Source organism: Gorilla gorilla, chromosome 10 (genome assembly GCF_029281585.2).
Source record: "Gorilla gorilla gorilla isolate KB3781 chromosome 10, NHGRI_mGorGor1-v2.1_pri, whole genome shotgun sequence".
NCBI classification, from domain to species: Eukaryota; Metazoa; Chordata; class Mammalia; order Primates; family Hominidae; genus Gorilla; species Gorilla gorilla.
This window is the reverse complement of record NC_073234.2, coordinates 25,228,073-25,343,821: the sequence shown is the minus strand read 5'-3', so window position 1 is coordinate 25,343,821 and position 115,749 is coordinate 25,228,073. Positions and strand designations below refer to the sequence as shown.

The following is a 115,749-nucleotide window of genomic DNA, read 5'->3' as shown; positions in this document are numbered from 1 at the left end:
GTCCCAGCTACTTGGGTGGGTAGGGAAGGAGGATTGCTTGAGCCAAGGAGGTCAAGTTTGCAATGGGCCAAGTTTTCCCCACTGCACTCCAGCCTGGGCAACACAGTGAGACCCTGTCTCAAAAAAAAAAAAAATTCCATGAAAAGAAAAACTATGTTGATATAAAGCAAAGTAATGCTTGCCAGGGTCCAGGGTCAGAAAAGATAGTGATTACAAAAGGAAAAAAAGAAAGATGATGGAAATGTTCCATAGCACGGTTGTTGTGGTGTTTACATGATTGACTTTACGATCCTTTTGTTATGGATGAGTTAATTTTTAAATTCCTTCCTTAAACTAACAAGTCTGCCTGCTTTTATCTTTGATCTAAAATTAGTACTGACGTTTTCCATTTGGATTGGTTAAGTCTCTTTTGACTGAAGCTTGCTCAGTGCCTAAATAAGTGATGTACATAAAAAGCTTTCTAGTCCTCTCCTACTGATCTCCATCGGTTAGCACCTTGCCATGATTAATCCAGAGCTACGGGATGGCAGAGCTGATGGCTTCATACATCGGATAGGTAAGTTTTATAGAATGAATGAGAAGGAAGTAAAGGAAAGATAAAACAAAATACAGGACAGCTTAAAAATGTGGACTTTTTACTTACCGTGAAAGTCTACTAAAGTAAGTGAGGGATGGGGAAGCACTTCTGGAGCATTGTGGAAGCCTGTTAGAGCATGTAGAGTTTTATGTCTGCAAGAGAGGGTATAACCTTGTGTGTAAGAAGGTTTTGGGGGAGAATTTTATGGTACGTGTATTATATCTCAATAAGAATATTTTTAAAATGTACTTTCACAGGAAAAAGATTGCTTAACACTTTTATACAGAATAAAAAGCAAATGCTTCACTCTGGAAGGAGGCTTGATGATTGTGACTTAATAAGACTGAAAAGAACTTTTCAAAAATTGTAAGATTCAGCTACGGCTAACAATGAAGTTTGTTTTCAGTGGATTGAAACATAAACAAACCAATACATAAAAACAAGGTACACATACAAACACCCTCCATTCACAATAGTTCTGAGGGTTTATGTTAAAGAAAACGGATGAATTGTATGCCAAATGACTGGAATAGGAAGCCTGCCAAAACTTTAAGAAAGACAGTGAAGAGATAAAAAGTAAAATCTTGAAATAAGTTAAGGACTCCAGCTGAAACCACTATTAGAGTTAACTGATATGAATTCCCAGGGCAATTGGGTTAATTCTTTTAGTAATAAGTAAGCCTGATACTCTTAAAGGTTGAAGAGACCTCAGTAGCTACCTAGTAAAACTTTTCATCTACCGTACGATTTCTAGCTACAGCATTTCTAGCAGCCTATACTAGAATGTTTTCAGTGATAATATCTCTCTGTCTTAGAAGACTTTCCATTTTAATTTAAGGATGTTCTATTTAGAAGTTTCTTTAGGGTAAGGTTAAATTTACTTCGTTGTATATTCTAACTATTGGTCATAGTTATGAACTCTTGATCTATGAAAACTTCATAAGAAAATTTTTAAAAATTAGTCTACATTTTACACAACTGGACATTAGTATCACAAAAAGAAATAAGATTCCATTCCTTTAGCCAAATAAATTAGTCAGGCTTGTCTGGGTAACAGATTTAAGAGTTTAGAGAGTAAAAAGCAGAAGAAAATTTATCTCACTGCATAACGAAAAGACAAAATATGAAGTACTGTGAAGCATTTACTGGAAGATTATGAGAAAGCTGGGCTGCAGGAATCATTAGAACATCTAGTCTGAGAATTTAATTAAAGCATAATAAAAATGCTCCAAAAGAAAAGATATTAATAAAATGAAGAAGCGCCAAGAACACAATAAAAACCAAGTGAAAATAATAATTATAGAAATATAGTGTTTGAAATAAAGACCATTTTGAGGAGTTAATTAATAGAATGGACGCTGATTAAGAATGAATAAGACCTAGGAGATGCTATTAAAAACATGACAGAAAAGAAAACAATTAGAAAATATAAACAAAAGCTGAGAGATATGAAAAATAGAAGTAGAAATGCCACCTTCTAGATAACAAGAATCTGAAACAGAGAGAGAGAAAAAAAGAATAGCGGATAGGAAATATTTGAAGAAATAATATTCCAACTTCTAAAATTAATAAAAGCCAAATACCTCAAACTGAAACTTCAAAAGTGTACAAACAAAATAGATAAGAAAAAAACATGCATCTCGGCACCATAGATTGAAATAAAAATATACAAAATTAAAAAACGAGATAATAGGAGACGTTAGTGAAAAAGAGAAGAAATGAGAGGGATAACAAATCAAATGGTGGCTATTAGAAAAGACGAGAGAACTAGATGTCTAAAAGTTTGCAGAAGACGATACAATAAAGAAAATATCAAAAAAGTACAAATAATCACAAAAACCACAAATATTAAAATGTAATAAAACATTAGGAAATAATTCAATTATTATGGGGCAAACTCTGTTACCTTAAAATTTTATATATTGAGGCTCTAACCCCCTCTACCTCAGAATGTGATCTGGTTTGGAGATAGTGTCTTTACCACGTTAAAATTAGGTCGGTAGGTTGGGACCTAATTTAATATTACTGGTGTTCTCATAAAAAAGGAAAATTTAGAGACGGACCCATATACAGGGAGAATGCCATCTTCAAGCCAAGGAGAATGGCCTGGAACAGATTATTTCCTTACAGGCCTCACAAGGAACCCATCCGACCAACATCTTAATTTCAGACTTCTTGTCTCCAGAACTGTACGACAATACATTCCTGTTAATTTTAGCCGCCCGGTTTGTGACAACTTGTTACGGCAGGCCTAGCAAACTAAAACACTAATGCGCTTATAAATATAAATATAAAAAAAAGAATGTAGAGGCCTAAAAAATATAAAATGCCAAAATGTAATGAGAAGAAATAAATAATTATAGAATTATAGAAATTAAAAATAAATACATTGAAAAGGCAACTAAAATAGAGTAATCTACTGATCTTTCAAGAAATAGCTAATTTTTGTATTGGACATCTTGCTTCAAAAAATAGCAAAATGAGAAATTTACCCCGATTTAATAGACTTTTTGATTTCCAAACAAAGTCAGAACAAGACAAAAAGAAACAGACTCATCTTCTTATGAAATTAGAAGTAGAAATTCCAAGAAAATATTTATTTACTATATACAACAAAGCAGTTAAAAATTCATATACAAGTGGATTTATCTTAGGAATGCTTTGATATCAGAATATCAGTGCAAGCTACCCTATTAAAAATTTTTGAAAGAAAGTCCACACAATTATTCAGTAAGTGCATTTGATAACAACAAGGAAACATGATAACTTTCAATGTCTATCTGAGATAAGTCCCTCTTAAGAAACTAGGAATAGAAAAATTCTTTTTTAAATTGCTGATGTTGTATGTTAAATTTATACAGCATTTTTACAGTGTTCAATAATGAAAATTTAAACATTCCATTTAAGATTAAAAACAAGAAAAAAATGTTCACTGTAACTACTACTGTTTAGCAATAGTGTAGTACAATGCTAAAGGTAACCAGTGATATAAGAAAACAAAAGGAATTATAAAGGAAAAGGATTGCAATGGAACAGTTGTATCTGCAATATTTTCAGATAATTTGATTATATAAAAATAAATACCAATAGAATCAACTAGAAAACTATTAAAAATAATACCAGAGTTCAAGAGGGTTGCTTAAAAGAGCACATTTAACAAACCAATACTATTTCTGTATACTAGAAGTGTTGTTTTTATTTAGTTTTCTCAGCTTTTTTTTTTTTGTCACTGTGAGAACGGTAGGGATGACTTCCAATCTATTGCAAATATCACATGCCAGAATAGGAATGAAGGACATGTATTTTAATTAAAAATAAAAACTGCTAAAGAATTTTCCAAAACACTTACACATTTCTGTGCTTCAACCAGTTGTGTATGTGTTTCGGTTGCCCTATATCCTGCTAACACTTGGTACTGTCAGTCTCTTTCATTTTAACAGTGCAAGTGGCATGTAGTCATATTCCATTGTGGTTTTATTCTGCATTTTGCTTGTGACTAACAATATGGAACATCTTTTATGTGCTTATTGCTCACTTGCATGTATTCTTCTGTATTTGTTCAAGTCTTTGGTTCTTTTTTTAATCAAGTTGTTTGTACTATATCTCTAAACTACAGACCTTTTAGTATTTTCGATACCAGTCTTTTTTGCATACACGTATTGTGACTATTTTCTCCCAGTCTGTAACTTGCATATTTATATTCACAACAGTGTCTTGTATCTTGAAATGGGCAGAGGTTTAAATTTCTTTCTCTCTTTCTTTTTAAGACAGAGCCTCACTCTGTCGCCCAGGCTGGAGTGCAGTGGCGCGATTCTGATCACTGCAACCTCTGCCTCCTGGGTTCAAGTATTCTCCTGCCTCAACCTCCCGAATAGCTGGGATTACACGTGCCTGCCATCACTCTCGGCTAATTTTTTGTGTTTTTAATAGAGAAGGAGTCTCACCGTGTTGGCCAGGCTGGTCTCAAATTCCTGACCTCAGGTGATCCACCCCCCTTGGCCTCCCAAAGTGCTGGGATTACAGGCATGAGCCACGGTGCCCAGCCCTTAAATTTCAATTAAATTCAATTTATCATTTTCTTTTAATTTTACACTGTACTTTCTCTTCTTTCTCTAAGACAGCTTTACTAATTCTCATGGTCACAAACTACTTTATGTTTTCTAGAAATTGTATGGTTTCAGGTTTTATGTTCAGGTCAATGATATGTCTTAAATAAATTTTGTAAGCTGATGTTGTAGTATGGTAAAGCCTTTTTTTCTCAATTGTTTCAATACCTTTTGTGTAAGACATGGCTTTGCCCACAAATTACTCTTTTGGGTGTCTGAAATTTGTGCAGTGGTTTTTATCTTTTCCTCTTCCTTGTTCTTCATTTCTCCCTAATCTTGAAAAAAAGAACACATTTTATGTTTTCTTTCTTTAGCTATTGTTTCTCTTGATGTAAGATAAATTACCAAACTCTTCTTCCTATCAAACATTCTCTTTGTAAACATCTCAGAATCTGGCTTCTCTCAATCCAGTCTTGAAATTACTTTATTGCACATTATCTGTAGTCTGGTGATCACGAAAACTAGTAAGTTTTAAAGTTTTCATTCACTAAGGCTGCTTTAAGCTCTGAAGAAAGAGAGAAAACTTATGACTTCTTTTTAAATTTTTCTTTCTTCAAGTCCTCTTTTCTGATATTTAAATATATGTATGTATATGTACATGTATATATACATACATATAAAGCATATATATGCATATAGGCATGCATACATATATATAATCTGTGTTTATGCATATATGCACGATATACACATATAGTCATGCACCATAGAACAATGTTTTGCTCAACGACAGATTGCATAATGACAATGGTCCCATAAGATTACAATGAAGCTGCCCTGTAAAGGTGTACCATTTTTGATCTTTTATGTGGTATTTTCACTGTACCTTTTCTATGTTTAGATGCAAGCATTTAGCATTGTGTTATAATTGCCTGCAGTAATTAGTACGATAACATGCTATCCAGGTTTGTATTCTAGGAGCAACAGTCTGTAATATATAGCCTAGGTGTTAGTAGGCTATACTGTCTAAGTTTGTGTAAGTACACTCTATGATGTTCCCACAATGACACAATCACCTAAAGGCACATTTCTCACAATATCTCCCCATTGCTAAGCTATGCATGACTGTACACACACACGCACACACACACACACACACACACACACACATACATGCACATTCTTCCTAGATTGTTTCTACATCTACTAATGATATATCAGCTACAATTACTTTATCATTAATAGAATTATTATTTGTTCTTAACCTCACAGCATTTCCACGAGTGTCAAATCCTGAGTCTTCTCTAATTTTGTTTGCTTACCACAAATAAATAAATTACTGCTTTTATCTTGAATATTCTCTTGCTGAAACACATTGTTTCTTTCCTCCATGGCTTAAAGAATAAAGAAAAATATATCTCTCATTTAAGGTCTTCTGTCATGACCTTAGGACTCCTTTCTTTACTGTCTTTAATCCTATTGCCTTATATATCTGTTATAAACATTTGTTCTAATCGTGGACCTTTTGATGATCTTTATGCCTTTTTGCTTATAATCCCCCATTCAAACTATTTCTACCTTTTAAGTAAACTTTCCTTTCCTTCCTCATTCCCCCAAAACTCAGTGATTTCTCCACTCACCACTCGCTCGAGCTGAACAGCTATAGCAATCATTTTTTTGGTACTTATCTGCCTTGCACTTTGTGATGGTTTGCTATCCTTTGTTATTTTGAGATGTATGTACTTGATTGAGGGTTTCCTGATTAACAATTATAGGAGAGGAATACACCAGTAATAATATCGAGTCAGTGTTTATTCAGAAATAGTAAAATATATGTTGATTTAATTTGCAGTTCCCAAGTTGATACAAAACTGGAAGATTGGCCTTATATGCTTCCTGAGTATTATTATTACTTCAGTTTGCATTATTATGATAGGTGAGTGGTTTAATTCATACACTTTCTGTGGTTCTTCACTCCTGACGGGTCCACGTATATCTCAAGTTTGACTCCAAATCTCCCAGATTTAGAGTGATTAAAGGGTTTTATAGACACTTGTCCTCAAATTTTTACCAGTTCAACAGTTTTTACCATAATCCTTGCCTCTCCCCAAAACACTCTCAGTTTTACAATAGAATCATGTTCTTGACTTTATAGTCCTTGATGCTTAAGAAAAATAATCTTAAATTCTTAGATGACCACCAGACGGCAACAGAAATAGCGATGTTACTGAAATGCCAGGGGTTCAGTCTAGGTCCCATTGCTCAGGGCACAGAAAGCCAATCCCGGAGACAATGACTATTCCCGAATTAGGGAGGGGTAGGGAAGAAGAGTTGGTCAACAGGGAGCAGGTGGTCGGTTAGACAATCATGGCGGTGAGGAGTCCCTTGTCTGGAAGTGGTGATCTGGTGACTTTCGGTTTCCTGTTACTATCTGAGAGGACTAAAGGTCAGATTCCTAAAGAATGAACTCAAATAAGACAAATGTAACTTTCAAGTTTTAAAACTAGGAGGATCAATTTCTATATTTATTTAAAAAATCCCACGTAAACATCAGTTCTATGGGCTTGTTACAGATAATTTTCTTTTTTAGAGTTTATGAATTAGTGAGTTAATGTTAAATACACTATACTCTGTTATTTGTATTTAATCCTCATTAGACTAGGATACAGGTATAAGAAAATCCATTTACAGATAAAAAATATACAGGACAGAATGAGTAAGTTGCCTCTCACAAATAATACATTCCAGACCTAGGATCAAAAACCTTGGCTGTATAACTCTAATGCTTGATAAATTTTAAAAACCATGCAGCTTGACCTTCATAATTGTAGCATTCCTTTAATTTCTTTTTAATCAAGAGTAAGTTATGTCACTAATAGTTTGTTCTACAAAACTTTATTTATTTCTATTAGTTGGGATGCAAAATCTTACCTCTACCTGCTCAGGGTTTTTCTGCGGGCCTGAGAATGAAATTGACACAAGACACATCAACTTGAGCAAAGCACATGCGTTTAGTTAATATAAGTTTGACGTGACATGCACGTCTTCCTTATGAAAGCCTAAAGATGCAGGTAGAGTTGAACACTTATATATTGAATTCAACAAAGGGTAATAAATTATGAAAATGTGGCAAGGCAAAGAGGTTTGATCTAGGGTAATTAATTGGGTAGAAAAGTGACCGGAAAGATAAATGTTAAATTAACAAATGTTGTTTGCACACATTTCCTTTGGCCTCAACTACCTATCCTTGACTATAAGAATGTTGCTTTCCTTCTGGTATAGAGAAGATATCTTTCACATAGGTATTTTATCTCCTGCTTATAAGAAAAAGAAGGAAGCTCAGAGTGTTTTCTCTTGCATCTGCTGTTTTAAAAGTGCCTTTAACTCAAAAGAGTCTATATGCCTGAGTGACATATTTCGGGGCGTCATGTTCTGAACTCTTTCACTATCATATTAAGTTAAATGAAAAAAAACAAAGAAATAACGGCATATGTGACCTTTTGCAAGATTGTCTCATTGGAATTGCAATATTTGTAAAAATGAAGTTGTTAAATTTCCTCTGGGTTCTATGGGTTTATTTTGTGAAAAAGATCCAAAGGTAGAATTTAATTCCTGAGCCATGGCCAAATAGTTCCCAGCACTTGATTTTCCATATGCATGGTTTGCTTAATTTAGCACTTATATTTGGCTAAGTAGCACTGCTCTTTGTTTTGTTTTGGTTTGATTGGGTTGGGTTGGGTTGGGTTGGGTTGGGTTTCGGTCATTCTCAAGAATACTGATAGTCTTCTTGTTTATAGTCTCTACTGTCAGTGTAGTCTTAGAGCTTAATGTTATTGCTGTCTAAACATCTGGAAGTTAAATATAGACAAGAGTTTCTACAGTAAGTTTTTATGTTCATTTATTCATTGATTAAAAAGAGCAGAAAGACAAAAGAAGAGATTTATGTGGCCAGTAAACATATAAAGAAAAGCTCATCATCACTGGTCAGTAGAGAAATGCAAATCAAAACCACATGAGATACCATCTCAGGCCAGTCAGTATGGAGATTATTATTTTTTCTTTTTTTCTTTTTTTTATTATTATACTTTAAGTTCTAGGGTACATGTGCACAATGTGCAGGTTTGTTACATATGTATACATGTGCCATGTTGGTGTGCTGCACCCATTAACTCGTCATTTACATTAGATATATCTCCTAATGCTATCCCTCCCCACTCTCCCAACCCCACCACAGGGGGGCTATCCCTCCCCACTCCCCCAACCCCAACATCACCCCAATGTGTGATATTCCCGTCCCTGTGTCCATGTGTTCTCATTGTTCAATTCCCACCTATGAGTGAGAACATGTGGTGTTTGGTTTTCTGTCCTTGCCATAGTTTGCTGAGAATGATGGTTTCCAGCTTCATCCATGTCCCTACAAAGGACATGAACTCATCCTTTTTTATGGCTGCATAGTGTTCCATGGTGTATATGTGCCACATTTTCTTAATCCAGTCTATCATTGATGGGCACTTGGTTTGGTTCCAAGTCTTTGCTATTGCGAATAGTTTCACAATAAACATACGTGTGCATGTGTCTTTATAGCAGCATGATTTATAATCCTTCGGGTATATACCCAGTAATGGAATGGCTGGGTCAAATGGTATTTCTAGTTCTAGATCCCTGAGGAATCGCCACACTGTCTTCCACAATGGTTGAACTAGTTTACAGTCCCACCAACAGTGTAAAAGTATTCCTATTTCTCCACATCCTCTCCAGCATCTGTTGTTTCCTGACTTTTTAATGATCACCATTCTAACTGGTGCGAGATGATATCTCATTGTGGTTTTGATTTGCATTTCTTTGATGGCCAGTGATGATGAGCGTTTTTTCCTGTGTCTGTTGGCTGCATAAATGTCTTCTTTGAGAAGTGTCTGTTCATATCCTTCACCCACTTTTTGATGGGATTGTTTTTTTCTTGTAAATTTGTTTAAGTTCTTTGTAGATTCTGGATATCAGTCCTTTGTCAAATGGATAGATTGCAAAATACCTAATGCATGCCGGGCTTCAAACCTAGAAGATGGGTTGATAGGTGCAGCAAGCCACCATGGCACATGTATACCAACGTCACCAACCTGCACACTCTGCAGATTTATCCTAGAACTTAAAGTTTAACAAAACAAAACAAAACAAAAAGAGCACAGAGAGAGAGTTGAAACACATTATATCTTACACCCTGTGTAGTAGCCTGTATCCACTTCTGAGCACTACAAAATAATAATAATAATAATAAATCATGGTGGAGTAGGGGGTGCAGCCTTTGGAGTTTGCCCTACATTTGAGCATATAGTTGGCTCTTTATTACTTGCATTAATTTATTCAAACATGTGGAATGCATGGACTTGTCTTATTCTGAATACTTAGCACCTAAATAAAACCTTGAGACAGTAAATCTCCAAACAATGTGCTTTCATTATTATTCCATATTCTTCAGCACTGGATGTAAATGAAATGAAACAAAGGTTTCACTAATTCTTATGTTTCACTTATGTGTTGTCCTTTATGGCGAGTTTCACTTTCCTAGCTTGGGTGTTTTCATAGGTAAAGGAAAGCCTCCATTTCTTACCCTAACCTCGAAACCTAAATTACATGCAGATCTCCAGCACTCTACCTTGATTGCAGAATTTATAGCTACATTTTATGCATTGTTTTTGGCAGGATATTAATATAGATTATGAGAAGCTAGTGGTTCCATTTCTCAAAATAGAAGCCAGGGAAATAGAAAAAAGTATGCACTGCTTGATCACTAAATGATCTTCCGTACAGACAGGGGAAGTTAATTCATCCTCATTCTGGGGAGGGGGGAAGCTAACTTACGGGCCTCAAACTGTGGGAGCAAAAAGTAAAATTAATACACCTGAATGAGTAGAAACACTTTTTAACTTATGCTTTATCTGATCATTTCTTTCTTTTTTTTTCAGCCACATGGTCCAAGCATGCTAAACCTGTGGCATGTTCAGGGGACTGGCTTGGAGTGAGAGATAAGTGTTTCTATTTTTCTGATGATACCAGAAATTGGACAGCCAGTAAAATATTTTGTAGTTTGCAGAAAGCAGAACTTGCTCAGATTGATACACAAGAAGACATGGTAAGAAAACAGAAAAGTCTTCAGTAATTTCAGACATTGTTTGTATAAAAACATAATAAAACAATAATAGCTAATACTATAATACAATTGATCCTTGAACAACATGGGTTTGAACTGTGTGGGTTCACTTATACCTGGATTATTTTTCCTCTGCCACCCTTGAGACAGCAAGAGCAAACCCTCCTCTTCTTCCCCCTCCTCAGCTTACTCAATATGAAAACAACGAGGATGAAGACTTTTACGATAGTAAATGGATTTTCTCTTTCTTATGATTTTCTTAATAACATCTTCTTTTCTCTAGCTTCCTTTATGGTAATAATACAGCATATAATTCAAATAACATGAAAATATGTGTTAATTTACTTTTATGTTACCAGTAAGACTTCCAGTCAACAGCAGGCTACTAGTGGCTAAGTTTTCTGTTTTTGTTTTTTGTTTGTTTGTTTGTTTGTTTGTTTTTAAGACAGAGTCTCACTCTGGCACCTAGGCTGGAGTGCAGTGGTGCAGTCTCAGCTCACCGCAGCCTTGAATTCCTGGGATCAAGCAATCCTCCCACCTTAGCCTCCTGAGTATCTGGGACTACAGGTGCAGACCACCACTCCTGGCTAATTTTTTTATTTTTTGTAGAGATGAGGTCTCACTATGTTGTCCAGGCTGGTCTCAAACTGAGATCAAGCAATTCTACTGCCTCAGCCTCCCAAAGTGCTAGAATTAGTATGAGATACCATACACAGCATGGTTAACTTTTTGAGGAGTCAAAAGTTATATACAGACTTTTGACTGCACAGGGGGTCAGTGCCCCTAACTGCCACATTGTTTGAGTCAACTGTATATGACAATGTGTGCTAAACAGTGTTCTAAGCACTGAAACTATATAATCTCATGTAATCTTCTACTAACACCCATGAAGGAGTTATATAACTCTCCCTACTTTAAAGATGAGGAAAGTCAGTCACAGAAATGTTATGTAACCCAGCCAATGACACAGCCATAAGTTGTTGGGCTGGGATTTGAACCCAGGCAAGGTGACTAGTGATGCCATGTCCTTTACCACAATGCATACTGTTTATGTATCTAAATGTCTTCATTAAATGTTCTTAGATTATTAAGTAGATTTTTTTAAACCCTTTTCAATTTGCATTCTACCAAGCATAGACAGAAAAAATTTTTAAAAATACAGCTCTTAGAATTTAGAGACAAGGAAATGAAGGAAATATGTGCACTTCGAAGAAGCGAGTGAATTAATGGAAGTAATGAGGGCAAACAAGGAGACACGTGGACTCTAGGGACACAGAGTAAGAAAATAGATTAGTTTTTAAAGAAAAGCTGGGGGTTGGAGAGTGGGGATGGCCGACTAGAAGTAGCTGGAGTGCGCAGCTCTCAAAGAGAGGAACTGAAGGGGTGAGTAAATACAGCACTTTGAACTGAAACATCCAGGGTACACGCAATGGAACTAATCAAGGAAACAACTCAACCCATAGACAATGAAGAAAAGCAAGGCAGGTCGATGGCCAACCTGGGAACGACATGGAGCCAGGGAAACTCCCCTCGCCCAGGGAAGTGGTGAGTGAATGTGCAACCCCTGGAACCCATGCTGCTCCCATGGATCTTTGCAACCCTCGGGTCAGGAGATCCCCTTGTGAACCAGCTCCACCGGGGCCTTCAGTCTGACACACAGAGCTAAGTGGAGCTTCAAAAGAGCAGCCTCTCAGGCATGTACAGTGACCCGGGAGACTCAGATAGCCAGGAGTTCCAGGCTTCCCAGCAAAAGTAGTTGAAACTCCAGCGAAGAAGGAGGTTAGACCCCCTTACATGTCCCTAGTAAAGGGGCTGAATCCAGGAGGCTGAGCAGCGACATTCTGCAGGACCCACTTCCATGGCATCTCACAGGATAGGACCCACTGGCTTGGAGTTCTAGCCAGCCATCAATAACAGCATTGCACCTCCCTGAAACAGCTCCCAGAGGGAGATGTGGGCAGCCATCTTTGCTGTTTGGGTGACTTAGCCATCCAGCCTTCAGGCTTTGGAGAGTCCAAGTTGACCAGGGGTGGAAGTGGTCCCCCAGCACGGCACAGCTGCTCTACAAAAAAGTGGCCAGACTGCCCCTATAAGTGGGTACCCAATTCCATTCCTCCTCACTGGGCAGGATCTCTAACCAGGGTCTTTAGCTGCCTCCTACAGGTGTTCTTGGGCCGGTAATAGGTGTGTACCTCCCTGGCACAGAGTTCACAGAGGGAGGGGCAGGCCACCTTCTTTGCTGTTTTGTAGGCTTCACTGTTGGTACCTACAGGTATCAGAAAATCCGAGGTAAATAGGGACTGGAGATGGCCACAAGCATACCACAGCAGCCCTATGATAAAGTGGCCAGACTGTTACATGGGTGCCCATCTCCTTGTCTCCTCACTAGGAGGGTCCTCCAGGCCTGGGCCTCCAGCCCCCCTCGCAAGAGTTATTGAGCCAGTAGCAGCTCTGGAATGTCTTAGAGAGAGCCTCCAGGGGCAACAGGAAACCTCTCTGCCACTGCCTCTGCACTGGAACTGCCCTTGCTGCCCTCAGACTAATGAAGGAGCAAAGACCCTAAGTCTCTCATCCACACCTCCAACAAGTTGCAGGAGAGGAGGCCAGTCCATCTCCACAGGCTCTGCTCACCCACCTTGCTCATCACCAGACATGGAACCTCCAGCTTGGGCCCACAGCAGAGACCCTCCATCCTGGGCTGATTGCACTGAATGATTGCTTACTTGCATCTCTCTGGAGTGAAGCTCCCAGGAGAAAAGCAAAAGACCATTGGCTTTAACCACTACTAAGGTCTCTTCCATTGCTGCCTCCAAGTTGGGGAAGAAACATAAACACTGAGATCACCCAAGAGCTGCAGTGGGCAGCCTAGGATTGCCAAGTCACAATCTATAGCCAGCACTCAAGTGGGAGAGAAACCCACATTTTCAGAACATTGAGAGAGAACATGGCTGCAACTGTGAGGAAAAGTAAGGGAGTCACACAATGGATCAAGAGTCTCCCAACTGACAAATACATCCAAGCGCAACCTACTGGATCACACCTCAAATCTTCAACACCAAAAATATCTCACTAACATAACCCCCTCTAAAATTAAAGAAGTCACCTTCAAATAAAGACCCTGCACAAAGCTTCAGCCCTATGAAAACAAACAGAAAAGAGATCTATCGACTGTACTAAATATACACTGCAGTTAAAATGACACCCACTGCAGAGACGAGACAGAATTAATGCAAGAACTCCAGTAACTCAAATAGTCAGAGTGTCATATGTTTTCCAAACAACTGCACCAGTTCTCCAACAAGAGTTCTTAACGAGGCTGAACTGGCTGGAATGGCATTGAACTGACAGAAATTCAGTGCTATTCCTGTCAAACTACCAATGATATTCTTCATGAAATTAGAAAGAAAAAACTATTTTAAAATTCATATGGAATCATAAAAGAGCCCAAATTGCCAAGGCAATCCTAAGCAAAAAGAATAAAGCTAGGAGCATCATGTTACCTGACTGCAAACTATACTACAGAGCTACAGTAACCAAAACAGCATGGTACTGGTACAAAAACAGGCACATAGACCAGTGGAACAGAATAGAGAGCCCAGAAGTAAGGACACACACCTACAACCATCTGATCTTTGACAAAGCTGACAAAAACAAGCAATAGGAAAAGAACTCCGTATTTAATCAATTGTGCTGGAATAACTGGCTAGCCATGTGCAAAGGATTGAAGCAAGACTCCTTCCTTATACCATATACAAAAATCAACTCAGGATGGATTAAAGACCTAAATGTAAAACCCCAAACTATAAAAAGCCTGGAAGAAAACCTAGGCAATACCATCCTGGACATTGAAACAGGCAAATTTCATGACAAAGACAACAAAAGCAATAGTAAAAAAAAATGCAAAAATTGACAAATATTATCTAATTAAACTTAAGAGTTTCTGCACAGCAAAAGAAACTATTAACACAGTAAACAGACAAACTACAGAATGGGAGAAAACTTTTGCAAGCTATGCATCTGTCAAAGTCTAACATCAGCATCTCTAAGGAACTTAAAACAAATTTACAAGAGAAAAACAACCCTATTAAAATTGGGCAAAGGACATAAAGAGACCCTTTTTAAAAGAAGACATACATTTCACCAACAAACATGAAAAAAAGCTCAACATCACTGATCATTAGAGAAGTGCACATTAAAACCACAACGAGATATCATCTCACACCAGTCAGAATGGATATTATTAAAAAGTCAAAAAACCACAAATGCTAGCAAGGTTGCAGAGAAAAGAACACTTATACACTATTGGTTGGAGTGAAAATAGTTCCACCATTGTGGAAAGCAGTGTGGCAATTCCTCAAAGAGCTAAAACCAGAACAACAATGGTTGCAGTGGTGTGTACGTGATTGATTTATGATTCTTTTGTTATGGATGAGTTAATTTTTAAATGACTTTTGTGAACTAATGAGTCTGTCTACTTTTATCTTTGATCTAGTGCTGACATGTATATTTGGATTGGGTAAGACTCACTTTTAATTAGTTAATTGTTCTGTTTAACACAGAAGTTTGTTCAATGCCTATGTAAATGATGTACATAAAACACTTTCCAGTCCTCTCCTATCGATCTCAATCAGCACGTTGCCATAATTAACCCAGAACTATGTGATGGCAGATATGACAGATATAACTATTGGTTAATGGGCTTAATACTTGGGTGATGAAATAATCTGTAAAACAAACCTTCATGACACAAGTCTACCTCTGTAACAAACCTTCACATATATCACAGAACCTAAAATAAAAGAACAAAAAGCTAATGAAAAGGTTTGTGGCTTAATAGCAAAAAGCCAATAGAGCAGTGACTAAAGCCATCACATAATAGATTTCATTGCAGTAAATTATATTTATATAGAAGTTAGTTTTGTCTCTGATTATATGAAAAAACATACAATATCAGTGACATTCATACTAAAGGGTATCAATGACTTGGTTGTAGCCCAATTATTTGGAGATACTTAAGATGCAAAAAAGCAAAATGAAAATCTTTCTGATAAAACTAACCCAAATATCAACATCTGTGCTGTTTGTTGTCATAGAAGCATCAGGTAAGACAAATTAGAATGTGAATCCTAAAAGATAGAATACTTGGGGTGGGAAGCATGTTCAGCAATGTGCTGTAACATATTAAGTAATCGCTGATTCCCTTTGTTTTGTGAAAGGAATTTTTGAAGAGGTACGCAGGAACTGATATGCACTGGATTGGACTAAGCAGGAAACAAGGAGATTCTTGGAAATGGACAAATGGCACCACATTCAATGATTGGTGAGTTTCCAATGTATTAGGAATGTTCTTATTCTGGTGTGTCATATGAAAAATTTTAAATCATTTTGCGTTGTATTATTATAAACAAATCTTTCTATTTTCCATGTAGAATTAACTTTTCAGTCTCCAATCTATGACATATGCCCTTTCACATTGAAGCATACCCTAGAGCAACCCATTTTCTTCTCACCTTGTTAAATAACACATGGTGAAATCTTCCATTTTTATTTTTATTTGTTATTTTATCTTTATTGTCAAGCTCTTGCTTGACAATTAGTTCTCTTCTGCTAATTCAAATTTAATCATTCTGCAAATTTAAAGCCAAAACTCACGTATTACTTGTACTTCTTTCCAAGTAAAGTGTATATAAGATTTTTTTTGTCTTTAAAGGGTTAAAGACTTTATAGTTGTCTTTAACATTCCAAATGCCCACCACAATGAATACTACTTGTTTTTATTTATTTGTTGCTTATTTTATTTATTTTTATTTCTGTAAGCATTTCCTGGGTGGGTTAAAATTGTTTAAAGTGTTTCTTGGGTTAAAATGGTTGAGGATTGTATAGTTGTCTTTAGCTTTCCAAATGTTCATCATAAGCAATATTATATTTATTTTTTTAATTTTTGTTTATTTTTTATTTAGTTTACTTTTTTATTTATATAATTGTTTCTTGGATACATATGTATCTCTGCCTTATTATTTTAGTAACGTGCTAGATTAAAAAAAGCAACCAATAAAACAAATATTGAAATATGCAAGACAGGACAAATTATACTTATAAATAAGGAAAGATTTGTTTATCAACAAAGAAAATTAATTAAAAAATATATTTTTATTTTACTGTAAGTTCTGGGATACAAGTGCAAAATGTGTAGGTTTGTGACATAGGTATGTGTGTGCCATGGTGGATTGTTGCACCTACCAATCCATCATCTAGGTTTGAAGCTCCACATGCATTAGCTATTTGTCCTAATGCTCTTCCTCCCCTTTCTCCCACCCCCTACTGCCCCCAGTGTGTGTTGTTTGCCTTTCTGTGTCCATGTATTCTCACTGTTCGACTCTCACTTATGAGTGAGAACATGCAGTGTTTGGTTTTCTGTTCCTGTGTTAGTTTGCTGAGGATGATAGTTTCCAGATTCATCCATGTCCCTGCAAAGAACATGGACTCATTCTTTTTTATGGTTGAACAGTATTCCATGGTGTATATGTACCACATTTTTTTTAACCAGTCTATCTTTGATAGCCCTTTGGGTTGATTCCATGTTTTTGCTATTGTAAATAGTGCTGCAATAAACATATGTGTGCATATGTCTTTATAATAGAATTACTTATATTCCTTTGGGTATATATCCAGTAATGGGATTGCTGGGTTAAATGGTATTTCTGGTTCTAGATCCTTGAGGAATCATCACACTGTCTTCTACGATGGTTGAACTAATTTACATTCCCACCAGCAGTGTATAAGCATTCCTATCTCGCCACAGCCTCACCAGCATCTTTAGTTTTTTGGCTTTTTAATAATTGCCATTCTGACTGGCGTGAGATGGTATCTCATTATTGTTTTGATTTGCATTTCTCTAAAGATCAGTAATGTTGAGCTTTTTTTTTCAAATGTTTGTTGGCCGCATAAATGTCTTCTTTTGAGAATTGTCTGTTCATATCCTTTGCCTACTTTTTGATGTTTTTTTTTCTTATAAATTTATCTAAGTTCCTTGTAGATCCTGGATATTAGACCTTTGACAGATGGGTAGATTGCAAAAATTTTATCCCATTCTGTTAGTTGCTTGTTTACTCTGATGATAGTTTCTTTTGCTGTGCAGAAGCTCTTTAGTTTAATTAGATCCCATTTGTCAGTTTTGGCTTTTGTTGCTTTTGACGTTTTCATCCTGAAGTCTTTGCCCATGCCTATGTCCTGAATGATATTGCCTAGATTTTTTTCTAGGGGTTTTATGGTTTGGGGTTTTACATTTAAGTCTTTAATCCATCTTGAGTTAATTTTTGTGTAAGGTATAAGGAAGGGGTCCAGTTTTAGTTTTCTGTGTATGGATAGCCAGTTTTCCCAGCGCCATTTATTAAATAGGGAATCCTTCCCCCATTGCTTGTTTTTGTCAGGTTTGTCAAAGTTCAGACAGTTGTAGATGTGTGGCATTATTTCTGAGGTCTCTATTCTGTTCCATTGGTCTATATGTCTGTTTTGGTACCAGTACCATGCTGTTTTGGTTACTGTAGCCTTGTAGCATGGTTTGAAGTCAGGTAGCATGATGCCTCCAGCTTTGCTCTTTTTGTTTAGGATTGTCTTGGCTATATGGGCTCTTTTTTGGTTTCATATGAAATTTAAAGTAGTTTTCTTCTAATTCTGTGGAGAATGTCAAAGGTAGTTTGATGGGTATTGCATTGGATCTTTAAATTACTTTGGGCAATATGGCCATTTTCACAATATTGATTCCTTCTATCCATGAGGATGAAATGTAAAAAAAAAGACTATAAGCAGTCTCTTAGGTTTCTATTGCAGTATGCAGTCTCTTAGGTTTCTATTGCAGTATGTTTCAAAAGTACCAAGTAAATATAAATCTTATTTTTACTTTTTGAAAAAGTACATTGCCTAAAATTATGCCAGAAAACTGAATTTTTTTAATTTCAGGAATCTTTGAATTTGGCAAACACTCTCTCTTTGCATATAGATAGAAAGGAAAGAAAGAAGAAAGGAAGGAAAGAACCAAGGAAGGAAGGAAGAATGGAAGGAAAGAAGGGTTTTACCCCTGTCTTTGTATACCTATATGTGTCTATCTGCCTATCTACAAGTTGTTCTAAATAGGGTTACAGATTTTAACTCCAACACTTATGTTCAGTCTTATTTTTCCCTTAATATACCAGATATTTTAATGCAGCATATGGTGATGGGTGGATATATTTTCTGGGAGCTCAGTGTTTGGTATAATATATTTAAAATCACTCTATTATTAATTGTCTTTTTGATTACAGCCGTAAGTGGTTCCCAGACTGATTTAGAGTGTTCTTTTTCAGGTTTGAAATTATAGGGAACGGATCCTTTGCTTTCTTGAGTGCTGATGGAGTCCATAGTTCCAGAGGATTTATTGATATCAAGTGGATTTGCAGCAAACCTAAATATTTTTTATAGAGCAGAAAAAACTTGAAAATGACTATCACACTTCAAGATTGAAAGAAGAGCTAATTATGCAAAAGTGGCTTTCTCACTTATTCTGTTATAGAATACAGAACCTCTGGTGAGGGCCCATTTTCTAGTTTATAGATGGAAACTTCTTGCTGTGCCCTGCCATGCTTAAAGAGACAAGGCCGTTCTCTGGAGCCTTTTTTAATTTTATTTTATTTTTTATTTTTATTTTTAATTTTTTTTATTAGACTTTAGGTTTTAGGGTACATGTGCACATTGTACAGGTTAGTTACATATGTATACATGTGCCATGCTGGTGCGCTGCACCCACTAACTCGTCATCTAGCATTAGGTGTATCTCCCAATGCTATCCCTTCCCCCTCCCCCCACCCCACCACAGTCCCCAGAGTGTGATATTCCCCTTCCTGTGTCCATGTGATCTCATTGTTCAATTCCCACCTATGAGTGAGAATATGCGTTGTTAGGTTTTTTGTTCTTGCGATAGTTTACTGAGAATGATGATTTCCAATTTCATCCATGTCCCTACAAAGGACATGAACTCATCATTTTTTATGGCTGCATAGTATTCCATGGTGTATATGTGCCACATTTTCTTAATCCAGTCTATCATCGTTGGACATTTGGGTTGGTTCCAAGTCTTTGCTATTGTGAATAATGCCGCAATAAACATACGTGTGCATGTGTCTTTATAGCAGCATGCTACATAGTCTTTATACTCATTTGGGTATATACCCAGTATATACTTTATACTATATACTGGGTATATACTTTATAGTCATTTGGGTATATACCCAGTAATGGGATGGCTGGGTCAAATGGTATTTCTAGTTCTAGATCCCTGAGGAATCACCACACTGACTTCCACAATGGTTGAACTAGTTTACAGTCCCATCAACAGTGTAAAAGTGTTCCTATTTCTCCACATCCTCTCCAGCACCTGTTGTTTCCTGACTTTTTAATGATTGCCATTCTAACTGGTGTGAGATGGTATCTCATAGTGGTTTTGATTTGCATTTCTCTGATGGCCAGTGATGATGAGCATTTTTTCATGTGTTTTTTGGCTGCATAAATGTCTTCTTTTGAGAAGTGTCTGTTCATGTCCTTTGCCCACTTTTTGATGGGGTTGTTTGTTTTTTTCTTGTAAATTTGTTTGAGTTCACTGTAGATTCTGGATATTAGCCCTTTGTCAGATGAGTAAGTTGCGAAAATTTTCTCCCATTTTGTAGGTTGCCTTTTCACTCTGATGGTAGTTTCTTTTGCTGTGCAGAAGCTCTTTAGTTTAATTAGATCCCATTTGTCAATTTTGTCTTTTGTTGCCATTGCTTTTGGTGTTTTGGACATGAAGTCCTTGCCCATGCCTATGTCCTGAATGGTAATGCCTAGGTTTTCTTCTAGGGTTTTTATGGTTTTAGGTCTAACGTTTAAATCTTTAATCCATCTTGAATTGATTTTTGTATAAGGTGTAAGGAAGGGATCCAGTTTCAGCTTTCTACATATGGCTAGCCAGTTTTCCCAGCACCATTTATTAAATAGGGAATCCTTTCCCCATTGCTTGTTTTTGTCAGGTTTGTCAAAGATCAGATAGTTGTAGGTATGCGGCATTATTTCTGAGGGCTCTGTTCTGTTCCACTGATCTATATCTCTGTTTTGGTAGCAGTACCATGCTGTTTTGGTTACTGTAGCCTTGTAGTATAGTTTGAAGTCAGGTAGTGTGATGCCTCCAGCTTTGTTCTTTTGGCTTAGGATTGACTTGGCGATGTGGGCTCTTTTTTGGTTCCATATAAACTTTAAAGTAGTTTTTTCCAATTCTGTGAAGAAAGTCATTGGTAGCTTGATGGGGATGGCATTGAATCTGTAAATTACCTTGGGCAGTATGGCCATTTTCACGATATTGATTCTTCCTACCCATGAGCATGGAATGTTCTTCCATTTGTTTGTATCCTCTTTTATTTCCTTGAGCAGTGGTTTGTAGTTCTCCTTGAAGAGGTCCTTTACATCCCTTGTAAGTTGGATTCCTAGGTATTTTTATTCTCTTTGAAGCAATTGTGAATGGGAGTTCACTCATGATTTGGCTCTCTGTTTGTCTGTTGTTGGTGTATAAGAATGCTTGTGATTTTTGTACATTGATTTTGTATCCTGAGACTTTGCTGAAGTTGCTTATCAGCTTAAGGAGATTTTGGGCTGAGACAATGGGGTTTTCTAGATATACAATCATGTCGTCTGCAAACAGGGACAATTTGACTTCCTCTTTTCCTAGTTGAATGCCCTTTATTTCCTTCTCCTGCCTAATTGCCCTGGCCAGAACTTCCAACACTATGTTGAATAGGAGTGGTGAGAGAGGGCATCCCTGTCTTGTGCCAGTTTTCAAAGGGAATGCTTCCAGTTTTTGCCCATTCAGTATGATATTGGCTGTGGGTTTGTCATAGATAGCTCTTATTATTTTGAAATACATCCCATCAATACCTAATTTATTGAGAGTTTTTAGCATGAAGGGTTGTTGAATTTTGTCAAAGGCTTTTTCTGCATCTATTGAGATAATCATGTGGTTTTTGTCTTTGGCTCTGTTTATATGCTGGATTAGATAGAATATGCTGGATATAGAATAACATTAGATATGATACTAGCAGATAAGGGTGAGGTCTGTGTCATGATTGGAACTCAATATTCTACTTTTATACCTAATAATACTGCTTCCAGTGGAACCATAACAAAAGCATTACAATGTCTTCCTGTTTTATCCAATGAACTAGCTAAGAATTCAGGAATAAATGATCCCTTCACTAATTTAATGGAAAAATGTTTCAGCAGATGGGAAGGACTTATGTCCTCAATCCTTACTTCTTTTGCTGTTATAATAGGTGTGCTTATTCTTGTAGGATGTTACATCATATTCTGTGCCCAAGGCCTAGTACAAAGGCTTATAGAAACAGCTCTCACAAAAACCTCCCCTACATCTCCTTCTCCATATTCTTATTCCTAGGCGATCAAGAAGAACAGCAAAGCCAAATTATGTTAGAAAAATTTGAAGAGGAGGAATTATTAAAAAAAAAAAACAAAGAGGGAAATTGCCAGAGATTATAAATTCCTCTTCAAAGGGTTTAATTGTGTAATGTCCTTGTTCTTTGTTCAGAGGCCCAACCTTCTTGTACTCTCTTGTTTCTATCCTGCAAACAGCCCTCCTGTTCTTGCTGTGCCCTGACACACCCAGACATGTCTCAGCCTCACTCTACATTCCTTTCCTTATTCAGAAAAAGTTTAGCCTTCTCATGCTCCACAGGCAGACCTCTTTCCTTCCCTCCTTCTCCCCCATCGCGTGGGGGAGAAGAGTATTATAAACCTTCTTATAATAGAAGGTTTAAGTGTTTAGCCAACTGGGACTAGTTTAGGTTGTGTGGTCTGACTCCAGCCAATGGGGAATGATACAGAAGCAGGGACTGCATTAGGAATAAAAACTCTTACTCTCCTTTTTTCAGTGTGCTCTTGCGATGGTGGCTGATGCAGGCAACACCTTTCTGCAGAAGTAAATTGCCTTGCTGAGAAATCCTTTGTCTCAATGCTGGTTCTTCTTTGTGGCACTGAGGACTTGTTTCTTTCTTTTTTTTTTTTTTCTTTCAAGATTTATTGCAAAGAGTGAAAGAACAAAGCTTCCACAGTGTGGAAGGGGACCCAAGTGGGTTGCCCTGAGAAACTTGTTCCTAACATTAAAAAGGCAAACCAGCTGGGCGCAGTGGCTCACATCTATAATCCCAGAACTTTGGGAGGCCGAGGTGGGTGGATCACTTGAAGTTAGGAGTTCAAGACCAGCCTGGCCAACATGATGAAACCTCGTTTCTACTAAAAATTCAAAAATTAACCAGGCGCAATGGTGCACACCTGTAATTCCAGCTACTTGGGGGGCTGAGGCAGGAGAATCGCTTGAACCCAGGAGGCAGAGGTTGCAGTCAGCCAAGATTGTGTGACTACACTCCAGCCTGGGCGACAGAGTAAGACTAAATCTCAAAAAAAAAAAAAAATGGCAAACCTTGGCTACACTTAGCACTCAATTAAAGTAACTTACCAGGTTTTACCTTAAAGTTAAAAATTGCTAGGCATTAGTGGAAACTACTGAAAATAGATTTACAAGCAAGGTATGTAAGAACAGTAAAATGTGTTTTTGTTTGCAAAAGGTTATAAGAAGGCATGGAAATGTAAACTTTGGCCTCGGGATAAAGGATTGTTTTGAGATAAAATAGGAAAAAGCTGAAGGTTCAAAGAAGTGGTGGAAGAATTGTGAAAATTAATTTTGCAGAAGAGGTTCTCTTTGTGAACATATTGGCTACATTCAAGAAGGATATTATATGATTTTTCTGTAAATTGAGCATTGAAATAAAATCACAACAAGGTTTTCCTATGGTGCTAATCTGCTCTTTGGCAAAATTTGTAAAGGGTTATAAAAGGTTTTTGCTTCTTTAAAATTTCTGAGTCATCATTTTGGCAAAATAAATAATTTATGGTAATCTGTAATTCTATTTCATATTATCAGTGTTTTAAATCTTGAACATATTTGACAGCCTTCCCAAAATCAAACTTCAGTTTCCAGGTTGGCTTCCCTGGCACCTGGCTTTTCAAATACTTCAGAGGGCCCCTACAGTGTCCAGAAAAATGAAGTAAACAGGACTATTTGACATGTTTAGGTACATGGGATTGCCAAAATGTTGTTCAATCTTTTTTAGGTTATATCTTGGTGAATAAAGCTAATGTATGCTCTAAAATTGTATGGGATTTCTATAATTCTAATGTCTGAGTGTATGCTATCAGTCATAATTAAAGTTGTTATGTTAGGTTAATGTAAACCACAGAAATAACCAAACTTCTTTGTCAATTGTGTTTCTAAGTGTAACTACCCTGGACATTTTGCTATTCACAGACAATTGTTGTCTTGTTTTAATCCTTTTCAAAGATGGTTTATAATAAGCTATAGAACTTTGACAAGTGCTCTTAAATACAGATCTCTGATAACTTTAGAGATTGTGACATTGGAATAAAGAAAACTGTACAGGGGTCATGAAGAGCTGAAATGTTCACGAATGTCAAGCAAAACATGAGTTAACTAAATAAACTGAACTCAGGAAGCTGAAGCAACCTTTTTAACCTTTGCTTGGAATATTATTGATCCTTGTTTTGTTTTGCAGAGTCAACATTATTTTGAATTATTTACGGCCTTTAATAATTAAATAAGGTGTATACTCCTGTAATCAAGACCTGGAGCATGTTTTTTTTCTCTCTGCCTGGTTCCTCTAGAATTTGGAAACTATCTGTGAGTGTTCTTAACTTATGGCAATATGGTTGTTTGCATCAGTGCAACAAGAATCCATTTTTCTTTTGCAACAGGACACAATTAGAGAAAGTGTTTATTTTACCAACACTTTGACTGGAAGGGTAAGCTTGCCTTTAAGGAGTCAATCTCGACTTGCAGAGCCAATAAAAGTCCAGTGGGGAAACTGGCCTCATACCCTTGCTTACTCAGTCCCTGTACAGGGTTCCTGACCTGTGGTCAGTAAAGAATGTCACTTTCTAACAGGTCTAGAAGCTCCAAGTTTATCCTGGGACCTTAAGAAGGGAGGATCACCCAACTCATAGGGTTTTGAGGATGCAAACCCATGACTGGGCTGGGCTTTAAAAGGTCTTATCTGAGATTCCTTGTGGAACAAATTTCCATCAAAGCCAATCCAAAAGGCCTACGTAGAAATAGTTATTCTTGCTGCACTTTATGCAAATAATCAGGCCAAGCATAAAACTAAAGTCTATTTTGGAAAAAACTCAGGATGATTTTTTTTTTAACAAAAATGAGGACTGCAGAGAGAAAACTATATTTCAAAGCTTATACATTTGTTATTAAATTCTAAAATCACTAGTTGTTTTGAAGTTTTTGCTTACATTTTAGACTAATCCTGCATGTTCTTGTGAAGCAACCAGCAATCTCTGGCTTCAGGTCAGAAAGAACAAGAGGGATGGGTAATGTAAAAATCTGGATCAATATTATAGTTTTGAGCAATTATCCTGCAAATCCTGCCAAGTGATGGGAATAAATAGGGTGCCCATCACCGGAAGGTTTCCTTTGTGGGAAAGTAAGACAAAGGGAGCTAACCAAAGCCAAGCAGCATGCACCCAAATCCTAGCAACATAACTATAGCCACCAGTTAGCTGGGTATGTCACAAGACATTCTTTCCTCTCCTTTATTGGAGGAGGACTCAGTTCCACACTTTCACCTTAGCATTTAACTTATGATAAGGAGTCCAAGCAACTCCTCTGAGACATGTTTTTGTCCTAGACTCAATTCCAAGCTTCAGATCAAAGCCCTAGGAAAGAAAACTGGATCTGAGGGATCCAGAGGCAGATGATAATGGAAGTTAAGAGGCAGAATGCAGGTGAGTGTGGCTGGTTCCTGCTGATTAAGGCAACCCCAAGCTTCCTGGTTCACGGATAAAGGCCACATTGATATCCATGGCATAAATGAGGTCTAGGGAACTCCAAGGCTACTGACAGTAGGTGGGAAAGAGACACAGGTTAGAGTGGACATTTCCTATTCTCTAGCCTCCCCTGCTTCAGGGGTGAAAGCCGCTTTGGCACTCTTGGCAGGACCTGCCAATGTCACCGGGACTCAGGGATGCAAAGATGGAAGAGGGAAAAATGTTGCTCTTCCCTCTCTCCCTCACATACCCTGGGTATCTGCTAGGAAGAGAAGGGAGTCAGGGACACCTGCTCCCCTCTTTCTCAATGGCAAGCCATTCAACTTCAGTCTGTGCCCTTTTCAAATGCATCCTGGACCCCCTGGGACTCCTTTAAAAATGCCTTCTTTTTCCTTTCTTCTCCTCTGTTCTCTCTTCACAGTCAGGTAATTGTGTCTCCATACTACGGGATACTCCTCACAGTTAGGTAATTGTGTCTCCATACTATGAGATACTCCTCTCAGTTAGGTAATTGTATCTCTGTACTATGGGACACTCCCCTCAGATACATCCTCCAAAGTGGAAAAGGTTAATTTCCCAAACATTAAACTAGTAGACTTAGGATTGGGCTCAGGGGAAGGGAACCCAGGAGCCCAACAAGCCTGCAAAAGGGTAAATATTTTTTTTTTTTTTTTTTTACCAGTAGGGCTTTTCGCCTGCCTCTCCCTGTGCAAACTGATAAAAGGCCTCGGAATTTTCAAGCCATTCTTACTCCTCCCCTTGTTTTGTTTCGTTTCGATATATGTTTTCTAATAATCCGGTTTGTCTGTTCTTGCCTTCAGGCCATCAAACTCCAAATGGTCTTGCAACCGGAGCCTCCGACAATGGCTTCTTCTGCTGGGACCCCTTAGATAGGCCTCTGAGGGAGCTCTGACTGCTGTTTCCCCAAAACAGTGTCCCCTGTCAGCAGGAAGCAGTTAAGTCAGTCTTCATCCTTATCCTTAATATAACAGCAGTTAGATGTACTTCTTTAGAGGGAGTAAATTTATCAATTTAGAGCAATTCATCCTCCTCTTTCCATCTTTGATTCACAGTTAATAGGCTATAAATTTTGATAATGTAGAATAAACTACAGAAAACTTCTTGAAGGAGTTAATTGCCTCATTTACATAGTGGACATAGCTGTTCCATTTATTATGAAATGTTTTAAATAAATTCCTACCAACATGCCAGGGGTTTGGTCTAGGTCCTGCTGCTCACCACACAAAATGCCACTCACTAAGATGAGTTTTGCCAGGAAAGAAGGCAATTGGGTGCAGCAGTCAAGGAGAGTGGGAGGTAAAGTTTCAAACCTGTCTCCTTGACAAACTAAAATTGGGGTTTACATACCAGGAAAGGCAGGAAAAAAATACTAGGAAGAAGTAAGAAAGCAATGGATGAGGGGTCTGGCATATGATTGGATGTGGTGATCTGATGAGTTTCTGTTCCTCACTTGAGGGTCAGTTTCCCAAGGAAGGATCTCAGATAAGACAAATGTGAGTTTCACTTTTGAGGACCAGGAGGGTCAATTTCTATGTTTATTCAAAAAAGCCATGAATATCAGTTCTATGAGGAAATTGGGCTGGTTTCAAAATGAGAGGAAAAGTAAACTTTATATAGAATTTCATTTAGAAAAATAAAGTAGTTGGATTAACTATGTTTGATAAAAAGGGAATGAACTATGGCATCACATGAAAAACAAGCCACATGGCAAATTCCTTCAAATAGTCATTTTATGCTTACAGCATTTTAGTACTTTATTGCCAGCTGTAAGTTTGATTTCTTTTTAATGAAAATTGAGAACACTTAATTTGGAGGAAATACCATGAAAGAAATGGCGTAACTATAGCCATGTGCCTGGTCTATTTTCCACCAAATGCTTAGAAGGAGTTAAAATCCAAGGAATAGAAAACACGTATGATAGATGCAGTAGGCAGATAAGGGCGGATCCCCAGAGAATCTCTGACCCACCCCAAAAGTGTTTACATCAGATGCTTTTGTGCAGATGAGGGAAACTACCCAAGGCCTTGTCTGGTCATGCCCACAATGGACTGGGGGCCTGCTTGCACACTGGGAGAATGGGGTAGAGCCACCGAGAATTCAAAGCTTATGCAGGCAGGAGGAGCCTGGCCTCTTCAGCTTGTGTGTGTGATAGCCTGGTATTCAATCTGTGAGGTGGCACTGTTGGCAGGATGCCTCCCCTGGCTTTTTTTTTTTATACTGAGCGTTTTCTTTTGATAAATTCTGCTCTCCTCACTTTTCAATGTGTCCACATGCCTAATTTTTCCTGGTCGTGTGACAAGAACCTGGATTTTAGCTGAACTAAGGAGCAAAAGATCCTGCATCACATACGCAGAAAAAGAGGCAGAATTAGATTAAATTTAATCTTTAATATACTGAAAAAATAGGATTTTGTGTTTTTCTGTTGAAAATAAAACCCACAGAAACGGAGAATAGCATGCTAGTTTCCAGGGGGTAGAGGGAAAGGGAAATGGGAAATTGCTCCTGAAAGCACAGAAACTTTCATTTACGCAAGATGAATAAGTTCTAGAGATCTCTTCTACAACATAGTACCTACTATTAACAATTTAGTAATGTGCACTTTAAAATAATTGAGAGGCTGGACACGGTGGCTCATGCCTGTAATCCCAGCACTTTGGGAGGCTGAGGCGGGTGGATCACTTGAGGTCAGGAGTTCAAGACCAGCCTGGCCAACATGGTGAAACCTCGTCTCTACTAAAAATACAAAAATTAGCTGGGCATGGTGGTGCATGCCTGTAATCCCAGCTACTCCAGAGGCTGAGTCACAAGAATCACTTAAACCTGGGAGGCGGAGGTTGCAGTGAGCCAAGATTGCACCACTGCACTCCAGCCTGGGCAACAGAGTGAGACTCCGTCTCAAAAAAAAAAAAATTAAGAGACTGTATCTCGTGTTGCGTTCTGATAAAAATAAAAGCAGATAGACACAAAAGAACATAAGGACATATTTGGAGGTGATGGATACGTTTAGTACCTTAGCTGTGGTGATGGCATCTCAAGTGTACACAAACTCACCAGAAAGTAAAAATTAAGTATGTGCAATATTTTGTATATCAATTTGACCTCAATAAAGCTTTAAAGAATAAAGACATATATTAAAAATAAAAACAGGTTATTGTAGTTTTTTCACTTAGAAGCATTACATTAAAATTTTATATTTGGATAGAAAAAGAAATAAATTTGTATTTCACTAAAGAAAAAGAATAGGCACTGTTAACATCCATACATATTTCTTTCCATTCTTAATTTACATGCAAGGATTTGCTTTTTTTGTTTTGTTTTGAATATTTGGCCACATGACTTTATTTTATTTTATTTGAATACATTTAAAGGGTACAAGCATAATTTTGTTACATGGATATATCACAGAGTGGAGAAGTCTGAGCTTTTAGTTTATCCATCACCTAAATATTGTACATTATACCCAGTGGTAATTTGTCATTACCCACTCCCCACCAAACACTTCAGGCTATAATACACAGATGAAAAATTCAGAATTCCATGCTTCAAATATTATATTTGTACATATACTGCTTCTTTCCTTCCAATCTACCACATAGCACATATAGCTAAATAACATTCCTTTAAAGTTGTTTTATTCTATGCTATTTTAAATGCAAAAAAATCAAACTATTAAATAACTATTTAAATGATTACTAATTTTTTATTTAGCTTTTCTTGTCAATGCCATGGAAAAGACAAACCAGAAATCCAAGTATAGAGTAAAAGTTCTGTTCAGAAGTTGTCTTTATAGTCAATTCAGGATAAAATACTTTTCTCCTATTTAGATGATGTCTGTTGGCAGAAACTTTCTGTTAGAAACTTTACCTAAAAATCTTAAGTCTTTAAAATCTGGCTCTGCTTTAACATGCAAGGTATTTCTACATTTTGTTGTACATTTACACACCACTGGTTCCATTGTGCGTCAAGATCGCATCTCTCTGGCAAATGCCCTTAAATGTGGAGCTACAGTCTTCAGAATACACCCACTTTCCGGTGATAACGGCACAGCTCCTGTCATCAGTTGGTCCAATCACTGAAAACCTAAGAGACAAAGGACAGATTTTTCAGCATTTATCTTAAAATGATAGTAGTATCTTTTAAAGTTTTCTCCAGCCAAACTTTTATAGGTAATTCTTCAGCAGCCAAAGTTTTGCAGAGGTTTTAGAATGGAATTTTCATTGCTAATGCAGCCTCTTCTCCTCTTTCCTGTCTTGGTAACAACACCATGCAAGCTCAAGCTACACTAGAAGACATCCCAGTTTCTTCCTTACCTCTCAAACCTCTCATTATATACACCTGCAAGACCTGAGTATTCTATGTCCAGATTATCTCTTCTATCCATTCACTTCTCCCAGCTTCTCAATTTAGACTCAAGCTACGATTATCTCTCCCTTATCTCTAGCCATAGCCTTCGAACTGACCTCCATAATTTCAGTTTTGTTTCCTATCTATTAAGTTTCCACATAGCAGCATAAATAAATTTTTGCAGGTAAGTAGATGCCAAAATGAAAGTTTTCAATAGAAACTACATAGTGATAGGTATGCTATAACAATGTGAGTTGGGAGGCAGTCGCCCAAGATTTTGTTTAAGTCAAAGTAAAACCTATTAGGTGACTCTTAAATTCCTCATATAACTTCCACAGTATAAGGTTAGGATGATGTGCAATGTATAAATGGAATGCCTTTGAAGAGCGCTATTTTTTAAACTATTCTTTCTAGTTACTAATGATTATTTAAGAAAATACAGACTGAACACTGTTATAACCACCTGCATGTGCGTTGTTTTCCTTAAATGATAGGATAAAAGCTTTTAAAAGTGATATTTTACCTTTATAGTAATGCTGGTTTCCAAAAAAGTAAAAAATAATATTAATTATAATAAAAATTAGTAATAAATCTTACTTTTTTTCAAATACTGCATTAAAAGCAGGTCCAGGAAATGGATACGACTTCATCCTTTAGTTTTATGCTCACGAAGGATGATAATAAATGTAGAATAGATGTATCCAGGAGTAGATAAATATCTAAACTGAAATGAACTATGACTCCATGGCCTTTGCTCCAGACTTGCCACATCTCAAGTGTTTTGGTCGTATGACCAGTAACTGAAGGCACAGAAGAAAATGTCTAAACGTGACCCTTCAGAATTTGAAAGCACTCTTACATGCAACACCTCATGTTGTTCACATAAGAACAATGTGAAGAAAGTATCGTGGATCTTTTCATACAGATAAGGAAGCAGGTATCAGGCTGGGAGTGGTGGCTCACACCTGTAATCTCAGCAGTTTGGGAGGCTGAGGTGGGTGATAGTTTGAGCTCAGGAGTTGGAGACCGGCATGGGCAACATGGCAAAACCCCGTCTCTACAAAGCATACAAAAAATTAGCCAGGTGTGATGGCACCACACCTGTAGTCCTAGCTACTCTGAGGCTGAAGTGGGAGAGTTGCTTAAGCCCAGAAGGTCAAATCTGCAGTAAGCCACGATCATGCCACTGCACTCCAGCCTGAGCCACAGAGCAAGGCTCTGCTGAAAAAGAAAGAAAGAAAGAAAGAAAGAAAGAAAGAAAGAAAGAAAGAAAGAAAGAAAGAAAGAAAGAAAGAAAGAAAGAAACAAAGAAGGAAGGAAGGGAGGGAGAGAGAGAGAGAAAAGAAAGAAAGAAAAAGAAAGAAAGAGAGAAAGAAACAGAGAAAGAAAGAAGAAAAGAGAGAAAGAAAGAAAAAAGAAAAAGAAAGAGAAAGAAAGAAAGAGAAGAAAAGAAAAAGAAATGGATATCAACAAGTTTAGTTGAATTTCTGAAGGGCAAAGTTTTTAAATTCATGTTTTCTGATTTCAACTCCAGACCTTTCTACACATTCCAGCTTTTATTTATAGGTGAATTTTGTCTTTGCTTTTACCACATGAGAAGTATTTGCATAAAATTATTTCAAATGAGATTTAAATCAGCTTAGAAATTTAAAAATTATTATGAATTTTAGACAATTAAACTGCCAGGTGACAATGAATACTTTCCATCCCATTTTTCAAAATTAGTGAATGTTAAAGAAGAGAGGAAGCAAAGAAAAAAAAGGGGGGGAGGAAGGAAAGAAAAGAGAGAGCTAAAAGGGAAAAAGGAGAAAAAAATTTAAAGATAAGGGAAAACAGAGAAAGAAGAAAAAAAGACTGGAAAGTGAGGAAGTTTAATATAAAAATAATTCTATAAATAAACATCAGCACCCCTCCCTTACAAATAACTACTCACAATTCTGGAACTAAAAAGTGTTCATCTATCCACATCCATAGGTTTCCTTGGAATGTAACATATAGTCCAATCCAACCAAAATGTCCAGGTTTTAAACGGTTCTGTATGAACTCCTGCAGAAGAAATAGTGTATTTATTCATTCATTTGTTTAAAAACATTTTGGTGCCTTCTATAGTGTAAGTCTCTGTGCCGGCATTAATAAAATACATTTTCTCATATACATTAGCATTTTTTTCGTGAACAATAGTGACTACATTGTGGCTAACACATGTTCAGAAGCAATGACAATAAACCTCCCATGCCTCTTAGGCAGTGAACTTGCACCTAGCCATTTTTCCTTGTGCAGTTAGATCCTGTTTTTGATTTCTCACCAGCTCATCCAAATTTTGAATCACCAGTAAATGTGCCTGTAGCTGTGTACAATCACGTTGACTCTCTTTCCACGTTTTAAAAGAAGTTGAAAACCAGTAACATTTCCCTTCGTTCAACAGCCAGTCATTTGGGCACAAATAATTGTGTCCTAAAGGAAAATATAGGGGAAAATTAATTAAACTTTACAGCCAACAGGGAAGATAGAAATATTATCAAATGTGACTACTTGGAAAATAGATTTTTCCAACTCATTTTTTTTTTTTTTTTGGTCAATAAAAAGGAGTTCAGACCAGGCGCGGTGGCTCACGCCTGTAATCCCAGCACTTTGGGAGGCTGAGGTGGGTGGATCACCTGAGGTCGGGAGTTCGAGACCAGCCTGACCAACATGGAGAAACCCTGTCTCTACTAAAAATACAAAATTAGCCAGGCATGGTGGCCCATGCCTGTAATCCCAGCTACTTGGGAGGCTGAGGCAGGAGAATCGCTTGAACCTGGGAGGTGGAGGTTGCGGTGAGCCGCGATCGAGCCATTACACTCCAGCCCGGGCAACAAGAGCGAAACTCTGTCTCAAAAAAAAAAAAAAAAAAGCAGTTCTGTAAAATGAGAATAATTTACTAACCTGTGTATTTCCAGGAGTTGGGCAGGGTTTTTGATGATGGAGTAGGGGAGAACAAAGCCTGTGAATTCTGATCCCCATAATCAGAGGAAGCAAATTATAACATTTTTGACAGTTAATTACCAACTGAAAAAGTAAAAGCTTATTACTTAATTTCCTCCACTATCTGGTTCTAATTCCTTTGACATTTCAAGATTGTCTTTACAACCTGCACTTCATGTCTGTGAGATTACTTACTATTACTGATGCACTGGGTACTTATTCTCCTGTGCTTTTCATTCATACTGTTCCCTTAGTCTTGAATAGCCTCCTCTTCCTTCTTTACCCGCTAACTTTTTCTTTAATATACTGTTATATTTCCACCTCAAAAAGGAAGCCTTGAACCGTCAATTTCTGCTATCTGTAAGACTCAACACATAGATATCATAATTGATACCTTTGCTAAAGCAAAGGACAAATCGTTTACGTCCTATTCACTTGTAAAAATCTCCATATCCTCCACCTGATTGGAAGGTTTGTGAGGTGGGACTGTCATATTCATCTTTGACTCTCTTATCATTTAGTACTTTGTATGTAATAAATGCTTATTGTTGAATGTTGAATGGTTGGATTAAATATTTTTAAGTTAAAACATGTCATATTTTCATTGTTAATATTTTAGTTTGTCAACTATGACCCTAAAATGTTATTAAAAAATTACTTTTAGAAATTAAACTATATGTCCAGCTAAGATTAAAAAAGTAACCTGAGCAGGTATAATTTGAAGAAGGTTACTATGACCTAAATTTAGATTCATGAAACTTCATATATATTCTTAACTCATTAATACATGCTGTGTCAGGGCAAGAGTGGCCAATGCTGAAAAATTATAATTTAAAAAAAATTGAAAAGATTCAGGATAACTAAATTGTAATTTCAGTTGTACAAATACATAGTTGTTTGCTAAAAGGTATAAAATGACCTCTCATATACCTCCCAAGTTATGATTCGAGAGGGGATATTTATTAACTATTACTAGTGAGAACGTGCCACTTGGATGAAATAATTTTATTATGTAGATATTGACAGACTGGTCAATGAAGTACCACTGGAGTGCTGCCAAACACAATGAAAATACTCCAAATGATGAGTGTAGCATTGTAAAACACCAGAAGATGCAAGATGTGGACACTAACTGTCCAAAAGAGTTATTGTAGGTAACTCAGATTTAAGTCCCATCTTCTAAAAGAAGAAGAAATACAGGATGAAAGTTGAGAAAAACATTTATTGAGCAACTCTTTATATCAATTGCTCTCTTAGATGCTTTAGATAATAATAACAACATACACATATAGCCATTGTCGTGGGCCAGGCAGGTTTCTAAGCACCTTATATACACTTCGTTTCTAAAATATCTTTGTAGAGTTAAATGACACCAGGAAGATACGAAAAGGAAAATTGAGAATATGAGAAATTGTGCCCAACCATGACCTACCTTTTGACAAATAAATGGCAAAAAAAAAAAAAAAAATTAAAAGGAGGGGACAAGTGTCTATAAATTAAGACTCAAGAGGCATATTAACCAAATGCAATTGAAGTCTTTGATTATAATTCTAAGAAATCAAATGAAAAGAAAAAAGACATTTTAATGCTGACTATTAGAGGATATTAAGAAGTTATTGCTAGCTTTGTTAGGAATTGCGGTAGACAGAATTCCAAAATGACCCCATTGGTCCAGCCTCTGGTGCACATGACCTGTGTAATTTCTTCATAACTATGGGTAAGACCTGTGAATATGACGAAATATCACTTGCATGATTAGGTTATATTAGATAGCAAGATGACGGGATTTTGAAAACAAAAGAAAAGTCCCCATCTGTTGATTTTGAGTTAATCTAAAGAAAGATTATCCCAACTAGGTCTGGCTTAATCAGATGTAAGTCCATGAAAGAGGGTTGAGGCCTTTCCTGAAGAGAGAGATAACTCCTGTTGCCTTTAAAGAATTCAGCTTCCATGTTTCGAGAGGGTGTACAAGAGCGACACGTGGTAAAGAAATGCAGAGGCCTCCAGAAGCTTAGAGGAGTCATAGCTGAAAGCCAGAAGGAAAGCAGTAACCTGTACCCTGCAACCACAAATAATTGTGCCAACACCATAAGAGAGAGCTTGGAAGAGGAACCTCAGCTCTCGAAAGATGGGTGGTCTGGCCAACATCTACACTGCATTGCCTGTGAGACCCTGAGCAGAGGACTTAATTAAACGTGCCCTGACTCCCAACTCGTGGGAACTGTGAGGTAACAAGTATATGTTGTAAAACATATACAGGAGTATATGTTTTACATATGTAAAACATATGCAGGAGTTAATAGTGAGATTGTGGTTGTGTTAAGCAAAACGAGCCTTTAGCTATAAGATTCACATATTGAAGTATTTAAATATTCAATGGTATAATATCTAGTCGCTACTTTAATATAATCTAGTTTGAAGGAGTGATGATGGTGGAGATACAGATGGAAAATATTGATTATGTATTGATAATTATTAGTGCTGTTTTAAAGGTACAAGAAGACTTATTATACAATTCTCTCTACTTTCATGTATATTTATATAATAAAAACTTAAGTATATAATAAAAAATAAAATCCTATTGAGTAGGTGTCATTATCACCCCCAATTTACAGTTGAAGAAATTGAGGTACATAGGGATTATTTAACTTTATATATTGATATAGCATATAAATATCAGAACTGAAACTCTAACTCTGTTAGCTTAGTTCTATAGCTTATGTTCTTATCCACTGCACTATACTGCCTCCACACTGTATTACTGTATTAGAGTTCTCCATAGCCACAACCAATGGCATTTACATATATGTATATATGTGTGTATATATGTATATACACACACACACACACACACATATACACATATAGAGAGAGATTTAAGGTATTGTCTCATATAATTGTGGGGGCAGGCAAGTCCAAAACGCACAGAATAGGCCAACAGGATGAAAACCCAGGAAAAAATAGTATTATATCTTCAGTCTGAAGGAAGTCTGGAGGTCAAAATTCCTCTTCCTTTGGGGACCTCAGCAGTTTTTCTAAGACTTTCAATTGATTGGATAAGATCCACCCACTTTATGGAGAATAATCCATTTCACTCAAAATCTACAAATGCAAAATCCAATTTCATCTCAAAAATATCTTCCCAGTGACATCTAGACTGGTATTTGACAAACTGCCTAGGTATGGTGGCCTAGCCAAGTTGACACAGAAAATTAATCATCACAGTTTGTTTAATCTACATGAAATATTCTGTGACACAGTTATTATTATAATATCCTCATTTGAAAGTTTAAAAAACTATGTTTAATTTGCCTAAATTCATGTGAACAGTTGGCTGAAATCTCTTGATTCAAACATAGGTCTATCTCAAGCCCACACTCTTCGCACTACAGCCTACAGCCATTACATGTCACACCTATCAGTGGATGCTCGATAAATATTTGGCAAGTTAGGTATGGCAGGAAATCCACTATCATCCTGTTGTTGACTCACTAAAACCCTAGTTTTTTTCTCCTAGAAATCACCGCAATTGTCCTGCCTTTCAACCATTTGATACACGGCAATGGCACTGAGGAAGAGGATGTCCTTTTCAGCCCCATACCTTTCTCCACCAGTGCTGTTGGCTTACTGTGTAACATGGGTGAACGCAGGAAGAGGGAAGTGAAAACTAAATTTACCCCTAAGAGTAGCACATAACAAACAAAAAGAGTATTACCTGATAGACTGCTGATGTTTACATTCTGGGAGAAATCCATTTTTTTATCTGTACTCAGTGCAAAGAAAAGATATGAGAAACGTTTAAAAATTAATAGCAATCTAGGTACATGAGAATAAAGTACCAGCAGAAAATGAAGGCATACTAATAAAAATTGTGAGTTTCTCTTCTCCTATGCATCCACTCCTCTTCTTCCCCAGATTTAACTACGTTTCGCCATATCTGTTTTTACTCCTTTAAGTGCAAATCACAATTCTATTTTTTAATTTTTATTATTTTTATTTATTTTTTTGAGACGGAGTCTCACTCTGTTGCCAGGCTGCAGTGCAGTGGCACGATCTCGGCTCACTGCAAGCTCCGACTCCCAGGCTCACGCCATTCTCCTACCTCAGCCTCCCGAGCATATGGGACTACAGGCACGCACCACCATGCCCAGCTAATTTTTTGTATTTTTAGTAGAGATGGGGTTTCATGATATTAGCCAGGATGGTCTCGATCTCCTGACCTCGTGATCCGCCCGCCTCGGCTTCCGAAAGTGCTGAGATTACAGGTGTGAGTCACCATGCCCGGCCTGCAATTCTAAATATTATGTGAGATCTTAGACTTCATGTATGATGTTACATTTTTGTATATTATTTTTTTCACTGGACTTTTTAATTGACATTCTTTTTTCTTTTCTTTTTTTTTTTCATTTTTATTACTATTCTTAACTTTTTTTTTTTTTTTTGACACAGGGTCTGGCTTTGTCACCTAAGCTGAAGTGCAGTGGGCCATCACGGCTCACTGCAACATCTGGCTCCTGAGCTCAAGCCATCCTCTTGCCTCAGCTTCCCAAGTAGCTGGGAGTACAGGCGCACACTTCCACACCCAGCTAATTTTTGTGTATTTTTTTTTATTAGGGACGGGGTTTCGCCGTGTTGCCCAAACTGGTCTGACTCCTGGGCTCAAGCACTCCACCTGCCTCGGCCTCCCAAAGTGCTGGGATTACAGGCATGAGCTCCAATGCCTAGTCTTGATCTTATTTTCCCTTGTTGCAGACCCCCCCAAAAAAAAAACTCTTTTGACCATATCATCAAGTTCCTTCAGCTTCCTAGTTGCATTATTTATAGTTTGTTTTCGTATAGACAGAATTAATTGCTAGCTAGGAAAACAGAACAGTTGTTAATTTGAAAAGTCTTTTAATTATATTCTTGGGCTAGCTTCATTCTATCCAAAGTTAGCCACCCACCTCCCACATTCTTTTTTGTTGTTGTTCTTCCAAAAGAATGAATGGAAAAAATATTTACTTGATTACTCTTGTTTTCAATCTAAGTTAAAATCAAGATTGCTCGTAACTTTGAAGGCATTGCTCCAGTAGAATCTTTTTAGGTGCGTTTAAAAATCTGATGCTAATTTGCTTTGGGGGAAAACTAATTATTTATGTAAACCCTTTAGGATTATATTTTTACTCATGGTGTTCTGAAATTTTCTATCTATCTATCTATCTATCTATCTATATCTATCTATCTATATCTATCTAATCTATCATCTCTTTCTATGTATTATCTGTTTTTGTATTCTGTTCCGAACTTAGTGGGTTCTTGTAAGCTGAAAACTCATGTTTTTTGGTTTTGCTTTTACTTTTGAGAAATGGTTTATATTACTTTTTTCATTATTTTATATCTACTTTTTTTCACCTATTTTCTTCTTCTGGAAGCTTGTTAAAAGAGCTATTGACCTTTCTGGATAAACAGGCATTTTTTGATTTTCCATCTCAGATATCCTCTTATATTTATTTATGTTTTTTTTCTGACATTTTGCTCTATGCTCTGGGATATTTGGTTAGCTACCATGACTTTTCAGAAGAAATGGCGCAAGAAATAGCCAAGCTATGTAGTAGACCTATACACTACTCCCCTCTCTCACTCCAAAACCAAAACAAGTGGGTATACACCTTATTGCACCGACCACCAGTCCATAAATCACGAGCTCTACCTAGCTCTATCTATATATCTCACTGTTTTAGAGAGTTCTTCTCTCTCTTTTTTTTTTTTTTGCATGATATAGGGGCAAAATCCACTGTGTAAATAGACCGACAGATTGACAAGACACCAATCAAAAAGAGCATGGCTTAGAAAGTCTTTCACTTAATTAGTTTGCTTCATATTTTTGACTTTCAAAAGTTATTTTATTTTTAAATTTCATTGGTAATAAGCATTGTATGTATTAAAGAATTACCTTGTTTTAGACCTTCATTTACCCTCTGACTCTCCACTCTGAAATGGAGCCCTGCCTTAGCTTAACCATGATGAACAGCTTTCATCTACACTGCAGCTGTCTTTTATGCTTTATTTGAACTAAGGTTCTCCCCATTGATTTATCCAATAGCATTATGCTATCCACTTTTCATTTTCTTTAAAATTTTCTCCCCTTTCCATTCTATGTGCTTTGATTAATTTACTCTATTTTGTTATCTTTTCTTCTTCTATGGATAGATTATTGGGAGAGAGGAGATATAAATATTTATGGTCAATACTCCATTTTGACTGGAAGCCATGAAGAATATTTTAAACTGGTCAAAATCCAAGGACAAATTTTATAGAAACACACATATTGTAATTGTTACTAATTTATCAGAATAAAAAATATGGCTAGAAAAAATATTTTTCCTACTAGTAATTCATCAACATGTCAAATTTCATTGATTTCTTCTCAATAGCGTTTTTCTTTAAAAGAATAATTATTGCATTATTTATGTCATTTTACCATTTATATTTTATTGAAGAGAAAACTGATTTACAAGAGAGCCGAGTGGCCTGTAAAGGTCATACTCAGTGTCTTACAAGAAATTTTCTCCTGAATTTTAGGAACATTTTTAAAGCCATAGTAATTACTACAGTGGATTCAACTTCTCAGAATTACTGGTTAACAGAAAGCAATACCTACTTAGATAGATTCATAATGACTAAAAATAGTCATTTAACATTGAATGTTAAATAAGTAGACATTTTCAGGTAATTAGTAATTGATTTCAATGTAGCATTGAACAAATTTGAGGTATATGATTGATATTTACAGAAAAAATACATTAAGTAGGATATATATTTGGTCTGAGAAAAGTCTGATATTTTCCCTTGTTGTATTGGGAAAAACACAAAATTGCCCAATTGCCCAATACAAATATGGATCCTTTATTAAGAAGTAAAGGATCTTCTACGCTACAGAAGTTGCTTTAGGACTTACCTATTTTTAGAAATCTCATCTCAAAAGCCCCCAAAATCTATTTCCTGTCATGTTATATGTAAAACACTACTCATTTTAGCTCACAGCCTTAAAAGCAAGACAGAAAAATCAAAGAAACTATGAATTTCTTTGGTTGTTCAAATAGAATAGCTACAGTATACACATATAAGTACCACTTCAGGAAGAAAAAAGTCTGGAAGTCTACCTAAAATGGTTTTCAGATGGGTCTTAAAATATATATATATATATATACTTAAATAATGATCTCACAAAGTGATACCAATGAGCACATACTCTTTTAGTAAAAATACATTACTTTTTTAATTATAAGATAATAAAGTCAACCTCTATTGGGGGTTCTTTATAAGAAAAGATGCAGAATAAATACCAAGCTTGCATTTGAGCATTTAATTTTTTTAATTTAATATAATTTTATAATATGACATATGCCAGTTTTGGACTACAATGTAGAGTTTATCTTGGCATTAAGAGGAATGAAGGATCAACATTTATCTTCTGAAAATGTTCAAATAAATAAAAATTTGCTACTCACGCCAAAACTTCAGGTCAATCACTGTCATAATGAAAATAAGGATCCCAATGCATCCAAATACGAGCAGAAGACAATAATATTGTGGATATAGGGAGAAATCTGAAATGTTGAATTTTAGAATTCTTGTGATTATTCACTTTATGAATATTTTTCTGTTTCATTTTTATTACAGAGACAACTCATGTTCATTTTAGATATGTCATTAGAATTTATGATTAAATGAAAATTTAAAAATAAAAAGTCTAGAATACCAAACCAAGGAGATACTATTATTAAACGTTTTGGATTGTACTGACATAGACTTGTTAATTATTTGGTGGTGTTTTTGAGGACCTAAAAATGATGTCTTAAATTCCATATAAATTATACATACAAATACATATTATATATCATATATATATTATATATGATATAAATATTTGTTATATATAAAATATATATATACAATGTAAACATATTATTCTATACATGTAAATTATATAGAAAGAATAATATATAAAATGTATATATCTATGTCAGGCACAATTACGTGTTTTATTCAATTTAGTGACTCACTGCTAAGAAATAAAAGAGGGAAAGAAATATTTATTAAAATTCTATTATATACCAGTCACCGTACTGGAAATATCCACATTTTATTTCACCTTACACCTGTAATATATTATATTTTTCTGGGTTTGACTCTTTAGACAGGAGTCAGTTTCAGCTTGGGTAGTATTAGATCTCCAATTAATGATGCTTATATGACATCTATGCTATAGTATTTCATCGCATTAGAGTTGGCAAGAATAGTTTCCTTATAAAGGAATAAACAAGTAATCTCTAGAGAGGTTAAACAGGGGCATGTATAATAATCCTCTTTCAATTTTATCTACTTTTTTCCACATATTAGCACTTTTGAATAAACTGGATGTATACACTTTTTTCACAAAATTATGACAGGTTCCTTTTATATGCAGACATCATATAATTAATATCTCAATCTACAATCATTTTAGTTAGTTTGCCAGGCTAGTGGCCAAAGAGAAAGCAAAGTAATTTGAGATACTCTGATAATTATTCCCTATTTTTTATTATTTTATCTATAAACAAACATTTAATTTCATCACCTTGGTTGTACATTTCACAAATAATTTGTCTTCTAAGTCATAATAAAAGTGCTGTTTCTCAAATCTAATTTCTGTGTGGATGCTTTACTTCAATAGGTTTTATGGATTTACTGCATCTGATTAGATCTATAGTATATACTTAGAGAATTTACTGTATGTAGTGTACCTTTTGAAATTTACTACTCAATTGTCTGTATTACTGAGTAAGTCCAAAATAATTTTCTTTCTTTTTCTTCCCTGTAGATATTTCTGCTGTTCAAGCAAATATGGAAAGACTTCTACTTAATAGAAAATCGTCAAAATACATTTCTGCAATTTTATGAGAAAATAACAATCAAGGGTATATGGATCTGTAGTTAACAAGTGCTCTTTCCATACATGCCAGGGAGGGAGACTTTAAACTTCTTGCCAAATAAGATTTATAAAAAACCGAACAATAGACCAAAAAATATTTTCGTGTAAACCATGATTTATATACTATATCAAGCCAGGTGAACAGATTGCTGAGTACCTGAAGTGCAGTATGCTGGCCTATCCTAGCAATGCTTGGCTAGATGCCATTGGCTTACATGGGGCTATATGAAGAAATTGTCCTACAAAATCTGCTAGTGCTACTATTGCAAGAACACTGATTGTATTATTTTATGTGCTTCATGAGAAATCAGGAAAATATTTTTTCTGATTTAGGATCAAGATTAATTATATCAATCTTAAGGAATAGGTGTAACTTTATCTTATACACAATGTGAACTGAACAACTGGTAAGAATTCCCTTAGGTCAGTAATAACAAGGAAGCTTGGAAGCAAATGTATAGCAAGCACAAACATGCCTACAGTAATTTTTCTGGCCCAATTTATTTTCCCAGCCCTATCCTTTCATTCATAATTTAAATGGATATTATCTTATATTTTATGTGTCAATACTCAGATTTTAAGTCTCTGTACACATTTGTATATTAAAAAGTAGTTTCACATAAAAGCATCATCAGGTAGATTTTTCTTATTATATATCAAAGTATTGAGATTTAAGAAGGCTAAAAGCTTCTGCCCGGAGCCATACATTTAGTCTGTGGGCTTTAGGGTCTGAATAATTTTTTTTGTTTTTTTATATATGGAGTCTTGCTCTGTCACTCAGGCTGGAGTGCAGTGGCATGATCTCAGCTGACTGCAACCTCCGTCTTCCGGGTTCAAGCGATTCTCCTGCCTCAGCCTCCCAAGTAGTTGGGATTACAGGCACACGCCACCATACCCAGCTAATTTTTTTTGTATTTTTAGTAGAGACGGGGTTTCACCATGTTGGCCAGGCTGGTCTCGAATTCCTGACCTCAGGTGATCCACCCACCTCTGCATCCCAAAGTGCTGGGATTACAGGCATGAGCCACCGTGCCTGGTCTGCCTCAGTCAATTTAACACCAATGGTACTAGTTTTTGCTGCATGGAAGTAAGTTACTATTGAAAAAGTAAACATTTGTTTCATGATATTGAAACATAAAAAAGATCCTGAGTCTTCAGATAATAAGAAAAGTGTCATTTTTGGGGGGCAGGGGGTGCAGGGGAAGTTTGCATTTGCTAGATATAAAATGAGATTGTACACGAGAATGTTCAATACATATGGCAGAACTGCCACTGTGAATGGTAATTCTGAATTTCTGGCCTATGTCATCTTAACTTAGGTCTTGGCTATTTCAACAAGATTGTTTTCAAAATTCCTGAAAAAGCAAACAAAGCCAACCACAGAGCAGCCCTAAGGAGCAAAGATTAATGTTTTTTTTGTTTTTTTTTTTCTCTCTTCTCGCATTCCCAGTGGATTGTTCTACCAATCCTATAGGGCTTTTACAAAGATTAAAAATATTATACATGTATAAGCATAAATATATATATAAGCATATATATATGCTTTAAGTTTATATAAACTTTTAAGTTTTGTAGGAGGAAGTTTCTGTAAAAACACAATTTTTCAGCCTTTTCTTCGAAAGTTATGTTCTTATGCTACAACACACAGGATTACACATCGTCATATTCGCATTTCTCTTACCTCATGGCTCTGAAAATGCAGACTTTTTATTGTTGATGCTTTCATGAATCTAAATAATCTAACAGACAATTTATGACCATTTTTATATTCCTTATTATGATCAATTTTAAGATGTTAAAAATATTCTAAGATAATTCTCTTCCTAGAAGAATAATGAAATTTTAAATGTGGTGATGGGGAGCAGTATTCCTACCTTTAGATTTCTGCTTCGATTTACAACGATTCTTGAAACTCAGCATCATATACCCATCTTCATTCTCCATCTCTTCAAATGTCTAATGTCTTATTATCCAGAAAATAGTACAAAGAAAATGGAAACTAATCTCAACCTTGGATATGTCTCTTTGGCACAAGGTACTAAAAGAAAACTAAAAGGAAGGCCAAAAATAGTCAAAATTTACTCAGACACAGATGTCTAAAACCACACAGGATGTGTTGGTAAATGAAAATGGATATAAGCTTGTTAATATCTGGCTACAATTCTGTGAATTTCAAGGTAAAGGTAGCTAGTGTGTTCTACTGTTTTCAACAAATGGACTTGTGTGTTCCTGCCACTTGTGTGCGGTGTATTAGAAACATAATTCCTTCCTTCATGTCTTTTATAATAAAGTAAGAGAAAAAATAAAATAAAACAAATAATCTCTAAACAAACAAAACAAATGTCTAGGAAAATAAAAATTCAAATTAAAGAAGTTAAAATAGCAATTTTGTTATTTGGGACATATTTGACTAGCAGAGTCCAAATAACCATGGTTAGATGGGGCAAATAGGAAAATAAAAGATCAGCAAGTCTCAAGTTAGTGAAAATCGGAATCACTTGCAAAGAACTTAACTTTTTAAACTTTTTTGTTTGTTTGTTTGTTTTTCAGAAAACGCCAGGCAGATTTTCCTTCAGTAGGTGTGGCAGTTCATTTTGTGTCAACTTGGCTGAGTCACAGAGAGTCCAGATAGTTGATCAGACATCATTCTGCTTATTTCTGTGAGGGTGTTTTTGGATGGGATTCATATTTAAATAGGTGACCTTTGAGTAAGGCAGATTTGCCTCCTCTGTAATGTGACTGGGCCTTATTGAGTCAGTTGGAGCCTTGAATAGAACAAAAAGACTTGTCTTCCCTGAGTGAGAGAGAATTCTCCAGCAATGGCCTTCAGACTTTATCTGCGGCATTAGCTCCTCCTGATTCTACAGACAGTGGACTTTGCACTTGAATTGAGCCTTCCTAGGTACCCAGTCTGTCCATGCTCACTTGCAGAATTTTGACTTACCAGCCTCCATAATCACATTCCTTATTTTATATGCACACACACACACACACGCTAATGGTTCTGTTTCTGCTACGTGGCCACTCAATATCAATCCACTGATTTAACACCGAGTGTCTGGGGAAAGTGGCTGACTGTTTCCCACAGCACATGTTGTGTTCACCTGATTATTGAGTCTCCTCCTAAACACTGGATGTCACTTGTGAGTATTTACATGGGAATGAATACTTACACACGCCGTGTCCATTCTGCATGATCTCTATATGTACCTCTTAGCTTCTCATTCATTTTTCTATTTTGTTCTTTTTGAGTTTCTGACAAGTCATCTCACCTATTAGTTTCTGATAAGACGATTTAGATGTATTTCTCTGAGTGCTTATCCTTCCTGTCAGGTTCACAACCAGACATATTGTCCAAACTTCTGTTCAGTGGGAAGACTTACCTTCACTTCTGTCTTTCACAGTCTTCTCCTGAATGGGACTGTAGTGTGGCATCTATTCCAGCTGCCGTATTTTATATATCCACTGATAAACCTATTTTTTTAGACTACTTCAGTGTAAGATCGTACAGAACCCTCTTTTCCATCCCCAACCCGGGTCATAGGTATGGTTGAGGTGGAGATAGCAAAGGAATGCGAACATGTGCCATCAGAGTCTGAGCCATCTGCTCATGCAGTTTACTGTGCTTCTTTGGAACTGTTCAGGTCTTGCCTCCAAAATGCCACACTTATGTTTGTGATAAAATGCTTCTGTGCACTTCTAAATATAGGGTTCATTGGGTCACAGTGGTCAAGTTGGATCAAGTTAATGGTGGTGAACATATGTCTTATAAAAATATGTAGTAGGTTTACTGCCTACTTTTCACCAGGAACAGTTGGCATGATAGCATCAATGTAATGAATCTATTGTGTGCAACCAGTTCTGAGGTATAACATATTGGGAGCTATATCAAGATGATTTAGTTCCCTCTGGGCCATCTTATAACAGAGATCAGGAGAGCTGACATACACCTGGGCAAGGCAGCAAAGAAATACTTGTTATTTCTGTTTGTAAATACAAGCCGGAAACCATTACAGGTTCTCAGCTTTTTCCCAGTGTATAGTCATTCAAGAAAATGGCTGAAGTTTCCTCCGGTTTAGGTGTTGGGGAATAAATATCATAATTACACCTGTGGCCATGTTACAATGTCCTTCACCAAGAGACCAAACCTACCTCCTCCCCAGTTGAGTGGTTCCTGGTCTGCGAAGAGCTTTGCCTACTAACTATATTGAAGTCTGGGGATTGGGTAAGACACAATGAATCTCCTCTCTGAAAATATGGGCTAAGTTTCTGGGCAACATACATGTAATTTTCCTTAGCATATCAAGCAGCTCCTTAGTGAAATATCCTTTTTTGTTTGTTTTTCTTTTCTTTTCTTTTTTTTTCATTTCCCAAAACTTAAAATCAGCTAATCATTGTCACAGATTTCTGTGGATGAAAACTCTGATTACTAATCATTCCCTCTGGCTTATTGTGGCAACTGCAACCCCTTGACCTCTAGAATCAAATTATTGCCGTTGATATCAGAAAGACTGATTCCGCTGTAGCATCTCCCAATACATCTATAGTCAACAGAGAACAGTTGCCACAGCAGGTCGTCACCAGGTTCCCTCACAAAAGCATTCTCCATCCCCCCATCCTCCTAAAAAATCGGTTCACAAAACTGACCTTGAAGAGAGGAAATCAAAGCCTGGAGGAGGCTGTAGAAAGGAGAGAGAAGGTGATCAATGACTGCCTAGCCTCCTCACTGTATAAAGGGTAGCAACTTTAAAACTGTTCCCCCACCCTCCATCCTGGGCTCCAGACCCCTCAGTTCTACCCAAGGGCCATCAGAAACTTCTCTTCCCTTTACCTTCTATGCCTGGGCCAATTCTCTCAGTATGGGTCTAACAGATTTGGTGGGATTGAATGCTGAAATATTTTAGAGTATCAAAACTTGAAGATGTCTAAAATTTGTATCTTGTTTTTCCCAAACTATAGATTTATTCAGTGTTCTCTATAGAGTTAGTAATTAAGTTCTGTCAGTTTAACGCCCTGCATATTTCCCTAGTAAATTCATTACTTCCCATTTTAAAAGCCATCATCTTGGCTCAACCTCCGTGTGGGCTGACATTATTCCTTCATGGCATTTAGTCTCCTTTTGCCCTCTCCCCTTGGCCCATATAAAACAAAAGAGTATCTTTAAGGGTTGAGATACTCAATAAATCTGATGCCCCACAAATCCAAAATAGATATAGAAAATGTGCATCTTTTACAAAATTCATATCCTCATGTATGAATTAGTTAATAAAAGGAAGTCTCCATTCTCTCCAGAAACGTTACAACTTTACGCTTCTGAAATTTAGAATTTCCCACACCCATACTAGATTATCATTTTAATCTTAAATGGGCATTTTTTTTTTTCAGACAGGGTCTTGTTCTGTTGCCCAGGCTGGATGTAGAGGTGTCATCATAACTCACTGTAACCTCAAACTCCTGAGCTCAAGTGATTATAGACACATTTTTAATCTGATAGGCTGTTGCATTGTTTCACTTTAGATTTCTTGGATTTTCATTGTGTTTAGACAACTTTGGATACACTGTATATGCATTGTTATGGGTTAACTATTTGTGCCTTGTTCATTTTCTGTTACTAATGTATTTATGACTATTCCTCTGTATATGTTCATTCACATATTGATTCATTCAATAAGACTTTTTGAATATATGTTATGCTACAGCCACAGTTCTAACCACTGAGAATACATCAACAAGTAAAACAGATAAACCCCTCTGATTTCATGACTTCGTGGAGCTTTCACTCCAGTGGCAGAGACAGAGACACATGTTACCCACTGCCCAGGAGTTCATATATGTTTTAAATGTGAGTTATTTTTATTGTCTTATGAAGCTCAGTTAGTGGTGCTGTCGTGTAACCATCGTCCAATTAGAGCTTTCATCTACATCCAAAACAGACCTTTCTGAGAACCAACTAAACTTTATTCCTTGTTTATCAGCAGGTAATAGGAAATATCTTAAACAGCCATAGACATGAGCCGAGGGAGAGGTGCCAGTGAAACAGTTGGATAGTATCATTAGTATCATTTCTGAAGCTTGCCTGTGCTCTCTGGTTGGCATAGGGGTCTTCAGCTTGCCTTTTCACTGAGAATCTGCCTGTGCTGATTCTGGATATACCAATCTCATCATATAATGAATTGCTGCTGGGAGTGCCTGAACTTATATTTGGTGAGTCTTACAGCTTTCTCTTTCTTTTCTTTTTTTCTTGAGAGGGAGTCTCGCTCTGTCACCCAGGCTGGAGTGCCATGGTGGGATCCTGGCTCACTCAAACTCTGCCTCCCAGGTTCAAGTGATTCTCCTGCCTTAGCTTCCTGAGTAGCTGGGATTACATGCACCCACTACCACGCCAGGCTATTTTTTGTATTTTTAGTAGAGACGGGGTTTCACCATGTTGGCCAGGCTGGCCTTGAACTCCTGACCTCAAGTGATCCACGCGCCTTGGCCTCCCAAAGTGCTGGAATTACAGGCATGAGCCACTGCGCCTGGGTGGGTTTCATTTTATTAATGACAGTTCAGAACATACGGATGCCTGCTGACTCACATCCAAGTAATCTATTTCTGCAAGGTCCAGTAGCATGCCAGGAGCTATTTCACAAAAGCTCTATAAATGCTTAGCTATAATTGACCTGGTATTGCTCTAGGACTCAAAGGATCAGTAGAAATTATGTTTCACCCGTTAGGACTTGGCCATAAATTCCACAAAATTTTTTCTCACCATTGATACCTCTGGTATTACACTGTGCGGTAAGTTACATGGCTCCAGTGGTAGAGATGCTTCTGCTGCAGCCAGATTTGCGGAGGAGTCCATGTTTACTCTCTGGGCCGCGATGGGAGCCTTGCAGCCTTTTGTGTCCCCTAATGAGAGGTGACAGCGTGCTGGCAGTCCTCACAGCCCTCGTTCGCTCTGGGCACCTCCTCTGCCTGGGCTTCCACTTTGGCGGCACTTGAGGAGCCCTTTAGCCCACCACTGCACCGTGAGAGCCCCTTTCTGGGCTGGCCAAGGCCGGAGCCGGCTCCCTCAGCTTGCGGGGAGGTGTGGAGGGAGCGGCGCGAGCGGGAACCGGGGCTGCGCGCAGTGCTTGCGGGCCAGCGCGAGTTCCTGGTAGGTGTGGGCTTGGCAGGCCCCGAACTCGGAGCAGCCGGCCGGCCCTGCCGGCCCCTGGCAATGAGGGGCTTAGCACCCGGGCTAGCGGCTGCAGAGTGTGTGCTGGGTCTCTGGGTCCCCCAGCAGTGCCGGCCCACCCCCTGCTCCACGGCGCCCAGTCCCATCCACCACCCAAGGGCTGAGGAGTGCAGGCGCAGGGAGCGGGACTGGCAGGCAGCTCCACCTGCAGCCCAGGTGCGGGATCCACTGGGTGAAGCCAGCTGGGCTCCTGAGTCTGGTGGGGACGAGGAGAACCTTTATGTCTAGCTCAGGGATTGTAAATACACCAATCGGCACTCTGTATCTAGCTCAAGGTTTGTGAACACACCAATCAGCACCCTGTGTCTAGCTCAGGGTTTGTGAATGCACCAATCGACATTCTGTATCTGGCTACTCTGGTGGGGCCTTGGAGAACCTTTGTGTGGACAATCTGTATCTAGCTAATCTGGTGGGGATGTGGAGAACCTTTGTGTCTAGCTCAGGGATTGTAAACGCACCAATCAGCGCCCTGTCAAAACAGACCACTGGGCTCTACCAATCAGCAGGATGTGGGTGGGGCCAGATAAGACAATAAAAGCAGGCTGCCCTGGCCAGGAGTGGCAACTCACTGGGGTTCCCTTCCACAGTGTGGAAGCTTTGTTCTTTGCTCTTTGCAATAAATCTTGCTACTGCTCACTCTTTGGGTCCACACTGCCTTTATGAGCTGTAACACTCACAGCGAAGATCTGCAGCTTCACTCCTGAAGCCAGCGAGACCAGGAGCCCACCGGGAGGAAGGAACAACTCCAGACGCGCCGCTTTAAGAGCTGTAACACTCACCTCGAAGGTCTGCAGCTTCACTCCTGAGCCAGCGAGACCACGAACCCACCAGAAGGAAGAAATTCCGAACACATCTGAACATCGGAAGGAACAAACTCCGGACACGCTGCCTTTAAGAACTGTAACAACTGTAACACTCACGACGAGGGTCTGCGGCTTCATTCTTGAAGTCAGTGAGACCAAGAACCCACCAATTCCAGACACACCAATATATATGTTATAACTCTATTTCCAAGTATGAACAATGGCCCTTCAGTATCCAGTGAAGCCTATCAGACATTGTGTCCTCTACTTTTTTAAACAGATGCCCTGGCGTGCACTAAACCCACGTAAACATAAAAATTTCAGTGATGCACTTTGGGAGGCCGAGGCGGGCGGATCACGAGGTCAGGAGAGTGAGACCATCCCGGCTAACATGGTGAAACCCCGTCTCTACTAAAAATATAAAAGAATGGGCGGGTGCCTGTAGTCCCAGCTACTCCGGAGGCTGAGGCAGGAGAATGGCGTGAACCCGAGAGGCGGAGTTTGCAGTGAGCCGAGATGGCGCCATTGCACTCCAGCCTGGGCGACAGAATGAGACTCCGTCCAAAAAAAAAAAAAATTCACTGATGTGATCCAGTGGCCATTCAATCTTTGCTGTATTCACAACTCACTGAAGTGTATGCATCTTACCAATGTCTCCAATGTACTTGCTCCTTCTTTCTCATCTAGTTCAATTTGTATACTGTCATTAGCACAGTGAACAAGAGTTAAATTTTGTAGGCTGTCCAAGCAGTCCAGGTCTCTTCACTATATTATGATAGATAGTGGGAGAGTTAACAGACCTGGAGCAAGAATGTAAGTGTCTACTCATGTCAGCCCTAAATAACTACCAAATATTTTTGGTACTCATTTGTTAAAAGAGATAAAAAATAATTCTTTTGCCAAATTAGTGGCCATATTTTCTGTACCTGAGCGTAGGGTAATTTGCTTTAACAAGTATTCCGTACTTAAATCAGCAGCTACACTTGGATTTATTGTTTCATTGAGCTTGCAATAATCAATTGTCATCATCCAGAATCCATATAGTTTTGTCAGAGCTGCACTGGTGAATAAAATAGAGATAAATGGATACCAGCATCTTTGCGTCTTTGAGGTATTTATGGGTGGCAATAACCTTTGTCATTCGCTCTATAATGCAGAATTATTTTGGGTTGACTATCATGTCCAGTGGAGAGGAGGGGAGCAGTTTCAGGAGCCTTGGTCTTTCTCACCGCGGTACATACCAAGCTAGCCAAGGAACCAATGTGAACTTTGTACCAATTGTTAAGTATGTGGTGTCCCATTATGTATTCAAAGACCAAAGAATGTCTACTGGGTGAGTCCTTGGGCCTACTGTGAACCAGACATAAGCAAATACTCTATTACTGGGACTCCATAAGCTTCTACTCTAACAGGAGGGTCATGATCCTTTCTTGGGAATCAATGTCAACTTACATCTGCATTCTGTAATCCTAGAAATGTATGTCCTGGATTTTTCCCCAGTTATTCAAATAAATGGCCATGAATCCTGTTGTGAACTGATTTGTGCTCCTGTCCAAACACATATGCTGAAGACATAACCCCCAGCGTGACTATATTTTAAGAGAGTGTCTTTAGGAGGAACCTAAGGTTAAATAAGGTCATAAGGGTAAGGCCTTAATCTCATAAGACCGGTATACATATAAAAAGAGGGAAAGATACCCTCTCTGCACATACACAGAGAAAATGTCATGTGAGGACACAGTGAGAAGGCAGTAGTCAGCTCCAGGAAGAGAGACCTTATTGAACACTAACCTGGCTAGCACCTTGATCTTAGGCTTTGAGCCTCCAGAATGATGAAAAACAAATTTCTGTTGTTTAAGCCACCCAGCCTATGTTATTTCATTATGGTAGCTTGAGAAGACTAATACAAGTCGCACTGGGGATGGACTGGAAAAATACTTACCGTTTACTCTAGTCTTGGTGTTGAAGATGGCTTCCTTTTAAGGATGAGTTCTCCCATTATTGGGTCCTCTGTCAGAAAACTGGCTTGGGCCAAACTAGATTAGGGTAATAGTTTATACGTTTTGAGTACATGGTTGTCCTTAGCCTACTAGTAATCCACCCTTGATTTCTTTCCCGTTGTACATGTCCAGCAAAGTCAGTGGTATACAGCTGACTGTTAAATTTTCAAGGGTTCTCGAGCCAATTGTTAAACATCATTATTTTTAAAAATTGTTGTCTAAACTAAAGTAACTTTTGCACCAACAGTAAGGTGCATAAATGTGCTTTGGTCAAGAAGTAGGCTGAGGCAGACATCCAGGCCATAGTGACTTAATGAGTTTGGAATGCAGGCATATAACTCCACTTGTTATATAACCTGTTTGTGTAAGCTCATACTTGGCTCAAATCCACTATTGTTTGGAAAAGGTATAACTGCCCTGCTGATGCTGTACAGGCGCTCTTGGGCTTGCCTTGGCTCAGCATGGCGTGGCATGGCATGACATGGCTCACACTGGTGCCCAGAAAGAGAGTAGCACTATTGACCCTTGTAAGGGAGAGCCAGTCGCCTTGAAGGCAGGCAGAGGGGAACCAGGAATGAGCTTGTGCCCAGAGGGAAAGAGTTAAGCTGCTGATCCTGACAGAGCTGGCCTTGCAGGCCAGGGCGTGCTGCTGCAGGCGTGGCAGCGGCAGGAGTCCCAGAGCCAGAGCAGACAGCGGAGATAAAGGCAGACAGTGTGAGAGAGTCGCTGATGGTAAATAAAACTACATTTCACCTGCTTAGGGCCCCCAAGTGTTCTTTCAGCTATCGCCCATCCACCCACTCCCCTCAGACCTCAGCATGGGCTGGAACCTAACCCGGGTCATGACATTTGGAGTCATTGTGGCCCTAATGCCAAGCTAATAAAATAAATACTTAGAACGCATCAATTTGTGATTTTTAGAAGATTTTGCTATTATCCATGCATGAAATTATTAACATCTGTTACATCCGTATAGTGAAAATAATACGTAATGCTGTACTACTGCATATTTATTTCCAACTCTGTGCGTTCAGTGATGTCACCTGGGTACCTTGAAATCAGCAATGGTGGGAATAATTACATCACGGAAATCAGCTGGTGTTACAAACCAGAGCTTGTTATGTGTGTGTTTTTCTCTGCTCCACCGGTTGTTAAAGGACAGCACAGAAGTGGAAGCACCCTTTTTGGCTCTCTATATTACTTCTGTGAATATTGAGCTCTATCTGACGTTGCTATGGCTCTATATGTCAGTAATCCTGGCTGCTATTGCAATTTGACCCTCATTACTATAATTGGCCCCGCCTTGTTTCAGAGTGGCACTCTGACACTTGGCATTTCCTACTTCAAACCCTGTCCCAATACCCTCTCTGAATTCAGTTCTGTGGGAACATCTCCCACTGTAATCTTTGGCATGTAGAGAAGAGCTATGCTAAGCTTCTCAGTGATGTTTAGGTAGGACTTAAGTTCTTCCACCAGCGCCTTCCTTACTGCTTTGGTAAATAAGGTGCCCGTTATACCATCCCATAGAACATAGTCAGTTGGTGGGTTTCCTGTCCTTATCTAGTTTATCCACCGTAGCATGCCCACTTCTCTAAGCATTTTTATCTTTTCTTCAGCTACCTGCCATGGGAATTCTGGAATGTTACTCTACTCAGCATGAGCCATTGCTTTCTCCAATCTTCTTGGAGTTATTTCAGCAGTATGTCAGCACTGTTCACAGTATTTTTCCAAGTTATGAAATTCTATATTGCAACTGAATGCCCCAATGTTGATAAAATCTCCCTTATCCAGCTTGATGTTTCTCTCATGATCTAGCACCCTCAGAATCCAATCCCATTGTGTACACTCCAAGCTGTTGTTATTATATATTGGTTAAGTCCAAATTCATTCTAAGTATAGCCCTTTCTCTCCCTTATAAGCTTAGCACATAACCTTAGTTATTGGCCTTATGACCAATAACTAAGAAAGGCAAGTAAGGGAGGGATTCCTGTAAGGAGGGTGTGAAGGACACAATATTTTCTTTAAGGAAAAAGGCATGACCTTGACAAGGGAGAACATGTAACTTTGTTAGGATTAGAGAGTCCAACGTTTAGAAGCTTCTAGATTTTTAAAATTTTTGAGAAAAAAAATTGTGAAAAGTCACTATACAAATGATGGAAAGGATTTTTAATACATTTATCTAAAAATGGAATTTTTCTATATTATTTTGCAACCTATTTTACTTATTTATATACACATTTTTATGTGTATGTTTCTCTACATATATATTTACATATATATATAAAATCTTAAAAATCACCATAAGGAAACAAATAAATCCATAAAAATGGGAAAAATATTTAAATAAGTCATTGAAAAAAGATATATGAGTTACCAATACGCACATGAGTAAATGCTCAATATAACATCAGAGATGTACAAATTAAAATCACATTTAGATTCTACTACATGCCTACTAGAATGGTTAAATTGAAAAAGATTGGGCATATCTAATATTGCTATTGATGTGGAGCAAATAGAACCATCCAATATTCATGTTGGGAATGGCACAACTTTTTGGAAAAAAATACATTTATAAAATAAAACATACATTTTCTATCTAACCTAGCAGTTTGACATCCAGGTATTTCTTCAAAAGATTAAAAAACATGTGTCAATAGAAAAACTTTTGCATAAATGTTTATTTTGACCTTACTTATGATATCCAAGAAGTGGGAAAAGCTCAATGTCATAATGTATACATTTTATTATAAAATAGATAAAAATATTTTATGTCTGTACAATGAAATACTACTCAGTAATAAAAAGAAATTAACTGCTGATCTGTGCAAAAACATGGATAAAACTCAAAAACATTATGCTCAGTGAAAGACATCAGACTTACAAGAATTGCCAACTGTATCATTCTGCTTAACAGGAATTTCTAAAACCAGCAAAGCTCATGTTTATTGACAGTAAGTTGGCTGCTGCCTGGCTTCAGGGGTGAGGATGAACTGCAAAGCAACAGCGGGGAACATTTTCTTGTGTTGAAAATGTTTTATATCTTAACTGTTGTATCTTGACTGTTTTCCTTTTTGGAACAAAACTAAATTTCACTCAACCATACTTGAGTAATCTCTATATTTTTCTATACATGCTTTTCTAGTAGTTCTTTGGATACAATCTTTTGTTAACAACAAAGGTAGAATATATTCATTTCCTCATGAATTTTGTGTCTTTTTTTTCTGTCCAAAAATGAAAAGAGCAATTTTGTTATCTGTCCTTTCCTTCTGCCCAGAAATGATTAAACCTGTATTTCTTATTCTCTTCATATTTTCTTTGTTTTAATTCCTTTGTACTACAGTTTCTTCTCTATTCTCATTGGCTTTTCCTCTTAAAGTTTCTCTCTCAGAACAAATGCAGTGTTAATCCCGAAGCCGCTTGCAGGACACTGGCTTCTTCTCCTCAGTTTCCTCCCTAATATATTTGTTGAGGGGTAATACAAAATCACTGGGAAACTGATTAGAGCAGATTTGAAAATAAAATTGTGGCCTGGTAACTTAGCAAAAGCATAATGGTGTCATCTTGTATGCTGATGATAACATTCTGGGCACTTTGTTACTTTCGTTTTCTTTTTTCCCTCTGTGTGTCTTTGTGTTTGTGTGTGTGTGTGTGTGCTCACACCCACACGTGTGACTTTGCACACATTTGTCTTTGAGAGAGAGATAATAGTTTTTGTTTTTCTTTCAGTAGCCAAAGTTTAAACCATTGCTTTTTCTTTGATTCTATCGCTTTTAAGGTGATCTTTCTTAACACAGGATAAGAAAGCAGTAATGTCCTAAAGAATGCTGTTTAATTAATTAGTATCAGCCTCTCCTACAGCTCTGGAAGGATACATGTTAAGTACCACTCCTGGATGAATCAGAAAAACAGCCACTTGAGCAATTTCCTGTTCTGTGGTTCAGATGAGAATCCCCGTTGAGAAAGTAAGAAAATATGTGTTTATTCTTCAGCTTTAAATTGTTATATCACAAACTTCCTTCCTCCTTGGCAAGCTTTTTTTTTTTGACGAAAAGAAAATTGTAATAAACAACAGTATGACTAATAGATAGTCACATGGTTACTTCCAGTTTGCAAAATGCTATTTATACTTTGAGTTACTCTTCAAAAGCGGTATACCTCTAGTTTGGAGCTGTGCTGTAAAAACAAGAGTAACATTTTTATATTAAAGTTAAATAAAGTTACAACTTTGAAGAGAGGTTCTGCAAGACATGACACAAAGCTGCTAGCAGAAAATCAAAACACTGATTAAAAGAAGCACGGTAAGAACATTTTTGTTTGTTTAGAATGACCGTTATTTATGAAATTGTGATGCAGAATGTTAAAGCCTTCGAGAAAAGAATTAAATTTTGTGGTTTCTCTTGTGAAACTAGAAAATTCCTTCTTATAACAAGATTGAGATTTGCATATGACTGTTTTGTCCTAATAAATTCAGACTTACTTTACATTATTTGAATTACAATGGAGAAGGATTAATCATGACTTAAAACTGCTCAAGATTTAGTTTCATTTTTACTAAGTATTTTATAAAACAAATACTTGAGAAGATGTTAGATATGATCCAGATACTCATACAGTTCTCAGAATGCATACATAATATGAAAAATTTAACCAATATTTATAATTTTTTAAAGATTGCTTTATTGGATGGTGTAAAGATACTCCGGGCTTTAGGAGTACTTAACAGAAAGAATATATCCCTTTCCTACTCTTACTAAGGAATTGCTAGTACTCCAATATCCATGGAGATGTCTTTACCAACCCTAAGAAGGATAAGGAAAGAAAATGTTCTAAAAAATACACTATGAAACAACCTGGTAACATTGGATTTATTAAATAGCAAGTTCAGAATATATAAGATCCAAGCTACATCTTTGAGATTTCAACAGGGTTTATTTATGTCAAAATATTTGAAAGAGAAAAGGCTGAAACTAAATGCATTCAATACAACGATCCATGATTAGGGACTGTGATGAGCTTTAAGCATTTCCCGTTTAACTAAATGTCAACCTACCAGCGTATGCTACGGTCAAAAAAATTATTGCTGTGGTACAATAGAATGCACACTTTATCCTTCCTCCCTTATTTTAACCAGTTTTATAATTCTGCCTAAAGTTAGATAAAAGAGGTTTGGGGGGAATGAGATCAATATTTGATGGTAGCATAAAATATCATTTTAATCAAAAGTTTTAAGAATGCCTTCCAGCCACTAGTAAAACCAGTTATTTTCTACTTTCAATCAATTGTATAAATTTATACATTTGTATATAAATACATTATATAATACAATATTATATATCATATTACATATGAATATATTTTAAAAGTTACTGAATAATATATTCAGTATAATATTGTATATATTATAGATACATATATATCTGAAATTATGAACATCGTTTTAATAGTAGTAATTTAGGGCAGTGTGATATAATTCAGCCAGTTTTTATATACATTTTAACAAATATTTTATTTGCTCTGCTTATCAGTATTTTATGATTTTTTTCTATAGCTATTAGCTAAGAAAAATAATATTCTGTTTGATTTTAAATGCATTGGTCACTCTGCATCTTTCTTATCTTTCCTTAGAGAGCAGAATCAAACAGAAAACAGTTGAGTCACTGAAACTTTTCTATGGGGAAAACAATTGCAGTCCTTAACTGTTTAGATTATACATTTAAATATAGAACAATTTTAGTTACACTGTTAATTAAATCCATTGTTCTCGAACTGTCTGGGGAAGTGTCCTTTTAAGCATAGCCTCATCAAACGTTAAGAAGGCTCAGCAACTTTGAAATTCATGTTTTGATATCAGCTTCATCGTGGGAGATCACAATTTTTTAATTTGTTTGAAAGGCAGCTATGCTAACCACATTCTACCAATGCCAGTCATTTTTCTGATAACTCATGTAAATAATTACAGCCTCCTAAATAAGTATTGAGAATTCAGTAACAATGAAAAGATTCTGGGAAATTAAAAACAACTGAAAACAACTTATGCTGAGTGTAAAAAGCTAGATTTCAGGGTTCATGATATAGATTAAGTAGAGAATGAACACATAATAGGTTTAAATTTGTACCTCCATATTCAGAAGTGCAATAAATGTTGAATTCATTAGTTATTTAAATAAAATTAAATGTTACTTCAAGTCTCCATCCCACTGAATGGACAGGACAGTTTACTTACTTTCTGTCATTTGGTGGTATTCAGAGTGAGAGATTTCTTCCAAGGTTATGTGAAGTTTCCCAGGTTGTATAAGACACCAAAGTGTTATAATGGTCTCCGTTCATCAGTTTCCACTGATTACATCTGAGAAGACCATGTTCCAATATAAATGACCTCTTCGGGTCTAGCTCTGCTATTTTGTGCTGCACTCGTAACAAAAGCCACACTGTTTCTTTGCCACATTTAAAGTACGATCACCTTTTTTGAAGCTGGGGTCATCTGTACGTAAAATCTACCAACTCTGTATACACCACCAAGTCCTTATACTCTAATACCTTGCCAACTTTGCGATGGAAAGGGCTCCTATTTTCCGCTGTATCTGCAAATTGTGATTTCTCATATTGTCAGGATGTGCATTGCCCTTCTCTCTACCTGTTAGCTCGAAGTTATTTCCTCTTTTTAAAATCCCTTCACAGTTTTCAGAAACATTACTTCAATAAGCTAGATTTTTTTTTTAATTGAAAAGGCCATTGATTTAAGCAGCTTAGGGTTTTCTTTTCAACAGTCATTCTGGAAGAAAGAATATCAAAATGGTCTGAGTACCTCCTTCAAATAACGGATATGAAATTGACTCAAAAAATACTTCCACTTGCTGCAAATGTAAATTATCGTTACACTCTTAACACACACAAAATAATTAAAATATTTAAAAACAGGACAACTATAACACAAGAAAAAAATAATAGCAAAAGTTACCTTTTATTTACTTCCTGTTGTAACTATACTTTCTAAAAACACAACACACATATGCTCTTTAATTTGAAAAAATATAGAAATGGTACTAGTTAATGGATGAAGAGTATAGGATCAAATGGGGGTAAGAAAATACAATTACATGCCACAAAGGTTTGATCAAGATTTTGAAATCATGATATCTCTAACATCTATATTTTTACATTATGCCAACTCATGGGGAGAAAAACGGAATGACATACTGACATATTTACTTGATTCATGGCATTGAAAATGGAGAAAAAACTTCCTGTCTTTTCGATACCTGAGGTTTAAAGAAAATTAATAAATAATTCATGATATTAATAAGGTTATATATGAAAGATAAGAAACCTCATCAGAAAGAGCTTGATTTTTTAACACTTCTTTTTTCTACTAATTTGGGGTTTGGTTTGTTCTTGCTCTTACAAATCCTTAAAGTTCATCATTAGGTTATTTATTTGAAGTCTTTTTACCTTTTTTAAAAGGCATTTATTACTATAAACTTCCTTCTTTGTACTGCTTTTCTGCATTCCACAGATTTTAGTTTATTGTGCTTCCATTTTCATTTGTTTCAAGAAATTTTTAAAATTTTCTTAATTTCAGCATTGACTCTTTGGTCGTTAAGGAGCACATTATTTAATTTTCATGTTTGTGCAGTTTCTCAGATTTCTCAAGTTATTGACTTCTAGCTTCATCCCATTGTGGTCAGAAAAGATACTTGATTAGATTTCTACTTTTTTGAATTTATTGAGACTTGTTTTTTGGCCTACAATGTGGTCTATTCTGGAGAATGCTGCATGTACTGGTAAAAATAATGAGTATTCTGCAGCAGTGCTTCTGTACGTGTCAGTTGGATATATTTGGTAAAGTGTGCAGTATAACTCCAATATTCCTTGTTGATTTCCTGTTTAGATTATCTGTCCATTACTCAGAGTGAGGAGTTAAACTCCCCCAATATTATTGCATTGCAGTCTATCTCTCCCTTTAGATCAATGAATGTTTGCTTTATATACTTGGGAGATCTGGTGTTGGGTCCATAGATTTTTAGAACTGTCATATCCTCTTGCTGAATTGACCTCTTTAGCATTATATAGTAACCTTTGTCTCTTTTTAAAGTAGTCTTCGTTTTGTAATCTATTTTATCTGTTATAAGTATAGCTGTTCCGGCTTTTTTGGTTTCTATTTGCATGGAATATCTTTGTTCATCCCCTTCACTTTCATTCTCTGTGTGTCTTTATAGGTGAAGCAGATTTCCTGTAGGCTGCATACAGCTAGGGTTTTCTCTTTACCAAGTCAGCCACTTTAACTTTATGCTTTTTTTTTTTGAGAGAGAGAGTCTTGCTTTATTGCCCAGGCTGGAGTGGAGTGGCATGATCTCGGATCACTGCAGCCTCCAACTCCTGGATTCAAGCGACTCTCCTGCCTCAGCCTCCTGAGTAGCCAGGATCACAGGCATATACCACCACACCAAGCTAAGTTTTGTATTTTTAGTAGAAACGTGGTTTCGTTATGTTGGACAGGCTAGTCTTGAGCTCCTGACCTCAAATGATCTGCCTGCCTTGGCCTCCCAAAATTCTGGGATTACAGGCGTGAGCCACTGCACCCGGCCTGCACTTTATGTCTTTTAATTGGAGAGTTGAGTTCATTTAAATTCCGTGTTATTATTGTTAAGTAAGGATTTTCTGGGGCTGTTTTGTTGCTTGTTTTATGGTTGTTTTTAAATTTCTCTCTTTTTTCTTTTCTTACTGTCATTCTTTGGGGTTATATAATTTTCTCTGGTGGTATATATTAATTAGTTTCTTTTTATTTTAATGACTCTACTATAGGTTTTGCATTGTGATTACTATGAGGCTTATAAAAAATCTTAGAGATATAACAAGTTATTTTAAAGAGATAACAACTTATATCACAAAGAATAGCAACAAAGGAAAAAAACACTTTTACTCCACCCTCACACATTTTTAATTTAGCTTTCCCAATTCACATATTTTTATTGCTTACCTCTTAACTTTTTTCTGCAGTTATCATTGTTCTTGATAGATTTATCTTCCAGTCTTCATTACTAGGGATATGAGAAGATTGTGCACCACGATTACAGTATTAGAGTATTCTGGGTTTGTGCATACACTTAATTTTATCAGTGTATTTTAGATATTCAGCTGTTTTCTGTTCGTGTGTTTTTTTCTTTTTGGTTGAAGAACTCCCTTTAGCATTTCTTATAAGATATGTCTGGTGGTGGTGAATTCTCTCAGTTTTTGTTTGTCTGGGAAACATTGTCTCTTCTTCATATTTGAAGGTTAGCTTTGCAGGATACGGTATTCTTAGATGGCAGGGTTTGGTTTTTTTTTCAGCACTTAAAAAATGTCATCACTTTTCTCCTGGCCTGTATGGTTTCCACTGAGACGTCTATCATCAGATAAATTGGAGCTCCTTTAAATATTATTTGCTTCTCTTCTCTTGCTGATTTTAGGATCCTCTCTTTTTCCTTGACCTTTGAGAGTTTGATTATTCTATGCCTAGGGGTAGTCTTGTTAGGGTCGGAATCTGTTTGGTGTTCTCTGACCTTTGTCTGCCTGAATCTTTATCTCTTTCTCAAGCTTTGTAATACTTTCTGTTATTATTTCTTTGAATAGGCTTTCTACCTCTTGCTCTGGTTTGACTCTCTCTTAAACACCAATAATTCTTAGATATGGTCTTTTGCAGTAATTTCTACAACATGTTGGCATTCTTCCTTCCTTTTTATTCTTTTTTTCTCCTTTCCTTGTGTATTTTCAAAAGCCCATCCTCATGCTCACCGATTATTTCTTCTTCTTGATCCATTCTCTTTTGAGAGCCGCTAATAAAATTTTCAGTTCAGCAAATGTATTTTTCAGTTCCAATATCACTTTTTGATTTTTAAAAATTATTTCAATCCCTTTGTTAAATTCCTCTGATATATTTCTGAATTGTTTTTTGTGTTATTTTAGAGACCAGTGAGTTTTCTTAAAACTACTATTTTGAATGCTTGGTACAAGTGCTCACATATTGCCATTTCATTAAGATCTGTCTCTGATTCCGACTTTGTCCATTTAGGGGTATCGCAGTTCCCTGTTTGCTGTTGTTTCTTATGGATATGCATCTATGTCTTTGTGTTGAAGGATTTTATATGGCTTGTTTTGGTTTACATTGAATATGTTTGTTTAAATATTCCTTGTAATTTACCTGTCGATTTTTTGGGGGGTGGGGGGCGGCGGCTAGGTTTCAGCCTCCTTGTTATGCCTACATGGTGCCTTAACCCAGGTTTGCCTTGGTTCTAGTAAACAATTAGAGTGCCACTGATACCAAATGAGGGTGCTTCCAAAGGGGATATCCCAGTAGTGTGGGAAGACTGAAGAGGTGTTCCAGCCCAGGGGACCTGTGCAACAAACCTCCTATACCATGATGCTGCTCGACAGCCACTCTAAGTTGACATCTCCTTTGGCCAAGTAACAGAGCACAGTTTCTGGTATTGGGGATGGTAGTCCTGCCTCCCCACTTTGTCTCTGCCTGTCCTCGTTCAGGCACCCCGATGCTTCCCAAGTGTTAAGGCAGGGGCAAGTTTCTTGCCAGGAAACTCAAGCTGGTGGGGAAGCTGGTTATCCATCTTGATCTCACTTTTTCCAGTATAGGAATGATGTTTCCATGCCCTTGGGTACCGGAAAGATTGCAGGGAGAGTCCTCATGGATATGGAAGTCTAATTCTCTTATTATCTGTATGGAGTTTTTTGTTGGTTTTTCACTTTCCTGTGGCTCCAGGAATTGTCTTCTTCTCATATTTGAATTCTAGGATATTGCTGGGGATAATCACAGCACTAATGTTTTGTTGTTGTTTTCTGTGGGGGACATTAAAGCCAACTTACTTTTATGCCATCATTTTGGAGCCAGAAGTCTCCTAAATGTCTTTATTTTTATTTTTCAGGTATGATGACCAAACATAAAAAGTGTTTTATAATTTTTGGTGTTTTAATAACAACTAATATTATTACTCTGATAGGTAAGTTACATCCTTTATTTTATTTTTCATGGCTTTCTATGTATGATCCTATTCCTTTCTCTCTCAGTCATGATCTTTTCTCAGTATCTCATTATCTTCCCATTATACATGATAACATTTAATTGGTACAAATGAATAAATTTTATTAATTACATGACCTATGTAAGGCATCAGAGATACCAAAATTATTATGGTAAAATTATTCACCCTGATAATCTCACTTCTATTCAACACTTTCTTGCCTGTGTTAATCACTATGTTGACTTCTATTGCTATAGCTTAGTTTTGCCTACTAAAAAATTTTATATAAATATAATCAAATTTAAATACATATAAAATACAATATGCAATTTGCATGTATCATAAATACAGTCATGCAATTTGCATGTATCTTTGTATCTTTTTCCTTTTATTCAACATTATGCTTGTGTGATTTTTCAATGTCATCATAGGTAGCAGAAGTTCATTAACTCACTATTATGGAAAAAGGTTGAAATTTTTTTTATAAAAAGACCCAGATAGTAAATATTTTGTGCTTTGTTAGCCATACAGTCTCTGCTGCAACTACTTAATTTTTCATAGAAACACAGTCATAGAAAATGCATAGACATTGACCATGGCTGTGTGTCAATAAAATTGAACATGGAAATATAAATATTATAAAATCTTATATGTCACAAAATATTGTTCATTTTTAATTATTTTGATTACTTTCTTTCTTTTTAAAATGTAAAAATTATTTTTACTTGGTGGTTGTACAAAAACAGAAGGTGAGCTGAGTTGGCCTCAGGCTGTATTAGCGGATGTTTAGTATAGTGCCTTCACTGCTATGTATCACTTTTGATGAACATTTGGATCGTGTTACATTTTGACTATTGCAAATTGGGTGGTTGTGAACAACTGTATAATTTTATATTTTTGTCTTTTAATAAATACTGGAAATAACTTGAGATATACTTATAAGAAGAATTATTAAGCACAGAATATGCATAGATTAACTTAAGTGTATTTTACCAAAAATGTAGATAATCTCAGCAGAAGTGTATGAGAATTCCAATTGCTCCATGCCATGTCAATACTTTATTGTTGGTTTTATCAATTTTTGCCATTCCAGTGAGTGCATGTTGTTACCCGATTTGGGCTTTAATTGACGTTTTTCTGATGATCAATACTGTTCAGTACCTTCATAATTGTTGTTTATTTAGGTGTAATATTTTGTGATGGGAATGTTTCAATACTTTCCCCATATTTTAGTAAGTTAGCTCTCTTTTTCTGCTTGGTTCATAAGAGTTGTTTAATATTCTAGATGAGACTCTTTGTAGTTTATAGGTATTGCAAATATCTTCTTTAACTATGAAGCTGAAGTTTACCCTCTGTGTCATGTCTTCCAATCGACAGAGCTTCTGAATTTTAAAGTAGTGTAATTGTGTCTATCTGGAAGTGATGCATAGCTCAAGGCTGGGGCTGTGCTACAAGCTGGAGGAGAAATGGCCACTAATAATATTGGCATAATGCACTCATGCATTTGGAGGAAAGTCTAAGAAGCTAAGATATCTAGCTGCCAAGACTGCAACAGGGGAACACATGGAAAGACCTGTGAAGTTCCTATGCTCATGGTCTCCAGGAATTATATCTTCTGCTTTACTTCCACCTTCCAAATCTCATGTTAGTTCCATTCATTGGCTAAACCGGAGCTATACAGTGATGGTGATTCCTAGCTGACAATAAGCAGTCCAACTTATTTTGTATTTTGCTTTATTATTTTTGTTGCTTCTTTGTAGATTAAATCATGTGTTTAGATTCATTAGTGACTAATACCAATTATTACTTGTATTACTCTTAGATAATGCTAGGATTTCCTTTTAATTCATTTACCTAGAAATGGTAACGGTAACCTACACAAGTAGAATAATTCTGTTGGCTCCTGGAAGGCCTACGTATCACTGAAGTTGAAGTTGAAAGAAATGCCCTGATAAATCTTAAACTACTGTCATTTGACCTAACATGACAAAGACATAAAAGTTTTTCAACTTATCATATAATAGATATACAACTTTCATAGTGACCATAATCTTTTACATCAAAAACCTGTGTCCAGTGATCTCAAAACACAGTAGCATATTATTCTATATGGTACTTAAGATATATATTTGTCTCATTTCCAGTTAAACTAACTCGAGATTCTCAGAGTTTATGCCCATATGATTGGATTGGTTTCCAAAACAAATGCTATTATTTCTCTAAAGAAGAAGGAGATTGGAATTCAAGTAAATACAACTGTTCCACTCAACATGCCGACCTAACTATAATTGACAACATAGAAGAAATGGTAAGTAATTTAATATACATTCTTTGTGAATTTTCTTGAGTCGGAGCATTAGAAATATTCAAACACCATTATAATCTTGAAGTCTTTTCACTCATGCCTATCTATGCAGAAAATTGAAGATGTTCAGAATATGCCATGTGACATAAAGGTGAAACACCTAGTGATGCTTTATTTGAAGAATGTAAGACTAACATCAAGTAGTAGACTTAATACCTATCTTTATATTTTAAAGAGTGTACACAGAAGATCTTGATAATGTTTGAAAACGTTTTAAGAGCCAATACTCCACCAAGAAAGGAGAATTGTCTGAGGAAGGAGGGGATTCTGCATTCTACTTCCTGAGAGAAACTTTGCTCTGACTTCTCCATTTTGTTTTGCTGCCTGTCTCTGAGGTCCCGTGGCAGCTTCCATTAGAACACTCTCTACCAGTAATGCAATAGAGAGGAAAATCAAAATTTCCTCCTAGACCGGAGTGTCAGTTTTCAGTGAGCAGATACCATGTCTTCTGTGACATTTTATCCTTAGCATTATGCACAAAGCAGGTACAAATGAAAAGTCTAACGGATCCTTGTTGAATAAATTTTGATTTACGTGACAAAATCTCTATGAGTAAAGAGGCTCTCCAAGAACTTTAACAAGGGATTGAAAAACTGCACCTCTGCATTCATGAAATTTGTTCTTTCCCCTAGTCATTTATATTGTAAACATACTTACCTTTGTTTGGTCTCTTTAAGAATGAAAAGAAACTATAAGAGGTAATATAACTTGATTAAAAATATTTTTTGCAAATAATTGCTGTTGAGAAGTGTTTCAATGAAAAGCAGAATAGCACAAGAGTCAACACTGTTAAAAGACAATTGTGTGTTACCCCTGTGGTGAACAAAGTTTATTTACTCAATCTGCCTGGAGATTGGTTCCAATTTAAATGCATGTGAATCAGGCAGAGCCAATTTATAGGTCAGTGAAAGGAAACAAAACTATTTTGCAAGAAAAAAAGGTAGTAAAATGTTGAAAGCTAGATGGATTAGGAGTAGATACTGCAAATCAAGAATTAAGGTGCAAGCTTAATATCATAGGAAGGGCTTCTGTAGTCAATAACGTCACTGCTGAATTTTGCAAGACTTTTGAAAATGAACATTCTGAGAAACACTCTGACTGTTCCTTACAGTTCCTCTTGGGGGAAAGAAAGCTAAACTAGCAGTGAGATGGAGAAATAATGAGTGTTAATAAAATGAAAGATGAAGAAATGTAAAGACAATCAATATTAAAATAAATATGTCCACTACAGGAATATTGTCAGCAAAGATTGACTAAATAAATAGTGAGGATCATGGAATGTGAAGACCAGAAGTACATAAAAATAATTAGTTTTGAACTTAAGAGAAATCTTCAAATGTATCAGGGAAGAATGCTTGTACTCTTTGGATGAAGAAAAAATACTGATCATAAAATATCCTGATATATTTTGAAGACCATGGATGACTATTATGTACTACATACACTGGCAAAATTTAAGTGACAAACAGAATGAAGTAAAGCTGTCTGTGGAGCGGAGAAGAAATTTACATAAGAATTGTAATCAATTATTTAAAATAGTTTAATTTAAATGTGCATTTTAATTACAAAATAATATGAGATAAAGTTTGTCTTACAAAATATTTTTATATCTATTTCCACCTATTTAGAATTATTGCACTTCTAACAAGGGGCTAAAATGGGGCAAGCTTTTATTGAGCAAATAATGTTAACATTTTTCATAGAGCAGGACTAGGAAACACATCTCCCAGTTCTCTATCACCAAGACCAGTCAAGCTCTCTCCTGAAGCCTTTCCTGAAGTTCTTTCCTGAGTCTAGACTATGAATTACCCTCTTCTCCTTGGCCGTCTGCATTTACACGGAATATTCTACTCTTCCCTTAGAGCACATACTATGTCAAAGTTTCCCTTAAAAACTCATATTTTGTTTCCGTAAATTCCAATTTCACATTGTATTGATCACACTGATAACTTCTCCATGTCTAGTAGAATATTTTCTAACATTATGTTTACATTATTTTCCTCACTGTAAATGAAGGCCTTTGAAGGTAGGACAATGTTTTCATTAATCTGTTTATTTGTAAAGCCAAAACTTAGCCCAACTAATTATTTTTTTCAAATTAGTTTATGAAATGCTGTGAAGATAGTGTATTAAAATGTCAGAAGTCACAGGTGTCACTGTTGGGGTAGATAGGATTTGACCATAGTGTTGTGATCTGGCCTACCTCCTTTATATTTCTCTTAAATTGAAAAGTAGAGTGATACAGTGTGAATATAGTTTCCAAGCTATTTAGTAGCAGAGTAGCCTCAAGGACTTTCTCATGTAATTCTATGATTAAAGAAAAAGGTCGAGGGTTAAGCAAGGTCGAGGTAAGTTAAATAATGCATCAGAAGAAGAAATGTCAGGAAAAAAAGCATTGTATTTATTTCTGAATGATGTATTTGGAAATTTAAATGTTCAGCAGAAAAATAAAATTGGATAATTAGGTTCTAAAGAAACTGGATATATGAGGATGTGTATGTGTGTGTATTCACCTATGTAGTTTGGGAAGATAAACTGAAGTAAAACATAACACTAAAATGAAACTACTACTATTTACTGGGAAGTGGACAAATAGTGTAATAAATATGTGGTAATTGGAAATGCTGTGCGAGAGCTCAATTTCAAACTTGTCTTTCTAGGAGCTTACAGTTTGAAAATTGTGAAGGAATAGATATTCAAATTGAACATTTATCAATTTGGAATCATATCTAAAGAAAATGTATCTAACATATTTGTTTCACAAAAAAAACTGAAGGTCAGAGGAAAACTAAAGTACTTTTTCAAAACTCCATAGCTATTTTCTAGTGAGGCCAGGAGTTGAACAATTGTTGCCTTGCACTTCACAACCTACGAAACAAGAGGTACACAGTAGGCTGTCGTAAAAATTGGCATGTATGATTTTGAAATTAATTTTGTCTCTAAAGAATTTTCTTAGGCGGTATAAATGCAGTTCTGATCACTGGATTGGACTGAAGATGGCAAAAAATCGAACAGGACAATGGGTAGATGGAGCTACATTTACCAAATCGTGAGTTTACTTTTTTCTGGGATCACTTAAATTTAGATAGTGCAGCCTTCTCTAGGACTTATGCTTTAGCTAAATTTCTCTAGAGCCCAAGATTTTTGCACATGTTAGAAAGATGGAGGGGAGATTGAATATATATTGAGATTCATGTAAGGAGGCAACCATGAAGGTTGGAAATTAAGATGTAAGGGAACAGATCTCCTAGTTGGCTATTTTGAAAATAAAGACCTGAGATTCATATACACAACTCCCCCCACCCCAATTTAAACTTTTCTCTGATTATAAACTATCCTGTCCAATTATATGACTCTTCTTTAAACTTTTTGTTGACTACTTTCTGATGTCTTTTACAGTTCAATTTCAATTTGATGTTCATTTTCATCTGATTTTATTTGCAATTTCACTATTATGCAGTTTGTCCTGGACTTCATATCTTTAGCATTATAATTTGGAAAATGTATGTACACATCCCAAATGGTGACTCTCACTCACTTAGCCACTTAGTTTATGTTAGAGTTTCTCAATAGAAACACTACTGATATTTTGTACTGAATACCTCTCTGTCGTGGAAAAGGGGCACTTTTCTTTGTGCATTGTAAGGCATTGGCAGCATCCCTGGATAAACTATCCACCCTACTCACCTCTGCCTCCGCTTGAGACAATAAAAAAAATCCAAATATTGTCAAGTGTCCCTTGGTTTGGAAGCACAATCACCCCTAATTGAAAACCATTGGTTTATATGAACTGGTAGCTCCACTGATTACATGTAACCAACCTAATGCCAGTTTAACATGTACAAATGGATAGCATTGGGAGATATACCACCAGCATGGCACATGTATACATATGTAACTAACCTGCACAATGTGCACATGTACCCTAAAACTTAAAGTATAATAAAAAAAAAAAAAAAAAAAAAAAATTCTTGGAAAAGAAACTCTCTTGACCCAAATTGGTATAGATATCTCAACACTAGCAAGAGAGAACTGTGCCATAGTACACCTTGCAGCACTTTAGACAAGTAGAATTTTTGTTTAAAGGTGTCCGTGGGCAAGGAAGAAATCACATGACTACATAATGGTTAATCCCTTTGTTGCAGGTTTGGCATGAGAGGGAGTGAAGGATGTGCCTACCTCAGTGATGATGGTGCAGCAACAGCTAGATGTTACACCGAAAGAAAATGGATTTGCAGGAAAAGAATACACTAAGTTAATGTCTAAGATAATGGGGAAAATAGAAAATAACATTATTAAGTGTAAAACCAGCAAAGTACTTTTTTAATTAAACAAAGTTCAAGTTTTGTACCTGTCTGGTTAATTCTGCTTATGCATCAGGCGACACATAAAAGCCACTTCAAAGATTGGCAAAAAAAGGTTACAGGTATTCTGCTGAGTTTTTTTCTTTCTTTCTTTCTCTCTCTCTCTTTCTTTCTTTCTCTCTCTTTCTTTCTTTCTTTTTTTAACTGTAAACCAGAAAACAATTGTGGGGATCAAGGACAGACATAGCACTTAGACAGGACTTTCATGACCCAATATGGAACAATTTGAGTACCAGAATAGGAGATTATGGCCTATTGAACAAAATGTGAAACTGGGAGTCCACAAAGACATAAATGGAAAGATGAAGTACCTCCTGACAGAGCAAGAATGGCACTGAACAATGTTATATGGACAATGGCTATTTTTTTCAAGACTATTACAATAGGGAAAAGAGACTAGGACTCAGTCTGAACTGAAATCTGTCAAAACAAAGGGGGGCGGGGCTTTAAGAGTGAAGGTGAGGAGGAGATCATTCACCGTATGTGTTTGCTAACTGGCTTTACCCAAAAGAAAATTAATCTTTCTTTGATCTGTACAAGTTGATCAAACAAATGGGGTCATTCTTGTCATATGCAACTAAAACAGGGTAGACAGGCCAGGGGAAAAAGGCACTCAGGGCACACAGCATTGCTTCAAAATATAATTCTCTACAAACCTAGTTGCTAAAACTACCTGTTGTAACCTAAAACCAGTTTTATCTAACAGCTATTAAAACAACCTACTGCGACTGCAAAACTGGTTTTACCCACCACTGTCACACACCAATCAGAACTTGCCAGCTCCTCAAAACTTTACTAGGGCCAATAAACTTTCTTTCAAAACAATACGTAACTTTGTTTTTTTTTTTTTTAATAAAATCTCCAACCTTCGTTTTGTGCTTTAGACAAACCAAAGACCCCCTGGTCCTCGCATTTATGCCAAATTACAATTCTCACCTCTCTAATAAAATATTTTAAGTGTAGAGATCTGTCCCAATATTTTATTTTGATTTTGACCTACTTGGTGTCAAGCTGGGTTCCAAAGCTGACTCAGCTTGGGGAGAATCACTGGCCCACAGAGCTAGGGCATGATGTACTCACACTGGGGCTCACTGACTCACACAGTGGGGTCACTGTTTCTGCAGGTTGCCTCATTTCTCCCTGGTGAATCTCTTGGACTGAACTCCAAATTTTAGTTTGCTTCTGTGTTACCTGGATTTTGGATGAGGAGGAATCTTTCCTCTTCTTGTTTCAGAGACCTCTTTCTCCCTCTGCTTGGAAGATCTTCTGTTAGGAAGGACTATTTTCTTACTGGCAGAGCTCAGCTGTGAGGTCTGGGTGATGGGATTTCTCTTTTCAGGCTGAAGCCTCATCAAAAGCATTTTTATTTTTTCCTTCAGTTGGAGAAGGCAGCTGATCTTCCTTCTTGGGTTTATTCGGCTTTTTCATAATCAGTGCTTGCATTTAATTGGCTTTTGTGTATTTGGCATTAAACAAAATCACCTAGATAAATTAATCACCTAGATAAATGTAGTTACAAATGGATTCTCAAAGTTTAAAGGCATGCCAAGATATTTTTTGTGACTCTAGCTGGTAGCATGTTCAAATATTATAGAGATCATTCAACACTCTATTCTTAGGCCGGGCGCGGTGGCTCACGCTTATAATCCCAGCACTTTGGGAGGCCAAGGTGGGCGGATCACGAGGTCAGGAGATCGAGACCACGATGAAACCCCGTCTCTACTAAAAATACAAAAAAAAAAATTAGCCGGGCGTGGTGGCGGGCACCTGTAGTCCCAGCTACTCGGAGAGGCTGAGGCAGGAGAATGGTGTGAACCTGACAGAGACTCTGTCTCAAAAAAAAAAAAAAAGAAAAAAAAAACCTCTATTCTTAAATCTAAACTAAAAGACCACAGCTATAAAATTATGCACTCCAAATAAGCCTCTTATATCTCAATCTCAATTGATTGCGTCGCCACAAAATACTATCTCAAAGCTAGCTGAGACTCTTTCCTCTCCAGGGCTTTCCTCTTCTAATTCTTCCTCTTTATCTTTCTCTAATCTAAACTCTTTCCAAACTCCTCAAACATTCTGGCATACTGGTTATTTAAGTAAAAACACTGGAAAGTCAGAAAATATAAAAGAAAATCATTTTTACTTTTATGCTGTTTCTTAAAAGCAAAAGGTGAAATTCCCACGTGAAAGACACTTTTCCTATACTAAAAGGAATAGCAACTTATTATGACCAAAGATAAGTATTTGAGACCAAGAAAATACTGTATGAACCTTGTTAAAATCTTTTGGGGGCCCCCTCACATAATCCTTCACTCATAGGTGGGAACTGAACAATGAGATCACATGGACACAGGAAGGGGAATATCACACTCTGGGGACTGTGGTGGGGTAGGGGGAGGGGGGAGGGATAGCACTGGGAGATATACCTAATGCTAGATGACGAGTTAGTGGGTGCAGCGCACCAGCATGGCACATGTATACATATGTAACTAACCTGCACAATGTGCACATGTACCCTAAAACTTAAAGTATAATAAAAAAAAAACAAGACAAATCCCGTGACAGGTGATAGTTTTATAAAGTGAAGCAAGTTATCACACTGAAGTTTTAGGCTCCTACCCTCCCACAGAGACTGGGAAATAGAGGCTCTATCATGCTTGAGGACTACATTTCAGAGATGGTCCCAGGTCCTTTAGGAAGACATTCCTGGGTTATAAAATCTGTCAGAGGATTTTTAAAAGATTGATATGTCAAAAGGGCAGAGTAAGAATTTACAATTATAAGTTTGCTAAAGTAGATGCTCTAAGAAAAGGGAGGTTAGGGGCCTATAATTGAGAAGAAACCTGTTTAGAATATAACCTCAAGGCCAGGCGCAGTGGCTCACGCTTGTAATCCCAGCACTTTGTGAGGCCGAGGCATCCAGATTGCTTGAGTCCAGTTTGGGCAACATGGCAAAACCCCATCTCTACAAAAAATACAAAACTTAGCCAGGCATACTGGTGCATGCCTGCAATTCCAGCTACTTGGGAAGCTGAGGCAGGAGGAACATTTGAGCCCAGGATGCAGAGGTTGCAATGAGCTGAGATCATGCCATTGCACTCCAGCCTAGGTGACAGAGTGAGACCCTGTCTCAAAAAAAAAGAAGAATTAGAACACTGGCAAGGTGGCCAAATAGGAACAGGTCCAGTCTGCACCTCCCAGTGAGATCGACACAGAAGATGGGTGATTTCTGCATTTCCATCTGAGGTACCCAGTTCATCTCACTGGGACTGGTTGGACAGTGGGTACAGCCCAAGGAGGCTGAGCCGAAGCAGGGTGGGGCATCACCTCAACCAGGAAGTGTAAGGGGTCAGGGAACTCCCTCTCCTAGCCAAGGGAAGCCATTAGGGACTGTACCATGCACTCTGGCCCAGATACTGAGCTTTTCCCATAGTCTTCACAACCCGCAGACCAGGAGATTCCCTCCAGTGCCTACACGCACCAGGGCCCTGGGTTTCCAGCACAAAGCTGGGCAGCCATTTGGGCAGACACCAAGCTAGCTGCAGGAGTTTTTTCTTTCATACCCCAGTGGTGCCTGGAACACCAGCGAAACAGAACTATTCACTCCCCTGGAAAGGGGACTGAAGCAAGGGAGCCAAGTGGACTGGCTCAGTGGGTCCCACCACCACAGAGCCCAGCAAGCTAAGATCCACTGGCTTGAAATTCTGCCCGGCCAGCACAGCAGTCTGAGCTCAATCTGGGATGCTCAAGCTTGGTGGGGGAAGGAGTGTCTGCCATTGCTGAGGCTTGGGTAGGTGGATTTACCTTCACGGTGTAAACAATGCCACCGGGAAGTTCAAACTGCGTGGATCCTACTGCAGTTCAGCAAGGCCTCTGCAGCCAGACTGCCTCTCTAGATTCCCTCTTCTCTGGGCAGGGCATCTCTGAAAAAATGGCAGCAGCCCCAGTTAGGAACTTATAGTTAAAACCCCCAGCTCCCTGGGACAGAGCACCTGAGGGATGGGGCGGTTGTGGGCCCAGCTTCAGCAGACTTAAACATCCCTGCCTGGCAGCTCTGAAGAGGGCAGCAGATCTCCCAGCACAGCATTCAAGCCCTGATAAGGGACAGAATGCCTCCTCATGGTCCCTGACCCCCATGTATCCTGACTGGGAGATACCTCCCAGTAGGGGCCGACAGACACCTCAGACAGGAGAGCTCTGGCTGGCATATGGCGGGTGCCCCTCTGGGACAAAGCTTCCAGAGGAAAAAGAGGCAGCAATCTTTGCTGTTCTGCAGCTTCTGCCAGTGATACTCAGGCAAACAGGATCTGGAGTGGATCTCCAGCAAACTCCAGCAAACCTGCAGCAGAGGGCCTGACTGTTAGAAGGGAAACTAACAAAGAGAAAGGAATAGCATCAACAACAACAAAAAGGACATCCACTCAGAGACCCCCTCTGATGGTCACCAACTTCAAAGACCAAAGGTAGATAAATCCACGAAGATAGGGAGAAACCACTGCAAAAAGGCTGAAAATTCCAAAAACCAGAATGCCTCTCCTCCTCCAAAGGATCACAACTCCTCACCAGCAAGGGAACAAAACTGGATGGAGAATGAATTTGACGAATTGACAGAAGTAGGCTTCAGAAGGTGGGTAATAACAAACTCCTCTGAGCTAAAGGAGCAGATTGACAGAAGTAGGCTTCAGAAGGTGGGTAATAACAAATTCCTCCAAGCTAAAGGAGCATGTTCTAACCCAATGCAAGGAAGCTAAGAATCTTGAAAAAAGGTTAAACGAATTGCTAACTAGAATAACCAGTTTAGAGAAGAATATAAATGACTGATGGAGCTGAAAAACACAGCACGAGAACTTCGTGAAGCATACACAAGTATCAACAGGCAAATCGATCAAGTGGAAGAAAGGATATCGGACATTGAAGATCAACTCAATGAAATAAAGTGAGAAGACAAGATTAGAGAAAAAAGAGTGAAAAGAAACTAACAAAGCATCCAAGAAATATGGGACTACATGAAAAGACCAAACCTATGTTTGATTTATGTACCTGAAAGTGACAAGGAGAATGGAACCTAGTTGGAAAACACTCTTCAGGATATTGTCCAGGAGAATTTCCCCAACCTATCAAGGCAGGCCAACATTCAAATTCAGGAAATACAGAGAACACCACAAAGATACTCCTCAAGAAGAGCAACCCCAAGACACATAATCATAAGATTCACCAAGGTTGAAACGAAGGACAAAATGTTACGGGAAGCCAGAGAGGAAGGTCAGGTTACCCACAAAGAAAAGCTCATCAGACTAACAGTGGATCCCTCAGCAGAAACCCTACAAACCAGAAGAGTAGTGGGGCCCAATATGCAACATTTTTAAAGAAAAGAATTTTCAACCCAGAATTTCATAGCCAGCCAAACTAAGCTTCATAAGTGAAAGAGAAATAAAATCCCTTACAGACAAGCAAATGCTGAGAGATTTTGTCACCACCAGGCCTGCCTTACAAGAGCTCCTGAGGGAAGCACTAAACATGAAAAGGAACAACCCATACCAACCACTGCAAAAACATGCCAAATTGCAAAAACCATCATCGCTATGAAGATATTGTGTCAACTAATGGGCAAAATAACCAGTTAGCATCATAATGGCTGGATCAAATTCACATATAATGATATTAACCTTAAATGTAAATGGGCAAAATGCCCCAATTAAAAGACACAGACTGGCAAATTGGATAAAGAGTCAAGAACCATTGGTGTGCTGTATTCAGGAGACCCATTGAATGTGCAAAGACACACATAGGCTCAAAATAAAGTGATGGAGGAATATTTCCCAAGCAAATGGAAAGCAAAAAATAAATACATAAATAAAATAAAATAAAATAAAATAAAGCAGGGGTTGCAAACCTAGTCTCTGATAAAACAGACTTTAAACCAACAAAGATAGAAAGAGACAAAGAAGGGCATTACATAATGGTAAAGGGATCAATGCAACAGGAAGAGCTAACTATCCTAAATATATATGCACCCAATACAGGAGCACCCAGATTCATAAAGCAAGTCCTTAGAGACCTACAAAGAGACTTAGACTCCCACACAATAATAGCGGGAGACTTTAACACCCCACTGTCAATATTAGAAAGATCAACAAGACAGAAAATTAACAAGGATATCCAGGACTTGAACTCAGCTCTAGACCAAGCGAACCTAACAGACATCTACAGAACTCTCCACCTCAAATCAACAGAATATACATTCTTCTCAGCTCCACATGGCACTTATTCTAAAATTGACAACATAATTGGAAGTAAAACACTCCTCAACAAATGCAAAAGAACTGAAATCATAACAAACAGTCACTCAGACCACAGTGCAATCAAATTAGAACTCAGGAACAAGAAACCCACTCAAAACTGCACAACTACATGGAAACTGACCAACCTGCTCCTGAATGACTACCGGGTATGTGACAAAATGAAGGCAGAAATAAAGATGTTCCTTGAAACCAACGAGAACAAAGACACAACATACCAGAATGTCTGGGACACATTTAAAGCAGTGTGTAGAGGGAAATTTATAGCACTAAATGCCCACAAGGGAAAGCAGGAAAGATCTAAAATCGACACCCTAACATCACAATTAAAAGAACTAGAGAAGCGAGAGCAAACAAATTCAAAAGCTAGCAGAAGACAAGAAATAACTAAGATTAGAACAGAACTGAAGGAGATGGAGACACGAAAAACCCTTCAAAAAATCAATGAATCCAGGAGCTGGTTTTTGAAAAGATCAACAAAACAGATAGACCTCTAGCAAGACTAATAAAGAAGAAAAGAGAGAAGAATAAAATAGATGCAATAAAAAATGGTTAAGGGGATACCACCACTGATCCCTCAGTAATACAAACTACCATCAGAGAATGCTATAAACACGTCTATGCAAATAAACTAGAAAATCTAGAAGAAATGGATAAATTCCTAGACACATACACCCTCCCAAGACTAAACTAGGAAGAAGTCGAATCCCTGAATAGACCAATAACAAGTTCTGAAATTAAGGCAGTATTTAATAGCCTAACAACTGAAAAAAGCCCAGGACCAGATGGATTCACAGCTGAATTCTACCAGAGGTACAAAGAGGAGCTGGTACTATTCCTTCTGAAACTATTCCAAACAATAGAAAAAGAGGGAATCCTCCCTAACTCATTTTATGAGGCCAGCATCATCCTGATACCAAGACCTGGCAGAGACACAACAAAAAAGGAAATTTCAGGCCAATATCCCTGAAGAACATCGAAGTGAAAATCTTCAATAAAATACTATCAAACAGAATCCAGCAGCACATCAAAAAGCTTATCTGTCACAATCAAGACAGCTTCATCCCTGGGATGCAAGGTTGGTTCAACATATGCAAGTCAATAAATGTAATCCATCACATAAACAGAACCAATGACAAAAACCACATGATTATCTCAATAGATGCAGAAAAGGCCCTCAACAAAATTCAACACCACTTCATGCTAAAAACTCTCAATAAACTAGGTATTGATGGAACGTATCTCAAAATAGTAAGAGCTATGTATGACAAACCCACAGCCAATATCATACTGAATGGGCAAAAAGTGGAAGCACTCCGTTTGAAAACCGGCACAAGACAAGGATGCCCTCTCTCACCACTCCTATTCAACTAAGTATTGGAAGTTCTGGCCAGGGCAATCAGGCAAGAGAAAGCAATAAAAGGATATTCAAATAGTAAGAGAGTAAGTCAAATTGTCCCTGTTTGCAGATGACATGATTGTATATTTAGAAAACACTATCATCTCAGCCCAAAATCTCCTTAAGCTGATAAGCAACTTCAGCAGTCTCAGGGTAAAAAATCAGGGTGCAAAAATCACAAGTATTCCTATACACCAATAACAGACAAACAGAGAGCCAAATCATGAGTGAACTCCCATTCACAATTGCTACAAAGAGAATAAAATACCTAGGAATCCAACTTACAAGGGATGTGAAGGACCTCTTCAAGGAGAATTACAAACCACTGGTCAAGGAAATAAGTATATTCTTTTTCTGCACCTAATATCTTCTTATAAGTTTGAAAGCTTCGAAATTTGGAAAGAAAAGTGCAACATATAAAAATTGTATAAAATATAAAACAACACATTTAACACTTTTACCTAGAAATCCTACTTTTAGGGCTTCTATCATAGAAATAAAGGTGGTGCTATTTAAGAAAACATTCAGGATGTTTATTGTAGCTGAGTGAAGAGTAGCAAAAGCCTGGAAACAAAGATAATTCTCTTTGACAAAAGGGTAAAAAATGTATAAACCCACATTATAATTCAACCATTAGAAATATAAGAAATTTTGTTTAGGACATTATTAAGAATTTAAAATGCAAGATACAGAAAAACAGGCATAATTTGATCATATTTGGCATAAAATAAGCGATGAATAAAAATCCTGGATATGATCACATGAAGTCACATTGGTTTATACTATCACGTAAAAATTTTGAAGGGTACATTTTAGTTTGTTAACAGGGGTTAGTCTGAGGCTAGACCAGTGTCGATGATGGAGGGAGAAGAGATTTTGGCATTTAATTGCACTTTAAAATCTTACATCTGGAGATTAATATTAGAAACTAATAGGCCAAAAATAGTGATCATTGATTATTTCACTGTGAATTTTGTCAAACTCTAATACTGACAAATCCATTTGAAAACACTGCTGCAGGTTTCAGAGTAAATTTTGCTTTCCTTAATGGCAGCACAGCTGTTTTCTTTAGCTGGTCCCTTTATGAAGAATCTAGGGAAGAGAGAATAAATACTTTGTTAATCACTGTAGCTGAAGACATCCATTTGTGTCTTCTGCTAATATCCTCTTTTAAATAAAAAAGTAATTCAAAATTTCAAAGCATTTTTACATACTTGGATTCACTAACGATTACAGTAACTGTAACTTAGCCTTGTTAGCTGTGGTTGGTCAAGAGTTGCCAGAGAGTCTGCAACTAACAGAAGTAAGAATAAATTTCCCTCCACATTCCCATTCTAGTATTCCTCCTCTTGCCCCATGTAGTTCAGTTAGATTAAAAATAAGATTAACTCCATTTGGACACCTCACTTAACAACCTCTCTTGCCTTCTTATATCTAATTGTATAAGAACGATAATAATACTTCATGATATTGTTTAGCAGTTATATGAATTGATGTTTGTAAAGAACTCAATACACAAAACGAACTGTGCATGACCTAAATAATAAATTGCATATTTATTGCATTATTTACTTATAATGTAACATATTAAAAATATTAACAAATTTATGTATAAAATAATGTAGTGTTAGTGATACATTCTGATAAATTTGTTTGACCTGTGGAAAAAGTTCAAGAAAGAATCTTGGAAAAGGTGCACATGATCTTCAAAGCTTCCAAATTGATAAGGGCAAGTAAGTACTGAATTTTCATATTAGAAAATACACTTTGTCCAAGTTTAGTTTTAAATTTTGTATTGAACATATTATGGACAAAAATCTCCAAGCATGATCTAGACTTAAAACTCAACCCTAAAGGGTAGTGATGAATGGATTTGGAATGAAGACAAAACCAAGTTGGGCAACTTCATGACGTTCAGTGACACAACTCTGCTCTCAGATGACACACATCCATAATTTTACACTGCATTCCAAATAATGTTTTTTATTCACTTTTTATATTGATTTAGTGCAGTCAGATAGAAAATATGTAATATTTAATGATGAATAGAAATAAGGGGAAAATAATACAATAACACCATTAAGTTGATTACTATAATGTACTATTTTTCTATCACTACTATGACAAATTATCACAAATGTAGTGGCCTAAAACAAGGCTAATTTATTATCTTACACCTATGAGTATCAGAAGCCCAAGATTGCCCTACAGGGCTAAGATCAAAACGTCTGCAGAGTCACCTTCTGGATGTACTAGGCAGGAATCCGAGGCCACCTGCGTGCCTTGGCTTACAGACGTGCTTTCGCATCATATGAATCTCTGTGTTCCACTTCATATCTCCCAATATGACTCTAATTCTGCTTCCTCCCTCTTCTAAGGACCCTTGTGATTTAACTGGGGCCACCCAGATAATCCAGCATAATATCCCTATCTCAAGATTCCTCATTTAATCATACCTGCAAAGGCTCTTTTGCCATATAAAATAACACATTCACAGCATTTTGGAATTAGAATGTGGACATCTTTGGGGACCATTATCTTGCCTGCTAACATAGGAATAGGATTTTGAATTTACCTGTTTTACTGTTTATATTTTTAATTAAATATTTTATTATAAAATAATGCACACAAAAATGTTGACAGAAATTTTAAAATCAATAATTCCATGCATTTATTCAGAGACTTTTGGATAATCTTGTTCTATGTTGTATATATCATTTGTATTTTGACACTATGATAATCACATAACACAAAAAATGCACATTGGTTTTATTTTATTACTGAAGATAGCTAAAGAAAACATTGAGACCTTTAAAAATAAGAGACTGCATTCATTCAATCTACTTTTCTATATAAAGTGTGAGAAATTTTAAAATCATAAACCACCATTTTCAAATCCTTTTTCTTTAAAAATCAAATCAAAATATCCATCATCACTCCTGTAAATACTAAATTAATTTTCATTCTTTTGAATTCTGTAGTGCCAGTAACTATTTCAGAGTTGAATTTGGTGAACCTGGAGGAGACATATTCTACAATAAACAATAAATCAGATTGCCTTTTAAGAAAGACTCACATCTTTGAATCTATTGGAGAACCATCCACCCAAGTCCATGTCATTTTCAAGGAGGTAAAGTTAAGCCCAATCCATACGTAGTTTAATTGTCTTAGGTTTTTCTGTATAAAAGCCTAAAATGTGGACAATGAGGGACTAAATGAACAAAATATTTTAGCAATTCAGACACACTGAATATTTTAAATGTTATTGCAAAAAAGCACTCTGCATAGGGATTCTTACGGTAATCAATTCATATCTTACTTATACACACGTTATATCATATATATGTTACACACACACACACACAATTGCAAGTTGAATATATGAATTTGGGCCAGATCTAGCAGGAGAAGTGAGGCACTCACTTAGAATGCAAAATTTAAGAGGGTGCCCAAAACTCGATAATCAAGGTAAATGATGATTTAATGCAAAGATGGAAAGATATTTGAGGAAAGCCATTTTTTACTGCAAAGATGCCATAACCCTGATACTAGACCAATTACCATTTCAAGTTGGTCATGTATGATTAGTAGATGAGATTTTCTTTCCAAACAATACACATAACTGTCACTCCAACTTTTCATCTCATTAGAGAACCAATAACACTTCCCTTGGTATTTGAGCCATTCTGACTGGCATAGTACTACAGAGAAATGTAGAAAACAAAATGAAATTAAATTACATATGCATCTCTGAAAATTGGCCATAAGAACAATACTTACATGTTGTATAAATAAGAGTTGAGCTACAATAAAATCACTTATAGCAAATTGTCCAGACACAAAAGATGGCCAAAACACAAATAATGGTCCTTGGGAATTAAGACAATTAATTTAATGAGATGAAGCAAAACCTAGACATAATGGGATTTTTGATGCAAGATCTATTATATTGACTAAAATAGCATGAACAAAATAAAATAGCTATTTGAGAGATTAGATAATATATAATTTGTATCACTTAGAATTTATCCACACAAAGGTTTTTTTTTAACTTTTAAGTTCAGGGGTATATGTGCAGGTTTGTTACATAGGTAAATTTGTGTCATGGGGGTTTGATGTACAGATTATTTCAACAACCAAGTAGCACCCAGTACCCATTAGTTATTTGTTCTGATCCTCTCCCTCCTCCCACCCTCCACCCTCAAGTAGGCCCCAGTGTGTGTTTTTTCCCTCTATGTGTCCATGTGTTCTCATCATTTAGCTCCCACTTGCAAGTGAGAACATGCAATGTTTGGCTTTCTGTTCCCGCATTAGTTTGCTAAGGATAATAGCCTCCAGCTCCATCCATGTTTCTGCAAAGAACAAGATCTCATTCATTTTTATGGCTTCATAGTATTCCATGGTGTATATGTACCACATTTTCTTTATCCAGTCTACTATTGATGTGCATTTAGGTTGATTCCGTGTTTTTCTATAGTGAATAGTGCTGCAATGAACATACACATGCATGTGTCTTTATAATAGAATGATTTACGTTCCTTTGGGTATATACCCAGTAATGGGATTGCGGGGTTGAAGGGTATTTCTGCCTTTAGGTCTTTGAGGAATTGCCACACAGTCTCCCATAATGGCTGAACAAATTTAAGCTTCCACCAGCAGTGTATAAGCATTCCTTTTTCTCCACACCCTCACCAGCACGTTATTTTTTGACTTTTTAATAATAGCCATTCTGACTGGTGTGAGTTAGTACCTCATCGTCGTTAACATCACTGATCATTACAGGAAATGCAAGTAAAAACCACACAAAGTTTTAAAATCGATCTCCTTGTAGTTTTGTATGTGTATCCCCTTCTCCCTCTTAATATTAATTAATGATTAAATGATTACATTATGTCAAGAATAACAATTTATTTTCAACTTCTTTATTTTCAACCTCTTAATAACTGCAATATTATGAAGTTCTTTGATTTTCCTAACTTAATATTAAGGTAAATTAAATTAAATGGAAAATATCGAGATTTTTGGCATAGTATTGAGAAAAAGTGAGATATATATAAAAATATATGTAAAGGTCAATATAACTATTTTAACTTATGGCCCATTACAATCTGTCTCTTTTTGTTTATTTTTTATCATGATTATTTTTCTTCACGTAACATGAAATTCACCATTTTAGCCATTTTAAAGTGCAAGTGCAGTGGCTTCTAATACACCCACAATGTACAACTATCACTACTATCTCATTCTAGAGCATTTTCATTACATATAAACACTAAGTAGTCACTATTCATCTTCTACTCCCCCAGCCCTTGCAACCACTAGCCTGCTTTATGTCACTATGGATTTAACTATGATGGACCTTTCATATAAATGGAATCATACAATATGTGGCCTTTTGTATCTGGCTTTTTCATTCATTCAGCACAATGTTTTCAAGGTTCACAAAAGTTGTAGCATGTATCAGTACTACATTCTATTTTATGGTTGTAAGAATATTTCATAACATGTATGTAGTGCATTTTGTTTATCTCTTCATCAGCTGATGGACATCTGAGCTGCTTCCATTCTTTGGCTATTATGAATATTGTTACTATGAACATTCATGTACAAATTTTGGTAAGGACATACGTCTTCCATTTTATTAAATATATACCTAAAAGTTGAATGTTGGGTCATGTGATAATTTGAGGAACTGTCAAACTGTTTTCCACAGTACTATAAAATTTTACATTTCTACCAGCAATATGTGAGCAATTTCTCCACATCCTCACCAACACTTGCTCTTTTTGTGTGATTATAGCCATCCTGGAGGGTGTGCAGTGGCTTTCCACCCTGGTTTTGATTTCATATTTCCCTAATGAATGATCATATTAAACATCTCTTCAAGTGCTTATTGGCCTTTTGTATAGTGTTTTTTGGAGAAATGTCTATCCATTTTTAAATGTTCATTTTTAAACTGGGTTGTGTTTTTGAGTTATAAGTGTTCTTTCTATGTTCTGAATATAATACTTCTATCTGACATCTTTCTCTTTTGGTGTGTTGTCTTTTCCATTTGACATGTTAGAACGACATGAATTTTAGAATTCAGAGGTAAAACTTTATGAACTGAATGTTTGCATACCCCAAAATTCATATGTTGAAATCCTGCCTCCCAATATGATGGTATTAGGAGATGTGCATTTGGGAGCTAAGAACAGATGATCAGAATGGGATTAGTACTCGTAAGAGTCCTGAGGTAACTTGAGTCATTCTGCTATCTGCCATGAGAGATTACAATGAGAAGCTGGCAGTCTGCAACAGGGAAGAGGGCCCTCACCAGAACCCAACCACGCTGGCACCATGATCTCAGTCTTCCAGTCTTTAGAACTGTGAGGAATAAATATCTGTTGTTCATAAGCAACCTAGTTTATGGTAATTTGCTGCGGCACCCCAAACTGAGTAAGGCCCATCCACATGGCCTCATCTAAATCTAATTACTTTCTAAAGACCCCGTCTCCAAATCCCATCACATCGGGGAATTAAAGTTTTAATATATAAATTAGTGGGAGGGCACAATTCCATTCATAGCAGCAACCAAGTAAATGTGAAGGCAAATTGTGATTGATTCTCCTGAAAAATGTGTACTAAATAAAACATGTTAGCTAAGTCTGTACCCAAACTATTTACCCATGTTTTGAAGGTCATTCATTAAAGCAATTATCCAACAGAGGTGCTCTAATAAAAGGAATAATTTTTCTTAACTCCCTGTAGTCTATAGTTAGCCTTCACTCTCTAGTAGTGGCTTTAAACATAGGCCACACCAGGAAGTTAAAAGGCAACATGGTAAATAATAGAATTCCTTTGACAAAGTCAGCTATAACAGACCACAATCCTGCAGTTCTTTGCCTTGCTTGGTATCTTGGAGCATTTACCACTCACACTGGCAGGGAAGATTAACTGTTTTCCACTACATGGTGCCCGCCAATAGTGTAAAAGCTTTCCATGAGATCACGTGCTGACTGAGAAGGTCCATTTCAAGGATGAGCAAAGGAATAGTCTTGGGGGACAACCAGGATGAAAGCATCTTTTAGCAAAATGGGGCCAATTTTAATATTTGAGCAGGGAATTGCCTCTTTAATTTACCCTTCCTCAAAGCTATTCACCCCCCAGAAAAATCACTTTAACTTATGAGTGCTTCCTGGAATAAGAGGAATTTGGGCATTCATGTCTAAAAGTCAGTCAGAGCCAGTCAAAGTTGTTTATTTTTTGAAGACTCAACCTCAATTAATATGGTAAAAGAGTGGATGTCTACTAGAAGAGGCCTGCTTGCATGCTCACCATATCCCTATGTGGGAGCAGGATCCTGCCATTCATGGATACAGAGGGAGGTGCAGAAGGAAAGATTGCCTCCAGAAGCTAAGGAGTAGACTGGCTCTGTTGTCATGTAACCCTAGTAAGTATTGTAATTGTTTCACCAATTTACCGGAGATTATCCAACCTGGGACCCACTTGTCTTTTGGGGTCCGATATAAACTCTCTTGTTCTCAGGGCTCACCCTGAAGCAGGGGCCTGGCTGTAGGTGGTTTGTTTGGCCTAACAAAGAGGTGGCCTTGCTATCAGTAGTAATTTTGATTCAAGTCAGGTGAGGTGTTATTTGTAGAATTAGCAGACAACATGTAACTGAGTTTGTTTTTCATGAGTTTCTATGAAATCCAGAGCACCTATGGACTCTTGAATTGTTTTAGCAGTAGATATCACTGCCAGTAAAGAAGACTTAGATATCTGCCTTGAGGCTACCAAAGGATGTTTGTAAAAATTAAGTTGAATGTGTTAGCTTTTGTCACATGAGGCAAGGTATAACAGTTGGAACAAACAATAGGACTGACTGAAAAGCTTGAGAGGAAAAGCCAGAGAATGAGCTGTTTCATGAATAAGGACTTTGGAAAGCTCCCACATAATCCTGAAAATCTGGAAGGCCAGGCACAAGCCCTGGGCTGGATGCATGCTCAGAAATTACCTGAAAAGGTCCTAAGATCTCACCTTTGGCTGACCTTTAAGCTCTGCACACACAAACATTGTGCATATCTATATTTACAGATATACATAAAACTATAAATATTTATATAGAGATACATATAAATATATATGTATTTATAGATATAGAGATACATATAAGTATATATGTATCTATATTTATAGACATACACGCACAATGGACTATTATTCACCCATAAAAAGGAATAAAATGTGGATGAACTTTTAAAACATTATGCTAAGTGAAAGAAGCCCAAGGCCAAATATTGTGTGATTCTATTCCATGAAAATCCAGAATAGGTAAATCCATGCAGACTGAAAGAAGATTTGTAGTTGTCAGAGGCTAAGGGGAGAGAGAATGGAGAGTGATTTGCTTGTTGGATATGTAAGGGATTTATTTTTGGGAAAAGTTTTTCAACTAGATAAACATGGTAGTTCACAACATTTGAAGGTTCTAAACATCATGAAATTGTTTACTTTTAAAGGTTCAAATTTTGAATTGTACCTCAGCTAAGAAAAGGAATAGGAAATAAATATATTGTAGCTCAATATACAGTATTTATACCTACTTTAATTAATGTTTAATGCCATGTACATGATTCCATGTTTACCTACCAAAGCCGCCTTAACTTTTCTAAGGTGTCATTGCAATGATACCCAACACAATGACAGACATTACAGATAGGGAGACAATAAAATATGAGGTAAAGCTACAATATCTATTAGTTTGGGAAATATACCTGTAAAACAGACAGATAAGCCAAATGAAGACAGTGTCAATAAGTAGAACATAAAATATATAAAATTTTCACGTATGATAAAGGAGGAAATACGAACTAGTAGATTAGAAAAAAATCCTTTTATAACAATTATACATTTATCTGGAAAGTCATAATATATCATCTCATACAATAAAACAAATGTCAAAATGATCAGTTAAGTATCAAAAAGTTAAACTTAAAAGTAAAGAATAGAACTTCAACAGGGTGGAAGTATTGGAGGGTCCCCTGCCAGCAAAGATCACCTATCCACTCTAAGAGGGAGTTAAGACTGGCGGTTTGGGGATAGCGCCAAGAGATATCAGCTGTGATGGCTTGGAGAAACAGTGTAAACCGGCAGTGTAAACAAGAGTAGGGCATTTATAAGTAGTTGAGAATGGTGAATAGGAGTATGACTAGACAGAAGATAGTAGGGATGGCTAGTTTTTGGGGCTCGGTCCAAGTAGTGGGGGTGACTTCGTAAAGCCCTGTTGCAAAAAGTAGGGTAAGGACGAACAGACCTAATAGAATGAAGGGATCATTCCCATTCTTATGTCACCCTCTACCTCTCCCCAGCTATCTCCCCCACACTACCAACCTTACTTATTCTCTTCTAGCCATTTCTAATCTCTCCTTATTGAACAACTGCTGGCTTTGCATTTCCCTTTCTTCCAGCGCCTACACAGCTGCCGCCACCTTACATGTAGACTGGGCAACATCTGTCTCCCTATACCTCTGAACTTCCTTTAACAGCCCTCACCTGTACCCTCCTGAAGAACTCATTTACTTTCTAGACAGGTCCAGCAAGACCTCCCCAGACATTTCACATCAGCAAGCTGCCGCCCTCCTCCGCACTTACTTAAAAAACCTTTCTCCTTATATCAACTCTACTCCCCCTATATTTGGACCTCTCACAACACAAACTACTTTTCCTATTCCTGTGGCCACTCCTTTATGTATCTCTCGGCAAAGACCCACTGGAATTCCCCTAGTAACCTTTCACCTTCTCCATGTTCCTTTACTCTTCATCTCCAAAGTCCAGCTACGCATGTCACCGAAACAATTGGAGCCTTCCAGCTCCATATTACAGAAAAGCCCTCTATCAATACAGGCAAACTTAAAAACATTAGCAGTAATTATTGCTTAGGAAGACACTTACCCTGTATTTCACTCCATCCTTGGCTACCTTCCCCTTGCTCGTCAGACCCTCCTCCCAGGCCCTCTTCTTGTTTACTTATACCCAGCCCCGAAAATAACAGTGAAAGATTGCTCATAGACACTCAACATTTTCTCATATACCATGAAAATCGAACCTCCCCCTCTATGCAGTTACCCCACCAGTCCCCATTACAACCTCTGATGGCTGCTGCCCTAGCTGGATCCCTAGGAGTCTGGGTACAAGACACCCCTTTCAGCACTCCTTCTCATCTTTTTACTTTGCTTCTCCAGTTTTGCCTCGCACAAGGTCTCTCCTTCCTCTGTGGATCCTCTACCTCCATGTGTCTACCTGCTAATTGGACAGGTACATGCACACTAGTTTTCCTTACTCCCAAAATTCATTTTGCAAATGGGACCGAAGAGCTCCCTGTTCCCCTCATGACACCAACACGACAAAAAAAGTGTTATTCCACTAATTCCCTTGCTTGTTGGTTTAGGACTTTCTGCTTCCGCTATTGCTCTCGGTACTGGAATAGGAGGCATTTCGGCCTCTGTCACAACCTTCCATAGCCTCTCTAGTGTCTTCTCTGCTAGCATCACAGACATATCACAAACTTTATCAGTCCTCCAGGCCCAAGTTGACTCTTTAGCTGCAGTTATCCTCCAAAACCACCGAGGCCTTGACTTAGTCACTGCTGAAAAAGGAGGACTCTGTATATTCTTAAATGAAGAGTGTTGTTTTTACCTAAATCAATCTGGCCTGGTGTATGACAACATAAGAAAACTCAAGGATAGGGTCCAAAAACTTGCCAACCAAGCAAGTAATTATGCTGAACGCCCTTGGACACTCTCTAATTGGATGTCCTGGGTCCTCCCAATTCTTAGTCCTTTAATACCTATTTTTCTCCTTCTTTTATTCAGACCTTGTATCTGCCGTTTAGTTTCTCAGTTCATCCAAAACCGTATCCAGGCCATCACCAATCATTCTATACAACAAATGCTCCTTCCAACAACCCCACAATATCACCCCTTACCACAAAATCCTCCTTCAAGTTGACCTCTCCCACTCTAGGTTCCCACGCCACACCTAATCCCGCTCGAAGAAGCCCTGAGAAACATCGCCCATTATCTCTCCATGCTACCCCCCGCCCCCAAATTTTTTTTCGCTGCCCCAACACTTCAATACTATTTTATGTTATTTTACTTATTACTATAAGAAGGCAGGACTGTCAGGCCTCTGAGCCCAAGCTAAGCCATCGCATCCCCTGTGACCTGAACGTATATACGCCCAGATGGCCTGAAGTAACTGAAGAATCACAAAAGAATTGAAAATGGCTTGTTCCTGTCTTAACTGATGACATTCCACCATAAAAGAAGTGAAAATGGCCAGTTCTTGCCTTAAATGATGACATTACCTTGTGAAATTCCTTCTCCTGGCTCATCGTGGCTCAAAAAGCTCCCCCACTGAGCACCTTGTGACCCCCACTCCTGCCTGCCAGAGAATTACCCTCTTCGACTGTAATTTTCCTTTACCTACCCAAATCCTATAAAACGGCCTCACCCCTATCTCCCCTTCTCTGACTCTTTTTTCGGACTCAGCCCGCCTGCACCCAGGTGAAATAAACAGCCTTGTTGCTCAAAAAAAAAAAAAAAAAAAGTTAAACATTTAAAAATAGAAGGTAATGTTTTCAAAATTCTGTATGACTGGAATTTCTAAGCTTAAAAGTCTAAGCTTAAATCATAATGAATAATTCTTAAAATATTGACTTTTATCCAGTCTGTATTTCAGAAAAAGAAGAATAAATAAGTGACAAACAAGAATGGCTATTTACATACTGCTTTTTAATAACAACTAACTTTCCATATTTATATGTATCAACTGGATTTTAAATTCCTGGAGGGCAGAGCCTATTTCTTGTGTTGTTTTACCATTTTCTCCCACTGCAACAAGTTTAAAGATACCTAAATCGAGTTTTGAATGAAAAGTAGACTTATACCAAACCTTTACTTGTTACTTTAATCTATTGCATACCTGTTCAAAAATACTTCACATTTAGAGAGTCCAAAAGATTAAAACTAGGATAAGCCAAAGCCTTGAGACATACCTGTCTGGTCTGCAGATCTCGAAGCACAAAGGTCCTTATTACTTATATTTCTTCTTGTGCCATTATTCACTTTTAGATCTCCAGTGTCCTCATACTGAGTGGCATTTGAACGACTTCCTTTTTGGCATTTTAGCAATACTCCCTGAGAAACTTGAATACAGGACTATTTTAAGGTTAGGTAAATATCTTCTCTATGGAATGTCTCAGGGACACATTCAGTGGAATGATTCTGACGATTGGAACAAGAAATAATTGAAACGGTCACTAGGATCTTTTTTAAATTTTCATGTCTACTGATGGAAAGAGTTCAAAATATTATACACTCAATTCATTTATACAACACGTATTTGGTGAGAATCTATTCTATGCCAGGCATTCCTACGAACTGGTGATACAATAATAAATAAAGCCAAGTTTCTGCTCTGGGAAGTATAGAGGCTCTTTTCATCCTTTCTTAATGTTTTGCTGCAGCCTCCAACACTGTAGTCAGCACATTGTACCATAATTACTTAGTACCTGCTTCTCCCACTAGAATATCACATTCCTCACCCTGACTATTCTTTTCTTAAAAATTTTGAGGAATTTGTAATATTTGGAGTATTGTAGTTGTTCAGTGAATATTTGTTGGACAGAAGGAAAAGCAAACTAAATGCAACCTTAGATAAAATGTATTAAAATATTTAAGCAAAACAGTAAAATTTTATCTATTAAAGTATCCAAGAAACACAGAAAAATGGTTTCAAATACCACACATACACACACTTACACATACACACACACACTCTACACATACACTCCTTTCTCCGTATTAGACTGTATGCCACTTGAGGGCAAGATACTTACCTGATTTGACTGCATATTAAATATAGCACTGTGGAGTGTACTAATAGAGCTTTACATGCAGTAGCTTCTAATTCAATCTTGGTTAATGTAGTGAAGAATGAATGAATAATTATAAAAAGATTTATAACAGACAAGTAAACATCTTTCATATTTTTATTTAATTAAGATCTTCTAAACTTACCCAACAGGGTCAAGGAGATCAAAGTCAAAGCGAGAATACCATTCACGGTTCCAGATATTCCCAGTAAGATTTTATACCAGTGCAACATCACTGAATAATCTGAGACATTAATCACATGAATTAGTTTAGAAAAGTATGTTTCCAGGAAGTAATACAATAGCAATTGTAATAATAGGATTGTATAAAATATTAGTTTTGGTTTCAAAAGATATTAGGCAATCAAAAGCATGAAGGCTAAGTAAATAGAAAAATATATACATTTATTTAATAATGATAACACTCTGGATGGTCAGAAGCTATGATACGTGTCATATCAAATCCTAAGAAATTGCTAATATTTAACATTATTAACTTGTAGAAAGAATTTTACTCTATGCATTGAATAATTTTCCAACCATTGCGGAGACACATGCACTTATGCACATGCACATGCATTTACAGATAATACATGTGTATCCACATAAACACTTTCTAATTAATCATTAATATAACATTTACAAGTCCTTTGAGCCTTTTTTATTTACTAAGGATGAATCAGAACTAAATATGACTTTAGGTATCCTGCTATTTTAATCAAAAAAACCCTAAAATCCTTTGTAAGTCATGAATAATATTTCATCTTCTTATTACATGCTAAACTTTTAAGAACTGTTTTATTTTTCATAGACTTACACTGTCAGGTTTAAGATAAGAGTGCTTGTTCAATGATTATTATTCAAGAAACTGCTATCATTGGACAGACAGTAGACAGTCTCATCCAGAGGATTTAGGTCTGCTGGGCACTGACTTATGAAATTACATGAATAATTATGGTATACTGAATAAGTGAATATCTATACTTTGTGAAACATTTTGTCCTTATCAAAGATAATTTATGTAAATCTATCATAATTGATAAGAATCCTCTATTGTAACCAAAATTATTCTTATTGTTCAGTCAATAAATTGAATTACTAATGCTGAAATTTATATTCTAAATACTCTTTAAACCTGAGAAAATAGAGAAACTACATTTGACGCTGTCAAGCCCTGTCAAGAAAGCACATGATGAACCCTATAGAATGATATTTTAGATAAATAGTTTGCAGGTTTTCTCTTATCATAACATTGTCAAAGATATTAAAATAATTTTATCAGAATTCATTTAATGAATACTCCACATTTCTGAGATTATTTTTGAATTTTTGATATATTAATATTGATAAGCAATAAATTCCAAGAAATCAAGCACGTGTCTTAAAAAAGTCATATATTTATTTTAAAACTTAAAAAATAATTATCAGAAAACATTAGGAAAAAAAGTTGTGGAAGGTAGTTGAAATTCAACTCAGACTGAATTATTTCTCCTAAGCACTACAGGTTGTAGTGAGCCGAGATCGCGCCACTGCACTCCAGCCTGGGCGACAGAGCGAGACTCCATCTCAAAAAAAAAATAATAAAATAAAAATAAAAGTAAAAAAAAATTTTTAAAGATGCTGAATAATGGAGAAAGTAAAACTTTCATTACCCTGCATTTTCTCCTATAAGGAAATGGTTTAATTTAACTTATAATGGTTAAAACACAAGCCTTTTAACCACCCAAAACCAGAAATCATAAAATGGAAAACCAAAATCAGTCTTATGAATGTCTATACAAAAATGGTAAATACATTATCAGCAACCAAAATATATTATAACCATGATTGGTTTATTCTAGGAATATAAAGATTATTCAATAGGAGGAAATCCATATTAATATTATATTAATAAAGTTAGGGAAAAAAATCTATCATCATCTCAATAGATGTAAAAAATGAAATTGATAAAATCTTATACCTTTATGTTAAAGAACAGAAATTAACAGATACTTGTTCAACATAATAGTTTTATGTCTAATGAAGCTAACATCTTATTCAATTGAGAAAACTGAAAGAAGCTTTTCTGCTTAAGTCCAGAAAAAGAAAGATAGCTCAAATCTCCACTACTTTTTAATACGAAGAGGTAATATATAATTCAATGAAGAAAAATATTCTAATTACAGGTAGAAATATTAGAAAAAGAAGGTAAAATTATTTGAAGGTAATGTGAGTGCAGATTTGGTAAAATAAAAGAATCAATTGAAAAAATACCGTTAATTCCAGAAACAAAAAATAGTAGCTGCATTTATAAAAATAACATACTAAAATCAGTGCCCTGTATAATCCAGTAACCACTGTGAAAACATAGATGAAAGAAATTCATTACTCACGGATAGTTAACCAAAAAAAACAAACAAAAAGAAAACTAGACAGAAACTCGACAAGTGTCCCAACCCAACACAAACAAAACAAAACAAAACTAACCAAAAACTGAGTAACATTAATTTGATCATGTTCTTGGATAAGAAAACCATGTGTCAAAAATATAAATTCTCCCTAAGCTTAATGACAGGCTAGGAAGTAATTTAGACGTAAAAGCTACATCGGGTTGTTTTATTTTTTGTTGTTTGTGGTGAGTGAGCCTGAATAATTTTTTATAAAGTTATCTGAAAGAACAAAAGAGTGAGAATAGCTAAGTAAACACTGGAAATATAGAAATACAAAATGGTAAATTTTATGAAGGGTGCTGGATTTATGCAAGGTGGATTTCTCTGAAAGTAATTTTTTAAACTTTTTAAATTTTTATTTATTTATTTGAGACAGGGTCTCGCTCTGTTGCTCAGGTTGGAGTGCAGTGGCACCATTAGAGCTCTTTGTAACCTTGAGCTCCTGGGCTCAGAGATCCTCCCTCCTGAGCACCCTGTGTAGCTAGGACTACAGGCATGTGCCACCATGACTGATTAATTTTTTTATCTCTATTGTTTGTAGAGATGGGGGTCTTGATTTGTTGCCCAGGCAGGTCTTGAACTCCTGGCCTCAAGCGATCATCCTGCCTCGGCCTTCCAAAGTGCTGGGATTAATGGCATGAGCCACCACACTTGGCCCCTCATTATATAAGTTTGACTGAAAATATGTAAATGTTTTATGCTACTATAAAGTAAGTTAAACAAAAATGAAAAAAAATCCATAAAAAATGAAGAAAAGGAATCTAACCAGGTATTGTTAGTGTCTTCACTATAGAGAGAGGAATTACTTAAAGTGATTTTAAAACATTTAACTGTGCATGCGCAATGGAATATATCTTAAGGATTTTTTAAAACTGCAAAACATTTTAATCTGTTTTAAGTAACTATATTATTATAATATTATTTCTATAGTGATTCGGAAACTACTACATATGTATAGTGGGATAGAGCAATTATGTAATTTCTTACTATCACTGGCAACAAAGGTTTTTCAATATACGAGAAAAGATTTACAAATATGTCATCACGAAATTAAGTTAAATGAATGAACATCATAACCCCAAGGCTTACATGGTCAATCTAATTCACATAAAATACGTCTTACCTCAAGCTTTAATAAATATTAGCTAAAGGTACAAGACACAAATATTAGTATGTGTCACTTAAATATCTGGGAGCCGAAAATCTGCACATTTTTGCTTCAGAGAGACATTTATGAACAGAGTGTGGAAAAAAGTCTGCAGAGAAGTCACTACATGTTGTAGTCTTTCAGGTTTAATATCTCTAGTTTCCAAAAATGAAATAAAAATTGAGTGTAGGAAGTAAAGGAAAGACTTGAAAATATGGGAATCTAAAAATTCACATGAAAGAGGCAATACATTTCTTATACATAGCACGTATGTAACTCTAAGATGAATCAGTGATGGATGATACTTGTGGAAGGACTCAAGAGATAAGCAAAATTTTCATGGGTGAAGTTATTAAAAGAGAAATATTTAGAAAGCAACAGAACAGAACAGACAGTCTCTATAACTGTGGTTATTTGTGTCTTTAATTTCTGCTTATCTCTTTTGCCAAATCACATTAAGGTGGCATGATGGAATTGCACTGTGTATGGAGGGTATGCTTGAAGTAGCAAATTAAAATGTTGATTGCTGGTGTATAAACTTTATTTTGAGTCAACTTGGTGAAAAGCATATTTTAAAGTTTTTGAGAAGTTGAATTAAAAATTAGTATTAAAGGCTGGGCGCGGTGGCTCATGCCTATAATCCCAACACTTTGGAAGACTGAGGTGGGTGGATCACCTGAGGTCAGGAGTTCAAGACCAGCCTGGCCAACATGGTAAAACCCCATCTCTGCTAAAAATACAAAAAATTAGCTGGGCGTGGTGGCGGGCACCTATAATCTCAGCTACTCAGGAGGCTGAGGCAGGAGAATTGCTTGAACCTGGGAGGCAGAGGTTGCAGTGAGCCGAGATCATGCCATTGCACTCCAGCCTGGGCAACAACAGTGAAACTCCGTCTCAAAAAAAAAAAAAATAGCATTAAAATACCATATTCTATGAATGATAAGGAGGTGAATGGCACCAAATATTCACTAATTTGAAATTATTAATTTTAATTGAGTGTGCATATTTCCTCAGAGAATGTCCTTAAGAAATTATATCAGACAAAATATTACAAGTAAGTGTTAGTTCCACATTGATAAATGGGAGAGAGAGAGAGTATCTCATAGTAAATTTGTAAGATTAAATGAAGGAACATAGATAAAACATTCTGTATAGTGCCGGCAACTGGTGTTTCTTAAATGGTAGGAGAGGTTGTTATTTTTAAATCATTATTAATATTGAAAGAGAGGACAGGGGAGAGAGATACAGAGGCAGAGAAAGAAAAGCACCCAAATACTGAAACAGTCCAATAACACAATGGAACAGGATACGGGAAACTACCATGTTAATTCACACCAATTGAAAAAACGAAATTAAATTCCATACCTTTAAATGTAAGTTGAGATGTTTGGGCAGAACTCGTTTTCTTTGACTGTACATTCAATGTCATGTATCTTTCTTCATCTTGCATCTTCAATGTGAGTGAATGTGTGTGTATACAGGTATGTTTTGTTTTATTAAGTATAACATGAAATGAGGAAAGAATAATAAATCTGCTGCTAATCAGAGATGCTCCTCAAATTGTCCTTTCACAGTACATACGAGGGTTCACAGTTTCATTTATTTGTGAAAACCTCAGAGGAAATGTTTTCTTTTTAAAAGTTGCTTTCCCATGACATAGATAACACATAATTTCTCAACTGTCCACCACATACTGAATTGAATATTCTTTTGAGTGCTTTACAAATTTCTCTTAATCTACCCTTAAAGTCAAGGGAATGGAAATTATGCCCTTTCTTGAGGTGAGGTTCATAATATATAGCTGCCTTTTGTTATAGCCTAAATATTTATATCATTTGAATTACCCTCCCTAACATATTGATATTTAATTTAATAATTTGCAATTGCCAAGCAATTAAATTCTTTATCCTAAAACAATATTGTTTATAAATCATGCTAATAATTTAACAGTATAATTTGATTTTTTTTAACTTTTAGGTTCAGGGCTACATGTGTAGGTTTGTTATATAGGTAAAATCATGTCACAGGGGTTTGTTGTACAGATTATTTCATCACCCAGGCATTCAGACTACTACTACATAGTTATGTTTTTCTGATCCTGCCCCTCCTCTCACCCTCCACCTTCAAGTAGGCCCCGGTGTCTGTCATTCTCCTCTATGTGTACATGTGTTCTCATCATTTAGATCCCAATTATTAGTGAGAACATGTGGTATTTGGTTTTCTGTTCCTCCATTAGTTTGTTAAGGGTAATGGCCTCTAGCTTCATCTATGTTCCTGCAATGGACATCATCTCATTCTTTTTTTATAGCTGCATAGTATTTCTTTGCATATGTGTATCACATTTTCTTTATCCCGTCTACCATTGATGGACATTTAGGTTGATTGCATGTCTTTGCTATTGTGAACAGTGCTGCCATGAACAGATGCATGCATGTGTCTTTATGATAGATTTATATTCCTTTGGGTATATACCAGTAATGGGATTGCTGGGTCAAATTTCTGGTTTTAGGTCTTTAAGGAATCACCATGCTATCTTTCATAATGGTTGAACTAATTTACACTCCCATCAAAGGTGTATAAGTGAACCCTTTTCTCCACTACCTCATCAGCATCTGTTATTTTTTGACTTTTTAATAATAGCCATTCGACTGGTATGAGATGATATCTTACTGTGGTTTTAATTTGCATTTCCCTAATGATTAGTGCCTATTGGAGGATAGAGGGTGGGAAGAGGGAAAGGATCAGGAAAAATAACTAATGGGTACTAGGGTTAATACCTGAGTGAAGAAATAATCTTTACAGCAAACCCCCATTACACAAGTTTACCTATGTAACAAATTTGCACATGTACTCCCGAATTTAAAATAAAATTTTAAAAACACAATATACCCTTTTAAATAAGATAAACTATTAATTCAAGGAGAAAATATTTGACAAATTATCAGAAATATATTTGTTGCTTAATGACAAAAGTAAAAGGATAATACATTTTTGTGTTATTTTTGTTTATTTTTACTTGCTAAATTTTGTTCTTTAATTTATAATTACAATTTCTTTGGCCATTATTTGACACTCCAAATGGATAAGAAGTAAATTAAGATTGATAAATAAAACACGAAAAGTATCCGTTCATGTCCTTAGTCCACTTTTTAATGGGGTTGTTTATTTTTTGCTTGTTAATTGGTTTACGTTTCTTACAGATGCTGGATATTAGACCTTTGTCAAATGCAGAGTCTGCAAAAATTTTCTCCCATTCTGTAGATTATCTGTTCACTCTGTTGATAGTTTCTCTTGCTGTGCAGAAGCTCTTACAGTTATTAGTTTTTTGTTTGTTTGTTTGTTTTGTTTTGTTTCACTTTCGTTGCTATTGCTTTTGGCATCTTTGTCATGAAATATTTGCCCATTCCTGTGTCCAGGATGGTAATTCCTAGGTTATCTTCCAGGGTTTTTTATATTTTGGGGTTTTAGACATAAGTATTTTATCCATCTTGAGTTGAGCTTTGTATATGGTAAAAGGAAGGGGTCCACTTTCAATCTTCAGCATGTGGCTAGCCAGTTATCTCAGCACCATTTATTAAAAAGGGAATCCTTTTCCCATGGCTTGTTTTTGTCAGCTTTGCTGAAGATCAGATGGGTGTAGTTGTGCAGCACTATTTCTGGGCTTTCTGTCCAGTGGTCTATGTGTCTGCATTGGACCATTCTGTTCCAATGGTCTATGTGTCTGCTTTTTTTTTTTTTTTTTTTTTTTTTTTACCAGTACCTTGTTATTTTGGATAGTGTAGTACTGTAGTATAATTTGAAGTTGGGTAATGTGATGCCTCCAGTGTTGTTCTTTTTGCTTAGGATTGCCTTGGCTATTTGGGCTAATTTTTCTGTTCCAGATGAATTTTAAAATAGTTTTCTTCTAGTTCTGTGAAGAATGTCATTGGCAGTATGATAGGAATAGCATTAAATCTGTAAATTGCTTTGGGCGATATGACCATTTTAATGATATTTATTATTCTGATCCATGAGCATGGAATGTTTTTCATTTGTTTGTGTCATCTCTGATTTCTTTAAGCAATGTTTTGTAATTATCTTTGTAGAGCTCTTTCACCTCCCTGGTTGACTGTATTCCTATGTATTTTATTGTTTTTGTGGCTATCATAAATGGAATTGCATTCCTGATTTGGCTGTCAGCTTGGCTGTTGTGTATAGGTGTACAGGAATGTTGGTGATTTTTGTATGTTGATTTTGTATCCTGAAACTTCGCTGATGTTGTTTATCAGTTGAAGGAGCTTTTTGGCCAAGAGTATGGGGTTTTCTAGGTATATAATCATGTGGTCTGAAAACAGGAATAGTTTTACGTCCTCTCTTCCTATTTGGATGCCCTTCATTTCTTTCTCTCACCTGATTGCTCTGGCAAGGATTTCCAATACTATGTTGAATAGGAATGTTGAGAGTGGGCATTCGTGTCTTGTGCTTTTCAAGGGGAATGCTTCCAGCTTTCACCTGTTCAGGATAATGTTGGCTGTGGGCTTATTACAGCTGGCTCTTATTATTTTGAGATGTTTCTGCAATACATAGTTTATTGAGTGATTTTAACATGAAAGCGTGTTGGTTTTATTGAAACCTCTTACTGTTTCTATTGAGATAATCATGTGATTTTTGTGTTTAGTTCTGTTTATGAAATGAGTCATATTTATTGATTTGTGTATGTTGAACCAACCTTGCATCCCAGAGATAATGTCCACTTGATCATGGTGAATTAGCTCTTTGAGTGGTGCTGGATTCAGTTTGTCAGTATTTTGTTGAGAATTTTTGCATCTATGTTTTTCAAGGATGCTGGCCTCGAGTTTTCTTTTTTCGTTGTGCTTCTGCCAGTTTTGGTATCAGGATGATGTTGGCCTCATAGAATGAGTTAGGGAGGAGTCCTTTCAACTCAAATTTTTGGAATAGTTTCCGTGGGAATGGTACCAGCTCTGTACATCTGGCAGAATTTGGCTGTGAATCCATCTGAGCTTTTTATGGTTGGTAGGCTATTTATTACTAATTCAATTTCAGAGCTCATTATTGGTCTGTTAAGGAAATCAATTTCCCCCTGGTTCGGTGTTGGGAGGCTGTATGTGTCCAGGAATTTATCTATATCTTCGAAGTTTTCTAGTTTGGTATACATAGAGGTGTTTGTAGTAGTCTTTGATGGTTATTTATATTTCATGGGGGTCAGTGGTACCATCCCCATTGTAGTTTCTAATTGTATTTATTTGAGTCTTCTCTCTTGTCTTCATTATTAGTCCAATGAGAGACTTTTTTTTTTTTCCAAAAAACCAACCCCTGGATTTGTTGATCTTTTTGATGTTTCTTTTGTATCTCAATCTCTTTCCGTTCAGCTCTGATTTTGGTTATATTTAGTCTTCTGCTACCTTTGAGGTTGGTTGGCTCTTACTTCTCCAGTTCTTTTAGTTATATGTTAGATTGTTAAATGTGAGATCTTTCTAACTTTTTTGTGTAGGCATTTAGTGCTATAAGTTTTTCTCTTAATACTGCCTTAGCTGTGTCTCAGAGATTCTGGTATGTCGTACCTTTGTTCTCATGAGTTTCAAAGAATGTCTCGATGTCTGCCTTAATTTCATTATTTATCCCCAAAGTCATTCAGGAGCATGTTGTTTAATTCCCATGTAATTGCATGGTTTTGAGTGATTTGTTTTGTCTTGATTTCTATTTTTATTGCGTTGTGGTCCAAGAGTGTGTTTGGCATGATTTTGCTTTTTTTGTTTTTTGGTGTTTGAGTTTTTTTTTTTTTTTTTTTTGCATTTGCTAAGAATTGTTTTACATTCGATTGTGCGGTCAATTTTAGATTATGTGGCATGTGGCAATGAGAAGAATGTATATACTGGTTTTCTGGGTTCGGAGTTCTGTAAAGGTCTATCAAATCCATTTGGTCCAATGTCAAGTTCAGGTTCTGAATATCTTTGTTAATTTGCTCCCTTGATGATCTGTCTGGAGTGTTAAAGTCTCCCACTATTATTTTGTAAACATTTAAGGCTCTTTGTAGCTAAGAACTTGCTTTATGAATTTGGGTGCTTCTGTACTAGGTACATATATATTTGGGATAGTTAAGTCTTCTCGTTGAATTGAATTTATTATTATGTAATGTCCTTCTTTGTCTTTTTTCATCTTTATTGGTTTAAAGTCTGTTTTGTCTGAAATTAGGATTGCAAACCCTCTTTTTTTTACTGATTTTCATCTGCTTGTTAGATTTTCCTCCATCCCTTTATTTCAAGCCTGTGTGTCATTGTGTGTGAGATGGTTCTACTGAAGATAGCATACCATTGGGCTTTGATTTTTTATCCAGCTTGCCACTCTGCACCTTTTAAATGGGGCAGCTAGTCTGTTTACATTCAAGGTTAGTATTGATATGTGTGGATTTGATCCTGTCATTGTATTGTTAGTTGGTTATTATGCCAGCTTGTATCTCCCCATCCCTTTCAAGGATGTCGATGATTTGTAGATTTGGCCCCTTTACATAATCCTATATTTCTCAAAGATTTTGTTCGTTCCTTTTCATTCTTTTTCCTTTGTTTTTGTCTGACTGTCTTATTTTAGAGGGCTAGTCTTCAAGTTCTTCAGCTTGGTCAATTCCACTGTCAATACTTGGAATTGTATTGTGAAATTCTTGTAACGTGTTTTCCAGCTCTAGCAGATCTGTTAGGTTCTTTTCTATAGTGGTTATTCTGTCTGTCAGCTTTTGTATTGTTTTAGTGTGATTCTTAGTTTTCTTGGATTGGGTTTTACCATTTTCCTGAATGCTGATGAACTTCATTTCTATCCATATTCGGAATTCTATTTCTGTCATTTCAGTCAGCTCTGCTGGTTAAAAACCCTTGTTGGATAACTAGTGCAGTCATTTGGAGGACATAAGAAACTCTGGCCATTTGAGTTGCTGGAGTTCTTGTGTTGCTTCTTTCTCTTCTCTGCATTTGAGCGTTTCTTTAGCCATGATGTAGATTTCATATAGTCAGTAGACTTCTTTTCTGGATGTATTCACAGGGTTGAGGCTTTGTGCAGGGTCTTTACTTGCAACTGACTTGTCTTTGGTCTCATAGTGGAGTGGGTGGTATGCTAGTGAAGTAGTTTGGTATTAAAGCTTTGGGATGTGATGCAGTAGGTTGTGCTTAGGCAGAGTGTTCAGTTGGTTGGCTCTTGATCAGTTGTGTGGCTCCCTTATGTTTCTTCACAGTTGCAGCCATGCTGCCTCTCAATGCTCTGAAAGTTTGGGATCCCCTCCCACTTGAGTGTTGGCTGTAGATTATGGCTTGTCATTCCTGGGCTTTCCCCCACAGCTCTGGGGTGATCTCAGTGTTTATGTTTCCTCTCCAACTTGGAGGCAGCAGCAGAAGGGACCTTAGGAGTGGTTGTGGCTGAAGGTCTTTTATTTACCTCCTAGGGGCTCTACCCCAGAGAGGTGTGGGTCATCAGCAATTGCTCAGTGCAGTCTGCCCAGGATGGGGGTATCTGTGCTATGGGCCCAAACCAGGGTTTCTCTGCTTGGTGATGAGCAGGGGGAGTGTGCAGGACCCGTGGGAGATGAACTTTGCTCCTCTCCTTGGGTCGACCCTTGCTTGATGGGGGTACGGATAAGGTAGTTAGGGTCTTTGCTCCTTCATTAGTCTGAGGGTAGCAGGAGTAGTACCGCTGCAGAGGCAGTGGCAGATGGGCTTTTGGTTGCCCCTGGAGGTCTCATGTCTGAGGAATGCAGAGCTGCTGTTACTGGGAGTGTTCAGCCAGGGGGGTGGGGCAGCTGCATTGCTGGCATGAGCTTGGTATTCCACTTTTTGGGGAGCAGAGGATTAAGAGTAATCAGGAGGAGAGAATGGTCTCCTCTCCCTATGGTGTCTGTGGCATGCTGTAAGCTTGAGTGTAGCCCTCGGGATCTTTGTTTCTTCCCCAGACTGAGGGTAGCAGGGATAGAACTGTTTCTATCCCTGTGGCAGAGGAGCTGTTGGATGCCTCTGGAAGCCTCTCCCCAGGGGAACTCTGGGCCACTACCAGTGGGTATGGTCAGCCATGTATGGGGCAACCATTCTGTGGTCATGAGCCAGGGGCCCTGCCTGGTGAAGAGTTAGGGGGTGGAAGTTCTCAGGGAAAAGGGGCTGGACTCTTTCTGTATTGTGACTGTGGTGTGCTGGAGGGGCCAGTGTGGTCACTAGGCCCTTTGTTTTTCCCCAGCCCAACGGCCGTTAGGCAGCACCGCTGCAACTGCAGTGGTGGAGGGGTTGTGGGATGACTCTGTGATTTCCTCCTCAGAGAAATGCTGGGCTGCCTTTGATTGAAGTGGTAAGTTGGGGGCAGGGTGGTTGTGCTGCAGTACCAGGTCCAGCGGCTGTGCCCAGGGAGGAGAAGTGAGGTCCAGCATGTGTGTGGAGAACAGTCCAGCCACTTATTCATGAGGTGGGTGCTCTGTGCTGAGGGCCAGATCAGCCCCTGGTCCCCACAGACTCTCCAGAGCCTGGAGACAGAGCAAGGGATGCAAGACGGCAAAGATGGCAACCTTCCCCTCCCACTGGGAACTCTGTCCAGGAAGTTGCAGAGCTGCTACTGGCTCGATAGCCACAGCAGGGGGTGGCTGGAGGCCCAGGCTGAGAAGACCTGCCCAGTGAGGAGATATGGGATCAAGGTAACAGTCTGGTCATGTAACAATCTGGCCACCATTCTTGCAGGGCTGTTGCAGTATTCAGGGAGTCCACTCCAGTCCCTAGTTACCTCGGATTTTCCAGTACCTGAAGGTATCAACAGTGAAGGCTGTGAAACAGAAAAGATGGCAGCCTGCCTCTCCCACTGGGAGCTCCATCCCAGGGAGGTTCCAACCTGTTGCTGGCCCAAACACACTGGTGAGGGTGGCTGGTGATCCCAGTTGGGTGGTCACACCCAGTGAGGAGAAACAGGATCAGTGACTGCTATAAAAAAGCACTCTGGCCACTTTCTTGTAAAGCAGCTGTGCTGTGTTGAGGGTCCAACCAGCCCCCTCATAACCTCAGACTCTCCAACGCCCAAAAGTGACAACAGTGAAGGCTGTGAAACAGCACAAATGGCAGCCTGCCTTTCCCTCTGGGAGCTCCATCCTAGGGAGGTACAGACGTGTTGTCAACTGGAAAACACCCGGTGGTTGTAAATCTTGGTTTTGAGATTCCAGCCAGTAAAGAGAAACAGGGTCTGGGATTCACATGGAAAGGCAATCTGGCCACTTTTCTGTAGAGCTGCTGTGCTCTGCCAGGGGACCACTCCAGTCCCTAGTTGCCTCAGACTCCGAAGGCAACAATGGCTAAGGCTGTAAGACAGCAAGGATGGTGGCCTATCCTTGCCTCTGGAAACCCCATCCCAGAGGGGTACAGACCTGTTGCCAGCTCAAAAACACTTGTGGAGGTGGTTGTGGACCTCAGTGAGGAGATTTTGCTCAGTGAAGAGAAATGGGATCCAAGACCCACGTGAAAAAAACACTCTGGCAGCCTCCCTGTAGAGCAGCTGTGCTATTTTGGGGGCTTCTCCAATCCTTAGTCACCTTGGATTTTGGCAACAATGGCTAAGGCTGCAAAACAGCAAAAATGATGTCCAGCCCCTCCTTCTGAGAGATTCATCTCAGGGGAGGTATAACCTTGCTACCAGTGGCTGGCTGGAGTTCCAAGCCGGTGGGTCTTATCCTGTGAGGTGCCATGGAAGCAGGGCCTGCGGACAATCCCTGCTCAGCCCCTTGGATTCAGCCCCTTTCCTAGGGATGTAGAGATGTCTAAATTCCCAGCCACTTTTGCTGGGAAGCCCTGGTATCTAAGGCTCCCAGGGCTCTGCGTGTGCCTGAGAGGCTACTCTTCCAGGACTCCCTGTAGCTCTGTGTGTCAGACTGCAGGCCTTGGTGGGATGGGTTCACAAGGGGATCTCCTGACCCAAGGGTTGCAAAGATCCATGGGAGAATTGTGCCCCCCCCCAGGTGCTCAGTCACTCACTGCTTCCCTGGGTGGGGAAGGCTCCCCTGGTCACATGTTGCTCCCGGGTGGGCAGTCGTCCTGCCTTGCTTTACTTCATCCTCCACAGATTGAGTTGTTTTCTTGATGAATCCCAATGTGTGTACCTGGATGCTTCAGTTGAAGGTGCTGTATTTACTAGCCCCTTCTATTTCTCCTGTGAGAACAGCACACACTAGCTGCTTCTAGTCGGCTACCTGCACTTGCTCAATATTATAACTTGAAGAAGACAAAAAAATACTGACAATTTTTTTGGCATTCCAAGACTAATTCTAAATACAAAAATAAATAAATAAAAGCAAAATTTAGGGGGAAAACATTTTCATTTTGGCATGGACTATGCCTGGAACCAGGAGATTTACCAGCCAGTCACCTAAGGGCAGATTTATTACTTAAGTCTCTTTAATCTTGGACTAGATGCTGCTTGGTCTTCATAGGAACAATCACATATTTTAGGAACAATCACATATTTTAGGAACAGATTTGCCTTCTATGCCTACAGTGCTTCTACTAACATCAATACTTAAGAGTTACAGAATGTCTTATCCATTGTCATGGTTCCTCACACAATATTGTATTTGACATTTTACAGCAAAGAAAGATTGACAATCAGTTCATGCCTATAGAAGTTACTTGCCCAGTTGCTCGGGATCTCGCACACATTCCATGGGCAGTTGGGGGTGAGCTGCCGCTGGCCACACCAGAGGCTGCAAGACCAGACATGGACAGGTACAAAGAAGAGCTGCGCCACTTGCACAACCCAGAGGAGAACTGATACATCCTTAATGTTGATTCAAGCAGTGATGAGAACCACGGGTCTTCTATGGCCAGAAGAGCTCCGAAGAGACAGTCCAGCTCTGTGGTAGTGATCAACTCTGACTCTGATGATGAATGCTACTCCTATGAGGAGAAGAAAGCTAAGATATTCTAAACAAGCAGTGACGATGAGAGTCTGGAGTGTTGTTATGTGCAGCCCACCATCCAGGAACCTCCAATAGTTATTAGTGATGGTGACGATGACAATGATGACAGTAATGATTTGGAAGTTTCTGTGCCAGCAGAAGATTCATATGATGAGGACCAAACTGCCTCAGATGAAGAAGAGCTGGATAAGGCTGCTGTCTGCCAGCATGATTCATCTGATGATGCTGGTTGAGCATGATCTTGGTGAGAATCTTAGTGAACCACCAGGTGATCCTGAGGCTAACCTTGAGGTTTCAGAGAGGAAGCTGCCAACTGAGGAAGTGCCTGCACCTGTGGTGGAACAATCAAGGAAAAGGAAGGCAAAGACCAAAAAATATCATGGGGTGACTGAGGAAAAGACAGGCAAAGACCAAAAATATAGTGGAGCCACTGAGGAAGAGGAAGGCAAAGACCAAAAATGTATCTGTAACACGTGCTGGTAAAGGACAGAAAAAGCGTGGACCTTCAAAGAAGAAACCCGGTGTGGCCAAAGTTGAAAAATGCAAGACTAGGACTCATAAGTGCAAAGTCCCTGGATGTTTCTTGCTTGACCTTGAAAAGTCAAAACAGTACTCTGGAAAAAAATCTCAAGCGAAATAAGGATGAAATGATTCAGAGCATCTACGACCTGTTTAACAGCTCCGTCTGTGATAAAAAGCTACCAGAGAAACTAGAGATCAGCTAGAATAAAAAGATGCTGAGAACTGCTGGCTTATGCAGCACTGGCAGGAATTACGAAGCAAGGCAGAATTCTTAAGGTTATCTGAGAGTATATTCATGTGAGCTAAATCCTTTACTGGTAAGAAGTGTTAGAAAAGTTTGTTTTTGTGAAATTAAGGATATTAGAATTCAGATACTGTTAAGTAATATTAGACTTTAACATTCATGTTATTAACCATGATTGACCTTAACAAGGGGCTCTATTGCTAACCATTCTGTGCCCTTGACAGGGTAGATCTGAAGCTCTTGGGATCTACCTTGGGTCTTACTTCAGCTCAATAGTTTTCACACGTAGGACAAAATGCAAAAGAAAAGTGAGTTTTCAATAGTGGCAGGTTGAGAGAAAGGAGAGAATGCTGGATGGGAGGCTGAGGCGGGCAGATCACGAGGTCAGGAGATTGAGACCATCCTGGCTAACACGGTGAAACCCCATCTCTAATAAAAATACAAAAGAAAAAAAAAAAGAAAAAAAATTAGCTGGGCATGGTGTCGGGCGCCTGTAGTCCCAGCTACTTGGAAGGCTGAGGCAGGAGAATGGCGTGAACCTGAGAGGCGGAGATTGCACTGAGCCGAGATCGCGCCACTGCACTCCAGCCTGGGAGACAGAGTGAGACTCCGTCTCAAAAAAAAAAAAAAAGAAGAGAATGCTGGAAAGAGGACAAGTTTTAGAGGCAACACTTAAAAACCAGGGCTACTGTGACATCTACCTAGGCAGGAAAGATGAACATGTTTCATGAAGTTCATTGCTGATGACACTGAATGAAACTATCTGAGCCATGTAATCAAAAAATAAAATGTTTTCTGCATCTCAAAAAAAAAAAAAAAGAAGTTACTTGCCCCTAAGTAACTGGCTAACCAGGGTATTGAAATGACTTCCTGAAAGCACACTAATGACACCAGTTGGAATAAAACAGCTTGCAAGTGTGGGATTCAGTTTTTTAAGAGGGGGTATTTGCCTTACCAATATATGTTGCTGTCTCTGCCATAGCCAGAATGTACAGGTATGGGAACAAAAGCATAGAGTTAGGATTCAGATTTGGAGTAGCCCTGTACTAGTACACCTAATAATTCACTTGAAAATTGTCTCCTTTTCCCAAGATCTTGTTTGTGCTGGGTTTAGAGGTTCTAATGCCTATGGCAAGATTATTCTAATAAGGAATATGACCATTATCCTGATGAACAGGAAGATGAGACTTCCTTGCTGCACGTTGGGCTCCTCAGTCATTGAAGCAGCTGGCAGAGAAGAAGATCGCTGTGGCCAGGCACAGTGGCTCACACTTTAATCTCAGCACTTTGGGAGGCCAAGGCGGGCAGATCACCTGAGATCAGGAGTTCGAGACCAGCCTGACCAACGTGGAGAAACCCCATCTCTACTAAAAATACAAAATCAGCTGGGCATGGTGGCATGTGCCTGTAATCCCAGCTATTCAGGAGGCTGAGGCAGGAGAATCACTTGAATCCAGGAGGCGGAGGTTTCAGTGAGCTGAGATCACGCCATTGCACTCCAGCCTGGGCAACAAGAGTGAAACTCCATCTCAAAAGAAGAAGAATAAGAAGAGGAATAAGAAGCAGCAGCAGCCACAGCAGCCGTACAGGCAGAAATTGGGTTGCTCTTACACATTGTGGTAAGGACTATGCCTGGAAGCCAGGAGATTTACAGGAGCGTATTTTAGCACCACTTTCCTCATAGTCTTGGTAAATACAATGCTAGGCCAACCCAAGAAACACACCAATAACTTGGATCCAATATAATGATAATCTAGGTCATTGCTTGATCCACACACTTTGTACAATTAGCTGGACAGAGTCAAAGAAAAGAAAGATGGAGTGCATAGCAAGCTATATCTTGTCTCCTGCTACTCAAGTGGTATCTGCTGACAGAGAAATAGACCTCAACCACACAAAAAATCCACAGAAGTCCATCTGCGGCTCAGATAGAATCATCCTGGATATAGATAGCTCCTATCCCAGAGTCCTCTTGTCAAATCTTCTCTCAGAAGTTAGTGTAGAAATGATTAATCAAACCATAGCATGTTGAGACATTTCTGTTACTTCCACAAATAAATTTTGAATTCATTGAAATAACTGGCTTTTTACATTTAAGCTAGAAACTAGTATATTAGAAAATAGGTAGGATTTGCCTTGTCAAGTTAATTTGAAGGTGCAATTTCTATAGTTCTTGTTATCATCATGATTTATAAGAAAAGTATTCTTGTTTCGTGTTATTTCTTTTTTATATTCTTATTGGTACATAATATTTATTTTCATGTATCTCTAAGGTACATGTCATATTTTGATACATGCATCGGTTGTGTAATTATCAAGTCAGGGTGTTTAGGATATCCATCACTTCAAGCATTTATTATTTCTTTGTGTTGGGAACATTTCAAATCTTCTCATAACTATTTTGAAATATAAAATACATCGTCGCTAACTATAGTCACTCTACTGTTCTGTTGAACACTAGAACTTATTCCTTCTAATTGTATGTTTTTATACCTCCCCCCTCCCACACACACGCACACATCCTTCACAGTTGCTAATAACTATCATTCTACTCTTTACCTCCATTAGAATAACCTTTTATGGTGGCAGCAAAGGGTGGGCTGGGCGGGCAGCCCTCGGGCCCCCAAAGGAGTGCAGATGTCAGCGGTGGTGGAAAGGCGGTCCCCAGGCCACTGAATGATGCACTTGGGCACTTGTGGGCGGTGCCAGGCTTTGCGGGTCCAACCTCAGGCCTCCTGATGGTGCACATAGGCTGTGGTAGGTGGGGCGGGGCGATCCCCAGGCCTCGGTGGGGCTTGCGAGCAGCCAGGCTGGGTCTTCATTCAGGCCTCCTGATGGTGCAGGAGCATACGCGGAGCTACGGGTGGGACAGGGCCATGGATCCCCAGGCCCCTGGGCAGTGTGCTCAGGAACTGGGAGAGGCTTTGCTTGGTGGTGTGGTCCTACCCTCAGACAACCCAATCCCCTATGTTGTGCTCAGGGGCTCAGGCTGTGGTTGGCAGAGTGGGCAATCCCCAGGTGCCCCCCAGCGGCGTGCTTGGGTGGTGGCAGCCCCGGCTGTGGAGATGGCAGTGGGTGGAGAAAGCCTGTCGGTGCGCAGCGGCTTTGCTATTGGGAGTCGGGGTGGCTGTCAATGGCAGCGACCTCACTCAAGTGGCTGTCAGGCTCTGGGGAGCTTGTGTTTTGGCTCCCTTTCACTGGAGGCAGCCTCCCCAGTGCACCGCACTGCCAATTCCCCGGGGTGTAGAACACCTTTGGGGCTAGAGTGCCAGGGACCCAGCCACACGGCTGGCACCAATCAGCCTTGTGCCACTACAGCCCTCCCGGTGTGTGGGGCGTTGTGGGGGAAGTGAAGGATGTCTGCGGGGCTCCAGGGATGTGGAGATGCGGAAGCTGTTGAGACCCGAGGCAGGATGAAGTCTTGTGGGGGCTGGGCTCCAAATAGCCTGGTCCAGGAGGTGTGTGGGACCTCGCCTGAGATCCGTCCTGGAACAGTGCTGTTGCGCAGTGCAGGCTCCAGGCAGCTCCCCATCCTAGTCTCGGGGGCCCCCAGGGCTCTCCCATGGCTACGACTGCAGGAGTCTGCGGTGGGAATGTGGACACACTTTCCCTGCACTAAGAAGTCTCTGGGCTCCCAGACAGTTTCAGCTGAGCTACTTGCCTCCCCTCTGTCTCTTTCCTGCCTCAGAGCTTTCCTGTCGCTTTCTCTGCTTAATTCGAATGTGTTCTTTTAGATGCTGTATTCCAAGTCTGATTTTCTACTGGGTGTTTTGGTTCTTCTTTGTGGAGGAAAGTACTGAGGGCCTGTAGACAGCCATCCTGAAGCCCCTCTTGGGGGAAAAATGTTTTCTTCCTCGGTATCATGAAATGTGTGAAAAGAGTCGAAATTGCAACCTTGTAAATTTGTTATTCTATTTTTTAAAATTCCAGCTGGGCGTGGGGGCCTGCGCTTGTAGTCCCAGCTACTGGGGAGGCTGAGGTGGGAGGATCACATGTGCAGAAGTTAGAAGCTGCAGTGAGCCCTGATCATACCACCGCACTCCAGCCTGGCTACAGAAAGAGTCCCTGTCTCGAAAATGATTAATTTTAAAATCCTACAAAGTTTTTAGGAAGGAATTTTTGGTTAGATTTATATGTCAGTTAAGACATAAAAGAACCAGCATGGCACATGTATACATATGTAACTAACCTGCACATTGTGCACATGTACCCTAAAACTTAAAGTATAATAATAATAAATTAATTAATTAAAAAAATAAAAAGACATAAGAGAGGGAATGCCATGAGACTGGCAGCAGGTTTCCACAGTGCACTTTGCTGCAAGGATATTCCTCCAAGCCTGGTGGGCAACCCAATGGCTGACCACCCACTCTGTGATCGGCCCATCCCCCATGGAAGTTTTACCTCTTGATGGTGAATGCTCTCATATCCTCCAAGTGTACAAGCATTTGAAATGCTTAAACAACACTACAAAATTAAATGAATAAGTAACTGATTCGACAAATACGGTCAAACTGCATTAAAAGAGAAAGCAACAACAATATTCTGTCTCAAAACTGCCCCTGCTTATTAGGAAGTCAGACTGATTTCTTCCCACATCATAGGCAGTTCCCATAAGTTTTCCATTCTCTCTAAGGTAATAAATATTATCCTCTGTATTTCAGGTGATAAAATATACCCCAACGAACATGAAACAGACTCCCTGTGGGTAAAATAACAAAAACAGACAAACAAATGAGAAACCAGAATCTGATAGCTAGCAGGATGAGGGACTAGTCAGGTATCCCAGGGTTATTAATTGCCATAAGGTTTCCTTCCCGTAATTAAACAGGAAGGAAATGCTGAAAAGCATTCCCAAAACAACCATAGCTGGGAAATTGCCAAAATATCTTGACAGATTGCCTGATGCCAGCGGACAACCTTCTCCCCAGCCTTGCTGTCCTGCCATAAGTCAGACTGTCCTACCATAACTCAGATTGGAAAAAGAACCCAATCTTTTTTTTTTTTTTTTTTTTTTTTCTGAGATGGCGTCTCGCTCTGTCGCCCAGGCTGGAGTGCAGTGGTGCAATCTGGGCTCACTGCAAGCTCTGCCTCCCGGGTTCACACCATTCTCCTGCCTCAGCCTCCCGAGTAGCTGGGACTACAGGCGCCCGCCACCACGTCTGGCTAATTTTATGTATTTTTAGTAGAGACGGGGTTTCACCGTGTTAGCCAGGATGGTCTCAATCTCCTGACCTCATGATCCGCCCGCCTCGGCCTCCCAAAGTGCTGGGATTACAGGCATGAGCCACCACGCCCGGCCGGACCCAATCTTATAAACATTCTTTATTGATGAATGGCCACAGACCTTAAACCAGTTACAGACAGCTTGTGGAGATTATGCACAAACTATTTTTGTACCCTATAGTTCACCTTTTGAGGTAAAGAGCCAAATTCCACCCGATTTAATGTTAAAACACCATCCCAAAGTGACCGTGGGGTGCATGTTACATCTGCTTACCCAATGCACAAGTGCTTGACTTCCTTCATGAATATTCATAAGTATTCACAGAATTTTCCCAACCCTGCTCAGTATGTATGTAAAACTGACTGTATAAGACATGTATACCAGCCCCCTCTCACTTCTTTGGAGAGTGAACTTTCGGATTTTCCCGAAAGCTGCATTTCCCTAATTCTAGGGTTATTTTTCCCTCTGAAAATAAAGTCTTCTCCTTTCCTTCCTTTGTGGATCTCATGGTCTTTTGATAATGAAGATAATAAAAGATCCAATTCCGCCTAATATCTTAAGTCCAACTTTTATCTAATTTAACACTTTTCCTCTCTCTCAGCTTGGATTGGATCTGCTTAGTTTGGGACCATTAAGGGGGCAAGTGAGTATAACGGGCTCTGCATGAGCTCTTTCTCTCTCTCGTATCTCTTTTCATTCCCCAACCCTGATCCACAGAATGAGTGAAGGTGAAACAAAGGGAATAGAAATAAACACGGAATAAAGATGTTACCAGCCTGGACAGTTTTAATCTGTATGCTGACACTCCAAATGTTTCTCTTTTTTTTTTTTTTTTTGGACTACTTCTATGGGTTTTTCAGAAATTCTGCTCCTGGGGTACTCTGCAGTTGTCTGATGTGTGATGTCTCCTTTGGCAATCCTGCTTACAAATCACTGTACCTCACCCCTCACAACTCCCCAGGTACTTTTTTTTTTTTTTGCTTTCTACTCTATACTTCCAGCTTCTTTTCATTGAGGCTGACTTGCCTGTGGTAAGAAGCAGTCTTACGTGAATTTTATTTTAGGATGGTTCCCAAATGGCTGCTTTGTATGAGATCTACATCCGGCCCATAGGAAACACTCCCTTCAGCCTCACCATTGCTGGAAGTGTGGCTTAATCTACACATCTGCTTTTACTCTGTGGTTATGTGTAGTTCTAACAACCTCACATACTGAAAGTGTTCACCTCTGCAACCTCCAACTCCCAGAGGACACTTGCCAATATATGTCAGAATCCAAAGTTGGCTTAAGGTAAAAGAGAAGTTCTTTTGCTTATTGACACAGAAAGATATTGGGAAATGGGAAGTACACTGGCAAGTCACTTCATAAAAAAAATTCTCACTTCCTAATCTCTGAACACTCATAAACTCTTAATGTGCTCTGAAAGTAGATGATAGATCAAAATTTGAAATAAACACTCTTGCAAGCTTGTTAGCATGTCCTATATAGGAGGTCTAGCACCTATAGAGTTGTTCTTGACATTTGTGCCCTCAGATAAAAGTAAACAGCAGGAATGACCACATTTTAATATCCTACTAGTCATTCAATATTTATGAATTATTTTCTGAGGACTTATTACATGTCAGACACTGTTTGGGGAGTCTATTTTAGACTTCAAAAATCTTTTAAAAACAAACATTTCATTAAACTATAGGTGAAAATTTAAGCATATAGTCATTAAGTTTGTGAATCAGACCTATCTTGGAGAGGAATTTAATTTGTTTAAATTTATCAAAGGACACACAAAAGATAAGCCCTAGTTATTCTAACCACTTATTAACACAGCTACCTGCGATTTCTGGGAGCTTAACTTCCGTTCAGGCTCAGAAACTCTAATTTTGGGAATATACTTGGACCACATTGTTAATTTGGGAAGATTCAGATAAAGTATGAGAAATGCATTCACATTTGACTATGAGAACATCAAGTTATATTGTATAATACCAAAAATAATGGTCCCTTGAATATATCCAGGATGACCTACAAACAGAATTGTTCCTAGATAAAAACCCTTATGCTTGTAGAAAATCTATGTTGACACTCACTATTCAGATGTTGTCATTCACAACTCTGAGTTTCAATGATTTAATGATGAAATTTAGGACTGAGAAGCTTGTTTCTTGCAGATTTATCAACCTTGCTAATTGATCTTTATGTCATTCTCCTTTTGTATACTTCAGGTAAATAAATAAATATTTGATTTATTCATGGGGTGATTTCGTTTGATACATTAATCCATAGGTACAGTCAATATTTTCAAAACAGTAGTTTTACATCAAATAAAGCAGCATTTAAAAAAACAGATTTATCAATAGAATAACAACTTTTGAAAGTGGAAGTTATTTTTTTAAATCAATTTTCTTAACCTAAGTTTAAATCTAAGTAACCAGCTTTTTCCAACAATAATAACAATTTATCTTTGAATACTACACAAAATCTCATGACATAATCAAAATTAACTGGGGTATATGGAAGCTTCTTTCAAGAATTGGTATCAATTCTGCCTTCTGGAGCCAGTAAACTAAGTGTAACATCAATATGACAGCTGTTGGAACAATTTACGTTAACAAACTTATTCCCAGCAACCCTTTTCCTGATTCGGGCTAAGTAGCTTTAGTTCCTGGAAATAATACTTAAGTTACGGTTTCAACTGATTCAAATTCCTGCTTTTTCTCGTCTGTACTCTTAAAAGTAGGCATTTACATATGTGCATGTATGCAGAGGAAAACTAAGAGAAAGTTAAGATGGTTTGAAACAATCACATAAAAATTATTTCAAAGAATTGGGCCAGGAATGGAGGAAAAAAGTTCCACCCTTTCTTTTCAGATATATTTGTATTGATTTTACCTAAAATTCATTACTTCACACAATCTTGTCTTATTTTGAGCTTGTTGGTCACTGAATTTCCCCTAGTGCTCTTGCATACATCTACAAATAAAGGCAATTCTCCCCATCCTGTTAACTTCTTCAGTTTAGATTTTAATACACTTAAAATATTCATCTCGCTAAACTCTCAATTTTCTCTGAAATGCAGAATGTTTGGAGTTTATGATTCTATTACTCAGTGTATTAGATATCCAAGTTGTATGTCATCTATACATTGAATATATTAACCTAAGCATTTATAAAATGTGGAGTAAGAGAGAATGAAATGCAAAACATTCTGGCATATAGAAAATGATCTCTCTCCTAACTAATGGCACCTAACCTGAGGTAGCACTGCTTTCATGTAGATATTATAGCATTCTGTGGCATACATCTCAGTGAAAATCATATACATGATATATTCATTGTTTTCCAAAACCATTAATGTGATGAGTCTTTTAACACCAAGAATACGAGGTCATTCTAGCATGACTTGCCTGCTTACTCATGTTACACATACGGATATTTACTAAGACTTAGCTAACTATATTTTTAATATTGCACTCTGCCAACTCTTGCCTAAAGCTCTTTGATTCAAACGTCTACCAAACCAAGGCTGCATGATTGCAGCATTCTGTGGTACATGGAGAAACTACTGGTAGCATTCACTCCTGCTTTTGGGGAGGATGCGGGTCTTTTTTGAGCCTACTGTTTTCTTACCAACCTGTCATTGATCTTCAAGCTAGTTAACTTTAAGTGAATATATTTTCTAACATATTAGGATATATAGATGATTACCATGAACCTAGTTACCTGTTATTACAACTATGGCATAAGTTCTAATTACTTGAAATCACTGTTATTCTGAAAAAAATCAATAAAGCAAGTAAATTTGACTCAAAGAAGTAAGTGGAGTGAGATTTATTTTAGACCAATTATTTCTTCTTACTTTTACAAACACACTGGGGGAAAAGCATTAATCAGGAAGGAGCACAAAGGAATTTTCGATGGTACTGGAACTATCCCACAAATATATCAGAATGGTGATTACATGGATTCACACATATGTCAAATGTATTAAACTGCACAATTTAAATTGGTGCATTTTATTCACTGAGCTGTAGGCAAGTTTTACTTTAGTTAAAAAAAAGAAGTACTCACATGCAAAATAAACCAACATATCAAAACAGAAGCATCATTATTAGAGGGGAAATATAATTATCCCTTTTAGTTCCTAGAAATACAATCCAGTTCCTAATAAGAAATTGGTACTGTAAGTTGAAATGTCCCAACCCACCTTTACTTTTTGCTTGATGGTTGTTTTTATTAGTTAATAATAGTTAACATAGGAATGACATATTCAGTGTGCTGAGTAAAAATAAAAGTTAAATTACATTTTAAAAATTTAAAAACTCTGTCAACTAAGAGTCTTATGTCTGGTTACACTATCTATATTATCTTTCAAACATGACAGTGAAATGAACACCCCTCCCCGCAAAAAAGTAAACTGAGAAAAGCCATTGATAGCAGACTTACTTTGTAAGAAATACTAAAACATATTCTTAACAGTGAAAGCAAATGACACTCAACAGTAACTTGAATCAACAGGAATAAACAAATATTAGTAAATATGTAGCTAAGTATATAAGATAGTATAATTGTATATTTCTTTCCTTTCTTGTTTTAACTTATTAGAAGTCAGTTGTATAAAACAATGTGCAAACAATTGTAATGCTGAGTGTATAACAAATAGAAATAAGATGTGTTTGACGATAGCTGCACAATGGAGGAAGATGAGAGAAACACTTATATTGGAGTAAGTAAATTGTATCAGACACCTGAGAAAAAAAGAAATGAAGATAATATCTTAAAGAAGAAATAAGGAAAACTCAGAATAGTAAATAAGAAGGTTAATATAGCAAAATCTAAAAATGTTTACTTGTTTTCTTTTTTAAAAGACATAAAATTATATAAAGTAATAACATAATAATTTATTCTTTGGTCTGTAACATATAAAG

The 115,749-nt window shown here is 37.6% G+C and overlaps 4 protein-coding genes across 7 annotated transcripts; 2 read left to right on the top strand and 2 right to left on the bottom strand.

Moving 5' to 3' along the window:
* The first annotated feature begins 385 nt into the window (after positions 1 to 385).
* Positions 386 to 35,332, top strand: CLEC2A (C-type lectin domain family 2 member A). Of its 4 annotated transcripts, XR_010129301.1 has the most exons (6): positions 421 to 556; positions 6,476 to 6,559; positions 10,584 to 10,750; positions 15,985 to 16,088; positions 19,111 to 19,331; positions 22,714 to 22,820. XR_010129301.1 is itself a non-coding variant. In XM_031001064.3 (5 exons), the coding sequence occupies exons 1-5, from the start codon at positions 502 to 504 to the stop codon at positions 19,223 to 19,225; spliced, it is 525 nt and encodes a 174-aa protein (XP_030856924.2). In that variant the 5' UTR covers positions 386 to 501; the 3' UTR covers positions 19,226 to 23,639. The 4 variants fall into 4 exon arrangements, 3 of the variants coding, with proteins under 3 accessions (XP_030856924.2, XP_063549877.1, XP_063549878.1); XM_031001064.3 differs by having other exon boundaries at positions 386 to 556; positions 19,111 to 23,639; XM_063693807.1 differs by lacking the exons at positions 19,111 to 19,331; positions 22,714 to 22,820 and adding an exon at positions 26,512 to 35,332.
* Positions 29,030 to 43,916, bottom strand: KLRF2 (killer cell lectin like receptor F2). Its single transcript, XM_004052684.4, has 6 exons — positions 43,847 to 43,916; positions 40,510 to 40,608; positions 36,735 to 36,782; positions 32,361 to 32,509; positions 31,989 to 32,101; positions 29,030 to 29,791 (listed from the first exon to the last, which is right to left on the bottom strand). The coding sequence occupies exons 1-6, from the start codon at positions 43,914 to 43,916 to the stop codon at positions 29,647 to 29,649; spliced, it is 624 nt and encodes a 207-aa protein (XP_004052732.2). The 3' UTR covers positions 29,030 to 29,646.
* An 11,404-nt stretch (positions 43,917 to 55,320) lies between these two features.
* CLEC2B (C-type lectin domain family 2 member B) lies at positions 55,321 to 69,718 on the top strand. The gene is made up of 5 exons (XM_004052683.5): positions 55,321 to 56,295; positions 62,911 to 62,985; positions 65,151 to 65,314; positions 68,317 to 68,420; positions 69,517 to 69,718. Exons 2-5 carry the CDS (start codon positions 62,913 to 62,915, stop codon positions 69,623 to 69,625), a joined length of 450 nt encoding a protein of 149 aa, XP_004052731.1. The 5' UTR covers positions 55,321 to 56,295; positions 62,911 to 62,912; the 3' UTR covers positions 69,626 to 69,718.
* An 8,220-nt stretch (positions 69,719 to 77,938) lies between these two features.
* On the bottom strand, positions 77,939 to 95,378 carry KLRF1 (killer cell lectin like receptor F1). The gene is made up of 6 exons (XM_004052682.5): positions 95,282 to 95,378; positions 90,486 to 90,584; positions 89,462 to 89,611; positions 80,989 to 81,128; positions 80,504 to 80,616; positions 77,939 to 78,519 (listed from the first exon to the last, which is right to left on the bottom strand). Exons 1-6 carry the CDS (start codon positions 95,364 to 95,366, stop codon positions 78,411 to 78,413), a joined length of 696 nt encoding a protein of 231 aa, XP_004052730.4. The 5' UTR covers positions 95,367 to 95,378; the 3' UTR covers positions 77,939 to 78,410.
* Between the last annotated feature and the right edge of the window lie 20,371 nt (positions 95,379 to 115,749).

Excerpts from the sequence above, each read along its gene's own strand:
- KLRF1 (XM_004052682.5), bottom strand. The coding sequence starts at position 95,366 with ATGCAAGATGAAGAAAGATACATGACATTGAATGTACAGTCAAAGAAA. Across the intron at positions 90,585-95,281 it reads ATCTCAACTTACATTTAAAG|ATTATTCAGTGATGTTGCAC; the intron begins GTATGGAATTTA and ends TTAATGTCTCAG. Across the intron at positions 81,129-89,461 it reads GAGATCTGCAGACCAGACAG|TACTATGCCAGTCAGAATGG; the intron begins GTATGTCTCAAG and ends ATTTCTCTGTAG.
- KLRF2 (XM_004052684.4), bottom strand. The coding sequence starts at position 43,916 with ATGGAGAATGAAGATGGGTATATGATGCTGAGTTTCAAGAATCGTTGT. Across the intron at positions 40,609-43,846 it reads ATCGAAGCAGAAATCTAAAG|ATTTCTCCCTATATCCACAA; the intron begins GTAGGAATACTG and ends TCAACATTTCAG. Across the intron at positions 32,510-36,734 it reads AAACATCAGCAGTCTATCAG|GACACAATTATTTGTGCCCA; the intron begins GTAATACTCTTT and ends ATTTTCCTTTAG.
- CLEC2A (XM_031001064.3), top strand. The coding sequence starts at position 502 with ATGATTAATCCAGAGCTACGGGATGGCAGAGCTGATGGCTTCATACAT. Across the intron at positions 10,751-15,984 it reads TTGATACACAAGAAGACATG|GAATTTTTGAAGAGGTACGC; the intron begins GTAAGAAAACAG and ends GTTTTGTGAAAG. Across the intron at positions 16,089-19,110 it reads GGCACCACATTCAATGATTG|GTTTGAAATTATAGGGAACG; the intron begins GTGAGTTTCCAA and ends GTTCTTTTTCAG.
- CLEC2B (XM_004052683.5), top strand. The coding sequence starts at position 62,913 with ATGATGACCAAACATAAAAAGTGTTTTATAATTTTTGGTGTTTTAATA. Across the intron at positions 62,986-65,150 it reads TAATATTATTACTCTGATAG|TTAAACTAACTCGAGATTCT; the intron begins GTAAGTTACATC and ends TCTCATTTCCAG. Across the intron at positions 68,421-69,516 it reads GGAGCTACATTTACCAAATC|GTTTGGCATGAGAGGGAGTG; the intron begins GTGAGTTTACTT and ends CCTTTGTTGCAG.